Raw genomic sequence first — 108,007 nt, forward strand, 5'->3', positions numbered from 1 at the left:
ATATGGAGGGGGGAATCCAGAACTTTTGGAAAGTGTGCCGAATTCTTACGAATGTGATGACATAAAAGCCGTAATATCTTTTAATCGTGGTTTTTTATAATTTGATTACAGTTTATTTTGAGTATACGTAAATTCTAATTAGGTAAAACATTTAATCCATGGATATTAATTAACATTGATTTTGAGTAGCGCTTTTAGAACTATGACTTTAAAATACTGAAAAGAGTTTTAATAATCTTAGAAGATATTTTTTCAAATCTTAGTTTAATTAGTTTTTTTTCTTAAAAACCCTTTTTTATCTATTTCTGGATATTAGGATATAAATCTTTATTATTTACTATTTCTCTACAAAATCCATCGATGAGCCTTCAAATTCTAAGAATCATGACGTTTCTTCCCAATTTATTTCTTTACGTAGCCAAGCCTAAAAATAAGTTCTTTTAAATAGACTCTGTTATTATCTATGAATTTTAATACTGTTGTGTACATAAGTCCCTTAATTATATGCAAACGCTCGGATGGCTTTCGTCAAGACAACTTAATATAAAAATATGTTAATTAATTTTTTCCCCTTTATTATTCCTTTTTTTTTTATTAAACGTTCCCGGGTGCGCATTTGTTCTCTTCTTCTTATGTCTGATGAATTCGGGTGTTATGCAATCAATACGATAATTTCAACATTTCTACAATAATAAACATCTGTATTGAAAAAAAGTTAAGGATATGCATATCAAGTTTTAATTGCACGATTTTCTGGATTTGGGCTCTTATTTATGTTCATTGGCTCTTGTTTTGACTTTTTCTTTTTGTTTGTCGGCTGCTGCCAACGAGTTAAACTTGTAAATAATTCTAATTATTGTCTCGGCGTTTATTTAATTAATTAATATTACCTATTTATAAATTGCCATAAATGATGTTGAACAATTGTGTGTTTCTTGGGACCGGTGCATAAAGTATTTTAATTAATGGCCGCAAATGTCAGTCACAAGTGGTGCTCCCCTTGTGATGTCTCGTATTTTGATATCTGCATTAGCATGTTCTTTTTCGCATTGTATATTTGTGTATTTGCACAATTGCAAATAGTAAACAATCTGCGACTGGGCCCGATCAACAGCCGATCATTAAACATTTATAAACAAATTATGTCAATTTGTATGTAAACACGAAACCAAATCAAATCGCAGCGAGTGGCTGGCCATCGAATGCAGACGTGTAAAGAGTCGCCTTTCGGCTAGCCGGCTCACACATTTTGCAAATATTGGATTGCAGCTCACAGCTGGCACTTCGCAGTCGATTCGGCTTACAGATCACAGACAGAAAAACATTTAATCAATATGATATGTTTTTGTTTTTTTTAGAAGAATCGATTGTTGTTCAAAGTCTAGTTTTATGATTAAGAGGTGGAATAGGATTTTTAAATCAAAAAATTGAGGAAAAACATGTTAAGCTGACAATGTAAAAATAATATATATTCTTTTTTTTTGAAGACCAATTAACAAATATATAAAAAAAAACTTCAGTAAAGTGTAAGGTGCATACACAATGTATAAATCATTTTCAAGAGCTTACTTAGTCCTACAAAAATGAACTTGGATTATACATAGCATGTGTTTGAAATGGATTGAAAAAGTTCCCGAACGAAACGAAGTGAACTTTGACCCCACTTTTTTCTCTGTGCAATTTTCCGCTCTCAGCTTAAAGTTTCAGCGTCGTGTCGCGTCACCGTCAACATTTAGTTTGGCTTTGCATTTTGTTACTTGAGCTAAATTACAGCGCATGAAATACGGAAGTTGTTATTGCCGTTGTTGCTATTACGGCATTGATTGCAACCTGCATTTAGAGATATACCCGTATGCATGGTGTGATCGGAGGGGGGCGGGGTATTCGGGGAGTTTTGGCTGCGGCCAAAGGGCGTGTGTTTTGGCCCAAAGTTGTATGCTGCTAATTTTGATTTATTACAAATCGCCTTTTATGGCGTTTTTATCTTCGTAATGCTTCCTGTTCTCCATCAGATCGGTACAGACACATGTACACATGTGTGTAACTATGACTAGGCGTCTTTTCCCAGCCGATCCGATACGATACAATACGATCCGATCATTGAGCTGACTGATCTCAAGCTCGAGCATAGCGCGTGTTATTTGATATTGAACTTGGCTTTGAGTCGATTGTGGCACGAGTTCTGTCGCGTAAACTGGCTCATGTGCTCGGTGTTCCTCGTCTTATTCTAATTTATTAATTATTTATTTATGTTGTCAGCGATCGGCGATACTCGCCGTAGGTGGTAAATGGGGCTTGGTGGGGGTGGATTTGGGTTTGGGGGTGCAGGGGGCATGTCTGTGGCGCATTTTGTGCATTAAACGCCTTAGAGCCATTTGTATGGTTATTGATCTGATTTATGCAGACGCCAAACTTTTAATACGACACATGCGCCCATAAATGAGGTGAATGTCATTCTATATTTTCGTGCAGTGAACTTTTGTAATTTTAAAATGCTGGCTTTTGACGGGAAAGTAATAAATCTTTAATATTGTAATACTAAATATATTATTTCTATTTATAAAATTAAATATTGAGCAAAACTAATATACAGTGTTTTTAAACATGCCATTTTTAACCCGAATTTTATTAAGTTTTTGTGCTTTTGATTATCTAATTGTATTCACAGGTCAGCAATAATCCTAATTATTTGTAATGTTTTATTCAGCGGTTGAAGTAAAAAGCTGGTAGCCAATTTAAGCTAATTAGTAAATCCTTACTGATCATTAGTAATGTACAAATTATATACATTTTATTTATTTGCATAATCCATAACAAATTATTGTAATATGCTAATTGAAAGTACATATTTATTTGAATTTTATTTTTATTGGCTCGCTTCTGCTCGCTAACTAGATCATTCAGCTCCAAAATATTCCCATGTAATGGGCTTCAATTCTCCGGCTAACGTCATATTCCGGTTTTGGGTGTATTTATTCCCAAAAAAGAATTCGGCGAAAAAATAAAATAAAAGGTAAAATACTTGTTTCGCTTAAAATACGATAAAGTAATTAATTGGTGCTAATCTGTGCAACAAAGAAATATAAAAACAATAAGACTAATCGACGGCATCGTCTGGCATAGTCCCAAGACCATTGGGATACTTACGTTGTTCAGATAAAAAAAAACACAATTGAAAAATTGTATTTGAAATCGAGTTAATTAAGTGCATTCTGTTTGCCAACAAGCAGACGAGTTTTGCTCTGTTTAATCGTAATAATAGCCGGTGTATTGTTCGAGATTTAATTTAAATTTAAATTTAAATTTATATGCATTGCTTTTAATGTGCTTCTCACCCGCTAATCCCAAGGTCGCACCCCTTTTCATCATGTGGAATTAAATGTCGCGACTGAAGTGCGGATTGCAAATAATGGGTTAACTTGGGCTGGGTTTTTCGGGCAATGACTGGGCTAAAATATGCAAAAGGGCTAACTTCCCATGCCACTTATGATTAATCACAATTGAGCGTTGCTATCAATTTTAATTTCATTATAAAAGTTTACATTACCATCGACTTCCAGCAAACAAAGACCGAAATCCAAGACCCAAAAGAGGCACATGACACCTCAAACAAAAAAAAAAATCAGAAAAAAAAAGAAAAAATGGTCAAGAAGAAGCAGACGGAAACCTTTCGAAGAAGAAGCTATGTGCTATGATACCATAATCCACGAATAAAACTAAAGAAACACAGATACACACCTTTACAGACACACACCAAAAAGCTCACAAATAGTTCAATGAACTTATTTTTGTTGTATGTTGCTATGCTGGCTCTCTCTCCCTCTCTTTTCCTCTTCGCTGCGCCTGTGTGTATGTGTGTGTATGTATTTATTTATGTTTTATTTTTATTTGTTTCGTCTATTTGAATTCATTTTTATGTGCCCACAAGGTGGGAAATATTTTTGGTCAAAGTCAACCGAAAAATGCATTGGAAGCTCACGTTACAAATACACCTGTGTCTTTCTGCGATAAAGTATCTGACAGATATTCATTCCAACTATCTTATAGATACATCTAAATTAAAGATATCTTTTTGATGATCGAAAATACATTTACATTTACAACGACCCTTAAACGAAGTCTTTTTTTTGTCTTCTTTGATCTGCATTTTATTTTCTCTACCGGTGTGTGTCATAAAATATTGTCACGTAGTCACCGGCCCTCGTTCTTCTGGATTGTAAATTTTGAATGAATTTTGATAGCTCTGCAAAAACAAAAGCAGAAAAAAATTTATTTTCACATGCCTCTAATCAAGTGTGAATAATCCCATTTTGGGGCCAGTCAGTAAGCAAAAAGTATTTAAGCTTAATTGTTATGCTGATAGAGGAGGCGCTAGATGGATTGGTTTCAGCTTCAGGCCCAAAAAAAAAAACAAATTAAAGGGAAAAACAAAAAGCACACAAGAGTCTCACCTGACAGGTGTACAAACACACAGGTAGCCAGGTTTCAGTAAAAGTGTGTGTGTCGGCCAGCTCACGTTTCGTTTGCCGTCTGGGGAGCTCCAAACTTCCAAACTTGAGAGCTCTTTCTGTCTGTTTTGGCCAAATACTTTGATATTTTTACATATAAAACAATTATGAATATTCCCGCACCTTAGTCGCGTCGAATTGTAATTGCTCTTAAAGGTTTGTAATAGCGTCAAATAAGGAGATCTTACAAATATTTTAGTAAATAGTATAGTCTCAATCAAATTTATCTTGTTAAATGTTAACTTTTATATTATAGAAACAACACAAAATGAAATTCAATGGTATTACTCATTTCTTGCACGTTTGCATTAAGATATTGTAAATTTCTCTATATATAATATTCGTTTGTTTAGTAAGTTCTTAATAGTTTTATTAAATTACATTTTTGGGAAAAATTACAACTACATTTTTAGCGTTAACCGTACTAAAACATATGAGAATTACAATTGATTAAAAAGACACGAAAAATGAACAATGGAAAACATTTATGAACCCAGCTGGAATTCAATATACCCCATTCAAGGGCTTCGCGGTGCCAAAAACAATGTGTAATAGGTTTTTAATTGAATTGTCGCAAAAACGGCATACTTGGCTGCTTTCGAAGTTATTTTTGTTTGATTTTACGAGATGTAGGCGCGTGCGTTCGGGTTTGGGTGCTATTAATTAATTGTCATGTGCTTATTACACAATCTAGCTGCTAGTGGGCGGATCGGGTAGCGTGAGCTGGTATCGTTGAGATGCTGAAACAGGGACTGACTTGGCTTACGCAATATTAGAGGAGTAGCCAAGTTTGCACAGGTGCTGCTCCCGCTGCTGACGTCACTGATAGTGGCTGCAAACACAAACGGCCGGCAACTAAGTACACAAAACGACTTAGATATTAGTTTCGCGACTGGCTGCGCAATTGGTTAACTTGGACTTGGCCAACAAGCCTAAAGTCAGTGCCAAGCAATGAAAATTGCAACGTGTTTTGGCACTAGACGTGAAAGTGGCTAAGTGAGTGGGTGAGTTTGTGATGGGGGGGATATGGGCTTTGGAAAGGAGAGGGTAAAAACGGCCCACACCAAACGTCAGTTGTTTGGCTTTTATGGCACGTAATTTGCAATTGGCAAAACCAAGTCCAAGACATTCAACGCGACTGCCTCTTTTGCTGCTGGCAAACTTTTCACTTTTCATTCTGCGCTTTTCCACCTTTTCCAATTTTTCCTTTTATTTTTTACTTTTTTTTTTTGCCATCTAACGTACGTGCCTCATGGTGCATATTTTGGCCTGTTGGCCTATTAAGTCCTGGGTTCTTGTTGGCCATGGGCCAAAGTCTGCGTTGAGTACTGGGAAAAACCAAAACCCCCATTCGCACTAAGGCTTAATGTTGTTTTCAAAGACAGGCGACCCATTTTGCCTGCATATTGCGCATACGCCCTGTGGTGAATCAAATACAATCCACTTATGACTAATGCCAGATTAAGCCGAAATGTAAGATTTGGCACGTGAATCGTCGTTAAACTATGCGACAACAAGTTCAAAAATATTTAAAATATTTTTCTTCTCTCTTTTTTTTTTGTTGGTTTTGCCAAAATACAAATCCAAGCAAAGAAAAAAATATTTGCAAATTAGGAGAAACTCTCATATTTTTGAAGGCACCCAGAGAGATGAAACTGAAACTGAAACTGAATATATAACAAAAGGCACTTGTCTGGGTGAAATTTTCACTAGATATTCAAATGAACCAACAACAAATGTGGCTGCTGGCTAAACAAACAAACAACAACCAACACACAAAAAACGGAAACCGTTAAAGCCAAAAAAGACAACAACATCAAACGTTAGTTTTGGAGTCGCTTTCAAATAGTACACTGGAAATAGTTGAAAAGATTTATTTATTATTATTGAATCCAAAAAGTATTTATACAAAAATACGTGGGACAATAATTGATTACCCTAAAAATTATTAAGAAAAATAATTTCTTGCCTTATAAATTATACAACCAAATACAAAAGTCTATTTCTTAGATAGTATTTCTGCATTGATAAAGAAAATATTAGTACCAAAGGGGTAATTTTTCTTAAAGAAATGAAAATATAGTTTCAAATAATATGTATTATTATTTTAACTTGGAGATCTTTCCCGACTCTTCCACTCTATTGATCAGTCCAGTTGTTTTTATCAGTGTACGAATCGTTGTCGTTGATGTTGCTGCTGTTGATGAGGCGTGCTCCGTTGTTTACCCCACTTGAAAGCGACTGAAGATCAATGGATTGTATGACCAAGACCAAGACCAAAGTTGCTGGTGTTGGTCTACCACTTTCGTTGTTACTGTGGTTGAATTTTTGTCTGTTTTTTTCCGAGACGTCGCTAGAGCTTTGAGCGATTTTTCATTGGAATAGAAAGTGAATTGAATTTGTTTTCGCTGGCGGACGGCGCGTTTCATTGCTCTTGACGTTGTCGTCTTCATTGGGGTGCCGTTGTTTACACTGAAAACAACACACGATTGAACGGAAAGCAGATGCTGGCAGCGGCAGTCTTCTGGAAATTGGACCATGTCATTGACCTTTTCGTTTCGAGTTGCCCCAAAAGCAGTGAGAGTGCTGTTTGTTGTTTATCTGCTAGTTTCAGTTGTTGTTTTGCCCAGGGAAAAACGTCAGTGAAAGAGAAGCTTTTATGGTGATGCTCGTGGACTTTACTCGAATGCAAATATTGGTGGTGACCTGGGTATTTTTGAAATTTCCAGACTGTGACAGGAGAATTTGGGAACATTTTCAGAGATATTCCCAAGACCAGAAAATAAGCAAGCAATAACTATTAGTTTAAATGCAGATTTAATGACAATTTGAAATAATTGTTTTCAAACAGGAACACAATTTTAAAATACTGTTTTATGTGTAATTAGTGAATAAACATTAAGATTTTGCATTCAAATAAAGCCGATAAATTTATTACAGCTAATCAATAATAAAAAGATTTAATTTATATCTAAAGATTACGGGATAAATATATTATACATATGTATAATTTAACTTCTGAGACTATTCTGTAAACATGAACATAAATTTCATCATATTTTCGTATCTTATTTCGCTTTCATTCAGTGAGTTATTATTATTATGTTATATTGTTTATATTAAATTGTGCCTTGATTGTTCATAGGTAGAAATAGTTTTCGAGCTTTTCTCACTGTCACCAAATGTATAAGTAGTTTTTTAGGGTATTCTGTTAAGTGCATTATAATTTCATTTAACCTGAAATTCTGCCCAAGCCATTCTGCCATTCTAGGTGTTGGCTTATGTCCTACATTTGAACGTCTATTTTTGGTTTCTAATTAAAATAAACTAATTTCGGGTGCCATAAATAAAGTAAAACGTCTTCTTTTTAATGAAATAAATCTAATCTAACTAATCTAGCCATCCAGAGAGTTGTTTATGTCCCAGATTGCTTTGACATCCACTGTCGCTTTCTATTTGTGGTGTCTTCTAGCATTTTCCAATGCGGAACCGCCGAACCACGGGCTGCAGTCTGCTGACTCGATTTCTTTTACCAAAATGTGTAAATTGAACACAGAGCGGCGGCATCGAGCCAATGGGTTCATTCACCTTTCGCCTAATTATCAAAATACATAAGCGGAGTGTACCAGAAAGCGATATACATATGTATTGGGGACCAGAGGCGTGCAAAAGCTTCGACCAAATCAAAGCAAACCAAACCAATCCGATGACGAAGACTTCGACGACGAAGGCGACTCGAAAACTCGACAACTCAACTTCAATGAAATCAATTTTACGATAATCATTTTTTGAACGGCCCAGAGAGAGAGAGGCCCGTGTGAAGCCCTGCCGATTCCGATTCCGATTCATATATAAACATTGATTCAGACCCGGCCAGCAGCTCATGTACCGTTGGAAATTTCTTGCCTTTTATTTTCTTTTCTTTTCTCAGCGCTGTGTATAAATTTTGTTTTGTATGTGTATTTTGTTGCTTTTTTTCGTTGTTATTGTCTTGCACAAATGTAGGTCAAGTTATACGTTCGCCAGTCTGTGTGTGTGTGAGAGTATCTGTGTGTGGGGCTCGTGGGACGGAGTTACCAGTACCAGGGGGAAGGGAAGGAAGAGGGGCGGATCCGGGGGCGGTACGGGGACTGTCATCCCGTCGCACTCTGAATGACTGACTAAAAGTCGGGCGAAGAGTCGCAGGCACTGGCAGTATTTTCTAGTAGCTCCATCCCCGGCCAACTTTCACTTAGAAAGTTCTGCTTGCGGTTATACGGAATCGGTTTTTGACTGGCTTTTCGTTTTATTTGGATACCCTTGCCGAAGGTCTCAGTGTTTATTCCCAGAATTCACACTTCCCATGGAAGAAAGTATGCAGAAAGGAAAGATCTGTCTTTGCTTTAATAACTTCTTAAAAGCAACTTGTAAATAGCTTTTGGTACTAAGCCCATATTAATAATTTGCTTTAAATATTATATTAAAAGTCTGCCTTTAACACTAAAACTTTGTTTATATTTTTTAAATTTTATAAAAAAAAAATCATTTAAAAGGAACTTAGTCAAACGGATGCGCTGTAAAGCCAGATCCTTAATGCCTAACTTTGCTGATCTCTTGAACTAATTTAAAGAAAATTGTTGAATAATTGAACAGTCTTATCTTGTACTCTTAATTTTAATAATGCAACTATGATTGCTCTAAGAGTGTCTATTACCATTTCCTTGGTGGATTGGGTTCATATCTTTCTATTAGTCATAGCTATTACAATAAGATAAATAAAACCCTGGAGCTTAATCAACCTGTAACCTTTTCTGAGTCATATTATTACAAATGTTTTAAAACAAGTTTTAAGAATTGTATTCTTAGGCTAAAATAGATTCTAAGCTCAAAATTGAGTAACCGGAATAACCATACATAAAAACCTAAAACAATAAAGCCTAAACATTTGTTTGAAAATTCCTTAAAATTTGTTCTTTTGTTGACTTTCATTAAAGCTAAAAGAAGCTTGTAAAATAAAAAGTTTTAAAGTGTAGAAGCTGGCTTAAACGTAACATGAAGGATGGAAAAGAATGGAATATTTTGCAGAAGAAAGCATGGATCGTTGAAGGGTATTCAGAGCTTCGCTTAACTTTCTTAGCCTGAACTGACTTAACTTGGCTGTTTTTTTTCGGGATGTTATGAGTTGGCTTACGGTCTGTGGCTGAAAGCGATATTCATTCATGTCACCGGTGGCCGAAAACAAGTTAACTGGGTCAGCATGTGTTTGGGGGTGGGGGTGGGGGTGGGGGCATGGGAAGATCTGATTGCTCTCCGTATCTGGACGTATCGAAACGGATCGAATCGAATGATGATCGCTTAATTGCATTTTCAATGCGAATCGCTGAATGTCTGGGAAAGCTTTCCGTTAGGCGACGTCATCGTCGCCGGCGGCGCAGCAACCTTGGCGATCAGCTGTTTGCTCCGAGTGGATTTCCCTGAACTTCATACTGAAAAGCTAATGTGCGCGTGTCTATTAATAGACTCTCTTTCTCGCAGTTTTCCGCTCTCCCAGCGCGGCGAAGCTCGGCTCTCTGGGGACTTCCTGCTGGAAAAACCTGCTGACAGAGAGCGGGAAAAGCTTGGGGCTCTCTTAAGTGGAAACGCGCTGGCTCTCTCAGAATCACAAGTTCTCGGCTGTTGTTGTGCTATTATTGACCTAATCACTTGTGGAGCACAAACGAACATTGAACTTTTACTTCCGCATTAGCATTGCCTGCTAGATTTGCTCTTTTGATCGTCTGGGCAATATTTTTGCATTTGGAAAATGCGTTTTCTCCCCCTCCCTCCAGACTCAGGTTTTCAATTTTTATTGATCATTTCCAGGCCGCTTGGCCGGCGGCGACCGCCCAGTGACATTAATTAATGCCCACAGATTCATCAAATATGCGCTGGCCGTTTGGAAAATCATATTTTATGCTCCCCCGGCAGCAATTTGTCCGCGGCAGAGCCCCCAGAGATTTCCAATGGTGTGAGTTAGTATCTGTGTATCTGGAAAATCTTGTAATTTAATGCGACAATTTTGTGCTGGGCGCTGGTCCATCTATATAAAGGGCGTATCGGGAAATGAAGAGGGTCCCTTGGCAAAGAAAAATGCACTCGATATTTTCAGTTTTAAATATGGTTTTCTTTTAATATAATATTTTTATTGGTGTGAGAGGTGTGTATGGGTTGTCTGGATGTTGGTCGAAGGTGTAGACATATAAATAGCTTAATACGCTTAATATCTAAACAAAATTTCTCGCTCCGAATGATTTTCCTTGCTCTCAACGAGAGAAAACATTACAAATCGTTGGCAATAAATAAAATTATAATTTAAACAAACGAAGATTTGCTCGGGAAATATGACACTAAACGTAATACTCTTTGCGTAATCTTTTCCAACTTGAAGAAGCAATTACAAGTGTATATATATATATATATAACATATATGGTGTATGTGTGATACGATATATAGGATATAGGATATGTGCGCGTTTCCGTGTTTTGTGAACAGCAATGAACAATATTTAATTTAAATAGTATGATAATAATAAATAATTAATATAATAGGTATGGTAGGCTACGCAAAAACTACATAAATACAAAAGTTTGCATCGCATGGTTCGGGGAATCCCCCAGCTTTCTCCGTCGCCGACAGCTGGAAGTCTCCTCGCGGCCACGAACGCGCAACCAGCGCGCTCCCCCAATCATGCCCAGAATTTTTGGATAAGGCAAAAGGCGTTATGGGGTTGTTGTTGTAGTCAGGGATGTTCTCCTAATACTGCCCGGTTGGATCCAGGCAGTCCTGTCGCCTTTTCTGGCGTGTGTCCTGCGAGTCGCGGGGTCGTCGATAGGTTCCTGTGGGATCCAGCATTTTGTTTGTTTTGTGTTTTGAGTGGTTTATGAACTGAAGATTGGGTTCTTCCTTTGCTATATTTAGCCCTGTTTGCTTGGCTAAATGTGGTTTCTGAGTTGGTGACCTAGTAGGTGCCAGTGGGGTCCAAATCGAGCGACATTTTGATACGGTTTTTGAAGACTTTCAACTGGATACTCAAATAATATACTTCTGTTCGCTGCTCCTTCTTCAGTACTGACCAGTGGGATCCAGATAGGCGGCCATTGTCAATATCTTTGATTTATTAGGTATATTTTAGGATTTTAAACGATTTTCTTCTCCTTTACAATAGCTTCTTTAGTACTGGCCAGTGGGGTCCAAGTAGGCTGCCATTTCGAATGTCGTGTATTGACCAAAAATACTTGAATGACAAAACTGAGCTGGCTTTTTGTTGCTGCTGCTGCTGCTGTCGATTCTCCTTTGTTTAATTTGAATCAACGCGATATTAAACTTTATACTGGTTCTCGTCGCTGTTGTTGTAAGTTCTTTTATTATCACCACCAGTTGTTGGGTTTCTTGGCTGATTATACAGTCACGATTGTGTGTGTTTGGGTATTATTTTTATTCGTGTGTTTAAGAGTCACTGACACTTAAGAACGCTTAAATACATTTATTGTATATTAATAAACTGCCGATTTGTTTAGTTTTTGGGGAACCGCACGTGAAAATTTTTAAGGGGTTACGTGAAAATCAACGGACTTTGCGAGTTAACAACTGAATTGTACTGCTGCTGATTTTATTCTCTGCTGATCTGCACTCGTCGAATGTTGTCGATCTTTTGATTTGATTTTCGTCAAGTCGTAAGCTTAAATGCTCGACCGGCTCGACGTCGCTGCCGGCGTCGCAGTCGGGTGTTGTGAGAGCGGGAGCGAGTGCAAAAGAGAGCGATAGACGGCAGGTGCGCTGCTCTTAATGGGCCCATCTCTCTTATACAAATGAGAGAGAGTGAGTGGGGAGATCGGATTTTCATTCATTTTTGCCCAGGTAGAGCGCATCTCACTCTCGCTCGCTCTCTTCCGCTCTCTCTTTCTCTCTGCTCACACCCACCTGGATTTCATTCACGAAACAGCTGTTTCTGATCGAGTGCCCTCGTTATGCTCCCGTCCAGGTGTGTGTGTGTGTGTGTGAGGTGTCTTTATGTCCGACCTGCCAGTGTGTGTGTCAGAGGAACTCAGGTAGGAACTATCCTGGAATACCATTGGTCCTCCGATTCCCGATCTTCGATCCTGAGGCATCAGACTCCACCTTTTTTTCGGTCCCTCAACTAATTGATGTCCATCTCCTGGCCAAATTGGTTTGGTACAGGCCAAGTACACTCGAAAAAAGGATTGCTATTCAGTTACTATCCGCATTGTCTATGAACAGATAATTACTTTAAGTATAGACAAGTATAAAATAAAATATAAAATGAATTTTCAGTTTTAGTTAGTTATTTTAGCTAAATATATTGTTGACACACAAATTATATTCTGTAACGTTTATATAGATAAACTCAGATCCACTTAATTTAAAAATTGATCAGACTGATCCTTTTGTTGTAGTAACGATCTAGCCATTTTCGATCAATTTGATTATTTTGAAAGATATGAAACTATTTGGATTCTATGAGTAAAAAATGTTTATTGTCGTTTCTATATTACAATACTATTGTAGTTTTGTACGATATTGTTTTTAATGTTAATGATTTAAGGTATGTGGCCAAATTTCACAATAATTGTAATAAGGTAGAGATTTTGCCAAACGTTTGTAAATTTTATCACATTACTTTTATAAGATCTGACCTATTGTTAATCTTCATTCATGAAATCTCAATAGGTCATTTGTAAAATCCTTTAAGCTTCTGTCTCAAAAAAGAAGAAAATATATTTTGTATGGTCATCAACTTGTTTTCCCTGTGCAAACGAGCAAATATAGATGTTAACCGAAGATTGTGGCTGTCGCCGCTTGGTCAAACAGATACGCAGAGGATCCTTGCCAAAATGCTAATATCCTTATGTGCCATAAGTCCCAAATTAATGGTCTTTGAGCCGGCGGCGCGACGGCCACTGCCCACTTTACGTGACATTTGTGGTAGCCTAAGCCGGGCCAACTCAAAAGGCTTAGGCCGCAACTGCCGACTCATAAAAAGGATAAACGCTCGGCATGAGTCAGCAGGCCGAGTTTAACCCACCGACGGGTGCTTCCGCGAAATGCGACACCGGAGGCAGGTCCACTCACAAAGGGCCACAGAGATGCGACAATGCGACAAAAAAATAAAACACTATACTGCACCGAAGTGTTGCAGAATTTGTCGATTTTGTCATATTTTTAACCCAAAAATTGCTCTGTGTCCAAGTCAGCTGGTGATTCCGACAGCAGGCGAGAAGCAGATTACAAGATGTGTCATCTGTCGCACAATAGGAAATATAAATCCTTTCGTTTTATTACAGCGACGTAAAAAACTCAAAAATAAGAGAGGCAGCCGGGAGTGGCAATGGGACTTCCGGCAGGGTAAAAAGTATTCGATTCAGAGGCGGCTGCTCGGCACGAGCGGGGTAGGCAACCCTTTGGCACGGGCTGGGGATCGGGACTCACCTTGAGATGATGATGCTCGCAGCTTGTAAGATGATCGCCACAGCCATTGGCACGGGCTAGGGAAAAAGGAGGGGACTGCAAACCCTCAAGTTGAACTGATTTCTGGCCTTTGAGGCGCTTGATGATCAAATGATCTCCAATTAAAATCATTTAATGGTGTCCAATTCGAAAACGTATAATAGTTGTTCAAAATCTTAATTAACTAAGTAACCTCTTTCATAGGCAATTTAAGTTTTTATAACTAATAAGAAAATTTAATGTACCATACTACCATTTAGCTTTTGGCCCAAAAAAATCATTTTTTAGAGGGTCTATTTGCTCTAACTTGGCTAAAATATAATGCTCAGCCATTAGAATGACTGTTTTGTGCAACTGAGGACCTAAACTATCGACTTTAGGTTGATTTGGAGAAATTTATTTTTTGACGGATTTTTTCATTTTTTATAAGGGGTTATATCGTCTTTTTTTACGAAATTTGGAGAAAAATTAATTTTTTGAGCTGTGAATGCCAATCGATTGGAAATTTTATAACGAATTCAACGAGGTATGGCATTCCATCATTTGACCATTAGTTCAAAGGGTTTTTATCAAAAAACTGAAACTTGGGATGATTTTTTCCGGACCATGTTTTTTTGGTTTTTGGTTAGATGTGTAAGCTGTGGAAAATAGTTTGGAAAATCCTCTTATGTTTTAGTAACTCATAAAAAAGGAAGCAAAGCGGTGGATCGCCCTTAAGCGGAAAACCTCTGAGGTCCATTAACCTTAGGTCATCTGGAGTTTTCTCCGTTAGTCTATTTGCCTTACCTGGCGTGGGAGCCCCAACCGAAATTTACTTTTTTGAGAGCTGCCCCGGATGCTCATCATCCTCGCTGCATTTTGGCGCTTCCGCTTCTGGGTTTTCACTTTCCAAACAGTTTTTGCTTTTTTTTATTAACGAATTCGTTATGCATCGTTTGGGTTTTCGTTTTCCTTTCCGTTTTGCACCTTTTGTTTTCCTAAAACGCGCCACGTGCCACATCCAACATTTGTTGGCACAACTGTCAGTCGGTGAGTTTTCCCCTCGTTCACTTTCCCTGCCGCATTTGATTTGTAATTCGATCAATTTAATATTTTTTAGGGAGCCCAGGACGGCTGCTGCTGCTGCTGCGGTTTTCTGGTTTAACGCAGCAGCCTTATGCAATGTTTGCCGAGGGCCCAGACTCAAAGAAAAACCTCCAAACGGTCTTGGAGATTTTTTAAAAATTTGGGTCAATGTTCGTAGTTGATTTCGTTTTGTGCACATTTAACAGTATTTTCCGCTGACTTTTCTTGCTCTTGGACTTGGCCATGCAATGCTGCACTTTTTTGTGCTTTTTTCGGTTTGTTTGGTTTTCATAAATTGCAATTGCAATGGCAGAAACTTGTTATTGTTGCCACTTGCGATGTTTGTTGCTGCCGCGTTGACAGTTTGGGCATTCGTTTCGTGCTTTTGGGCTGGGACTTGCTCTTGGTGAATGATAAATGGTTACTGCCTTGCCTGCAGAGCTCTAGGCCAATACACTGAAGTGGCTCCAACTGCTTGGCACTTTTAATTAGCCGTGGAATAAGCTGGTCCAACGTAACTGTAAGAACTTGGTCCACTTGACCCAAATTGGCGATTAGAACGGAATTGGTAGACTTTTCTTGGAAAGTCAAGATCTGCAGATTTCTGCGATACTGTTACCAATGTAAGCGGATTCTGAATTTGGCTGTGGAAATTTGGTGTCAGGTAAAAAGGTTATAATATTTTGGTTAAGACAAGATCTCCGAATATCCTAAATTGATTGTTCTGACTCTTTATCGTTTGTCTTTAGAAAATGTATGTATTTTTCAACCAGCTTAAAATAAACTATTTCCAATTAACACCGGTTCATTTTGTTAATATCCATACTGTTCAATGCTAGGATATATCTTCAAATTCTAGCTGTAAAATAATGAATACTGCCCTTGTAGATTCCCCATGTCGCTGACTTTTCTTCATAGAATCCTGACCGGAGCAACGACTTGTCCAAGTTTGTTGTGATCCACGTGCCCAACGGCACCAGTATAAATTACATTGTGAACTTTTACTCCAGATTTGGCCAATGGATTAAATCAAGTAAACGTGACTGTGATGGAACTTTTCCTCGATTTCCAAACACCTAGCACGCCGCACAGCCACCGAATTGCGATCCCAGTCGCCGCATTTCGCTTGTAATGACTGGCGAATATGTTAAAGACTCGGCAGAATCGGGGAATTGAATATGCTAAATCGATCTATCGATTCGGTTCATAACAGACGCACCGACGCACAGTGACGCCGAATGCAAATGCCCCGGCCATTTCATTTGTCTTTCGGCCAACGTCAATAGCCGAAACTCATTGAAAGAACGGGCCCAGGATATTAGGTAAGTCGTTCTCCGTTAATGGCACCAATATGAGCATATGAGAATGCCCGCGGGCGGTGCATAAGAATCTGCATATGGATGTGGTTGTGGATGTGCCAGTGGATGTGGCCTATACGGACTGTCGATCATTACACAGCGGTCAAACGGTCATTGGCCTGCTTGCGCATCGGCCGCCTATCTTGCAGATAGATACTCCTCCTGATCCGCAGCTCTCGATGTTGCCACCAACTGAATGCTGCTCGCCGGCACGTAAGCTGTCTTGGCATCTTTCACCATGTGTTGGCGCGGCTTACGCAAAATTATTTATGAAAACAGAGTCCGGCAACGAGAAAAACAAGCAGATAGAAAGGCTACTGGGGGCCATCGAAGTTGGGTATACCCTAGCAGGTCTTTAAAGATCAGAATTTCGGGTCTACTTTGCTAAGTCCTACTTGATTTCTTAATTCGAAAAGGAATACTTGGGTATATTTAAAATATCTAGCAACAACTAGAGCAGCTCGCCAGCATATCAGAAAATTAAATATGTGGTTTATTCCGGCTTAATTATTAATATGTATTCTAAAATACATATGTACCTATTACTTAAATGCTTTATGCTGAGCAACATACATGTTTAGGGAAAGACCAACTCATATATCATCAGTATCCTATCGCTTTGTAACCCATGATCTAAACTAGTTTATATGCAATCAAATTTCTTAAAATAACAGTATTATTATTCTAATACTAATAGTTCTTTAATAATTTAAGATAGAATAAATACATTCTGCTTGTAAGTACTAAAAAGTTCAACATGAATGTGTGCTTACAAAATAAAGACGTAGACTCACTGTTTTTCATTTCAAAGCAAATGCGAAGTAATTAATTATCGTTTTAAATAGAAATACAGATTTATATTTGTCACATCTCGGAGTCTAAGGCTTATAGAATTTTAGAGCCTACTGCTAGAGTACGAAGACAAGCACTGTCTTCGAGCTGCGGGCTATCAATCAACGACAGCGCCTTCGCTATGGAAATTTCCGGGCGGAGTTCTATGGAAATTCCGAATCGATTTGAATATTTGACAATCGGCGGCGGACGGACTGCGATTGTAAGTGCAATTATCGTGCAGTGTATCTGGTAGCTGGGGACAAGTAGTGCGTGCGCGTATCTTTTGCATGCCAACTATGAACCTTGTTCGCGCTCTTGTTACAGCTTTGTTATTGATTTCATAATTTATCAGTTGCGCCTGTCAATGGCCATTAGATCAATGCATCGCATTGCCTTCATTACAAAGGCGCCGCCATCTGAATGGGGGATTACTAAAGCCGGAGGGCGGTGGCCTTCCACAGGGGGTGGCATGTATGGAGGGCAAAGAAAATAAATGACAAATCAATCTGCTGGCAATCAAAATCGACTTCCCCATGGCTTCGTCGCGATTTTCACCCAATAAGGAAGCAAAGCAGCCAGCAGCACATGCAACATCAACAACAACCAGAAACTGCAGTCAAGCAAAACATAAAATGAGCAAAGGCCTCCCTACACTGAGGAAAAATCATTCACCTGCATAACCGAACAGGTCGCATAAATCAAAAATCAGGAGCATGGTGGATTTAATTTCGAATAGTGATTGCCCCGAGTTTCTTTCTAGAACAATCTGATGAATAGATCTTTATTTTAAGCCTGAATCTATCAGGCTTTTAAATAAATAAATAATACATTTTTACCGAGTTTACTGAATTTAACTTATCCTATCAAATGATGTAACGGCGAACACCTAATAGATTTTGTAGACGCCGCACGCATCAGTATTGTAATTTAATAAGTTACATTACTTTCAATAAAAATGCCTTATATTTGGTTAATTTTATTTTGATTTTCCGTTTTTACTATTTAAAAAAAAATACCAATAATCTTTAAATGAGGATGTTCCTCATCATTAAAAATATGGTTAACAAGAATGCGGTGTTATTATTTATTATAACGATTGAATGCTTAATTTCAATTGCAGTGTCACTTTAATTAGGTGTTTTGAACAAGCAGTAGAAATAAGTATCTTGGATTTGTATACATTTTTAATTGATGTGTTTTGAATATATATCACTTTGAATTAAGTACCAGCATTTCCATCTGAAGTGTAAGTCAAAGCCCATTTTGTTGGAGGCTTTAATATAAATAATACAATTATAAGAATATATTAGATAGCGGTGTGATTAGATGCTTACCGTTTAGGCATCTCATGCTCATTTCTAATGTAAGCATATTTTTGAACAATATAATTTCTATTGAGTAGGAGCTGTTCTGTTTTCTGTGTGGCCTTTTTTCCGCAGTGTATCAGCCGCGGGCCCTATAAATCTGGTGTGCCTCGGGAGACCGAAGACCGAAGACCGGAGACTTTGGTCTCCAGCCAACCAGCCAAGTTTCGCTGGTTCCGAGCAACAGACCAGACCAGTTGCTCTGGCTGCGACCAGTTGGCCTGGCCTAGGTGGCTTTTGCGAGGGGGGAGCGGTGGGAAGGGGAGGGGATTAGGGGAGGAGGAGGCTGTTGGTTGGATGTAAAAATAACCTCAGCTAAGTTCACTGGGGCGAGGTTGAATGAACTCGCAGGGAAATGTGATTTGCCTCCCCGGCCGCTCTCGCCATCGAAATCGCCATCTGCAACTTGTTTGCGGCTGGCAGTCCGGATATATCAATAAATGGCCTTTTGCCTATGGCTTGAGCCACACTGCGATTGCAGTCTCAATTTCTCTCAATTAAACCTTGTATTTTGCGAGCAATTCGCGACAGCGGCTGCAGACGACAGATACAATTAACTTATCGCGAAAAAGTTTCCGGAAACTGACTGACTGCCCACACAATCGGTACTGGGGAATCTGGGGAGCTACACAGAGGGGTTTTCCACCGGGGGGGAAATTCGCGAGTGGCGAGTACCGGGAAAGCAAATGCAATAATACACTCGTATCACAGACGCTCGCGGCTCGCGTTTAATATGTTTGTTGACATCCAATTAGAGCGATTTCCTTCCTCATTAACAATCGCAGCAAGTGCGGATCATCTACGGAAGGGGATTCGACTATTAAATGCTCTACTAAAAGTAGGTAATGGAAAGGAAAAAGAGTATAAATAATTGGTATACAAATAAACGATATCCATTTGAATTCTATCAAAAATAATAACAAACTGTAAACAAAAGTTATCCATTATATACATTTTTATTTATTTTTAGACTTTTTGTTGATAGGTTGATACATTTAGTTATTAAGTTTTAATGCTTAAAACATGAATGGAACTGTATTTTAATTTTAAAAAATTGTCGATTTAATTTAACTTAATTAGCCATATTAAGTTGAATTGATCTTTAATAATTACAAAAAACTCTTTTTAAGCAGATAAGATTAATATCTTAGAATTTTAACTTTGTGTGAACCTCTATACCCTTTCTGCCTGCATACCCTATAACTTATGAAAACGGAGAGTGCTGTGAGCTGGAACGCAGACGTTGATGTTTTGAAATTTAACTCAAGCGTCAAAAAATTATGGCAAACATGAACGAGATACGCACACAAACAGTGGTTCCGGCTGAACCGCACAGATACAGATACATGTGAGTATATGAGTGCGGGCACGACAAACAATTAGAGCTGCGGTGGACATTGTGGCGGTGCATTTTCCTAGACATCATGGGCACATCATGCCACCTCACGGGCGAGTATCTGGCAGATACTCGGATACTCGGATACCCAGATACTCTCGTACTAACTCACGCACACACTTGCCGCAATTAGAGCTGCTGGCAACTCTGCACGCTTAAAGTACAATAAACCCAGATACAGCAGCACTCAACACAGTGATAGTCGTCGTGTCGTGGGGTTTTTGAACTTGCTCCTCTCCACGATACCACCTATACGTACCTCCTCAATGTTGCCCCCGTTGGTTACTATTCTCTCACAGTTGCCACCACCAACTAGTTGGTATCTGGCTGGGCTTTATGACGCTGGCGCCGCTTTATGGCAAACATTTAGCGGAACGTTTAGCAGCCAAATGGCTTTATTATTGATGCCGGCGAGCGAACGAAAGTGAAAGCCCGCGCATTTGGCTCTAACGATTTGGGCCACTGACGCGAATTCCGCGGGAGATGCGTTTATGCGTTGGGATGCATTTCCGGGCTATTCCGCAGCTTGCAATTTAATGGTTGTAGTGCAAATATTACCATGGTTTCTTAATCACCAACTATCACTATTTGGAAGTGTTGCAAGGGAAAGATTGCTTATGATTAAAAATGCACATTACTTATAATTATCTTACCTTACCATACAAAATATAAGTATAAAGTCAAAGCTCAACTTTACTGTTTTAATAAATTTCTAAAAATAAAAACACACTATGATATTACAACCAGTTGCTTTCTTGACTATCTTAACTTTGAAAATTATATAAATCAGTAATGTGTTTTGGAACAAATAGTATTTGCCTGGTTTTTAACTTCAAGGCTAAAATTACTCGTCCTTCTGCTGATTTGCTTACAATTTGTTTGGTTTGCCACAAAGAAAGCACACCCTGTTATTTGAAGTACCAAAGAATACAATGCTTTTTGCTTTTGTCACCCACCCAGAGTTCATAAAAATTAGTTTGGGTTTAAGTAAGTCATGACCACCTTGGCAGGCCACACCAAATCCGAGTGCCCCACTCCCAGTGGACACACTCAGGAGCCCAGCAGAACAATCGGTGTCTATGGAAGCACTGCTCCTGCGACGGTAAACGGGCCAACACAGGGAAACAAGTGGGATACATAAGAGGACATTTGGGTTTAGGACCCGGTTGGGTAATCCAGAGGCCCGGGCTCATGTACCGAGCACATAATGCCATTTACCCGCAGGGTGGGAGATAGAGAGCTCAGCTGTCTCCATTACATGGCATGAATAACAAATCTAAACATATGTACTACACATAAATATGTGTGCCCCTGCCAAACACAAAGGGGGAAAAAAGCGAGAAAAAAATACAAAGTGGGGCCTGTACAGGCCGCACACACTCAGACAGACACGGGGCAAAACAATGTGGAACAGCAGGGGCGAATGTGTCGACATGGGGTGGCTACCCCTCTTTGGACTCTCGCTGCCGGCGACGATGGTGATGATGATGATGATGATGATAGCTGCTACCCTCTGAACCCCCTTGCACCCCAGAGCCCCCCCCTCGGAAAACCCACACCCCTTGGCAACTCCACAGCGGCACTTGCGCTCACATCCTGCGAACCTATTCACATTTCATATACTTACATCAGTGCACTAGTGTTGGTGGCGACCCCTTGCCACACTGCAAGTGTATGGGTGTCGGGGAGGGGGGTTGTGTGGTACCAGGGCGGCGGTGGCGGGGGGTTGGCACAAAGAATTGCATTTAAATACATTAAATTGTGTAAATAATATGCTACACATGTTGCCAGTTGCCAGTTCATTAAATACATGCCACAGATATACATGCCTAGGCACATGTATCTGCCAGATACAAGCGGCCACTCACACAGATACTTTGCAGGATACAGATACAGGATTGGCTTACACACGCCATGTTTTCGTTTGTGTGTGCTTACTTGACCAGCAATTTATTTATGGCATTTTATCAATTTTATTTTCATTTCTCTACCATTTCGGTTTTGGATGTTTTGCGTGTTTTTTTTGTCTCCTTCTGCCTTTTTGAATTTCCCTGGCATTCCCCGTTTAACATCCACCAACTAGACTTTCCTGCTCTCCTGTTGGCGTATCCTTTAAATGCAACTTGTGCGGCACTCGTCCGCCGGGCGTTTCGGCCACGCCAACCACTTGAAGCCCGCTTTGATCCTCTTAAGCTAATTAAACCTCGAGCGCCCAGACTTGAGCATCCTCAGCGAGCGGACATCAAAGCGTCTCCCGAGTGAGTCCATAATCTTCAAAGCTCCAGAAATTCATTTCGAACAGGCTGCCAGCGATGAGGAGCAGGACACCGGAATGCTGCTCCCCCGGCGGACCAGTAGGTGCTCCCGCTGCTTCTGTGGACACCATTCGCTTTTTAGGTTTTTTCTTTTTGTTGAATATTATTTACCGTGAACGATTAAGCGCACTCAATGGCCAGGTCATGACACCTTCACTGCGACAAAAATAAGTTACAAAATTTGTAAAAATTCTAAAAAGAAACTGGATCTTTAACAAATATAGATATAAAATCGGGTATTTTAATTTTAAGTGATTTTGAATAAATATTTCCAGCGGAATTGCCAAAAATAGTATTAGAAGATTATGTAAATTGCTCAGATCGATTTAGGACTTAAAAAGAAATTTCTTGATTTTATTTTAAACAAATTTTCTGGTGGATTAGTCTTGTTAAATTTTCAAATAGTGTTATAATTACAATAGAAATACTAATAGTAGGAAAATAAAACCTTTAACACTTGATATTTTTTTGATCAAACATTTTGGTTATTTTTTTTAGTTTAGTAATTTATTATATTATTTTCTAAATACATTAAAAGTTTTTCTGCTGGTGCAGCACGTATGTATAGCCCCTCCTCTATACAGTGCTGAGGTTTGGGATTTTTGAGCATGGTTGGTGGGTGGTGGTGGTTGCCTTTGGGTGGTTTGTGGCCGGTGTTATGTGTCATGCGCATAGCTTTCGCCACTCGAACATCTAACTGTGCTAATGCATACCAACGCCTGCTGAGATTCCTCGGCGCCTAATAGCTTCTAATATTGAAATTCTCGCTTAGAATTTTCTAACGCGCACGCAACCCTAGGCCATGGCATTTCAGTTGCTTTGCCACACCAAAGGTATTAGAATTTGTTACCTTTTTCAACGGCCCGGGTGTTTTTTTTTTTTCAAAGTTTTTGCCCTGTGACACCTGCGGGTGGAGATGGAATGTGCGGCTGCATTTCCTGGTTGCCTGTTGGGGCCAGGTAAATTATGCAATCTTTGGCAACGACAACGGCGACAGGTGCGCGACAGGAGCCAATCGACTCCTGCCGCAGGAGTTGGCGCTCATAATAATGGATTTTTTCGTATATTCCAACAAGGCGAACAGCAATTGTGTGAAATCTCGGGTAAATACCCCAATGTCAATGTTAGATAAAACTACACACACTTGTGGGCGTGGGGTGGCGATTACTGTTATAACTAAAACTACGAAACTATAGTGTTTCAAAACTAACAGTATTACCATACCAGGTTATTAGGCCAGCAGGATCGGCCAGCAGGACGAGCAACTATCTCAGTTGGACTTGCACTACCGGAAAATAGTTGGGAAAACCCCTCTCTCCAGAAATGGCTCGCTCTCACATGTGTGTGAAAAGCGAAAGTGTCCTGCGCTCTTGGCATTTGAAAACTACACATGTGGGGCGTCTAAGCAAGGCTAAGAAGCTGCCCAAACCATTGGCGAAGAAATCTAAGCAAAACCCCCCACACACACCCCACAAACGAATAACAACTCGTTTTTTCCGCCAGCAAATGTATATATAGCATACAATCGAGCGTGTAAACTACCCCGAAAGCAGAAAAAGTTAAGGGTCGCCAATCGGCAGTCACAGTAAGTGAAAGTAACCCTCGCTGCCGTCGAGAGTCGGGAGCTGAGAATGGGCCAGTAGGTGGACGAATTCCACGTATTTAACCATGGCACCCGGGCGAAAGTCGAAAGAATTTTTGGAGCCGGCGGAGGAATACCGTCATTAGGCCAGCAGATGCCACTAAAAGTGGCAGCGTCGCATTCCGATCCGATGACGTTGGCCCCCCAAAAAACCTGTGACTCCAAGCGTTGCCAAAAAAATTCAAAATATTTTGTAAGCACTCACATTTTTTTTGGCGCATTCTTTTGGAGCCCATGGCCAAGGCCCCATGGCAACATTGGCCAGGGCGACAGTTAGGACGCCTGAATGCCAGGGCATCAGGATGCGACGGCAGCGGCTTACAACATTCCAACGAAGAGCGGAAGCGAGCTTAGGAATTCACTTCCGGTTTCGAGGCCCTGATAGCCTGGTAAATGAAAATGCATCAGTTCCGCATGTGTGGCATGCCTGGCATGTTTGGACCGTTCTGGCATCGAATCCCCGATATCCGTCTGTATATCGCACATTCCATTCGGCGGGCGTGGCCGACCGGGCTATTGATCCGTTGCATGTGCGGCACACGGCGACCAGGAATGGTGAAACAGGCGATATCCCACAGGAAACGTATACGTTGTCCTGGAATGCCTGCGAAAAGTTGCGCATACGCCGCGTGAGCCCTGTTTTAAATGCCAGCAAAAGTTTCAAAATGGCGCCTCATCTTAAAGTGCCAACTTGTGGCTTTATACGACCAGGTGCCCAGCTGTTCCCAACAGGCAGTCCATTAAAAATCCAGCAGCATGTGTGTGCGCTGTATATATATGTAAATATTATATAAATATGCCACATAATGAAGCGACTTGCCAATAAACTTGAGGCCATAAAGAGGAGCACTTAAGCCCTCTAAAGTAGGCAATATACTCCTGCAGAACGAGGGGAATATGAGTCCTTTCTGCCATCTTTTTTTGTCTCCAGTGTGTGAGTGCTTGGCCGCTTTGAGTGGCTTTAAAAAAATATTTTCGAGCTGAAACGAGCAGGCTAGCAGGCCCAAAGACATGTGTTTTCAGATAAAAAATGAATGTTCCACCCTTGACAAAAAGAAAATCGAAGAGACCCGACAATAAAAAAAGCCACAACTGTCGTTGACTTTTATGGGCATTTAGCACGTCATTAAAACGTCAAGTCATCAATCTTCTGGCCCATTCGAACAGGGTCGCAGCCTGGCCAAGAACTCCGATTCCGATCCGTTGCCGGAAGGCAATTTTTGGGCAACAAAAAGGCAGGCGTGGGCGGCCATTAGAAAATTTCCATTTTCGTCACACGTTGTCAGGCCAACAGGAGGAGCTAGACCCCAAATACTTTCGCCCAAAGTCACCGCATTCCAATCCCCGTCTAGAAATGCTCACCTCCTGTTAGCCAGATATTTCTCATAGAAATGTTAGAAAAAGAAAATGCCGCCGAGAGTGTGCTTAGAGGTGGAATTAGAAGGGCTCTCGCTCTGGGGGCAATAAATCTGGCATTTTAATGCGAAAACAGTCAACTTGTCGGCGTCGATTTCTAGCAGGAAACCAGGAACCTCAAGAGGTGGTTCTAATTCCTAGCAGGACATGCGCATTGCCCGCTGCTCAGAATTGTTGGGGGTTCTGGCACGAGAACATGTTATGAATGCCAGTAATGCCGGAAAATCTCACGTTCGCTTTATTTTTTTTATTTCGCCCACTCCCACTAACGCCCCCGACTTACTGGCCAACTTTGGTTGCCTATTACCCTTACGATAATGATAAGAAATTTTTATGTCCCTGCCACGTGAGGGAGCGTCTGCATATATTATCAATGCACACGCGGCGTGGCAAACTTGGCGCCTAAATTAACGTTTTGCGTGGGCGTCGCATTCCGATGGAGAAAAAGAAATATTGTAGATTCTGGTAGCGGGCCACCAGCACTGGCTAGTAGGTGGATAAATTCCAAGCCAGGATTCCCCATCGAAGGACTCGCCCTATGCGCAGCTGTCAAGAGAGTGGAGAGAAAGAGAAAGTGATGGGAGCGTCGAGTGGAGCAGGATTTTCGCTGCGCATTGAAGCACAGTGGGCTTAGGGCCTTAAAATAATTTTTATGCATATATTGAGAAATTAAATAAAATAAAGTTCACATTTAATGTATTTTAAAACGTATTTTATTTTATCTTACAATTATTTTTTGAAGCTATAATTGTCAGATATATTTTTAATTGGAACTCCACTTTACATAAAAGTATTTTTGTCATTATAGAAATGTTTATCATAGCAAATATTGTCTTGAGATAAGCTGAAATTTTTCCCTTGAAATCGTTTCCTCTTGATCCCAAAATTTAATAAAACAAATCAACTAATAATTCGGTCTTAACCTATAGATCATAGTACTTTAAAATATAAGGTTGAATAGATTGTTGAATTAAATACAGATACTTTCGGTTTTGCTCCACTATGAATATCACCCCCATCGAGATTTTTTTATCAGAGTGTTGGTGAGCACATTCTTTGTAATGAAACCCCAGATTGCTACATAGTGTAAACGAGCGCCACGGGGGTTGTTTGTAGTCAAAGCCCCCACCACGACTGCCGAGATTGTTGGGACCTCTGTAAGTCGGTGTACAATGTTGCCGGGCTGCCGACGGCTGCTAGCCTAGTACCTTTTACAGGAATTAGTACTACAAATCTACCAAAAATTTACATGTCACCCCTTACGGCAACTTAGTCGCTGTGCTTAGCGGGCAACCCTTACAGACATCGCATGTAATGTGTGTGCGGGGTGCGATTTACTCGCAAGACGCTTTCCACGCTCCCAAATCGCTGCGGCCCTGATACAAGTTTGCATATTTCTAAATTCTAAGCGCATCTGCTTGAGGGACTCGGAATCGGAATCGGACTCGGTCTCGTTCTGGGTCTCCCTCCACCGACTGTTCTCCAAAGGAAAACGAGAGTGGAAGGCGCTGCAGACGCACCCTCATTAGAACTTGCTTAGCATACGAACAAAAAGGACCAAAACAACATCGCAGGCTCCTGTTTTTTGTGTGCACTGAGGAAAAATCATGTTTGACAGCAACAGGGTTGGTAAGTTAGTATGTTATGACAGAAAATAATTTATATTTCATTTTAATCATCTGAAAGTATTTCATTTCAGCTCAAATTTTTTATTTAATTAATCAGAAAGCTTATCTTGTGATTAAAATTTTGAGCTCTAATAAAATTAAAATTTTTCGAAACATAATATTTTAAATATTAAATAACAATCAAAAATTAAGTATTTTATATCTTTTTGCCATTAGTGGAAATGTCAAACAATGACAGCGAAAATGATTTTCTTGGTAGGCAAAATTTATTCTGTAAGGTATATAATTTTTTTCTCTTAGTGCACAAGGGAAACAAAGATAGAAGAAAATGATTTCCTTGATAGGCAGCAAGGCGCATAAAAAACCTGAGCCTACGCTATAGACAATTGGCACCCCGACCGCAGACTCGAAAGGATCTTTTCACTTTTTTTGGGCTCTCTTGTTCTCGAATCGAGGTTTTTTTCGCGGCTGCCACACTTCCTGGCTGCTGCAATTTGAGGGTGCCTCATTCCATCTTTCACTTTCAATAAAAAAAAAATAACAATGAAATTATAGAAAAAAACCCGAGCCTCTCAGTTTTTTTCTTAGGGTTTTTTTATGCAAAAGACACCGAGGGGCGCCATGTGGTGCGTGCCAGTTGCCATGGAGCATTTGGTTTTTTATGCCAAACGGATATGCGATATTCTGAGGCGTAGGCCGGGGCAATCTCTCCATTCGATTCCCTTTCAGGCCGAGTCAATGGCTTTTGTGGTCGCCTAGCACGCGTCCTCCACTTGGCAGCTGTTGTTGGACACCGCCGGATCGAGATGAGATGAGATTCAATTCCGGCCCAGATCCTTTGCATATTGGTTCGTGTTTTGCAGCTGCCGGGATGAATCTATCATCACGCCCCCAATCGGTTGTCCACTTGAAGGTGTTCCTACCTGGTCGCTCACCTTTTCCAGCTCTTAATTGTTGTCAGCGCATTCGTCACACTTTTGCTTTATCCGAGAATGGACCGTATCAGTCAACTGGACAATGGTCCTTGGTTCTTAGTCCTTGGCCAAGGTCCAATGTGTCAATGGCTGCGTTAATAATGCGATTTGCATTTTCCCTTTTCACTTTTCCCTGCGATGGCCTTGTGCCATTTAGCCTGCTGTTTGATTGAGTCGTCGTGCCCATTATGCAGCTTAATCCGCACCTTTCATCCTGGCCATCCTGACCATCATGGCCATCCATTGTCCCGCTGGCCAGGTCGGCATTGGCTGCGCCGGCTTAGTTTAATTTTGCGAACACCGCTTGATTGACAGCCACATGCCACTGGACTTGAATGACCATAGACAAGGCCAAATCCCGCATTTAAATGCCATTCAAATGTGTTTTGGATGAATCTGCAGAGCAATACAAAATGAGTTTTTAGTTTATTTCAAATCAGTTCAGTAGTTTTAGAGAATTACTTAAATGCTACCTTCCACCTATATCATATAGCTGTCATAGAAGCTATAGAGCTTATTTGTGAAAAAAATCGTTTATAATTCGATTAAAACATGTTTTTTAAAACCACTTAAAGATAAAAGTTCAAAAGGTTAATTTAATATGCTCCCGTCTAGATTAGCCCCACAGCAAACGCAGAATCGACCACTGGGGAAAAAGGACAGAGCATAGCTGGCGAAGTACACGGCACTTGGGGACGTCACCCTCACAGCGCCGAAATAGCTCAGTTGGGAGAGCGTTAGACTGAAGATCTAAAGGTCCCCGGTTCAATCCCGGGTTTCGGCAATTACATACTTTTTATATTTTTTTTTAACGTATGTTTTTTTTTCTTTTACATCTGTGATATCTTTTATATATTTTTAAATAAATAACAAATTTAAGGTTATTTTTTTAAATTATATTCCTGCTTAAAAAGAATAACAAAATATTAGTTTTTCCTATTTTCAATTAAGAATTTTCTTGAGAAGCAGACAAGAAGGTGTTAGTGTTTATTCTAAACAACAAATCATTTTGTTTTATATCTGCAGGGGTATATAAAAAATATATGTTATAATAATACAATACATAAAAAAAAAACAAAAATAAAAAAGTATATTATGCCGAAACCCGGGATTGAACCGGGGACCTTTAGATCTTCAGTCTAACGCTCTCCCAACTGAGCTATTTCGGCGCTGTGACGGTGGGGGCGCCAAGTGCCCTGTAGTTCTGCCTGCTATGTTCTGCCCTTTTCCCCCAATTCGCTTCGTGTTGCTGTTCCCACCGCTTATCGTCATTGTTGCTGCTGCTGTTGCTGTTCTGATTCTGCTGCTGTTGCTGGGCACCTTATCTAATCGCGAGCATATTAAAAATAGAACCTTTTGCCCGGGGCCACCGTGCAGAACTTCCAGAAAATGAGGAATGGTCGGGGGGCAAAGAGCTCCAGCGCCTGCGCCAAAGCCATCAAAGTCAAATGCATTTCAAATGCGAAAAGCCGGCTCTCGGAATTAGTTGAAATTCGCCCGTGGCTGCACAGAAGAAAATATTTGTTAGGTCTTGCAAAAAAATAGAGCATTTCTTAACTATGCTCGCTTTTTTTCTTAACTATGCTCGCTTTTTTTGCAAGAAATTTGTTTGAAATATTTTACTAAAGTTTCTATCTTATTTTTGTAAGCTTGAAGTCATTAAGTAGATTTCAATATTTTTAATCAGTAAATTATTCCAAACAAATTTTGATTTATGAATAAGTAGCTGACAATAAACTGTTAAGGAATAATACCAATATTGAAACTATTTGAATAGTTTGTTAATATACCAAATATATGGGCTAGAATTTTCGTTAATAAGTTTTTAACTTAACAGAACTTATAATATATAAAAATAATACCATAAAAAAATTAAAAACAGTAAATTTGTAAAATCCAGCAAATTGATCTTCTGATCTATGATAACTATATGTTTTTCTCCATGTCCAACTGCTGCTGCTCCTTCGTCTGCAGCCAAATCATGTTGGTTCCTCCACGATGGCACATGGCATCTAATGAACTATTGTGGGCGGGGAGGCGTGGCACCTGGAGGGGGCGGGACGGGGGCTGGTGTCGCACACTCACACACACACACACTACTTTGCTCGCTGGGCAACAAATCAGGCAGCAGAGAAAACCAGAAATGAAGCTGGGCTCCAAGCACCAAGTTGTCGTTGTAAAAATGTTTGCCTGCACGCTTTCCAATGGTTGCTTGGATCTCTTGTGGTTGTTGCCGTTGGTATGTTGTTGTTGTACCTAGTTGCTGTTGTTGTAGCTGGTCGTGCTTTGCGGTCGTTGCCCCGCTGTGACGTCCCCGGTTCAATGGCAAAATGTGACCCAGATTGTCTGAGCTGCACAACTAAGCTATATGGGTTTGGTTTTACCTGTATGCGTTTGTTTTGCCGTCTGTGTTGGCCACATTTCACCGACTCTTTAGAACCAAGAGAGGGGCCAAAAGAGAGCCGCTCTCTTAGCCAATTTGTAAGTTGGAGCTTCGATGGAGCCCCTGCCCTTGGCTGTAACCTCTTGTGGATTTTCTTTATTTTTTGGCCACAGCAACAGCAGCTTCAGCATCAGCTTTCTATGCCCCAGGTTAAGTTATCCCTTCCCAATGCCGATCCCTCTTTCCCTGGCTCTTTCTTCGAAATGGGGACACACGATTCTCAGCACCAGCGGCCTGGCTTCTCCTTCTGCCAAGTTTTCAGTGAGTCGGCTCGATTGCCTTTGTTGCCGTGTCTCCGTAATTATCGCTCGCTGGCCAAGTCCCAAACCTCAAGTCGAACTCAAATTCAAACCGAAAAGCACTCCGAGAAAATTCAGTAATCTTAATGAATTTTAAGAAATAAATAACAAAATGCATAGGCAAAGCTTGCACGAAAGCAAAGCTGATTCTTAACGTTTTTCTTATTTATTTCCTATTTACCAAATTATAAATATCTTCAAAAATATCTACAGCGCTGTTAAAATTGAATAATGAATTAAAAAAAAACGTAAGTAAGCATCGTTAAAATAAATCAATAATAATAATTTATAGACAAAAAAAAACGATAAATTAATAAAGCATTGTAGTTAATAATCATCGAAAAAAAAACCAAAGATCCCTTCTTTTTTCTCAGTGCAGGCCAAGTCGGTCCAAGTCAAGAGTCCCAGGCCGTGGCAGTGTTGCGTGTAATTTGTTATTTTATTTTATTGTTATTATTACCGCATGCGACGTGCACTTTATTTTCATTACCAGTTGGGATTCTTTTCATGCATATGTAACTTCGTGTATGGGAGAGCGCATCTAATGTCATGCATCGGAATTGGAAAATGCTTTCATAGTTGCAGCAGTTGTTGCTGTTGCTGCCGCTTTTGTTGCACGTGTGAATGTTGCATTTGTGCCCAACTGGGCGGAGTCCCCGGGTTTTGTGGAGCTGGCCCAGCACCTACTACCAGGCTAATTGGAAATGCATAAATGGTAATTGATGGCTATAAATAAAATGATGATATACCCAATTTGTTGTCGGCGCGCGCTCTACGATGATATGGATTCTGACTATGTTAGATAATCGATTAACTTGAATGATGTAGGTATGGGAATAGGTGAGTCCCCCGGAAAGTGATTATTCAAGTCTCAAGATGAATGCTTACATTGATATAATATGAGTTTTCAAGAACATAACCCATTTATGGGGGTAATTTTTGGAAAACCCATTTTTCAGATCAAACAAATTTTTTTAGGGCTTTTAATATTCCACATCATTGGACGACAGTAGTTGTTAGTTTGCTAAGAAATCTCTCTTTTTTCCTGTCGAAACTAAATTTAAATTGTTTTTAAATTTTTTTGTGTAGCAAAATACATTTTGAATCGCTTAAGTAAGTATACTTATTGTTCTATATGAGTACATCGTTATTTAACATATTCTCGGGCGAATAATTTTATTAATATTCCATTAGTAATAATACAGGTTTCTACTATTGTAACGTGATTTTCCAAGAACTTAACCTATTTCCTGGGGCAATTACATTCTTCCGCCAGTGAATCACTGTGACATTCAAGTAATTTTTATTTGAACCTCGGCCCACCAACTCAGTTTTTTGCTTCCCCTTTTCCAACGCGCGACAAATCAGCGGCAATCTTTACAAATTTGTGCAATTCATTAAAACGCTTTTGATTTGATATTGGCTGTGAGCAATTAATTGCGCTTTTAACGATTCTCGCTCCCTGTCTCGCCCACCCATCGCTCTCTCTCCCTTCCGCGCACACAATTGGGGGGCTCTCTACATAAATCCAAGATATTCATGGGGAGAAAGAGATTGAAAGAGATGGAGAGAGATAGAGAGAGGGAAGAGAGCGATGCCGGTTGGGGGCCAGTTTGCAGGCCTCGCACGAAATTAACAATATTTATATAAACAAGTTATAAACAATGTTTGCCTAAACAGTGACAAACACACCAACACAAACAGCCGCAAACCAGTTGATCTCTCAATATCGCCCCCTCTCTTTCATTCCATCATGTCCCGTCTCTTTCCCACATTACATGAACGACGGATGCAATGCATACACTTCCGCATTTCTGAGGCCAGTTGCATTGCATTCTCTTCTCTTATTGCCATCTCTTTCGAATGGCCTATACCCCTTTCTTTCTTTCCTCTTTTTAGCTCTCTTTCAAAGCCAGTAATCACGTTGGGGCTCTCTTACAGACCCATAACTACTCTTTGGGTGTCAGCTGATTTTGTTTTGCTTGAACTTTTGCCGGTTTTAAGCCGCAATCTGTTCACCCGTCTCTTTAAGTTCGCATATACCCCTCTCTCTCACCTCAGCTTGTTTGTTTTGGAACGGCAAGCTCCTTCATACTCAAACATTAGCATGTCAGTCGAGGGGACTGATGGCGACCCTGCCCAATGTCAATCATTTCTTTGGTCGCGAGAAGCAGGCCAAAAAGGCGGAACTTGTTTCTACAGCCCCACTCCCGGCCCCCCAAAAAATCCATTACAACGAGCTTATATGTGTGTTGCCCTGTAATCTTCTGTGGCACGGTCACTCTGACAATGAAAGCCAAAAAGACCCATAAAGACTGCCAAACAAAAGCCGCCAAAAAGCAGTACACTGAGAACAAATTTATTAACTTAAACCTTCCTTAAATAACATTTTTTTTATTTCGCATTAACCTATTCTACAACTAGAACTTCCTTGTATTAAAACCTTTTCATTTGGGGGCTGCCAATACAAATCAATCATGAATATAACTTCATACTAAAAGGTGTTTTAATAATTTTTTATAGGGGTTTCATAATAATATTTAATATTACTGAAGCACAAATGAACTATTAGAGGTTATCCCTAGTTTAGGCATCGTATTTTCCTGTGTAAAAGTTTGGTAACACACTTAGGTCCAAAACGCACTCACACGTACCGGCCATGAACGTGGGTCTGCATTGGTATGGGTGTTGGGCCTAGCGAGCTTGGCTTAACTTGGTTACACCACGGATGGGATGGGATGGCCTGGTCATTTCATTCTTTGGGGCCCGACTTACACACTTTGTTTGCTGCATATGTGTGCCACTCACTCTCACACACGGGCGGATATATTTGGTTTTTTGGGAGGTGAATGGCCGCAACTGTCGTTGCCACTTTGGTAACACCGTGGCGCATTAAACGTAGCAGCGGTGGTGGCGGCGGACCAAAAACCAAAAACCAAAAGCCAAAGCCACAACCTCGTCATCATCATCATCATCATCATCATCATGAACACCATGGCGGATGGATCCCAGTGCTTTTGGCACATAAAAGGAGATTGGGGTGGGTTGGGTGAGTCGCAGGAGGATAAGCACACGGCAAAAAATCAGATCATTATGAACATGGAACTGTAATATTTATAAATATTTAAAACTAAATCATTTTTAAAGTGTTGATCATTAAAATTAATATTTCTGTCGAACCTTAGAGCTATAACATTCTAAAGAAGTCTGTTTCTGGTAAGGTTGGTCTAAAAATAGAGTTCGAAATGTTCCATAGAAAATTTAAATATGATAACATATTTACTGGTTATACTGGTTAATAATAAAATCAAAATGTTACCAACATTTGTACCAACTTAGGAATTTGTTTTAATTTTTTCTTAAATATTTAGTTGTATGTAATACAACTAATACACTAATACACTAATTGTTGACTTTTTCTCTGTGCACGTAAAAGTTTGAGGGCAGGTCAGGCGGACCAATGTTTAATTTACTTTGCATTTTTTTTGGCCAAACTCCAGCAGCGTCAATGGTTCATTTTCAGTCCGAAAACCTGGGAGACTGAAAGACTGACTCCCTGACGGACTGAGTGACGTCTCCGCTGCTTCTGGCTCTTATTTCTGCTCTTGGCCCGCACGTAACTCACGCATTTTTATGGCCACACAAAAGTCGGGCCCGATATTTTAGCGTTTTCCCTGGCTCTTCGTTTTGTTTAATTTTGTTGGTGCGCTTTCTACCCACACTCTGATTCCCACTGATCCTCCAGCGAAGAGTTTATCATATGTGGGCACTGTTGGAACGCGGAGGAAGTACTATCCGTATCGTATCTAAGCAGCTTTTGCTTTTTAAGTGGAACAAAATTGGAACAAACTTTTGGAGGGGGCGTGGTGGACGCGTGATAAATGGGATCTTAGGGGCAATTAGGCAAAAGCCATCTAGATAAAATAAACTAGAGCTGGACGATCGTTTTTGTGAAGGATTGTCATAGCTTTTCAGAGGGTATTGAATAACATGTAAACTACTTTTCCATTTACATATTAAAAAAACAACATAATTAATTATTTCAGTGAAAAATAGTATTTTCAAAAATTCAAGAGTAAAAAACAAATTTTAATATAATTTCAATATATGCTCCCTTTTTCAATCTTTGCTCTATTTTTTGCGCTCTTTTTCTAGCTGGTCAGCGTGTAAAACTAATTTGGTTTTAATTTCTCCTTTCAACACATGTTCGTGTGTAATTTTTAGCCCGCCACGAGGTATTTGACCCTTTGGCTCACAGCTGATTTATGGGAATTTATACGTATTCGTATACCATACCTATCCCTGTCTATGGTCTGCTGCTGCTTTTGGATCTGATTCTGATTCTGCTTCTGATTCTGATTCTACTTCTGATTCTGATTCTTTCTTCTATTTCAGCCCGGAGTTGAATGGACGTTTTGCGTGAAAGTTTGTGTGCCGTGTGTGATACCGTGTTGTATTTGTTTGTTGCCTTGTTTCTGGAATAGGTAGCCAAGTGGCAGAAGCCGAAGAAGTCTAAAGTCGGAGCGCAGCTATAGGAAGAAAGCTAATTCATGACATGCTGACCATATTAATTTATCTTCTCTCTGCAAAAGCTCGTGCATGATTTGGCCATTACCACCAATGGAGTTGCCCCTTTCTTCCCTTCCCAACTCTCCATCGGCTACAGTAAGACTTCTATAACTCAAACTACTTTCAAATATTATTATTAAAATTGCTAGATTGCTGATTGATATTACATAATAGTATTTAATGTTTTTATTATTTATGTTGCAACAAAAGTAATTTGTAAATTAGAGACTGTTTGGCATTTCGCAACTTTAAACATATTTGTTTAGAAACCTAAGGCCTAGATGATGTGAAAAATATTTATTGGTTACTTACATACTTAAAATTTGATTTCATAGACTTCATAGCTTCTCAAAGATCTAGTCCATTTGATCTACGAAAATATGAGTTAGTGAATCTAGACTGTATCTACGATGGACTCTGCCATATGGTGGCCATGTTTCGGTGGCCCTCCGTCCAATTCTGTGGTACAATGAACTCCGGTGCGTGAAATGTTTGAAGCTCTTCGTTCTTTTTCGGTAACGAGATCATTGACACTTTAACGCGGAATGCATTAAGTTTGTTACCATGGCGAACGATCGCTGGCCCGTGATTTCTTTCTTTTATTGGCATGATCGTGCACTCCTAATGATAAAGAAGTTCGTAGAAAGATAGCTAGCTCAGGTCGGTTGAAGAAAGTTGATGGATGGTTGACCATAAAGTGTTAAAATGATGGATTCGTTGGCATCCATATGGTATTGGAAATTTTAGAAAGGTCGCTAGCAATCCATCTACTAGCTAAGAATAGTGATGTTTACAAGTGGGTTTTCAATAAACGTACATCTAAATAGTTAATGGATTTGACAAGATCTAAGAGTATAAATAATTTATTTGTCAAATGTATATATTTACATAATTTATTGTTTACAGTTAAGTCCATATATTTTTACTAAATATATACTATTTAACATGAATTTATAGTATTACTCGTTTTATAGATTTTAATAATATTTCAAATTATAAATAATAAGAGGCCAAGCTAAAAATAAGTATTTTAAATAAACGATACCTATCGTAATATTCAACTCAAAGTCTAATATAGCGTGTGCTTCAGATTTAAATCAGCCCAAATTCTGATATAGCATGTGCTTAACTTTTAAATGCTGCTGGCAGGGCTTGATTTAAATAATTTCCCCATTCCGATGTGGTCTCAAGAATTCAGCATGAATATTCGGAGATAATGCAAATGACTGAGAATGCCCGGGAGAGTAGTAAACAAAGTCGATCCCCAATGGGTTCAGTGACATTTTATCAGGGGAGCTGAGCGAGGGAGGGGGGGTCGAAGGGGGCGACAGATAAGCCCATATCATGACAAAAGGGAATTGTTTGGCATTGAAGTCCAGTGCAGAAAATTCCTGGCTCTCGGACACGCCATAATTACTCCATTATAATGGAGCGGCAACAACTGAACCGATCTGAGGCTGAACTGAGCTGATTGAGAGGCCGCTGAAGTCTGCAGGCAGCAGATAATGATTATGGTTTCAATTACCCGGAGATGGAGCTAACGAACGCCCCACAACAAAAGAGTAAACAAACATATGTATATTTTTTTTTTTCCAATTTTTTTTGCCTCCTTCTTTTTGGACTTTTTAGTGGTGTAAAATATGCGGAAATGCATTTCTATGGACTGACTTACACACAAGTCAAACACCACAAGTCATGCCAGCCAGCCAGCGAAACTTGCATGTGAACGGAGCTCTCCGAATCGCTCCGTCTCAGTCTGGCTGATTTTTCGTCCCGGTCGCACAGTTGGCCCGAAGATGACGATATTAATGTGGCTGCGGATGGTAATGATGATCATGATAATCATGTGAAAACCAAGCCAAACCAAAGCCAAAGCCCAAGAAAAGAGCCTCCCATGGACCTGTTTGGGGCATAATAAGAACACCAAGCAATGCAGCTGCAGCTTCATCTTGGCAATGCAACCAAAATGGCAACAAATACGGCCAGGCCAGCAGGATGCAACTGAGCGGGGGTTTCCAAAAAGGGGACGGGGTGAAGAGGGAGGGGGTTTGCGGACTCCAGGGGGGTTGTTGACGATCAACCTATAGCCCAAGTAAATTACGACTGCAAGTCAACCAGTCAAGTCAGTCAAGACGAGAGTCATCTCTTTGGCCGCCGTGTGTTTGTGTGAGAAAAGTTAAGAAAGAAAGCAAGTTGCTGGCCGGGCTTTTTCTTTTGTTGTATTTACAAGCGGCCAAAGGTTCGTTGACCGTACAAATAGTGACCCACTAACATCCGCGAGTACGTTCACCCTAGTGACGTATTGCCTCCATGGAGCCGAAGCAAACCCCAACCCGGGCCGAAGCGAACCTGGCTCAAACCTTTTGGGCCCGGCCACTCTGCCGAGTAAGCCAGTTTGAAGCGAACCTCGAAAATCGGTTGGGGCTTAAGAGTGAGGTCTCTGCGTAGCTTAAGAGCACCACTCTTCGCTCTCTTTTGGCCAAAACGCGGAAATGTTACAGGCCATAAAGATCGAGCCTGTATGGGTATGGGTACTCAGTTTCCCTGGGCGTATCTTTTGTGGTCTGCTAATCCCATCGCGTCGGACATCTTCATCAGGCTAGATTAAAAGCAAATTGGTTGGCCACTTCGCTCTCGCTTGGCCAAAGTGATTTCGGCCCTGACCATAAAAATATTTGTTGCAGCAATCAATTATGATCTGACTGCAACTGTGTGAGCCTGGTTCAACTGCATCCATTTGAAGCACTGGGAAAATACATTTTTAACTTTTGCTTATAGAAATCCAAGAGCTTATCTATTAAAATACAATTTTGTGATAGTATAATTAATCCTTCACCATATAAGATTGTTCTACTTTTATTTCCTTCCATATGTTTAAGGATGATTTTTTCTGACATTTCATGTATAGCTTTGAAGACGACAATCATAAAATTGTCATAAATTGTTTTCCTGAAACAACTTGTTTTTGCAATCATGGAATTAGTCGAATTTGATTATTATAATTACTTTAATTTCAACCTTAATTGGATATCATTTATTACTGTTAGCTTTTAAATGTTACGGTTTGCACATTAATGGCCATATTAATGGTTAATTGAGACTAATAATAATTTAATTTTTATGTCCACACCTTTAATTGTATTTCAAGCTGTAAAACTTAGTGACACTATTATTTGAAATAAAAATAGTATTTAAACAATTAGCGTATGAATCCAAAAGCAAGAGCAAGTAACAATTTATTTAAATATATTCTGTAATTTTGATGAATTCCTATTTTTAAACAGTTTTTGCTTAAACATAATATTAAATTCCCTTTAAAAAATGTGCCACCTTTTATCTTTAGGGTATCTGCATGCACAGCATCTCATGGTGTTGTAGCTCGCTTATCGAGTCGACCACACCTTTCGTTTTTGACTGGGTCTTGTGACCTTTGGCAGCCTTGACAATTGCCGCCGCCTTTGCCTTTGCATTTGCCTCAAGTTCAAGCCCGCTGGCAAACCTGAAATCGCCACATGCGGTGAAAGTAAAAATTCATAATTTTACCCCACCCCGGCGCAGTTGTTAACATTTTACCCAAAGAGGCCATAAAAATGGCAAGCCAACTGCGCTCGACTCGGAGGAGGTAAGAGGTAATGGCAACAACAAGCGGCGTTGGTGGCAACAGCAACACCAAATGCCACACCAATACCAAATGCATTGGCATGCAGTTTTCCAAGCCCCTTTTTACCACTTCATTAGCCGGCGAGCGGGTCGAATTCGGTTGTCGGTTTTTGGTGTTTGGTTTTTGGTTTTCGGTTTTTGGCCTCAGTATTCGGGCCTTTCTTTTACTTTCGTTCGCTCGGCGAGGAGTTTTCCAAATAATTTTGCATCAAGGTGTGGGCCGGCCACACATTTTCCTCACCAAGGCTGAGGCCGCGTTGATCATGAACATGACACAATATTATGGATTATGAGGCGCCTTTTGTGCACACAGAGAAAATCTTTTCACGTTTTCAACCCTTCTTACAGGGATGCTGTATTATAGTATCTAAATTCGTACTGTTAAATTAGATATAAATACCACAATGTTTTTCAATTTAATCTTAAAGTAAGGGGTTGTTTATTTATTGTGGATGAATAATAATATTAATATGAATTAATATAGTGAAAGTAATCTATTTTATTTTAATATTAATTGAAAGTTTAGTCAAATGAAATATTTTTGACTTGGGTTTCACACTAGAAATTAATAATTATTAGGTATTTCACCTCCATAAACAACTGAAAAGAAGGAAATATATATAATTTCAATAGCAATAAAAGTAATGTACTTTTTTTTACGTGTAGTGGTATCTACTGCGGGTTGCCGATTGCTTGTGTTTTCTGTGTTGCTGGTCGCCAAGGAAAATCTCTTGGTGTGGCAAAAACATTTCAATTTCTATTTCAAATTCGACTGGAGTTCATAATTTAGCGTTTATTTATGAGTTGTCAAGTTGCTCAGTACGTGACTTGTCGGCCTTGTTGGATTTTCAAGTTCAGGGCGCCGGCGCCTCTGGGTATCCCGTTTAGATCAACTTGATATTTATGGGTTTATGCAGAAATTTGTCTGTTCCCAGGCAGGATCTGTTTTGGCCCACCCACGCACAGGGATCGGGATCCGTGGGTCATGAATGAACGAAGAGCAACTGCAGGCGGGGGAGGACATTCAATATGGATCCTGGACAGCCTTGAACTTCGTTTTAAGCAGCTGCTGCTGATGCTGGTGCTGATGCTGCTGCAGGGCATCATCTTCCAACTGGTTGGGCACATGGGAAACTGGTCGAGCTTTTGGCCAGGATCAAATGACTATTGGCAGCTGGCTGCCTCAGCTTCCGATTCACACGCTCCCTGCTTACTCAAGTGAGGCCAACCGGGCGAGAGGGGCCACCAAATTGGCTAACAATTTTCAAGCGGCTGCCGCTGCAATCATTGGATTAATTTTAATATGTCCATGGACTGGGCTGCTTTCGACCTAGCCAGCAGCATCTATGATTATGGGCTCACGGCATCGACTGGCCGACAAACACATGTACATAAATGTAGCAACATTGCTGCCACTGGAATTGCGACCTCTTTGGTGTTGCTGTTGCTGTTGCAGTTGTTGCTGCTGTTTGCTGCTGCTGCTGCTGCTGCTGCTGCTGCTGTAGCTGGTTACGAAACCCCAAGAAAAACTTCCGCATTCATTTAAGATCATTTCTGTCGTTTGCTGCTCCAAGTGGTTGCTGCTGTTGCTGCTGCCGGTGCAAGAGTTGCAAGTTGCAACAAGCAGCAGCAGCAGCAGCAACAGCAACACAGCCCCCTCATTTGGTGTTGCTTGTCTGTTGTTTGCTATTATTAATGCCGCCGCCGCCACCACCGACGTCTTAAGTCCCGAGTCCCCAGTGGTATGTTTTCTTCATTTGCCGTTTTCGCGACTTTATGGATCGGGGAGCAAAGCTGCGCACACACTTGGAGCCAGTTCGTCTGCTTCCAAAAGACAAGCGCCCAATTGACAAGGTGTTTTGGTGATTGTCCATACCGGATTGTTGTTCCTCATTGCAGTTGAGGGTTGTTGTTGTTGTTGTTGTTGTTGTTGTTAATGTCTTACTGGGGGGCAGCCGACCAGTCAGCTGATATGATCCTGTCTTTAATGGGAATCGAATGCATAATATTATAAAACATTTATATTTTGATGAGACTTGATGATGTCTTTGGAAATCAGTAAAGTGGTTATTTACGATTTATATTATTACTTTTATAGGCATTAAAAAATCAATATTTTAAAACGATAAGCTACTATTTTATGCCTTTTAAATACATTTTTCATGCACGTTTAATAAAGCCTCTTATTGGAATAATCAACAAATTTTTTCCTTTCAATGTATGTATATACAATTTTATATTTTCTGAAAACATATTTATCTTCGTAAACTGCATGGCACCATTAAAAAAATATTTAAACTGTTTACAATTTGTATATTCTTGATCAGACCCATTTTCTAATGAAACGAAAGGATCTCAGAGAACTTAAGAGCTAGGTTTATAACACACGCAAATCAAATGAACAAAAAGTTTTTAAAACGCTCTTTCTGAGTCATAAGCTTTTATCCTCCGATAAATACATCTTTAAGAAAAAAAATATATACAAATATAAACAATTATCTTACAAGAATTCATCAATCCTTTCAACCTGAATATAAGCCATATAAGCAAGTCATCGATTATCGTGTAGCACATTTTACAAAAGCATACAAAGTGTTGCCACTGATCAAATCGATTAATCATCTGCAATATGAACCAGATTTAGCAGTGAGCTCGCACATGACAGCATCCAGGAAGCCGTTAACCAGTCCTGCCATAATCAGGTCAACTCTTGGCTCGCGGCCCGTTACATGGCCAAGAAGCGCCAGAGAGCTCCCAAGTCCGGAGATCCTCCTTCTCTTCTCCTGTTGCCACTTTTTTGTTCGTGCCGCCTTGGCAATAAATTCACACTAACGGCGCGAAATGGGAGAGAAGTCAACGAAAAAGACTTTTACGTTCATCAATAATAAGAACCGTTAGTCCGGTCAGAGCCAAAGTCAGCCGACTTGGCCAGATGACCAAAAGTGGCCAGTGTGACTGTCAATAAATTACCCAGAAGCGCACCCGAGTGGAGGAAGAACCAAGTTGGTTCTTCGGCCGGCGGGAGAAGGCCAAGAACGGGAAGACTCTGCCAGCCAGAAGAAGGCCAACGTGAGCCAACGGTATATTATGCAATCACAGCATGAATGAGACACTCTTGACCGAGTTTCCGAAGCCAGGCAATAACGGTACCACGACACATGCGACAGCTGACAAGTGGCCCCTAGTATAGTAGTAGCAGAGCCAAGTTGCAGGCCCAAGCTCCCCGGAACGAGGCCCAAAGAACGAAGAGCATGGCCAAGAAGCGACTAACGGGTTCTAGGCTGTGGGCCAAGCTGGAAAAGAAGGCGCTGAAAAGCAAAGGCTGCGGCGGGGAAGAGCCAAGAGCCGCACCGTAGATGGCCAACAAGAGCTCGAAATGCAGGGCGTCCGCCAATTATGCAAACAATGGATCAGGAAAATGCAGTAATAACAAAAAATAAATAAATTATTATAGACCTGGATCAACACATGGCGTTTATTATTTGCCAAATGGGGACTATTCGCTATTATGGGAATGCGATATTACTTCAGTTTTGATTGTTTGTTTTTTTAGTTTCTTCTTTTTAACTGACATTTGTATCATCCGAAACAAAAACATTTTTATTTGAAAAATAGTGATACCAGATTCGAGACAGCATACATCCTTGGAACCTGGCTCAAAGCCAACATTTTCATGTTGTTCCTTAATTAATCATAATACTAATAATATAATAACTTAGCCCATGTAAGCCATTAAATTTATTGGTTGTTTTTTTAGAAAACGTAATACAGAGTGCACGTAGGAAATAAATCAGTATTTATTCCCTTAAAATTACTATGCAGCAAGAACGGTTGTTAATAACTGAAACGCTAGGCTTTTTTAAATAAATGCAACACGAATATATTTGGGCAGTATATATTTTCATTTTAAATAATAATATCTTGAAAGTTGCATCGTATATCAACAAACTTGGAACATAATTGGTTTTTCCTTTATTAAAAAAAAGTGATGCAGTTAGTGGACAGAAAGATAATATTGTTGGTTAGCTATGCGTATATGGGTCTAAGTACGGGTACTGGCTTTGAATTGTGTCCTCCACGATGAAGGATTTACTTTTGCAGATGGGTCTTCACCAGGGAAACCAGAGGTGCAGCTGTGGGCATCGCTGGGTGTTCACCGGCACTGCCGGCAATATCGATATGGGTGTACTTGATCGGCAACTTTGAGTCCAATCCGTGTTTGTCCAATCCCGAGGCCTTAATCATAAAGGCAGCGGGCACCTGGTGACCTCGAGGTGTCCTCACCGATGGGGCGTTATTGGCCTGGACGAGATCCTCTCCAATTACCTTGCCCGCATTGAAGGCAAAGTCGCTGGGACGGAGTACGGAAACTTCGAAGGGTTCGCCGAAGGCCTGACCAGCAGCCTGCAGCTTCCTGGCGTGATCCTCGCGATGGGCCACGCTGTTGTCGATGGCAATCGACTGGCCCTCGCCGGCCGAGATGAAAGCATGTCCTGTCAGAGTGGCAATGGTGAACAGATGCGGATCCGGGAGATTCTGCTCCACGACCATCTCCTTCATCCGGCAGAGGGCATCGGTCATGCACATGCGGCCCTCGGCATCGGTGTTGCCAATCCTCACATGAAGCCCAGCGCGGGAGGTGATGATCTCATCGGCCACGTAGCACTCCTCTCCCACCGAGTTGCGGACCATGCACAGGGCTGTCACCACATGGACATCATCCGGCTGGAGTTTGCTGACCACCTGCATGAATCCAGCGGCAGCTGCTGCTCCACACTTGTCGCGCGACATGCCGGCCATCACGCCGCCGGCCTTGATGTCAGCACCACCGGTGTCATAGGTCACACCCTTGCCCACCAGCATCAGAGTCTTCCTCGCCGGCTTTGGGGGCTTGTACTCGAGGAAAATGATGCGACCTCGGTGACGCTCCACGGCATCTGCTGCCCGATTCACGGCCGCAAACAAAGGATACTCCTTCTCCAGGATCTTCGAATCACTTATCACATTCACGTTCAGCTTGTCGAACAGCGGCTTGATGTACTTCTCCACCTGGATAGGTGTCATACGCTCTGGGTCACCAACTCCGATGTCACGAGCCACAAAGCGACCGGCCTCCAATATAAGAGCCTCCTTGAGAATCTCCTCCGCCTTGGGATCATTGATCTGGACACTGAGCTCGGTCACACGGGAGTCCTTAGACGATCCTGCTTCACGCAGTTGAATGGGCTGATAGAAAAATAGCATTTAAATAATTTTGTAATTTGTATACATATATTAAACAATACTCACCACATAAAGTTGCTCCAGGGCTCCCAGAACGGTGCAGAGCTCGGCCTCAGGGAAACGCTTAACCTTGGGCACGAACAGCAATGGGGTTTGAAAGCCAGCCTGGGGAAAAAGGGACATCGTTATTATAAAATATCTATGGTATTTTAACCATATTTATATACATTTTAACAATCGCGGTTTTAAAAATGATCAAAAACTTTATATTATAATTAATTTAAAGTTTTAATATGTAGTTTTTTTTAGAAGAATACCAACCTTGAGCACCTTCTCCATGGACTTCTTGGCCGCCTCCTGGTAGCTCCTAACATCGTCGTAGTCGGTCAGCTCGGAAACGGGGGCATAGACCACCGGCTGGTCCACATTGGGCGCCTTGAAGCAGGAGATGCTGCTGTCGAAGGACTTGTCGAAGCTGCGGTGTTCCTCGAAGGCCGCCTTCAACTCGTTGGGAACCGCGTTACGGTCGATGATGCACAGGCAATCGTTGCCAGCCTGGCTCATCAGCTTGTTCAGCCGGAGGGTGCATGGTAGCATTCTGGAGGGGCACAAATAAAGTGCGCAACGGAATCGTTATTGATATTCATTAAGAAACATTTCTAGGTGGCAAAAATATATGCAATGGCGTTTGATTGTACTGCATTTTATCACGTCATATGGTTTTTATTAACTGATGCAATCGCTCACATTACAAAAGAATCCCATGGCTCTTTTGTATTTTAATTATTGGTTTTCAAAAGAAAAATCCCCATTGAATAGAAAATGACCATGGCCATGCCTTAATATTGTTTTGCCCCCATTTTACCCTCGTTCCTGGCGCTCAGATTATCTTAATTTAAAGTGCTATAAAGAATTGCGATAAGCTTTTTAATCTTATTTCCCCATTTACAAAGAGGTGTACCACCAGTCAAAATATCAGTACAAATCAACATAAAAGACGAAAAATCGAACTTATATGATTAAAAAAGAAAAACATACACTGATAATATCCTTGCTTTAATCTTGTTGTTAAAAAAAATGAGTTTGAAAAATTAAAAAAGTTTAGGAAAGGATTTAAACCTACTCATTTTTGGGCCCGCCCAGTAGTTCAATTATAAATTTGTTTATATTTTAAGAAGCCATAATCTTAAAACATTGCAAAATTGAATTCTTATCTCTCAAACATTTGTATTTTTTTCTTTTCCCTTTTTTTCTTTTTTTACACATTTATGCCAAACATGAGTTGATCAATTCTTATCTGTGTTGCAAAGATAAAGTGTGGAATTTTAAAGGCGCCATCGTTGCACAACGAAAATTCAAACCAACATATGGCAAAAAAATATAGAATAAAGTTAATAATCCGACTAATTTTAGTGAAATGGTTTGGTATAAAAGAGTGCTATACGATTAACCTTGACTGTAAAAGATGGCGAATCCCGGAGAGCTTTCCCAATCGATCGCTAAGCGTGGCCAGATAAATAAGCCCATAATTTAAACACGCCCTCTAATATAATACTTGTGTAGTTTGTACTCACTTTTCGATACCCATGATGAGTGTTTGGAGGCAGCTAACGCGACTTGGTCGATCGGCAAGTGGGGCGTCACTGAAATTCCGATTTCAGATGGGCACAAAGCGCTGCAGCTGGAAACTGGAAACTTGGGAAACAGCGGGATCTGGAAGCGAAAGCTGGCGATAAGGAGCGGTTCTGATAACTCTCTAAGGCGATTTGCAATGTTCTGGTTGGGTGGTCAAGCTTTATATACATTTAACAACCGCCAGCGGGCTTTCGTTTTAATTGTTACTTGCTACTTAAACGAAAACAAATCGCACGAGCGATGAATAATCGCCAATATGATCGCATTGTAATACTAGAACTCGGATTCGGATATTAGCCGTCAACAACAAAAGCAAAGTCTACTCACGTCGCTCGGTCGGGAATTGAGGGTTTCCTCTTGCCAGTCACGTCCACGGTGGATGCAGTCTCTGGGCCAGAAAACAAAGGTTTTCAGAGTAGACCAGCCGGCATGTGCGGAGCTTTCAAACGCCGGCCAGCTGTTTGCCATTTGCCCGCGTTGCCAATCGAGGCGATGGAGTTAGAAAGCTTTAGGGTCGAATTTTGGATACCCTTGTACGATAAAGTGCCAAAAACTTGACTTGTGTCTTAATATTCTTAGTTAACGTGCTTTAAATCTGCAAGTTCTTAATATACAAAGGGAGTTACATTTCAAAATACTTAAGCATATTTCTGTACTCATGTTCTTGCTAATAGTGTAATATGGCATACATTTTTAATATGCTGTCCAATCGGTGTCTTAATTTGTTCGAAAAAAAAAACACAAGTCTTAAAACAGAACATCTTTTATTCCCCATTGATAAAGCCCTGTATGTCGTCAATTAGTTGTGGCAGCTGCTTGGCGTCCAGTACCAAGAGTTTCCTGTAGGGTGTCATCACGGCATCGCCTTCCAGCCAATCACCAGACATGCCAGAGTCCGTCTCAGAGGCCACGGAATACTCGAAGGAGAACTTGGCCCGATCCGAAAGCAGCTCGTCCTCAGCATTGGTGAAGTTGTCCTCGGCTGGTTTTCCCTTCTTCGCCTCCTTCCTGTAGAACTTAACTAGGAGCAGCAGAGAGCCAAAGTCGAACTTCATTTTCTTTGCCTTGGCGGCTTCGATTTCCTGCTGAAGATTCTGCAGCAGTGGCACAGAGATCTGGGCTGGTATGTTGATAAACCGCTCGTTCACCAGAAAGCCCACATGGCGTTGATCACTGTCTAGAATCTCTCTCAGTTGCTGCTGCACTTGCTCCGAAGCGTGCGACTTAGCACGATCAAGTAGGTACGTTCTCAACTGGGCGATGCTGGGCTGATCCTTCTTGGCGGTCAGGTTCAGCACGGAGGTGATCCCAAAGACAGTGCCATCCTCGACCATGTTTTCGTCATCCGTTTCGCTTTCGGCGACGTCATCGTCGCACTGACAAATTACGCTTCCGACGTAGTTTTGCGCTGGGAATAGAATTAGTTAATTATTAAGTTATCCCCTTCTTTAATTCATTTGGAATACTCACCTATTATCAGATCCGCCATTTGGTTGCAGTTGATGTGGGCACGCAAGAATAAACGCTGCAACAGTTGGGATATTCCCTGGGCATCGGGATCTACCGGAGCCCGACCCTCGAAGTCAATTTGAACCTCCTATTTAGGCATTAACTTTAAAACATATTTGTTTCTGGTTTTCTGAGGTCCTCGCTTACCTCGTTGCCTCTGTAAGCATCTGGGTGCGGCTCGTCGTCATCGTCATCATCGCTGGAACTGGAATCCTCGTCGTTGGGGTCCACCTCCATGGTATTTAATTTCTTTTGCTTACTAGCAGACATTTTTTCTTATTTAGTTTAATTTGCTTCTGTTCCGCTTCCAAATAAAAATAAAATGCGGCTTTAACAGCTGTTTATCATCCACACGTGTTGCGTCGCGTTGCCAACCACTTCGGACAGACCTGTTAGCGTTACAGAGCTCTGTAAATCTATAAACAAGTAAGCCTATTCGAAAATTATAATGAGGAATTTCTGTTTTCGAGATATCATCACTGACAGACTAGACTCAAATTCAAAATATGTAGGTAATAAACATTTTAATTAATATTATGACCATTTAATTTTAAGTCCAATAGTCATATAATTATGGTTACTTGTAAAAAGATAAATATTTATGTATAAATACATAGACTTTATTAGACAAGTTGAACAGGAAAAACTTAGGTCAGAATCACGTTTCCAGATTTATTTGAACGATCTGTAAAGGCTCCTCGGTCCGAAGACTGTCTTGTTTGTCATCGCTGATCTCGATTTTAGATTTCTTCTCCTTTATGATCTTTAGACGCTCCTCGTATTGCTCCTGGGTCAGTAGGCTCGCCTTGATTGCATCGCAGTTCTCGATTTTGGGCAAAAGGATGGCAAAGAAGCCAGCTCCTTCGGGCAGTTGCTCCAGAAGTTTGGGCTCCTGCACCAAGGCGGTGTTTACCTCCACCAGTTTGCCCCGAATGCAGCTAGGCACCTTGAAGGTCTCACCTGTATCGGTGGTTAGCAGAGCCAAGGTGGACTCCGCCTGAAGAATCATTCCGCCCTTTTTTCCCTTGCCTTTGACCACATTCTGGCTGCGATCTACGTTTCCAATATCGAAGTTCACCGTGGAGATGCCCTGACATAGAGCAGGATGATCGGGAGCCAGGCAGACCAGGCAAATGCGATTGGAGTGGTAGAGCACTTGGTAAGGCACATCCCCTTTAAAGTAGTAATATCTGGTAAAGAACCGATCCACAACGCTGGGGTAATCCTCTTGGAAGCCATCTGTTATGGGGCTAACCGACTGTCCGCAAATCACCTGATCCTCGTGCTCGAAATAGAAGGGTTCCAGCGGATCGTCTGATTGGACTGACATCTTGCTGAACCTATCCGCTAATTACTCTCCTCCTGAAGCAACTTTTCCTTGTATTTCGATTGACGTTCGCGGGCCTTAGCTCGATTTGCGGCCGATCGGGCAATTCTTTCGCCTTTTAGACACTTTACCACCTTGTCGTCAATGGAGTTGCAAACGCCCACGAATCTGGCAAAGGCGTTCTGAAAGTAGGAACCTATAGTAGAAGTAACCAATCCTGGGAATTCCTTTCATAAACTTACGTTGTCGTGGCAGGCCTGGAGTTCCTCGATCAACTTGTTGCAGGCGGGCGTGTGAAGATGGGCGGACAAATCCGTATGCATTTTCAGCTAAATCCGGTTGAGTTTTTCTCCAGTTTCCTGATTCTTGATTCGCGTGCCGGAGGTGTGTTGTCAAATGTTGTTAGGTAATTTTATTTTTATGCCCTCGATAACGATAACCGCAGTCAGCTGTTAATTAAAAATACTGACGGAAATACCAAATGTTAAACTGTAAACCGTTATGGTTTGAATATTTCGATGGAATTTATCATGGCCTTAGGTAATTCATTAGTTTAATTTTTTAAGTCACATTTTCCAATTTTTGAGTACTTATTCTATGGACTGGTTTCTTAAAGTTGTTAAATTAAAACACATAATTGCTTGGGGTTTTCCGTTGTTTTTATTTATTTGTGTATTTCACCCGCTCTCACAGTTCATTTTACATAGGTTTTCAGTGTGTAAAATTGATTATTTGTATTTTAAGGATGCGAGCTGCTTACGCTCGTCAACAAGTTCATTTTATCTCACATGCGTCTAAGTCATTCTTGATTAAATAGGTTAAATTCTTTATTATCGTCTTCACTGTTTGCTTTTATCAAAAAAGTCTTATCAACTACAAAAATCGTCAGGGTCAGGAACCAAAAACAAAAAACAAAAATTAAAACTGTACGAAATTCCATTTGCTCAAAACTTAAATCTCAGATCTCAAAACTCTGCGCTGTTGTCCACTACTATTCGAGGAAAGAAAAGAAAAAACTGGGCAGTTGGGAATTATAGTGGGATGCTAGCCAATGAGGGGTCGGATTATGGTTACGGGGGTTATGTATGGGTTAGAAATCGTCGATAGTTCGTCTATTAGTTATTGCTCTCAGTTATGGGTTAAGTGCTGATCTACTCGCCTAGAAAAGACTCGATGTTACCTCTCTACTCGGTTAAATATGAAAATAGTCTGTGTGATTGTGTGTTTTGCTCTCGATATTGCATTAGTTTTCCTCTCATTAAGCTCTCAGTTCGGTTATGTGTTATTTAATAAATGAAAATAAAGATCTTCTGCAACGCGGTTGAAATCAAAAAGTTCTCTAAAGCAACCGTTGCTATTTCAAATCGCTCTTGCCTCCCTCTCTCTCTATCTCGTTAGCTCCCTCTCTCTCCCTTCCTTTTGAAACAATGGCCTTGTTTTATGTCTTGCGCTGTTGTTCTCTACCGATATTTTGGGGGTTCTTCAACAAAGTTAAACCTTCTCCTTTGCCCTGTAAGTACGACCCCTTTCTCTCTCCCTCGTTGCCTTTCTCCATTTCACCCTTCTCGATAATAATTCTCTATAGACGGTTACCGGTGCCGATGTCACATTCTCTCTATCTCTCACTAAAACAAACTAAATGGCAGGTTTTCTCCTCTGTGGGAGCCAACACCTCAACTCGTCTTTTTGGGATCGGCCTGGTTCTGGGCCCCACCATCCCGCTGCTGGGCCTCGATGCTGGCCAAAGCCGACTCGGACATCTTCTTGTACTTTCCGGCCAACTCGGGCAGCTCGTAGGCAATGGCCAAGTCTAGTTTGGTGATCGGACATCCGCGGAAGTAGGTGCAGGTGTCCCTCAGCTTCTTGAACTCGTAAAGCGGATTCAGGCGGAAGAAGTCGCGATAGACCTCCGGATCAGGCAGATCGTAGCGCGAGATGTTGGTCAGCGTGGAGAGGCCCTCATAGATGTGGTAGTTTTGCGGATGGTCGATAATGTCATCTGCAATGCGCTTCTTGTTGCCGAACAGCGTCTTGTGGTTGTTGAACGTGTTCAGATAGCAGTCCACCATCTTGGCGTGGTTGCGCACGCGCACCTTTGGAAAAAAAAAAAATTTATTTATAAGTCTCTACATTTTGTACAAAAACTTGGAATCACAGATCTGTTTTTACTTATTAGGTTTGTTTTATGAATCAAGCTTTTTCATTAACAACATTTGTAATACGCTTGGGCTTATATATATATTAAAAATAGAATAAAAATAAATAAATTAATTAATTAATATAGCAACCAAATAATTATATTTCTCAATTCAACTTTATAAAATTATACTAATATTTAATTAGCAAATATTTCAATCGATAGTGAACAATTGTCAAAAATTTACCCCAAGGGATATAATAAGAACTTTGGAGATTTTACCCATATACATTCCTAGTCAAAAATGTAACATAAATATTACGTATACGCCCGATATGTTTTGGGAAATATAAAACATTTTAGGAGGTTGATAATCAATTGTGTTTATACCCAAACTTATTCATTGAACTGATTTAACATATTGACCAATCTAGCGCATATGTCCAAAAGAGTTATCGTAAATATCACGTATACGCCCGAGTACTCACCGCGAAACGACGGGCGCTGGCGATCTTGTGCTCGATGCGCTTGTCGATGGCCGTGCGCAGGTCGCGCAGGAAGGCGCGCTCCTGGGCGAGCAGCAGGCGCGCTGGGGCGCCATCCTGGTAGGGATGAGTCCACAGTGAGGTGGTGTACATCAGCGGCGGCTGGGCGGAGGACATCAGTGGGGAGATGTTCCAGATCAGGGCGCCCTGGACGCGCAACAGCTCCTCCGGCTTGACGGTGTCAGCCTTGTTGAGGATGATGCGCGTCTGGTACTCGCGCCCTTTCAGCTGGTCGAGAATGGCCTCCGTCTCGGGACCCACATCCAACTTGGCCGGGTCGTAGACCAGAAAGATGATGTCCGCCCGATCGATGAACCACTGGCAGGCGTCGTTAAAGGGGAAGACGCGGGACACTTGTTTGCGCACCTCTAGAATGCCGGGTATCTCGACGATGTTGACCTGAAAAACACATCGCCAAGTGCTTAAATTTAGTAATTCTCTCTCTTGCGTTCGCTGCCTTACTACTGCCAGCATCAATTTATTAATAACGAAATTAATGCAGGCTGTGTGCTAAAAGCTATAAATTCCGTTTGGCAGGTGGCCAGCTGTAAGCTGTTTCCCAATCGACGGGCTGCTGCCCTGGGAGACAAGTTAATGCATTGCTGCACATAACGAGCCAGTACTATATGCATTTGGCCCTGATCTGCCCTGCCAGATATTAGTCTATAGCCCACCTTCTCGAGGATCTTGCTCTTCATCTTCAGGCCCCGCAGGCGCTCCTCCAATCCCTGGCCGAACTTCTGCAGTCCGGAGAAGGTGTAGTCCGCCGCCAGTTGGGTGCCATCGAGAACCTCCGTCTCGTTGCCCCACATCAGGATGTTGAAGTAGGCAGGAGAGGGTTCAGCACCTGTTGGAGATCAGGAATAGGTTTCATGGGAACTTTGTTATAGGTTTTTCAATTTTTTGTGGAGTAATGAGAAAAGTACTATATTTGATGGTTATTTATCTGTGTAAGATTTATATAGAACACTTTTTTTTAAATATTTTACAAATCCTTTGGATTTTCAATTTTCTAGTTTTCAAAAGTTTTGGGAATGGTCGGTTCTGGATTTAAGTATAATAAATTCAGCATTCGTGCTTACCAGTTCTCAAAGAGTTAGGGGTGTACTCGTTGTCGGTCAGATAGTTAAGGATGGACGACTTGCCACCCGACCAGGGTCCCATGAACAGAATCAGTGGCTTCGAGAAGATCTCAGGATCACTGAAGTGACGGTTGCTCAGGTCGCGGTACTTGTAAAGAGTTTCCAAGGGCTTGACGGCGTTCTCATAGATGCGTTTGATGTCCCGCAGGATGATCTCGGCCACATTATCGGTGGCCTTCTCGCGGGCATTGAACTCCTCATCGAGTTGGAGCAGCTCAGTGATGTGCTGACGACTGCGACGGTTCTCGGGAATAATTCCTTCCTGGAAACATATATATTATTTTAAGTAAATCTAAAATTAAAGAAATTTTAGCAGACTTACCCAGAGAAGCTCGTCTTCTGGCTTGGTGTCATCATCGTCATCGTCATCATCAGCGGTTTCCTTGGCAGCTTCTGCCTGGGGTTCATCCTTGGCTTCCTCAGATTCTACGGCATCTTCCTGGACAACTTCGGGTTCCTTGGGAGCGGCTTCCGGTTCTACAGCTTCCTCCTCAGCCTCCTCGACTGGAGCTGGCTTCTCCTCCTCCTTCACTTCCTCAGATTCTACCTTCTCTTCTTCCTGTTTAACTGGTTCCTGTTCGGCTTCCTCTACTTCTGGCTCCTGTTCCTGGACAGCTTCCTGTGCGGCTTCCTGTTCGGCTTCCTGTTCCGGCTCCTGTTCGGCTTCCTGTTCGGGTTCCTGTTCCTTCACTGCAGCTTCCTCTTCGGCAGATTCCTCCTTGACGATTTCCTCCTCCACGGGGAATTCTTGGGCGGGACTTGGAGGTGCTTCAATGTCTATAACGGGAGCAGCATCCACTTCGCGTTTGCTGCGCTTCTTGACTGCCTCCTTCTCATCCTCATCATCATCGTCGTCATCATCGGCATTCTCACCGCTATCCTTGTGATCGTGTTCGTTGGGAACACCGTCGCCATCCACATCGCCGTCGTGCTCATTCAGGATGCCATCCCCATCCAGATCGTCGTCCTTTTCGTTTGGCACACCATCACCATCCAGATCTTCATCCTCTGCAGGAGTTTAGTGCAATTAATAAACGTATACCATACGTGTTTAAGATTAACCATACGGGAATTGTTTGTGCCATCGCCATCCAAGTCGTCATCCTTTTCGTTCTTCACGCCATCTCCATCAATATCTTCGTCCTCTAAAAAGACGATAAGGATGTCAAAATAAGTCTAAAGTGGTTGAAGTGAGGATTTACAAAATTCTTACCGTGATTTACTTTTCCATCACCATCCAGATCCTCGTCATCGTCATTTTTCACGCCATCACCATCGAGATCTTCATCCTCTGTATAATAACAATAAATATATGTATCTTAAAAATATCTTTGTTAACCCACCGTGGTTGACTTTTCCATCACCGTCTAGATCTTCATCTTCCTCATTGGGCACACCGTCGCCATCAAGATCACCATCCTCTGAAATATTCAAAGAATTTATAAGAAACTGTGCAATTTTTAGGATTTACAATAAGCTGGATAAGATGCTGAAAATCAAAATAAGATTAAAGCGTTAAAATGCAACTATCTGAAAATCAAAAAGGCTTTTTAATTAAGCAAATTTCTCGTTATAAAAGTAAAAGCAACAAATAAACCTAAAAAATAAATATACAAATTAAAGCTTTTGAATTAGGCAAATTATTTTCATTACGCTATATAAAACGTGGACTAAGACATACCATGATTTGGGGTGCCGTCGCCATCTAGATCATCATCCTCTATAGAATTAAAGTAGGAATTTAATTAATACTGATATACTCTACTTAGATTCCTGGATCAAAAGCACTCACCGTGATTCGCCTTGCCATCGCCATCGATGTCTTCGTCCTTGGAGTTGGGCACACCATCCCCATCGATGTCCTCGTCCTTGGAGTTGGGCACACCATCCCCATCGATATCGTCGTCCTCATCATTCGGGATGCCATCGCCATCAATGTCCTCATCCTCGTCGTTTGGTATGCCATCTCCATCGATATCATCGTCCTTATCGTTCGGTATGCCATCCCCGTCAATGTCATCATCCTCGTCATCGGGAATGCCATCTCCATCCAAATCGTTGGCACTTTTCGCGTCCTCTGTGGAATCCAATTCGACAGTTTCAATTTCAATCGTCTCTTTCTAATCAACCGCGGATAGCCCACCATCATCGTCATCATCGTCGTCGTCGTCCCCACGTGGCTGATCGGATTGCAGTTCTCCAGACCCATCTCTGACACCATCTGAAATTATATAATGGAATGAGTTGTCCGCCGAATAGACCATAAATTGGGTGTTACTCATTTTAAAAGGTTTTTCTGTACTGCCGAAATGATATCATTATGATCTTTGGATATATCTTAATGGCACATTTAACGTAATTTATTATGTGGTATGTCACAGAACTTTTTTTATCCGGTTGGTTTAATAATACTGTTGAAAGAGATTTTTAGCAGTTCGTTTAATTGGTTTTAAAAAAACACTCAACATTTCGGTCTTAAAAAAAAAGATCACTCTATTTTCTTTGATTTATTATATTTTACATGTTGTTAATTAAATCAATGTTTGGTTATAATCAAGGGTGTTGGTACATATTAGACCTTATTATAGTTCTTAAATTATTATCCTTACCTGTTTTCAATTCATGTATGGCCTTTTCAATGTAGGGTCGACATTCTGATTCGCTTGGTCCGACATCGGCATTGACAAACCCAACTGAAATTTGTTGGAGGAAAACATGACAGGTCAATTTGTAATCGGAGTATGGCCCAGAAACCAGGAAGCCCTAGGAAAAGCCCTTAGCTATTTTCATCTCGTCACCCAAGAACAATGGACGCACTTTCTCAGTTTGATGTCAGCGCCATCGGCGAGGTCATTCTATCTGTTCAAACTTGACATTATTTATGGTACTCGCACTGTGCAAACATACACACTTCGAAATATATGCGGCGGATTTATGAATTTTATTTTTAAAAGATGAAAACTCAAACACATTTCGCCAGCTTGTGGATGAGTAAATTTCTATACCATTCTGTTGGCTGCTCGCCCACTTTGGCTTTACTTCTTTATTTTTGTTTCTCTTGGCCACCTTACTGCTCCGAAAATCCGGATGCGGGGGCGTACCATTTGCAATGGAATATTCTACATCTTCAGCATTTGCTTTTTGGTAATGTAAGGTCGTCTTTTGAGTGACGGCCTGGTGGTGAGGTCGCTTGGCTAATTACTTTCGTATTTTCAGACAATTAGGACAAATGTCTGACTGGGGCATATATCAGCCAACAACCTGGGTCCAATTAAACCCGATATAAATGAGTTTGCCTATCAGTTTTCAAATGTGCAGTTCGCCTGTCGGCAGATAATTTATTTGATTTATTTTAGGGCGTATGTGGGCAGGAAGCTATTTGAGCAATTTCGCATTTCATTGCTAACCGCATTGATAGAATTATTTATACAAATTTTGCCGACCGCCTGCCTGCATATTGTGTTTATGTTGCTGCAATCGAGCCCATCCCAACCCATAATATATATAGTAAACGGCATTTGCGCCATTTCTCATTTTTCAATATATTCCTTTTCATTTCTACTGTGGCTGTTTTGCAAACTTGAGCAAACCAAACAAAATATACAGAGACATTTCGCACACACGGGTGTGGAAAATAGATAGATGGAAAGCACTCGCTGAGCGCAAATAAAATAACTTAAAAATTTCTAAATTTAAAAATATTACAAACGATGACAACGAAGAGCGACCAAGCGGCGCACAAATCTCAGTTCTCCCCACAAAAAAAAAAAAAAGTCGGCAAACTTATATCTGTATCTGTATCTGCTACTAGTGGTTGGCCAAGTCAAGTGTACGGGGCTATACTAATATACCAATGCCCAAAGTGTCGTCCACTGACGTTTGCAGACACCAATACCGACCCAAAAAATATAGAGAACGCACAAACTCAGGCAAATATTTTTAAACGTATATTAATACATATTTCTTTTTTCAAACGTTTTCCTTCTGTTTTTCTTGGCTTTTTGTTATAAAATTGCATAATGCCTGCCCAGGCTGCGTGAAAAACTGTCAAGAATTTTCAAAAGCTCCACCTCGCCCTTTTGCCTTACATAACGAAATGGAAAGGGAGTATGAATATTAGAAAATTTCAGGATACTCACCATGATTGGAGACGGCGAATAACGTTAGTCCCAGGAGGAACCAAATTGTTAGCCGCCCCATAATAATCAAAACAACAAATTATCCTCGAGTTTCCAGCGTGGTTAACACTTTAGCCACGTCATAAATTCTCCTTGCAAGTTTTCCGTAATTATGAATAATTAGGGAAAATTAGAATTAACACTTCTGCTCGTATTCTGCATATATATGCATCCGCTATATATGCGCTCGTTTAAATGCACTAAATGAAAGAGTAAAGAATTTAAAAACCAGCGATTATTAAAGGCCAGAGAGCCAATGGATATTATTTTAGATATCTGAATGCGTATAGGATAGGATGTGTATTGGGAGTCTGGTGTTTATATATAGGATATATCTGAATAGATATTTAATTAGGCTCGCACAAATTTTGTCACAGTTTCAGTGGGTTTCCAATTTTGCACTTGTTCGTTATTTCTTTCACTTTGCAGATCGATTAGTTATTATTATCAATATTTAATATTTATTTATATTATTTATTTCAAAAGTTCTCGCGCTGCCGTTAGCAAAATTTAACCAACAATCATCGGCTGGGTAATCCTTAGTGTCCCTTTCGACGATTGTTAGCTAAATAATTTGCTTATTTCTGGCCGTCGTGGTCGTCTTCGTTTTGGTCGTCTGTGCACGTCGTGTGCGTGTCGTTTTTTGAACAGGGCCAGCTCGAATTTTCCCAACACCTATCACATCTATTTTCTATCTAGTCTGAAAGGAAGGAAATTTCGGTGTGCCGTACACGAGTATACGAGACGATCTCTCCCGGTCCAAAACCAATTCGTAACTCAACATGCATATACCATGAATTTACCTTGTGACCGCGAAAATTATTCGATTTTGATATTTTCGTAGCACGAATTTTTGTCAAAAGCACACACAGTTGAGTAAATGAGTGAGTGGGTTTTCGCCTAATGCTCTTTCAGTGTTTTCCATTTTCTTTTTCAATTTCCTCTCGCCGGGTGGCGCTCGCAGCTGGCATTTTGGGAACAACCCGGCGGATTCTTGGGATAAGCCTAAGGGAAATTAATAGCATTCTGGTCTATTTTTTAAATAATTTACCCGGTTTTTTGTATTTTAAACATGCTTTGATTGATTAGATATTTCCTTTGCAGTCGATCACTTTCTCTCTCAGCACTTTCGTTTTGGAAGAATGTTTAATTATAGACAATGCGGTGCTCATTCCGCATACAACTCGGAGCATCTTTCGAGCCAAAAAGAAAAAAATTTCGAAATCAAGTTTTTGGGCTCTTTGCGATTTGTTTCGTGTCACAAATGCTTAAGTTCCATTTCCCTCACGCTCTCCGCACATGAATTGAGATTATGAAAATCAAATGTTAAGGATTGAAATTATACATTTCGCTGTAGCATTTATCATTGCTCATTTGTATGGTTGATTGCACGAACAGCTGTTCGTTGGTTGTGTTCCAAGGCTAAAATCCTCGGTGCACCTCACCTCACGTCGCCGCGGACAAGTGAAAATGTGTCCCAAGCCATTGCGTTTATTAGCGCAATTAGAAATGGCAAAATGTTCGAACAAATTGCGGCAGGGCAGGGAGCATTACGTATACGTAATTTGTTCATTAGGGCGTTATGTAATACTCTTTCTGCCCCATCACGTATGGTTTTATTCTCGTAACGATTGCTCACACCTCTATTGAACGCATCATTTAGTACTTGGTTTATTGGTTTTTCAAATCATATTTATTTTTATTGTTTTCGTCTCGTCGGATAATCTTTTCGATCTTATTTATATTCCTACGATGCTATTAAATTAAAATACTTTAAGACATAATTCTATGTTTAAGCAAAGATTTTAAATTATTTATAAATATATATTTCGGGACAGTTAGAGGGCCTCGTTGCCCTCCTGCTTCTTCTTCATGCGGGTACAGTAGTAGCGATCGCTATTCTCGATCCAATCGCACACATTCAGGACCGTGTGGAAGGCCGTTCCCTCCTTGCACTCGAATTCCACGGGTTTGCCATGAACACACCGGAAATACTGTGGGAAAACAGTGGGTTATGAGTAATAAGTAATAAATAATATATAATTGTAGAAAGTAGTTAAATTTTTTCAGCTAACCACAGGATTGACTTTTGTTTGTTTGCCTGAAGGTATGCAATGATTTTTAGGGACTTAGAGATCTTGAGATAACTGATATTACTTTTAGGACTTATTTTGTCTGAAGCTAACTTATTTTAAACTAACCTTTCGACAGTTTGGATGCGGAACAAAGTCACGGTTGGTGCAATCGATTTCGCTGGGATCAAACTGGGGTTCCACCGGCTGCTCGGGATCTACAACTTCCACAGGCTCTTCGGTACTTTTTTCAGGAGCAGGAGTTGTTGTTGTGGTGGTGGTTGTTGGCTTCTTGGGTTTTTTCGGTTTCTGAAAAATTGCAAATGTGTTGAATAAATATCTCTTTAAAATTTTCTATGTCTAACACATTATATTAGTCTATCTAAACAAGTATCTGTTGATTACATTTTTGGATTAGACTTTTATTTGTTGTTCTAGCTTTTCCTGTATTTTTTACCTTAGTGGTTGGCTTCTGTGTACTGCTTCCCACAGTTGGCACAGGTGCAGATGTTGGGCTTACTGGACTTGAAGTTGGCTTAGGCTTTGGTTTTGGCCGCTTTGTTGTGGACGTCGTTGGTTCCGTCTGGACCACTGGACCCTCATCCGGATTTGGCGGAGTTGCTGGTGGCTTTGCCCACTCGGGCTACAAAAAAATCTCAGTTGCATATATATTAGAACAACAAAGAGGCAATTCTTACCCTTGGTGTTGTTTCCCTTGTTGGTTCCGGAACGCGATAGTTTTTCATGTTATCGTAAAGGATCTGCATCAAACCGTTCTTCTTGCCGCAGATTCCATTAAAGTCATCCATGTCGATGGCCCAGGTCATGGCGCCGGCGTAACCCTTTTGCTTGATAAAGTCCATCTTGATCTGGACGGAGGCCTCGTTCTCGTAGCCCACCCACTGGGTGTCCTTGTAGGTGAAGGGCACCATTCCGGCATCGTCCCACTCCACGGTCCATCCCTTTGACTTGTCCATCACCTCTGTGCAGATTTCATAGTAGGCCAGGAAGCCGCTGGCATTGGTGTACGGACCCGGAGCCCCGCCTCCCGCCTCCTTGTTGATGTAGGTCCCCATGTTGTAGTTCTTGTTCGAACTGCTCAGCGTGAAGGTCCGGCCGTAGAACGGGATGCCCACCACCAGCTTGTTGGCCGGGCAGCCCATCTCCTCCCACAATGCAAGGCCGTCGTTCTTGAATGGCGACGTTAATTAGTTTGGCACCACAATCAGCAGCCCATCCCCCTCTGAACCCCCCTGCTCATTCGATCGTTTCGTATCTCACTTACCACATTCAGCCGCTCGTAGGCGTATTGGTCGTGTTTTCGCTTGTACAGCGGACTGTGCACGTCAGCAAATCCGGCCCAATTTCCCCGCAGGTCATAGGTCATGGCGTGAATGGCGTCCAGCAATCTGCAATGGTAGACAATAAATCAGCAGGCTTGGAAGTTTCTAGAAACCATCCGACACTTAGAAATAATCAACGTTAAATTGAAAATTTTGAATGCAGAGTTTTAGAGAATGGAATCACAAGTCTTTAAAGGTATGCCACTTTGGAATCGGATTAAATTTGGAAAAGTTATGAACTCTAGAAGTCAAATTTTGAGTCACTCTTTTACATGACATCGGAAAATTAGAAATAACTAACATGAAAATGGGTCAAAAATTTGATCAACGATAAATTGAAAATTTTGAATGCTGATTTTTAGAGAATCGAATCACAAGTCTTTAGAGGTAAGCCACTTTGGAATCGGATTAAATTTGGAAAAGTTATGAACTCTAGAAGTCAAATTTTGAGTCACTGTTTTACAAGACATCGGAAAATTAGAAATAACTAACATGAAAATGGGTCAAAAATTTGATCAACGTCAAATTGAAAATTTTGAATGCAGATTTTTAGAGAATCGAATCACAAGTCTTTAGAGGTAAGCCACTTTGGAATCGGATTAAATTTGGAAAAGTTATGAACTCTAGAAGTCAAATATTGACAAGACATCGGAAAATTAGAAATAACTAACATGAAAATGGGTCAAAAATTTGATCAACGATAAATTGAAAATTTTGAATGCAGATTTTTAGAGAATCGAATTACAAGTCTTTAGAGGTATGCCACTTTGGAATCGGATTAAATTTGGAAAAGTTATACACTCTAGAAGTCAACTTTTGAGTCACTGTTTTACAAGACATCGGAAAATTAGAAATAACTAACATGAAAATGGGTCAAAAATTTGATCAACGATAAATTGAAAATTTTGAATGCAGATTTTTAGAGAATCGAATCACAAGTCTTTAGAGGTATGCCACTTTGGAATCGGATTAAATTTGGAAAAGTTATGAACTCTAGAAGTCAAATATTGACTCAATGTTTTACAAGACATCGGAAAATTAGAAATAACTAACATGAAAATGGGTCTTTACATGAAAATGGGTCAAAAATTTGATCAACCTCAAATTGAAAATTTTGAATGCAGATTTTTAGAGAATCGAATCACAAGTCTTTAGAGGTATGGAATCGGCCTAAATTTGATAAAGTTATGGACTCTATAAGTACAATTGTGGGTATCTTCAAGTCATCGGAAACTCAGAAATAACTAACATGAAAAAGAGTCACTGAAATTAAAAAACAGACTAATGATTCTAGCTTACTCGCACAATTCCGGAACATGGTAGCCTTCCTGCAGGCGGAACTTGGCCACCGGTACGGCCATGGTGATCTCCCATCCTTTGCCCTCGCGATCAAAGGCTCGTCGTAGCTCCTGAACGAAATACAGGAACTTGTCCTTATCCCCAAAGCTGCCACCGCGATCCGTGGCTCCGGGATACTCCCAGTCCAAGTCGAATCCATCGAAGTTGTACTGCTTCATAAAGCGTACCACACTGCGTATGAAACTCTGCCTGCGATCTCGAACAGCCACCATTTGGGAGTACTTGGAGCCACCTTCGGCCCAGCCACCCACAGCTATCTGAAGTTTCAGATTGGGATGGCTCTTTTTCAATTGTGTGAACTTGCTGAAACCCTTTTGATCGACATCCAAGTCCGGATCGATCACCAGGACATCCCAGCTCTTGTCGCTAACACCGATGAAGGAGTAAATAAGATGAGTGCACAGGTTGGCGGGCACATCCTCCAATCCATAGCGACCAATTCCAGGTCGGTATACGGCCCAGTTGCTAAAGTAGCAGACAATTCGAGAGGGCTGATCACTGGCCAAAGTTGCAACTGGCCAGGAACACAGCACTCCCAGGATGAGGAGCGCCAGATGATGCACTGAATTGAATAAGAAAAGTTATAGCATTTGGAATATATACAAAAATTCGTTGATCAAATAAACATTTAAAAATTAATTGTTAGAACAATTTTAAATTACAAAAATTAATTTGTAGAAATGTTTAAACTGGGATAATTTCACAAAACTATTTTTAGCATTAAAGGCTTAGCATTAAACACCTTCAAAGTTAAATATTTATTTTTAGACACGTTTGTTTTATTTAAGTCCCAAGAGCTTTCAGGAATATTCCGGGTTGCTTTGTTTTTTCTTGATAAAAACATCGTTAAAGCCTCTCCCGATTCCCAGTTACGACTTGTTTTTCGAGATCGGCGTGATGTGCATTTATAATTAAGTGTAGTCCGAGTCTCTTATCGTTTCACTGTTAGGGTCTGTGTTTATGGAACTGCTAAGGTTATGTGTCCATAATGCTGCACGCCCCAAGTTCATTCACCGATTTGCACTTTGTATGCACGGTCAGGCTTACCCATTTCTTAATGCTCCTCCACGAAACTTGAATATATCGTATATATGTATTTGAAATAGCCGGGAATCTCGAGCGTTGTGCGTGCGACGCTCGTTTGGCGTCAAATGACAGTCGAGCTCTGGATCAGCTCGACTTTTATAGTGGGAGGCGATGTCTCAAAATACTCTTTTTGCAGTCCGGTCCGGTTCTTGGATTCGATTGCGCCTTTGTTCCTGCGTAAAGTGCGTGAGAGGTGCGATTCTCCGAAGAATCGTTGGGAAAAAAAAGGGGAATGGTCGCGAAGGGGCGAAGAACGGGCTTTTGTGTTTCTGCTGACTGACTGTGCCCATTTCCAGATCAGTTTAGCTTGTTGTTTTGCCACTTTCTTTCCGATTGTTTTGCATTCGCATTTTATCTTACTGTCAACCCCCGCCGTTGTTTATGCTCTAGAATTACCATATTTCAGCCAAGGCCCCAAAGAAGATCCCTGTAAGTGGCCTGGATAATGTTACGCTGTGCGCATCCAGCTGTCCAGGCTTCGCTGCCCGATAATAATGGTAATGGATAGATACTCGTAACTTGTGGTTTGGGTAGCAACTTTAATGTCACAAGATATAAAATAGAATCGAGGCTAAAGTCTAGGTCGTTAGCCAATGCGAATGTCGATGGCCAGAGCGGGTTCTTCAGTGGTGGTGGAGCTGATGGGTGCCGCAGTGGTGGATGTGGTGGTGCTGCTAGTGGTGCTGGTGGTGGTGGTGCTGGTTGGGGTCGGAGTAGTGGGAGCTGCGGGTGGTGGAGCTACGCTATTTGGGCCGGGCTGTCTGGGGGTCTCTTGGGATCTCGATCCCGCGTTGTCTTCTGAAAATAATCATATCATTTATGGGTATCTTGAACTTAGATGGTTTTAAAAGCAGAAGAATGGTTTCCTTTATAAATATTTTTATTGATGTTTAAAGATTTACTTTTAAGTTACTCAAAGATGGTCAATCTTTCGAATTTTTATTAAGCATTCCTCAGAATATTTGAATAATTTATTAGTTGATAGAATCTTAGACTTAAAAAAATTACTTCGATAGGATTGTTTTAAAATAATTGTATATTGTATTATGAGATTCTTTCCTAATTATTTACGCTCAATTTTTCCAAAAACACATAGCTTGCAGTATTTGTGTAATCGTTTATATTTAACATCATTGTTTACAAGGCCATAAAATGAAATCAACAGAAGGAAAGCATGTTTATCTCAAAACAAGACAAACTTGGTTATCAAAAAGATAGTAAACGCAAGCTTTTAGCTAAATATAAGAACAAGCAATTAGATACCTGCTAAGAAATACTTTGTTGTTATCATACTGTACTAAAAAGCAAACAAAGAAATAAAAAAAAGGGTCCATTAAAAAAGTATGCAATATGAAATTCGTTACAGCGGGTAGCAGCAAAATGAAATTGAAAGTAATTTACGCTTTAAAATGTTACTTTTTAGTGGACAATAATAAACTAAATTCTGTTTTCTTAGTCAACAAAGTTTACCTTTGAAAGGCTCCAATTCCGCCTTAAAGGGCCGCTGGTGCTCCTCATATTCCGGGGCTCCAAAGGTGTTTGGAAACGGTTCGAAGCCATGTGGCTCGAATCTGTGGGGTGGTGGCCCATAGGTTGGCGGTCCATGTGGTGGATGCTCAAATCCAAATCCTTCGTGGTGATGGTGATGGCAGTCGGGACCCGGAAAATGGTGATCCCAGTGCCGCTTGTGGTGGTGGTGTTCGTGGTAATTGCCGTCCCCGTGATGGCGACGGTGCCGATTGTGCTGTACTGGCGCCGATTCCTCGGCCAATAAATCTTGGCTGGTGAAGGCACTGAAAACGGGAGCAAAAAAAAAAAAAACAAGGTGAAGCGGAGAAAATACGGGGAGAACAGATACGAGTACTGACGCATTCTCGATTCCTGGGAACGGTGCAGCCTGGAGCTGCAGAGTCTGCGAGCTTATCACGGCGAACAGCGCCAGCTGTGTGAAATATGCGATTGAAATGGGGTTGCGCTGGGCTGGCAATTTACGGGCTGGACTTACACGGACGGAAGCGGAGGCTAACATACTGGTATTCTGAATCCCTTGGACTGCTCCAGTTCAACAGTTTATCTTTCTTGAACGTTTCGCGCGAACCACACTCTTTAGCCGCAAAACATCGACTAAATCTCGCGGGACGACTCACTTTATTCCGCACAATTAATACTTGGACAATGTCGCATATCGGGGGTTTTATCTGTTGCTCCCTTACTCACTCAGATTTCGAGTTGCTTTTGTCCGCATCATCTATAAACCTGATCGGTTTAATTCAGGTTTTTCATGCCCCATCCGCATTTACATACGCGTCTACACTCATAACACGGTTGTCTTTTGAGCGCTATGTAATTAGTCCAGCCTGCAATGGGTAAATGCTTATGCGGGATAGCGTTCAAAACGTACAAACGTACATTAATTGCCACTTAATGTGACAAAGTGTTGTTAATTTTGCGGTCGCTCATTGGGTGAGGTTGTCCGACAAAGCGAAAAGCTAACAAATTAACGCATCTGTCGCAAATTATTTGGGAATACACTTAAGAAAAATATCTGGATATAGGTATAATCTTTTCCATCTATTTTAGAATCGAGATTCAATCAATTGTAATATATTTAGTTTACAGGGGTGGTCAAAAATATTTGCACATTTCTTATGAGTAATTTGTGCAAATACTTTGATAACAATTTCTCTCATTTTAATACATTTAAAACAAATTAAATTAATATTCAAAAAATTTTCTGAAAGGTATAGATTATTTAAAAAAGTAATTTATAGAAAACGTTCAAGCAGAACTAAATTTTGGAATCTTCTCATAAACTTTTCTTGAATCAAGAATTTAATTTTTAGCTTAAACCAAATAATACCAAAAAGGTTTAGTTTCAAGTGTACTTTGAATATTGAAACCAATTTCACTATCATTGAGCACCTTAAGGCGATTCGCTAAGCCACAAGAGTCACGATTATGGTAATGTGATATCGAACTGCGATAAGGCCGTGTTTAGAAAGTTATCGAAAGCTCCACATTTAACCCTATATGTCTATCTACCCACCCACACAATGCCGCAGAGCCAGCTGCTGCGACGATTTCTGGGTCTATTTGTCATGCCAGAAGCGTTGGCCCAGAGAACAATTCAAAATAAATATACATATAATGTTGAGCTGTCGCCGGCTGGACTCATTGTGATTCACGACGACGGAGATTCCGCCCCTTAACATTGATCTTGAATTTGGCCGGCAATTGGAGCCGACATTCGTCATAAGGCTGGTCAGCAATAAGTGACCAGTCGAGTTCCTGTTCCGTAAAACCTTCGGGCTGTTACAATGGAAACAATGGCGCATTTGAATTTTCAACTATAATCTTTATTGATAACATTTCTCGTTCGCACTTTATCGTCTTCAACTCTTATCATATTATGACGTACAGTTTTTATGTATATGTTTATGTATATTTATATATATATGCAATAAATATTTGTTGAGTGTGGATTCTTGCTTTAATGTTTTTCCCTCCTATTCTCGGTACGTAGGGAATATGCGTGCTTCTATGCCTGGTGCAGTAGCAATTTTAAGCCGACAATCTACATTTCTGACGGTGTCTTTATATATATAGTACTTTGACTTTGCCATATATTTTCTGTGGGTGCACGAACTTAAGGGAAAACTTGAGAGAAAAATAATTTACATATACACATCCATATAGCACCGCGAAATGTACAAATAACTTGTGGAATTATTGGGAACTTAGCGATAATGATAAAAGAACCTTAAACCATACATAGCAAATAGATAATAACAACTAAAAACTATGAACTTAAAATATATTTTTGTACAATTTTGCAGGGATCGTTTTCATTTAGATTCTCCTCTCTATTAACAATTTATCGTCGTTGTTCTTGTGGGTTAGTACGATTATTTTTGTATGTATAATTGTGAATAGAGCTATGCGATTTTATTAACTTTTAAAGTTACATAGACATTAAATTCAACCAGCGATTGCGTATAATTTTATCCATTGACTTGTATTGCAATTGTTTAAAAACATTCATCAACATGATCAAATATTTGATTTCAACCGCTTCCCTTTAATTGCCTGGCTAATTGACCTACATTTAAATAATTATGTGTACGTTTTTGTATATTATAGCATTATGCTCGTTTAAATATGTATAGCTTTAAATTAATATATGCATGTCGTAATTCAGCGTTGCCTTTTATATATTCTCGTTTCAATACAATTGAATTATATTTCCTCACTTGTGTGTATTAATATTAATCCATTATTTATAATTGCGATAGGTACATATTGGGAAAAGTTGCGAAGGTTCAAAGTGCTTTGAGTGCGCTGTGCGTTCTATTTTCTGACCTATAGGAATGATGATATCGGGTTCGGATTCGAGTCCCTAACTAACTGTTTGATGCCACTGCTGTTGATATTTTGCTGACTGATCTTAAAAACTTGTTCATATCAAATGCATTAATATTGGCTCCAAAAGTGGTTCACTGCTTCTTGGTTGGTTGGTTGATTTTTGTTCCTTTGTAGAGAAAATGCGCTACTCTCGAAAAGTCCGTTACAAAAGTCTTTAAAGTTATTGTATTAGTTGTCGTGAATAAGTTTTGACCTGTCCATCTACTTTGTAAGCCTTTCAGGAACGTATTTGATTCGCCTCAACTCCGATTTAAATCGTACATAATTGCTGACCCTATGCGGATATACCAATCGATTTTCCTACAGTTCAAGAACGCTCGCTAATTGTGTGTAATTGATATCGTTTGAATGACTTGTAACACGCTTACAGTGATATGTTGAATCTTTGATTTCCATATTGTATATGTTGTATATATATATAATAATATGCTTAGTATCATTTACGCAATAACAATCGCCTCACAAAAATTCGATAATTTCCCCCACCTCTGATTTATATTTCTCCATAGTCTTTTCAACAGATATTTGACGCCCCTATAACTCAGTCACATTTAAGAATTGATACGATTTTCGGTTAAAATTGTTAGCAAATTTCATAGTTTGATTCTCAAGATAAATGCAGCGGATATTGTGCCTGAATAATATATATTCGCTAATCGGAGTTAGTTAATTAGTTTACGTTGTCGTTTAGCTGTAAAAGTTGTCGCGTTGTTGGAATATCGGCAGTGGGTCGCTTGGTGACTCCGATCGGTGTTCGTCATCCTGATTCGATCTCTCGGCCGCCTTCGACATGGCTTTCTCTGTGGGTTGACAAAAAGGGCATAAAGTTAGTTCACCAAGTCTGAAATGTATATTTTCTTAGACCAAAAACCTTCCCAAGCGTGCTGTAAAAGTTTGAAGTATAAAAAGTACACCGATAACCATTTGGAAGTATATATAGTGTGTGTTTGGTTCGTGTTTTTTTTTTTTTGGTTATTTTTCTTAACTTTTTGTTGTTGTTGGAAGTGTGTTTTTGCTGCTACTCCTGTCTTAGCTGTTTTGTTAGTGCTTTGAGCTTATACTTACTCGATTTATCGCTTCTTGACTCTTTTCGACAACTTTTATACGCGTGTTAGGCAGTGCAGAAATTTAGTTTAGAAACTAAGCCATTTGCATGAAATTGGTTTTCAAAACTTTCGCAAACATTTCTTTTAAAATTGGATTTTACTTGAATTTGACACTTTGTAACTTTTGGAAAATTTAAATTTATATGGTTTTGCAAGGAATTATTACTTATTTATACAACCTACTGGAGTGGCTTTTAAAATGATTTTTCATTGATTCTTTTTCCTTTAAAACTTTGAATAAAATGTTTTTATTTTTTACTAATGGTATTTATTAATTATTTTCTAACATTTCTTTTATTATTATTTTCTCCACTTAATCCCTTTTCTTTCTTAACTTTCCAATATATTTGCACTTTGGTGAAAACATTAAATTCTGTGCTCATTTTGGTGGTATACTAGTTTTGTTGATTTTTGAGTGTTTGGTAAGTTTTGCTTGTGTAAGTTTCAGTAGTTTTGTGTTGGAGTGCAATTTTCATTTAATTCTTAAAATCTACAATTATAATTATGGCGTGCAGGTTGATTAGTTTGGCCAATATTTTATTTCTAGGCTAAGCAAGGTTTTGGGCGTGATTACTTATAGAATGCATGGCCTGGAAGCTACAATACTCGGATATTGTTTATTTATGAATATTGTATAATCGAAACGTGTACAAACCTGGACTTACGCAATCGTATATCTGTTGTTGTTGTTCTTGTGCTTGTTGTAGTTGTACTTGTTCTTGTTGCTATTGCGTTGCTGTTTATTCTTGTTGTTGTTTTTTTCTTTTTTTTATTGTATTTTTAGTATTTTTGTTGTGAATTGTTGCGTTTTGTTTGGAGTGAGTTGTTTTTGTGAGTCTAGCATGCTGTAAATCTCAACTTCGCGTGTGTTCTTGTTTGCTGTTATTGCTGTAGTTACTGTATACTTAGGTGTAACGTACTAGGTATGCATATTTGTATGTTTGGTATGTTTCGAACAACAAATTGAATTTATCGCGAATCGTGATGCAAAACCCTTTCAGTTATCGATTTGCAAAACACAACGTGAACAAAAGGTAAATGCAATGCAAGGGTAAACACAAAAGGTGAACGGAAACAACTCGACAGGCTACTTTCGGATTAGTTGTGACTAGTGGGATTTCCTAGAAAAATATGCAAAATAAACAAATAAACATGTAAAATTAAACACAAATGCAAATACAAAAATTATAAAATCATAAAATTAGTTTGTATGTGTTAGTTGTATAATAAATATTTCTTATAAGTGACAAAAATCACATTTAATAAACTCCCCGACTGCTTAAAAATGTTTATAACTTTTAAATAAAGTACAAAATCAAACGTTAAAAAGTGATAATTTAATTGAGGAAGAAAACCACTATGGAATTCAATTTAAATCCATTTGGAATGAAATTTTTCGTTGGAATTTATTTGAACACTCTTCTTTATTACAAACTTTGTTTTAAATTGAAATTCCCAAGAACTCCTAGATTGATATGTTTTGTGGGCCGGCTAACACTGCGTATGCGCAATATGCGAATTACACAATCTTGCGTTAGTTCATATAACTCTCATCGATGGTTACTTAATTTATTATTAATTATACATAAACTGGTCAGGTGCAGATGCGAATGCGAATGCAAGAATGGGGGCAATGTAGGCCACAGGTTTTGAAATGTATGATTGACTGTTGAGAGTGTCTGAAGTGTGGGTGGAGGTGTGTCATTGTGAGAAAGGGTTATGAACTTGGACGACGCCGGTGAGCACGCAATGAGTTGGGGGGCATGATCTTAGAATTCTTATTCGAACGGGGGCTTAACACTTTACGTTAGATGGTATGCATATGATATGTATTATCATTAATCATCTAGAAATCAGAAAGAGTTGAAAGAAGATACATATATAGAGATTAGAAGAGCATAGAGTTGACAGTTTGAAATGGATGGGTCTTCTGGCATGGTTAGATTACACTGAATACATAAAGGTAGATGACTCATGGGTCTATATGTTCGATTTGGAGAGCATATTAGTAAAAGAACATAAACATGGAACATAAACTCAACTTGCAAGGCATTGCTTATACATTAAAATTGGGATTTTCTTTGGGATATCGATTGGAACTTAACACAAAGGTTATCTGCTGGTAAGAGACCTAAATGACTCCGTGGTTGACTGAACTTACCGGCCACAATCTTGCTGACCTGCATCACCTGCTGGGCCAGGATTTGGTTGAGTTGCAGCAGATGTTCGCGCTGCTTCTTCTCGGCGGTGATTTTGCTCGGCGGCAGGCTCTCATTCTCCTGTTGGTATAAATTAATTTATAATAAACCTATATTAACATATTGAAATTCAAGACTTACATTGCTGCTAATGGGCGCCTCAGACAGCATTTTCTTAATGGACTCCACCTTCTCCTGACGACGCTTCTTCTCCTCCGGCGACAGTTCCGGCGTCTATTATTATTATTATTAGTTATTGTCATAAACAATGTTTTAACTAGTTAACTCACTGTTTCTGGTATGTAACGCTCGGGTATGACTATTTTGTTCGGTGCCAGCAGCAAGTTGTCAATGGTATTCTCCGAAATCTTTTCCCCCTGTCCCAAAGCAGAACGAACCACATCGGGGGCATTCATTCGAGGTCTCAGGGCCACCTCCATGTCCAGATCGTCACGAGCTCGCCAGTTTGTGTTCTAAAATACATAAAACAAAAATTAATTTAAGATCATGCAAGTTTTAAATCATTAGACATCAGAGTTTAAGATTTTAAGAGACTAAAATTTGTCAGTTTCAGCTACCACTTACATTTCGATTCATATCGTTTTCGGCCTGCACCTTCTCCATGGCCTTCTGGTTGACATTGTTTGGCGCAGTGTAGTGTCGCCTCTTCTCCCTTGGCACCGCCCTGCGATGTTTGTGGTGCGGTGGCACCTTCTCCACCACCTTCTCGGTGTCCTCCGATGCCGAACCGGCGGACATTTCGTTGATGATCTGGCGGGCAGCCACGCTCTGGAACACTGGCTCCGGACTGATGTCCGTGAGGCTCTTATTGAGGCTCTGCAGCGAGTCCGTCTTGGTCCTCAGAGCCACGCGGGCACTGTCCCTCGATGGATTCACCTGCTGCTGTAGCTGCTTTGCGAAATAGGCATTGGCCAGGGGATTGAGGTGCTCCCGCTGCTCCCTTTGCGAGTGATGATGGTGACCATGTCCATTGCTCTGCGGTGCCGGTGGTGGCGGTGGCTGGTGCTCATAGTTGCTGTTCCGATCGTAGTCGTAGCCACCATTGTAGTGGTGACCATTCTGCTTGCCATTTAGATGGCGACTGTGTCTCTGTTTCGGGGGCTCACTGTAGTTTCGGGGCAGCGACTTGGAGCGACTGTGGTGGCCATTGCTCATTTGCTCCTCCAAGTTCTGGGCGTACAGCTGCTGCTGCTGTTCCCTCTGCTGCTGGGCATACTGCTCCTCCTCCAAGACCTGATCCAGATTCTGGATGGAGCTGCTCAGACCCCTTTCACTGCGATCGCGATTTCTGCGTTCCGATTCCCGTTTCACAATCCTCACCGTCTTGATCTCCTGTTTCTCCAGGCCAAGGGCGAATGGATTGCTGTCCAGGAAGCCATCGCTATCGACTCCACTCATCTCCAGGGCATCGCTGCTCCCACCGCCATTATATCGATTGTAGTCACTCAACTTGGTCGAGCTGTTCGTGTCCACATAGAGGGGCGTGGATAGGTTCAAAGTGGAGTCATTCAGCTGCTGGCGACTTCCGCATCGCATCATATTGGCATCCAGATCGGTTTCCGTCCAACTGGTGGAGTTGCTGCGCTTCTTCAGACTGCCATTGGTGGACCCGCCGCCGTTCATCTCCTTGTTGCCAATCTCCTGGTACAACCTGGTCGAGTTTTCCGTCAGCTGGCGAACAGCAGAGCTGAGTTCGTGACGCTGTCTTTGCATATCGCCCACCAGGGATTGCACACGCTCCAGTTCCGAGGCCAAAACGGCGGCAGTCTGATCTCCATTGACGTGGGAGCCATCGCCACCCATTCCATTGGTGGTCGCTCCTCGGGTGGCCTGCACCTTCTGGCGGAGGAGGAGGAGCTCCTGCTCCAGGCGAGCATTTCCCGCCACTGTCTGCTCCAGTTTCTGCAAGGTAGGATTACGGATTAGTTGGGTGGCTCTCTCGTTTGGCAATGGCACATGCAGCAGAGGCCACAAACATGAGAAGTCTTTTGCATTAATCCCACTATCTGAGCTTTGGAAACTGCTCGTTGCGTTTTCCCTTTCATAAACAAATAAGCTTATACCGGGTAATAAAAAAAAATGCTCTTTAGCCCCTTTCATGGTGAACACATATCCTTTGATTACATTTCATTTCGTTAAATTGGATTTTTTTCTTTTTATTAATTAGCTAAATTCAATAAACTAATATTTGTTACTTTATTTCATAAAGAAACCAATCTCTTTGGCCAGATGTCGAAAATTGTGTGTATTTGTATTTATTTAATTAAACACATAAAAAGTAGGAATTAAAAAACTTGTTGATTTAAAGTTGGTAAATAAAAATGTGTTTGATATTCAGGCCCAGAATAAAGAAAAATATAAAAATAGGGTGAGTTTGATTGCAATAAAATTTGTTGAATAAGCTAAAAAAAATGTCGTTTGCATTTCAAAACGAAAAACCCCATTTTTAATCCTTTCTATATGGCTCATTCTTTAACTCTTTACTCATGGATACCTGTTTGTATGGAAATCCTTAAGAAATTAGTTGTTGGTTAGTTACATAAGCGACATGCGAAGCTCAAGCAGACAAATAACACGCAGCTGGACACGAAATGCAAAAAACTTCTACTAGGCACCTTGGATACCTTTGAGTTCTCGGCCAGCAGCTGATGGACCCGCGACAATTCGCGTTCCAGGATGTGCTGCTGCTTCTTGGCCGCCTCCAGGGCCATGGGCGTGGCATTGCTGTCGTGGATGCGGGCCCTCAATCCTCCCAAGGCACGCTCGAGGTCCTCCTTGTCGCGCTGCAGACTCTGCAGAATGCCTGACTCCTCCTGCAGCAACTGATCCAGTTGGTAGAGCTCACGCACCTTGGCCTGAATATGGGAAAAATAAATGTCATAAAAATACACTCTATTATATAATACAATGATACAAATTACATAACAAATTTGTCTAAAAAGCTCTGTGTTGAAAGTTTTTAGTTAATTTTTCTTAATTGTAAGGCTTTGTCAATTCAAGTTTTTAAGTCTCTATTTCTGCACTAACATAATATATATAATTGCAGACCAATTAACCTTGTTTTGTAGGTGTACAATTTAATATTATTTGACTTCTTAAATAATTTAAATCTTTTTGTGTTATTATTTTTGTTGAAGATTAACTTAAAATAATCTTGGAAGCAAACATACCTGTAACTCAGCCTGATTGGGACTGAGGCGCTCCCACTGCTGCTGCTCCTCCTGGAGCATTTGACGCTCCTGCATCCGCTGATTGAACTCCAGGCGATCCAGAGTGGCTGGTTGGACTCTGCCATTGGCATCGTTTCGGTACAGCGATCCCAGTTTGACCATGTTGTCCACCAGATTGACCAGCGGCTTGCTCTTCTCGTAATGCCGTTCCAAATCCAAAAGGTGCTGCTTCAAGTAGTCCAATCGCTGGATGCTTTCGGCTCTAGTCAAACCCTCGGCACTTCGCAGGCGATTCTGTGGGGGATTCCATACACAAATAGTAAGTCTATGTGCTTTCAAAGGTATTTGTATAAGCCAAAAGTTAGTTAGACAAAATATAGAGTAAGTCACAGAACCAGCACCAGAAGTTAGCCAAAACCGCCCAACGATAAACATAGAATTCATTTGTTTATCCACCTGCACATCGTGAATATCGCTGCAACACTGCTCAATGGCTCTGGCAGTCTGGCTGCTCTGTCTCCTCAACTGGATCAGCAGAAGGACCAGCTCCTCGTGGGTGCGACTCAGCAAATCCCCGGCTGACACATCCAAGTTCTGTGGGTTTCGTGAAAATATTAGGTCTGGCCCTCAAAATTACACTCCTAATACAATAACTATTCCAATTAGACAATGATCTTAGTCCAATTTTAAGTTTAAGTTTCAAGTTAATTTCTCAAGAATAATTATATGCTTTTTTATGAATTTTTCTCAGGCTCAGAAAGTCGACTAATATTTTTTTTAAATTTTATGGCAATCAATAAAAGTGAAATAAATATTTGTTGCTTTTTCAGTTTAAATTCCAAAGATTAGATACAATTTGGCTGGAAACTCGAAATCGATCGAATGGCACTTTACTTAATAGCTTTCGAATATCTTTAGTTGAAGCAATTTGGTTTTAATTGGTAGCAATAAATCCACACAAATTACTAGTTTTAATTAAAATATATATATGATATCCAATGCTGGTCGTAAATGGGTAATGTTTATTGTTTGACTTAAAGTCCGAACGAATAAGGGTAAAAGTGAGTTAATAGTTATTTGAAAAATTAATACAAATAAGTTATGTTTATAATTTTGATGGTCTTGAATGTATAACCTATATATTAAATGCAATATTTATGGCAGCATGTCAACAAATTTCCATTGATTTTTTAGATATTTCTTTCGGCAAAAGCATAATTACGCAAATTTCTTCCATTTCATAAATTCCGTTTTTAATTCCTGGCTCTAATTTAATACGCACTGTAAAAGTGAAAAGTGTTTGGCATAAAAATGTCAAGAGTTCAAGCGTATTGTGAGTTTTAAATGTAAAATAATTCTGCACTTTTCATGAGTTTTAACCCTCAATGGACTTACCCTGATCTGGCTGCTCGTCTCGCGCTCCAGCATATCGATTTCCGCCCTACTTCCGGTGCGGCGCATCCGGAATTGCTGATGATTTTGGGGCGTGGATGTGGCCAGTCCGCCTCCGTTTCCGGCGTAGAGTCCGCGATCCGTGAGCACGGTGTTCTTGGCGTACTTCGTCTCCGCCGCTCCGCCGTAATACGGTGCAAAGGCCGACTCCTGCTGGACATCCGAGGGATCCGGCTTGACCGTCAGATTTCCCACCGGCAAATTGTTCACATTGCGCACCGAAATCGAGGCTACAAGTTCGAAGATATTTAATTAGACAAATATTTCGAATAGTCAATGGACGGGGGCTTAAAATAGTTTCAATGCGTGCGCGAAATATTTAGGAAAGCAATCAGTTATCTGTTAGCGAATGCCCAGCAGTTGTACGGAATATTTAATTTGGCTTGTAATTTGTGGCTCTGTTATTTCTGTTTTATTTATTCTCTTTGAGGGTTTTAATATGGCTACAGGTGTGTAATAAAATCATTGTAGCATATATATAATCTGTGGCTGCGACTGCAGCTGCTGGCTCTCCTACGGCTATTTGTAACTGCCCAAAAAAAGTATCTATCTATGGATTTGTTCAACTTTACAGTGTGGCAGATGGGTGCTTGGGTGAGTGAATGTGAGTGAGTGGCGTATGTACAAGCGATTCAATGACTTAATGAGATAAGTGGGTTTGATAAATAAATATAAGTTTGCTTACCAGTTGATTAATTAAACAAAACACAACGCAACACAACAATAATGACAACAACAACAACAGTGACAGTCAACAAAACAAATAGAGCACACTATCTAACTAGAAAACATGATGGGCAAACAGACACATAAAATAACTCCACAGAGTGCACACCAAAAATGGCAAATGGAAAACGGAAAGCTAAATTGAAACTACGGAAAGTATTGCTTATTTTTTGGATGGATTTTCCCAAGGGGGGGGGGATGGTGGTTTCTGTGGTAGCCTCATTGGTTGTTGTTCGTCCTCAACATTTGCCCCGTCGCCATGGGATTGCCATTGGCATCCTCGGTGGCACTATTGTTCAGCTGATGGACGATGGAGCGCACACTGCTGGTGAGGGGCAGGTGAGGAGCTGCAGCACCTGCTCCTGTCGCTGTCGTCCCTGTGGTTTCCGTGCCGCTGTGGTGGCTCTTCATTAGGCCACTGGACATGGCATCCCACTGGCGGATGGTCTCGCGATCCAGCTCGTTGGATTTATGCGACAGATTCGAGGCAGTGTCCTCGCGCAGCACTTCGTAGACATCGGAATCCGTTTGGTCCTGGCTGAGCGAGGAGCTGTCCAACAATTGCACATAGACATCGTGCTCATTGCTCACTGGATGCTGGCGGGGCTTCTGGCTGTCATTCACATAGGTCACCTCGCGACTCAACTTGACCTTGGGCGTGCTGGTGACAGCGGGCGACGCTGTCACCGTCGTGATCCTGTCCAGATCGTCCAGGGATCTCGCATGCCTCTGCGACACCCGGCGCAGACTCTCCCGCCACAGCGCATCCTCCTCCCAGAGCAACTCGCCACCTAGAACTGAGAGGTTGGGATGGACATTATTCGACGGGGTCTTGCCGACGACTGCCTCCTCCGAATTTTCACCAGCACCATCGTTAGGGGTTCCATCATCCGACGGGACGCTACCACCAATCGTCTTACGAGCGAGATTTGTGTTTTTAGTAGTTGTGAATGGATATGAATGGACCACCGGACTTAGTGCACCACCACTACCGCTGCTCTCCGGCAGCTCCACCGATTCCACCAGCTGCCTGTTGTTGTTCAGCTTGAGCTTCTTGTTGCTCAGCTTCTCGTTGTTATCCTTCTGCCCGCAGTAGATGTTCTTGCTGTCGATGGCCTGATCCTTCTCCACCAGCGCATCCACATTGAACTGATGCCGGTCGATGGGGTTGTGTATGTGGGCTATATTCAGGCCGTGGGCATGGATATCACGCTGATTGTTCAACGGCGGCGGTGCTGGTAGCTCGGAATAATAGTATGGAGCCGACTGGGTGGATATATTGCTGTTATTCCGACTATGTATAATCCGTAGAGCAGCTGCTCCACTTTCACCCAACTGCTGAATGGAATCCGTGGAGGAGATGAAATGTATATTGCCGTAGAAATGCTGCTCCTCGTCCTCGGCATTGCGGAATGTTTTCGGTGGCTTGATGAGATTGGTCAGGATATCGGCTCCTGCAGCTGCATTGGCATCATTGAGCAGGTGACTGGTGGGCGTGGCTTGTCCTGTGGACAGGTGCAAGTGACTCAGGTAGGTGTCCAGTTCATGGCTACTCAACGTCTCCTCAAACTGCTCGCTCAGCGACTCGATCTCACTGATGGACTCCTGGGAAAGTGGTCTCCTCGATCGCTGACGATCCAATTCAGAGTCGGATCTCTGCCGGAATTCCACAGACTCATTTTCACTGCTCAGGGGAAGGGAATTATTGCTGGTGCAGCGCTGCTGCTGCTGGCCCCTTCGTCGATATAGATCCAAGTCCGAGGAGGTTCGGGAACTGCTGTTGTCCGTCAACTGGCAACTATAGTTGGAATCGGACAAAGTGCGGGCATGATGTTGCTGTGGAGGCGTGACCGTGACCAGTAATCTCTGAGGTGTGGCTCGCACCTTGGTAAAGTGATCGGGTAAGGAGAGACGACTACTTTTTAGGGTAGGACTTGGAACAGCCTTTGGCAAATTCAGCGAAGTATTGCTGGCATGCATCTTGGGCAGTTGCTCATACGAGATGTTCACTTTACCATTGCTATCCTTTCTCTTAACCGTATCATAGTGTTCGGAGGAGAATATCTCCTCCGTTTTGAGCTCCTCCATCGGAGGTGGTGAGTCGGGAATCGGAGGTGGTGGCAGTATCTCACTGTCCGAACTCTCTGCATAATTGTTCAGCGGCGTAGAGGCGCCTAAATAGTACGAAGCTGGCCTAAAGGTATCCGACAAACTGAATCGTGATCTGGAGCGCAGTTTCTTGGCCTCCAGTTGCTGCCTGCTGCTCTCATCATCTGCATCCGAACTATCGCTGGCCAGAGCCAGTGCACTCTTGGCTGGCTTAAGGATATCCGGCATGTCCTTACCCTGCCGCTTTTTGGTCTTCTTCTTGAGGGTCTCACCTCCCGATTTCTTGCCCTTCTTCAGGGTGGAACGACCCGAGGAGCAGTGGGCTTCCTCGTTGGCTGCACTCTTAACCCCTGCCAATTCCATATAGACGGGCTCTGTTTTTGTCGCGGTTTTGAAGGCACTCGCACTAGTGCTGGCCAGGCACATTATCTCGTAGTTGCTCTTGCTATCCTCGTCCTCGATCCCCTTGGTCATCTCCACATAGTGGTTCTCCTCCTCTTCGGCGAAGGTTTCGTGTGTGGAAATGAGGGTGAGGACACCTGGCTGACCCAGTTCCACTTTCTTGGGCGTCATGGGCAGATAGTGACTCTCGTCGAATTGCTGGTCGGTGGGTGTGATGGGCTCGTTGACATATATCTGCTGCAGTTCTCTATCCTCATCCAGGTCCTTTTCTGCTGCCCCAACGACAGCCTCATCCTCATCATCCTGAGCCAGGGCTTCGTCTATATCATCGTCGGTATACTCCTCGCAGGCCGTGCTCTCATCTTCCTCGCCCTCGTCTTCGTCTTCGTCCTCCAGCTCAGGTTCATGTTCCTCCTCATGTGATTCCCTATGCTCCTCACTTTTTTCTTCCTCCAAATACTCCTCCCCAGGAATGGGCTTACTTTCCGCTGTGGGGGTCAGGTCCTCCTCCGTTTCTTGTTGCTGCTGGTTCTGCTGCTGCTGCTGCTCCTGCTGCTCCTTAAACAACTTCAGTTGCATCAGCATGGGCGTCTCCTCGGGATCGGTAATCGCTGCATTGCTATCTGGGGTTTTGCCTTCGGCCATTGGCTTGCCAAACTCCATGTTTTCATAGTTGCTGACCAGCTTATTGTTGTACACAGGCACATAATTTGCATTCTGCGGCGACTTGGGGGCTGTTTTCTTTGGCAGAATGGGAATGGGAATGGGCACCTCCTCGCTCTTCCTCCTCCAGTTCAACATCGTCCAGCTCATTCGCCTTGGGCAATTTCAATCTGAGTTTGAGCCGCTCTTCGGGCTGTTTGGGTTGCACCTGAATAATGCGGGTTTTATTGGCTTCGTGCACTTTCAAAATGGGTTTTAGTTGGAATTTCGCATTGCTGGCTTTAGGTGATGATGATGATGATGATGACGATGCTGTTGGCTTGGGACTCTCTAAATTTCTGCTACTACTAAAGTTTGTTATTGCTAACGCTGTTGTTGTTGCTACTATTGCCTGTGATGTCGTTGTTGTTTTTGACGATGACCTTCCTGCCGTCGCACTATACAAGTTATCATCCACAGGCCCAGCTGCGATTCGTGCGTTTTGTTAATGTTTTTGCGAGTTTTCGGTTTTCGTTCATTGTTACATTTACAGCATTTACAAATTGAGATATTGTTTTTTTTTTTGTTTGTTTAAGAGTTACCAAATTCAACGTATACACAATGTATTATTTATATATGTATGGAAAAAGAAGAAATATAAAACATATTTGTATATCTTGCTGGTTGGAATGTAATTCAAATCAATCAAATGGGTGGTCGATTGCGCTATGAGCCCAGATTGAGTTTGAGTTTTAATTGGTTTTTGTTTTATTTGTTGTTTGGGTTTTAGTGCGAAGTTTACAGCGGCATTTAGTAGTGGAAATACCAAGCACCCGGTTGTCATGATGGGAAAACGTATATATGAATGAAACAAATCCGAAACGAAACTACGCCAAAAATGTTTACTAAACCCATGAAAGATAGAGATTTCAAAAAAAAGAGAGAGATTTATGGACTACAGAAATATTGGTTTTTCGGTTTACCCTCCTTTTTCCATCGAACATAATCAAATAAAAAAAAATTGTGTTTACTTTTTGATTTTATGTAGTTTTTGGGCCAACGAATTTAAACGTTGCCAGAATTTGGTTTCATGTGTTGCCTACTTTTTGGCAGCGATTCTAAATTGATTACTCGATACTTTTCAATTTGCCTCTGTGTGTGTGTCTATGGATTTGTATTGTGTTCGTGTGCGCACGGCAGGAAGGTATCTTTGTTTGGTTTCGATTTACGACATAAATTGCTTTCTGCTGTCTACATTCAAATTAACCATATTTATTATAACATAAAACAAGGCCACAAAAAATTGTAAAACACACAAATATTAACTACATGAAGCTTTTAATTGTTTAGTCTGGCGTCTGGACATGATAAATTAGCATTGAAAACGGGCAAGGCTTATAAATAGTTAATAGTTAGTTGTCACAGCAAAAACGGGCTGTCAGAAGCAGATGAGGTCCTTTATTTACGGATTTCTAAAGTTCTCAAGCGGAAGGGGAACGCAGTTCGCAATTACTAGTCTGACTACAAAGTAAGGCCAAAGGCAGGCAGCTCAAGGTTTGATATATAACATGCAACTAACTGAAAGCAAAGCCAAGAGCAAATAAAAATAAAAATAAAAGTACGGAACGCAGAAGAGGGCAGCGCGGTTAGCAACAGCTACAGATAAACGGTAAAGATACATCTACGGATACGATACGATACTGATGCAGATAGAGATACTTACTATGTTTATGCGCACTCATTATATGAACAAATACAATTAATAAAACTACGTTATGAAGACATAAAAATTAAACATTTGCATTTACAATTTTTATAATTTGTAAACACAAAAGTAATACTTTAGTTATGATAGTGATCTCTTGGTAGCACATTTTACTAATTTATTACTAGAAATTTTTTAGGTGTGTTATGTTTTTTACCCTAAAAAAGCTTTATATTAAAAGTATTATTTTCAATTTTAATTTGTAATTTCGTTAATTAACTGGCGCATAAACATAGTAGTTAGATACGGAATAGAGACAGTTACAGATTCAGATAGAGACGTATTACATAGGGACAGAGTTGAAGCCAAGCAGAATGGGGAATACGTATAGGAAGTGATGGCTGATCGGCACTTACCCTCGTCGTCCGAGGAATAGTTGTTGTACACCACTCCGCCGGGTCCCATGTTGGCTTGGCTCTCGGATCGGGATCGTTGGATTCCCGAGGTCGATGCTGCATTCCCAACCGCCGGAGTATTGCCATTTCCATTGCCCACCAGTCCCGTTTTGCCTGCCTGGGGGGCATAGCGTGCTCCACTGGCCACCGCCGTGGATGCCAGCAGGATGTTCGGATTGCTGCCCAGCTTGGACATGGCGGACATGTTGCTGCCACCCTGTTGAATGCCCTTGCGGGTCAGAGGTGACTGCAACATGCGTTGCTTCCACTCAAGCAGACGCTTCATGGACTCCTCTCGCTTCCGCTCGCCATCCTGATTGTGCTGCGGCGAACTGGAGGCACCTGCTCCGCCCGAGGTCGGTGAAGTGGTGGTGGAGTTCCCGGCTGAATAGTCATCGTCCATTCCACCCGATCTCTTGGGCAGACGGGCACTGGCGGAGCGCAGGAACTGTTCGTTCTTGCTGATAATCTCCTGCGTGGACATCGAGGGCGGGAAAATGGAGCCCGGATGAACGTTGAGGGGTGGCAGGTCCTCCTGCTGCGGCGACTGCAGCTGCGAGGCCACCGAACGACCTTGACTGGCCGAACGGCTCATCCGCGGCATGCTGCTGGCCGCTCCACCCTGAGCCTGTGCCTCGGCCAAAAGCTCCTGCCGCTTGTAGGCCCGCTCGTAGGGATTCTCGTAGCCAATGGTGTTCACTCCCGAACTGAAATCTCCCCCAGCGGTGCGGTAACTGCCCGCCTGCTGCGGCTGAGCGGCCCCAGCTCCTCCACCTCCTCCTCCGGATCCACCGCTCTGCAGATAGAGGGCACTCTTCCGCATCTTCTCCGCATAGCTGGCCTCCGAGTAGTAGAAGCTGTCCGGCGTTCGGTTGATGTCCAAGCTGGACTTGGGCCTCGGGGCACGGCCACTCTCCTGCTGACTTTGTGCCACCGCCGCGGCGGCAGCGGCTGCAGCTGCCTCGGCACGCGCCTCGTACTCCAGGAAGTCCGCGGAGTGGGGACGCACTATGGCCGCCGCCGAGCGGGCACGCAAGTCCATGGTATTGATTAGTTGATCAGCGGCACTGGCCTAAAAAACGGTTGCAAAAAAGAAGGGGCAAAAATTAGAAAGGGTTATGTAATGGCTTTGTGGGTTTTAGAGTTTTTGCATTTTTAACTAGTGCTGCACTTAAAAAAGGTCTGTCATTTATGGAACTATAACTTTTTGACATAAGCTTATCCCATTATAAGGTATTGAATATAATAAGCATTTAAACCTTTCTGATGATGATACACTTATTCATATAGTTGCACAATAAATATTATCTGTTCCGAAACACATTTTTTAAATAAGATAAAAAAAAATCTGTACTTCCCATAATATTAGGATACCTGAATTTTAGAGAAGATTGCGAATACATTGGTGTTTCAATTAATTTATATTCTATTTACCTACCCCTGGAATTTTAAGCTTAAGTGGGTTTTCAAGAGTTAGTAGAACAACTTTTGCCAAATTTAAGTCTTGAGGATGTAAAAGCAATGTCTATTTTCTGGTCTTTTATTTTTGGAAGCAATTTTAAAGTTGTGGCCCAAGTCTTCGCTAAAGTGTGGAAGATTGGCGTGGCCCGTAACTTGTTCGACACTTGGCAGGCGGCACAGCTGGGCTCGGACCCATGAGCCCGTGGCCATAAATCATGCACGCGACTCATTTCCCGGCTAACTGGCTGGGCCTGACCTGACCCACTAAACAGCTGCACCACCCACCCAAACCAACCCAGTGCCCCACTGCCAAAAGGGCGGAGAGGGCATGGAGTGGCATTCGAAGGAAATTGCTGCACTGGTGGCCAAGAATTGGGGGGGGAAACAGAGGAGCCTCTTCCTTCAGCGAAACGTCTGCAATTCAGCAACCCACTGACACACTAAAGTCCAATTAAATTGTGAGCTGCGGCGGACTCGAGACAGCTGCTTGAAACCGAAAGTTTTTCCGAGAAAGACTCTGGAGGTGTTCTCCACTCCCGTCCATCAATGGAGGCACTTTCAGCAGCAAGTAGCAAGCACCAAACAGCAGTAGTAGCAGCAGCAGCAGCCGCTTTTGTGTGTGCCTTTATGGAGTCGTCGGAGCATGAGGAGTTATCTCAGCAGGAGCAGGCCAGGAGCAGGCACACCGGCAAGGGCAAATAAAAGTGAAAAGCTGATACGTGCGGAGGTGCAATTCTCAGCCAGAAACTTTACAACTAGGTCAGGGATGGAAAGAGGTGCGGAAATAAAACACCATCATTTCCCCTCTTGAGTTTTCCTCCTCGGTTTTTTGTGAGCACTTGCAGTTCCACGCTTTGCGGCAATCAGACAACATCAAGTGGCATCGCAGATGATTTGGTGGGCTGACCTTTGCCGGTGCCACGCCCCCAAGCTCCCAGTTCCCAGCCCGAAGTATCCATAAAGCCGAGGATGCAGTGCCAAGTGGCAGGTCATCAGCAATCGCAATCGGAATCGTAGATTGTTGCTGCCGGGGGCAGTGGTTTGCCATTTTGATTGCCTTTGAGAATTGCACTCTGTTTGTGCCATTAAATCATCTGTGCTGACAACTGGTTTCTACTTCTTATTACGATAAAAATTGTCTTAATAAGAGCCGTTGACTGCTCAAAATTTTCTTAGTTCCATTGACGTTATGATGGTACTACAACGTAACATATTTAAGATTTAGTTCTTTTGTAACTTTCTAAAGATTTCTACAGTATTTTTAAATCTTCTAAAAATTAAAAACAAAATAAAAAAGAAATAGAAAAAATTTTAAATATAAAAATGTTTTAAAGCCAAATATGGTAAAATAATTAAAAATGCTGACAAATGACTTAAGTTTTAACAAGAAGATACCTCTTGCCCCGACTATAAGATACGGTTTTTTAGAAGGGAAGTGGGGAGATGGAGATAGAAACTTTGATCACGCATAACTTTTTAACGAATGGTCCGATTTGAAAATTTTTTCTACATTTGATAGGTAATGATAAACACAATAAAACTGCATTTTTACTTTTCCGAAATATTTCAATTTTTAAAATCGTATATAAGCGATTGTGGGCGTTACAAGGGTGGCACCAGTTTGAAACAAACTTGCGCTGCGTAGGAACTCTAAAATCTACATGAAAATGCCAATCTTCTAGCTTTTATAGTTTCGGGGACCCAAGCTTTCAAAAGGGGGGAAAAAAAGAGAAGAAAGAAAAAGAGAAAGAAAAAGAGAAAAAGAGAAAAAGAAAAAAAGAAAAAAAAAAAAAAAAAAAAAAGATGATTGACTGGCTGTGACCATGCAAGATGAAAAGTTTTTTGGGGGGGGACGAATACAATATACCCTTTTACTCTACGAGTAACGGGTATAAAAACTGAACCATTTGTTTGTATTGTACTAGCACTGAAAGATTTCAAAACTTGTAAGATTGAATAATGTAAGATGAAAAGTTATAAATTTATTTTATCCTAATCTCTCAAAACCCTAAGTTCTAAGTACTTTCCAGATTTTTTAAGTTGTCAGCAATAGGGTTTCACTCTTTTTTTCCACTTACCTCCAAGTGATTGGGTGTGTACCGCTGTGCCATCGCCGGCACGTGCTTGGTGGAATCGTAGCTGGGCGGACTGAGCGGTCGTCGGTAGCTGGCCGCCTCCTGGAGGAGTGCCTCCTGGGCGGACATGGCTCCTCCGCCACCCCCGGCCAACTGCGACATGTTGTAGATGTCCTCGTAATCCGCTGCAGCGGCTGCGGCGGCAAAGAGTCGCTGCTGCTTGGACCGCCCGTATGCGTCCGGAGTTCGCCGCTCCGCCTGCAACAACTGCTGCTGTGTGGGGTATGCCCCATTCGGACCCTGCCGCTGCTGCATCAGCTTGGCCATGTACATCTCCCGCTCGCCGTAGATCTCCTCGGCGGCCCGTTGCTGCTGCAACCTGGCGATCTGCTCCTCCATGTCCACCTGTTGCTGCTGGAACTGTGCCTCCAGGTGATCCAGTGAGTATTGCTGCTGAGCCTGTTGCAACTGCAAGGCGGTGGAAACATGACCCGTTCGAGTGTCGTAGATGGCATGATGTTGCTGCAGTTGCTGTTGCTGTTGTTGCTGCTGAGATCGTTGTTGTTGCTGCTGCTGCTGGTAGAGTTGCTGCGTGGGCGACATGAGGCGGCGACTAGGATGTTGCTGCTGCTGTTCGTTGTGCTCGGGCGATGGGGAGGAGTAGCCACCATCATTGATGCGCCTCGGTTTGGGTGGTGCATTTGCATAGAGGGGTTGTCCGCTGCCTCCGCCACTGCTGCCCGCATTTTCCGACGAGGGCGTTGGCTGTCCCTTGCCAGGATGCGATTGCAATGTGTGAATACCGGAATCGGAGTTCTCGCCACTGTGATTCAGCGAGGAATTCACACTTGGCTCCGATTCCCCGCTGCTGGGTGCCTGCATCAAACTGGCCGCTGCCAAAGCCCTCACCCATTGCATCATGGATTCGGAATTATCCGCTGCCAGCCAATAGGTTCGCATATTCTGATGCTCACACTTGAAGGCAAACTTGCGATAGATCTTGTCCTCGGGCAAACAGGCGGATACGCGATATGAGGGCAGCAGCACTGAGCCCAGGAGTTTCTCCTCCTCGGGTCCCTTGTAGTAATACAGGCAGTACTCGGCCAGGACGAACCAGCGTTTGCGCCACACTTTCAGCCCATCGGAGCCCTGTTTGTGCAGCCAACCCGACAAGGTCACCGGCGTGGAGGGTGGCCTCTTGGTAATGGGTGACTTCAGCGCCTGTATGGATCCAGCGCTCTTCTTCCGATCCAACGGTGCGTGGGTAGGACTCTTGGCCGAGTTCGACGACGACTCCTCCGAACTGGGCGTGGCCTTGGGCTTGACTGTCGATATCTGGGTCTGGCATGCCTGGTTCACCACATGACCGGGATGATTCTGTTGGATGTACACGGTGCCGTGTTCACTGCCCGGCGTTTGCAGGTCATTCTTGTGACGATGTTGCTGCTGCTGCTGCTGTTGCTGTTGTTGCTGCAACTGTTGCTGTTGCAACTGCTGTTGCAGCTGCTGCTGCTGGGCGTACAATTGTTCCTGATAGTGTTTGGGCATTACAGGTTGCTGCTGCTGCTGATGTTGCAACTTCAAAGGACCCTGAGCAGGTTGGTATTGATTTTGCAAATTTAACGAAGATGGAGGAGCCCTCTGTTGCTGATGCTGCTGCTGCTGCTGCTGCTGCTGTTGGGTCATTGTGGTCATATTGGACACCATGCTGGGCGACTGACTCATGTGGTAGTGATTTGTGGGCGGGTTCATGGCCTGTCTCATGGCAAATGTCCGCTGCTGCTGCTGGGCAGCCTCGCTTTGGGTGGCCAACTGGGCCTGCATTTTGGCGGTCTGCAATTGCTGGTACTGCGACTGCAGCGCCGAAATGGGATGGTGTCCGGCGATGGCATTGCTGGCCTGCAATCTTCCGGCCGCCGCCAGATAGGTTCGCTCCGTGGGCGACTGATACAGCTGCTCCCCTGCCGCCGTGCCACCGCTGCTCGAATACGATTGGTGGTACGGGGAACTGTGCGAACTGCTGGACGTTCCACCGCCGTGCTTCATCAGGTTGTGGTTGTGGTGCTTCGACTGCGGCTGCATGTCGATCGGCGAGAGCGGTCCTCCGCCGCTGGAACTGGTGGCCGTGGGCGACTGCTGGTACAGCGCCTGACTGTAGGCCGCCGTTCGGTAGTCCACGAGATTCGTCTGGTAGGCCAATGGCAGCTTCTTCTGCTGCTGCGCCAGGATCGCTGCCTCCTGCAGCTGCTGCAGCTTCTTGGCGTCCATGGTGCCGGCGGTGAAGAGCGGCGGCGCCTCCAACCTGCAATTAGGAAGGCAGAAACGGAAAACCGATCAGTGGAAATTCGCAAGGCTGGCGGAAATGTGATTCAATCTGTTGAGGTCACCGGGCTTAAATTGCTTGCATGAACACGGCAATTAACCCACGGCATACCTTGTACTTGATTAACTCACAAACTATGTTACACCAAAAAAAACTATGGTAATGGATCTTATTGAAAGGAGTTTAATTTTCATTTTGTGCAAATAAAGAAAAATTTGTTTAGAATTCTTAACAACTTGTAAGTGATCCAAAAATATAATGCAATACTTTTATTTTGTCATCTGCTTTATGAAATAAAATATTCTGAGGCACTTCAAGGGAGATTCCTATAGAACCGCTAAATATTTCAAATATGTGGCAAGAGTTGACAAGGGGTTAAGCCGTAGTGGAGGGTCTTCGAAAATCGCAAACTACGGAAGGCACGGAGACCGTGGAAAATGCAACTGGCTCAGCGCGTAATTGACCGTAATTGATTAACTGCAGTCGCCGCTCTGGCCACAAACACACGGCTGACCTTGCAGGCCTTAATTTCTCTGCGGGAAATGGGAAATCGGAAAGGGGGTTGGGAAATGGGGTGGGAAATGGGGAACGTGTGGAGGGGGACAAATGGGGACTTAACCGGAGATCTATGAGATTTACGCTACTCACCAGTCCCACAGCTGATAAATGCAGCCAAACATTTTTGCACTTTTTTGTCGTGTATTGCGTTAATTCGTTTAATAACTTAATTGGCCTTATTGCCTTAATTCAATTGCACTAATTTCTTTCTCGCGCCCGCCTTTTCGCTTTTATTGTAATGAGTTTTGATTTGATTATTCGATTGGCTGCAAAAACTCAATTAAAACTTTTCAATTGAAATGTGGCGGCCTCTTTTTTCGCGTTGCTTTTCGCATGTGTGCCTCAGACTTTTTGGGGGCCTGAAAAAAATTGGAATTGCAGCCGCCGCCTAGTTGCAATTGAAACTGTGAATGTGTCTATTTTTATTGGAGGAGGACCACAGATTTATTTGTCCCCGGTTGGCGGCAATTGCCAAGAGAAAAAATCGCAAAAGAACAAAAAATAAAACCGAATAAAAGTCAAAGAGATTGGCAGGGAGCAAACGTAGAGCTTAATTTGCATATCGATTTTGTGGGTGTTAAGTTTTTGGGGCGGGGTAAACTCAATTTAATTCAATTCTGCTTTTTGCCTGTTTCAAAGTTGTTTATGTTCTGCATATTCAATGCGAATGAAAAACATCATAAATTTATTTAGCCTCCCTAAGGCAGTACACAAAAAAGAAATCATCTCCAAGGAAACAATAATTCCCTTGTTGCATATTGAGCACGAATTCGGTTTTAATGAGAACGAACAAATCGAGTGGACAAATCCAGATACGACACACACAGCAAACATTTGTGGGGCCGAATCAGCGATAACTGCTCTATCGAATGACAATTTTAATGCAATTTAACGTCGAAAACTGTGAGATTCTGGCCTGAATTCACGGAGAGATGCATCTGCAATGAGCCCGTTTCGAATGCATTTAACCAAATGAATTATGGATTGCCTTTATTGAAGCTCCGGCACATGCCTCCAACGGAAGGGCAAAAATCCTGGGAAATGCATCCCATCCCGGGCTTCTCTTCTCCATCTGTCTATCCTGTCTGTCTGGGCATTAAATGAATCCCTTACAATAAAAAACGAGTCAGTCAGAAAAACAGTATTGTTAAATCGGAAGCAATTCACAAAGACCTTTAAAAAAGCCGTATTTTTATGGTACCATACTTCATTAACTACATCTACTTTATCAATGTTAAATATAAATTTTCAAGATACCCCTAATTTAACATTACCTTATCATCACTTTGCAAAGACTGATTGTTTTTTATAAATTGTAATAACATATTTATGTGATATAATAATAAAATCAGCTAAATATTAATAAATATTTAATAATAATTTAAAGGCATGAATGCTGTCAGGACTTTAACGACATTTTATTTCTTTCAGTGCCTTAAACTTGACTCTTGCATTAAAAGCAAAATCCTGTTGAAAATGTTACGCAATAAATAAGCAATTGATCCGGTGCTAACAGCCATTCCTAGCCAGACATTTTCTTGGCCAGTGCGTGGGTGTTAGGACCATCCCCGGCTATTTTACGCTACAATCAACTCTGGCCAAACAATTTTATAATTGCCTGCCAGTTGGGCCGCAATTTGTATGGCTTTCAATTACACCGCCCGCAGTTGGCCAAAAGCGCAATGGCAGAAAGCCGAACGAAGACGTGGCCCAAAGCAGAACTCACAATAATATATTGGCGGCGGAACAACAATATAAAATCAATACCGATTAAACGACAGGACTCTCCCCCTTTCTCTCTAGGGTCCTTTGAGCTGGGTTTTATTTATGTATGCGGGTTGGCGAACGAGGGAGTGAAATGGCTGTCTTGCAGCTTCTTGATATTGCAACATTTTCCAGCCCCGAAAAACCCTCCCCCCCCTCTGCAGCTATCTTTTTCCCGCTTTTCGGTTGACAGACGCCGCTAATGTGAGCATGAAAAATTACCACAGAAATATTTTATGCACACAACTGGGGGAGGGCACAAGAATGTGCCAAAAAAATATGTGCATATAAATGCCCCACATACTATACCTATGGTATACATAGTGAATATTATGCTGAAAGATGATATAAATTTGGCATACGGCCAGCCCCAAAAACGACGGGGCTAATGGTAATGATACACATCATATTATGCTTATTTATATAACAAATTACAATACTGCCGATTAGAGGTCATTTGGCCATATGTGTTTACAGTCGAACTTCACAAGCCACTGCTCCCGGAAAATTTCGCTTTTGTTGCGCTTATTATTTGTTCAGCGATGCATGGTTTTCCATTGAATTCGGTTCAAAAATATGTGAAAGCTGCCCGAAATATGGAAATGATAATGAGGCTCAAAACTATGTCGATAATTGAACCCAATACGCTTGTTTGACATTCGATTGGCATGTGAGTTTTCCTTTTCGGAGAAGCAATTTCAATAAAATCGCGCATACGTCCTGTGGTATGCGCAGTGGAATTCAATTATCTTTGATAGGCATTCTGTGTCATGTATAATTATAATTTCAGGTCGTGACCCTGCTTGATAAGGGTTTTGTCTATACTTCGGTAACAGCCTGTCCTGATTATTTTTAGCTTGAATTTAATTGCTGTGACATATATGCAACAGACTGTCACCAACAAGCACACACCTTTGCCGAAGAGGGACACACCTTCTGGGTGGTTTACCCGCCAATTCAGCCACAAGCTGGCCGCACTGACGTCATTTCCACCAACGGCAAGTGCCACTCAGGCCACTCAGAGGAAAAGGGCGAGAGGAAGGCGACCAACTGCCACCCAGCCACTTTACTTCTCTCGGAAAAGCGGCCCACGAACTGGCCAACTTAATTAGTATTGAGACCTGCCTCTTTCGCCATTGCCACTCCACTCCATTCCATGGACTCTTGTAATACGCTAAGTGCAATTATAAATACTCATCAAGCGAAGATTCCAAAGTAGTTAAAACCCCCAGAAAACGAACTGGAACAATAAATAATGCGAGAAAAGAACAGAAAACTTGAATGGGTCGGATAGGAAAAATCAATAAGCAAGAAAAGCGAAAAGTTGAGATACAGAGCGAGTCGGCAAAATATCTGAGCGCCCTGCTGAAAGTGTGACAAACTTGGGAACATTGAGAAAAAGTGGCCCACACATAGAGATACACACAAATCGAAGAACACAGAGAAAAAAACTTTAATTCCTGGAAATATTATGTATACGTATCAAATTTGGTACATATCTTAGTTGACGTTGTAATCAGAAAACATTCGGAATTCATTTGAATTTGTAAACTTTTATTTAAGAAAATAAAAAATATTAAAAAGAAATAGTTTTTCTCTCTGCAAAAAGGTTCTTATGTACTTTTAGTTTTATTTTTCGCCATTTTCTCGAAAGCCCCCTGGGTATTTGGCACATCATGACCTTGCCCGTCGCTTTTGATGAGTTGTCAATGGGCGGAGATACTAGTATGGTAAGAAGTAAGTGGAATTCGGGCCAAAAGTGTTGCATAATATTTGCCCGAGGCTGGAATGGCCGGTACTTTAACAAATCGCCTCGGTTCACACATCATTGTAAAGGGGAAAAACTGTTTGCTTATTGCATATTGATCCCGCTGTTCAGTCAGCCGCTTGTTAAATTTGCATTCCGCAAAACAATTGAAAGCAATTAAACTCAAATCAATCATTAAATTGGGTGCATCAGTGTGCGAGTGTTTGCATTAGTAGCGGATAATGCTTAATGGCATTCGACTGCAATCTGTTTTTGCGGGCGATGCATTAAGCTGTAATCGTAACGATTCTGTGGCCGCTGGCTAGCATAAATCAGGAGCGAAATCGACCCATGGTTTGTGGATATTAATTGAACCCGGCAAAGCCATTGGATATTTTGCAAAGTTTAGGGCTTCCATTTTACCTGACATCGGAAATTGGATTTTGGTTCAAAGTTCGCAATATGCAGTATTCAAAACGGAGGCCCCGACCCCAAATACTTTTCCAAGTATGATGGAATCAAAGTTTTGTTTAAACAACATTTAAGCCCGGCAGCAGCAACAGCAGCCGACCCAATTCAAACTTGCACACTTGATTTGCCAGACAGTGTGTGCTCTTGAAGAACAACGGCTGGGTTAGAGCACCAAACCCCTCCACCCCTCTCGTCACCTCTCTGGAACTAAAAGCCGACAACAACATCCAAAACATTCCGGCTAGGAGGTCCTCGCAACAAAGCATAAATATTCATGGGTATAGTTGTGTCAGAAGAGCGAAAGAGGGATGGATAGAAATGCACACGGACATATGCCTCAATACATCGTGTGTATACCGTGAAAAACCAATGAGATTCAATTAAATATATTTTTCTTTAACATAAAAATATGACATCATAAATAATAAATACAAATTATCTATCAATGGAGTATTAAAATGTCATCAATTTACTAAAACCTTTTAGAAAATGCCAACAACAGAAAAAAACAACATTAAAAAATCATTTTATTTTTCCATTTATAAAATTAAAATGAAAATATATTTTTGTCAAGTTATATTTTATTATAATAATTATGAAAGTCCAGTGAATGTAATCATGTAGTAAAACAACCTTTCTATCAAAGGAAACAAATTTATTTACCAGTTGAATTATGCTGATAAAAGTTCAGAGATAAAGCAAAAAGTCAAAAAAAAATGTATAAAAATCGTGCAATGACCTCAAAATTATTGAACTAGGTAAAAAGTTTATTATGAACTTTAAAAACTCATCTACAAAAGGCAGCTATCTAGTTTGCCTCAGTGTGCCTATGTATGCGTCAACTTCTGCCCAGAATGACACTTGATGATGGAGATTTTGTTGCTTTCACTTTTGTCGTCCTCATAGTGGGTTGTTGTCCTTAGAGCCCCCCAGCTGGCTGGCTGACTTGATTGGCATAGACGCCAAACGAGCGTAGGGCAACAGACGTGCATGCATCATCATCATCGTCATCGTTGTTGTCCTCCTGGTGGGTGCAATCCCATTTTATCTCACAGTAACCCACAATCAGGAGCCCGGGCACGTCCTTCTCGAGGAGCAGCGATGGCGTCAATGCAGCCCAGGCGGCAAAAGGGCAGCAAAGAGCTTCCCACTCTCTCAGTCTGTCTCCAAGGTGATTATCAGTAGGATGCCTATATCCTGGCGCTCCGCCAAAGGAAGCCAAAGTTCAGCATTAGGGGAAAATCGCTAAGTGAGCGTGGGAAGGCTGAATAAGTCATTGAGCGAAAATTTCATCAAGCCATCAGTAGGCAGCCGGAGCTCTGGCATTTCGCTAATGCTCGCTTTCATTTGCGCCTTGCACAAGTTAAAAATTCAAATCAAGGCAAGGACACGGCACTCACACACTCGCATACACACAAACACACATTCCCAAAGAGTTTATCAGGGAAACATGAGCGATGGCAATGGCGGCTGCCATTCATGTTGCATACTAATTTAAATACGTGGCACGCACAGGAGTCGTCCGGAAAATGGAAGGAGAGAGGGGGAGAGAGAGGTAAAGCTCGGGAAAGTGAGAGGTGGTGGAAAATGCCACCCACTCTAGCCATCCCATGCGGTGCTGTTACCCATTTCCGCTTCTGGCAGCAGCACAAAAGCCACTCGAGTCCTTGCCTCCAGGATGTGTGCCATGTTTATGGCTGCTACTCCCTGCCTCTCTCCCTCTCACTCAATCCCTATCTCTTTCGCTCGCAAAAAACACTCCTGGAAACAAAGACAAGCAAAAATATTTTGCCGTTTTTAGTTGTCGCAAAAGTTTGCCTTGTGTTTGTGGGTGTAGGTACTATGTGTTTGGGTTCGAGCGCTTTTGTTTATTGTGTATTTGTTTGGCATTTTCTTGCACAGCTTGTCGGCAAAAAAAAGAGGAAAAAACATAACACGAGTTGACCAAAAATAGGGACAAAAGCATATCGAAGACTAAAAAGGAGTACGAGCACCACTAAAGCTGGATTTTCGGTATTGTTTTCTGCTTTTGTAATCGGAATTACGTTTAGCTTCAGTGAGTTGCACTTGGGAGTTTTGTTCCTTCTTAAACATTTATGTAAGATAAGCTTGTACGAGCATAAGAAGATACTTTTTTTGCATTTTAAATTTCCAGTAAAAACTTAAGTTGTAGTCTAATTCGTTGTTCTAAATTAAACACTTTAAGTGGTAGAAATATTTCATTTAGCATAAACGATAAAGGACTATCATCAACGTGTTCATAAATTAATAAATTGAAATATAAATATTTCAAAACAGAAATGCGTAAAGCAAATTTATTTCTTCGCTTCTGCTTTCATCTACTGTCGTGAAATTCTTAAAATAATCTTTGAAGGGAATCTTTAATTTTTCCAGCCACCCACATTTCGCATAATATATTCTCCACTGCATTGTACATTTTTTTTTTTACAGCCTGTTTCTCATACTTTTATATATTTCACCATTTGGCTTGGATATTTGTTGTTTTCCTTTTTTCAGTTCTTGTGTACTATACACACACAGACATACATTTGGGTCTCTGTTCGAGTATGGGTATTTGTCTGGAGGGAACTTGATGGCCCCGTCCATTTCATCGTGAACCAAACGTCGTCCATTCAGACCATTGTATATAAATGCAAATTGTTATTGATTATGCTCCACATAAAACTATAAAAGACATAAGAACACTCTGTCACAAGCACGAGCACAGACATCCCCATCCGACGATTCGTGAGCCATAATAAATTTAAACATTTGCAATATTTGACCCACAACCAAAACCCTTGTTTGGTTCCTTGCTCTTGCCAAATTTATTTCGAACAAATTCAATAAGAAAAGCGGGCAAGACAAACTATACTATTTTCATTTGCACGCCAGTTTAGGCAATAAACTGAAATATCACCCATACGCCCCGATGGCCAACCATAAATTCATTTCGAAATGCACTTTGACTGCTTGACTTTCCGCTTAGGTGGAGTGGAAGCCCAAAGTTTAGTCAGTCTCATATTTAATACTCAATACTCATAAAAAAGTAGAGAATGGATATATAGGAAATATCTATCTAATATCTAACATAAAAAAGTATTCCAGCAATGTTATAGCTAAATGAATTATATTTCTGAAGTGTGTTTTCATACAAATTAAACCATGCTAAGATATAAACTTGCGATTTATTTAAACCGTATGGACACAATATTTACACAAATATTTGTTGGAGGTTAAGTCTAATTTTAACTAAAGTTAAAATCATAAAGTCATGAACCTTTCTTCTGCGTGATTATTTTCTCAATGTATGAACTTCAGGAGTGTGAAAGGGAAGCGGCTGCCTGTCATGCAGAGTTTGGCAAACAGTTTGCTTGCGGCTGCACAACTCAAACAGTTTAGCAAAAACTTTTGCCACTGACATTTGCCCCGACAGCAGAAGTTGCCCCATCTCCGACCACGTGGAAAAAGCGCCGGTGAAATTGGTGACGCAGGAACATAATGACTTCTGTAATTACTGCCTGTCCTCCTTCGTAGATGATTTACCTGCCTGCTTGCGATTACCTGCTGAATCGGCTGTCCAACTTTTAATTGCTTAGACATGCAAAACTCAAAATCAGCAGCAATCCGCGCAACACGCACCAAAATTAAATGAATTTTAGGAGGTTGAGGAGACATCCAGCTGATTGCAGTTTCGTGTGCAAATCTAATTTTACATTGCACTCTATGGGCCTGAGAAAATTTGCAAAATGAAATGCACAACATCTCGAATCTGGGTTTCGCAGCAGCGGAATTAAGCAAGGCCATTATAAAATTATGAAAATTATGAAATTGCGAAAATTGAAAAGCAGAGGATGGCAAGTCATGCGAAAAATCGGGCACACAGACCTCACACTCTCTCTATAGAAATGATTTGGAAATGTTTATTGGGGAAAATGGGCGCGAGTTGTAATTTTCATTTCACCTGAAAATGTTGGCGTACATACCGTGCTCATCTATTATTCAATATAAGTCAAACACAATTATCTGCGCACTGGGAAATAATTTTCCGGGTACAGAAAGTAGACCATTCTTTGATGGGGCCAACCGCAGAGAACTTTCGCTATCTGAAAAGTTGTGGAACTGTTTTGGAGCTACTTTTTACTTTGATAACTCGGGTGAATGTTATGTACATTTACCGCAGCAGATTCCATTTCATTATCACTTTGAACAACAACAGCGTTTTTTTTACTTAAATATATATAAAATAAACAAAGACTCAAAACCTTAAAGCGTGAATTAAAATACTCTACAAATTATATTAGCAGACTCAGAATGTTTAATACATTAGCGTAGAGACAAAATAATCTTACTATTAAGATATGAAAATGTCTGATCGAATACGTGAGCCTTTAATAAAATAAAATTTATTGTTCTTTTACTATAATGTTAATTTCTAATTAAAAGCTGCGTGGGAACTTAAATTTGTAAAGAACTCCACTTAATTTGTTTAAGAATTGCAGAAAAAGATTAAGTTCAACAAGAGAGAACGCTATAGTCGGGTGTCCCGACTATCAGATACCCGTTACTCAGCTAAAGGGAGTGCGAGGGAGATGGAGATAGGAACTTTGATCACGCACAACTTTTTAACGAATGGTCCGATTTGAAAAATTTCTTCTACATTTCGATAGGTATTGATAAACACAATAAAACTGCATTTTTACTTTTCCGAAATATTTAAATTTTTAAAATCGTATATAAGCGATTGTGGGCGTTAAAGGGGGCGTGGCACCATTTTGAAACAAACTTGCGCTGCGTAGGAACTTCTAAAATCTACATGCAAAATGCCAATCTTCTAGCTTTTATAGTTTCCGAGATCTCAGCGTTCATACGGACAGACAGACAGACAGACAGACAGACAGACAGACAGACAGACAGACGGACAGACAGACGGACAGACGGACAGACGGACATGGCTAAATCGACTCGGCTAGTGATCCTGATCAAGAATATATATACTTTATAGGGTCGGAAACGCTTCCTTCTAGCTGTTACATACTTTTGCACGAATACAATATACCCTTTTACTCTACGAGTAACGGGTATAAAAATAGAATATATAATAACCTATTTAAAACTGTATAAATAAAGCCTCTAACATGAAAAGGTGAATACGCGGGCACACAACATTATTCGGTAGTACAATATGATTGTTATATCTAAAAAACTAAGCGTGTGACTAACAAAATCCGAAGCAGACTTTTCAAAATATTGATTTTACTTCTACTATCATGGTAATATCAAAGCATTTGAAAGATTATGTTGTACGACTTGAACAAAGGCCAAAGTTGAGACCGAAAAATTGGCCCAAACTGAAGGCCCCAACTGGACCGAGAACGAGTAAATCCGATTTAAGGGGGCAGTGTTCATATTGGGAACTCTATGACCACCATTTGAATGCACAGCTGCCCACAGAAGGGGTTCGAAACGGGGAAGTTTAATTTAATAAACCGTAGTAAACCGCCGGACGGGCTTTTCATTCAATTTACCGTCGAACACGACCGCTCCCCTCTTTTACCAGCGCCAATTAGTCGAATTAATGCTCAAATTTGATTTGTATTAAGCGCTCGACCAGTAGCAGAACGGGTCACCCATGTGCACTTTCATGGAGGTATCATCAGGATCCATGGAACACCAGCGACATGTCCTTGCCAGCCATGTTTTTTCCGTCTGCTTAATATGCACGAGGTACATAACACTGCTGCCTGGCGATTATGTATATACATTTTTTAAATAACTTATTCATTACAGGCGAGCCGAGGTGCGGCAAACGTGTGTGTGTGTAAATTATTCGCTTTCAGGCATAATAAATTGCTTTAAAAAGGAGCCGCCAAGCGAGCTGCCAAAGATAGCAGAACTTGGCAACAATTTAGTTGCCTTTTGTCCTCGTTGTTGCCACATTCTGCAGGTGCCACACCGCTTTGTATTTCCGCCTACCGCCCACACAAACAGTTCCACTCGTGTGTCGTCAAAAAAAAGGATTTGCCAAAAGCAAAAGGATACTCAAAGAGGGCTACACACTTAGGAAAACGTATGCCTTTTAAAATAAATATCAGTTAAATATAAGAGATCTAAAAATATTCTTTCTCATGCTTGTTTCCATTTTAAATCTATATTTTTTTGTATAAATGAAAACTAGAATCACATTATTCATAAATCTTTGAAATTATACAAATCAGCTAAGTCATCTTTTATTTAGATGTATCAGTTTTTAAATTTCCTATAAAATTTCTGGTTTTCAAACAACTTTTGGACCCCTTTTGTTCTTAAAAAATCCAAAAGACTTTTTTTACTTGGAGCATGTGTTTATGATATTATAACACATTTTTCCTCCGTATGAGACTCGCAAAACGAATACTTTGTAGCCAAAGTAAGCCGCGTGGGCCTGAAGTTTTAGATGGAGGTGAGGGCCTGATGAAAATGGGGGCTTTAACTCGCCAAACTTTAGTGAATGCGGTGTCCAGTGGACGTCGTAAGCCCGAAACAAGAGCGCAAAGGTGGACGCGGCGTCAGCCCTCGAAAATCCGCCCACTTTCGACTGAGAAGTGGAGACCGAGGACTCAGAACTCCGGACTCAGGACTAGAGACTATGAACAGTTGGCTCGGCTCTACATCTCGGCTAAAACATCCACGAGGACGACTGATGACGACGACGGTTTGGTCTGGTCTTCGTGAGTCGCAGCGCTCCGTTTCTGGCACATAATCATTTACATAATATACGTGAGCACCATCAGCACGACCACAGCGAACTCGATGGAATAACAACGGCTATGGCTACGACTACGGCAACTTGGCCAGGATAATTTCACTCTCGCAGGACGCGATTTTTGGGCAACTTCATGTGTGTGTTTTTGTGGGCGCAAAATATTGCCTCGTTTATGTAACAACGGAGCGCGCACAATTTCTAATTCATTTTACTTTTAGGATTGCGCGTGGCACCGAGCCAGCCCCGCCCACCGCCTCCTGCCGCCTCCCGACACGCTGCCGTTTTTGCGTTTCGGCCAACTTTCGACGAGGAGCGCGCGTTCTGTGCCACAAAAGGCTCGTTGGGAGACTGGCTGGCGAAGTTCGAGTTTGCGTCGCTCGGTTCGCAGCTCGGCACAAAGGACACACAGCTGACGACGGGACTGTGAGTGAAAGCTGCAGGTCGGAAAAGCTAAGGGGAAAGCTTCGAGGGTGGTTCACAAAGTTATCCTTTAAAACGGGAACTTTACAGGGAGTACGTTCATACCTGAACATTTAAGTGAGACTTCCTTTAAATATTAACATCAACAACCTCGTGTTACCCTCTCTAAATCCAATTGATAGCTATTGTCATTTTGCAATAAATCATCATAAATAAATTGCGTATACGACCGGTGGTATCATAACCGTTTTAAATGCCAGGACAAGCTTATAGATTAGAATTACAGTTTATTTGTATGGTTATAAATGAAAATCATACAAGTAAAAATATACAATTTGTAATATTGATAATACATCTAAATGTTTCCTATGGTTCACTGGCCTAAATCATTTTTCTAACACTTTTTTTCCCTTCGTGCATCTTTGAGTTACTAAGTAACATTTAGGCTGAGCTTTCCTTTAGTGCTGATTGCGTTTTCCAGGTTTTTTATTTATTTTTGCCACAAATGCAGCTGACTCGTATCAAAAATCGGGAAACCACTCAAACCAATGTGAGTGAAAGCTCAAGTTGCCCACATGGCACCCACTTGCCACAAACAAACCCCCGAAAAACCCTCACCATGTTTGGGTTTCTTGTGTTTATGCAAAAAGCATCGGCAAAGGTGAAGCTTTTATTTCTTATTTCGCCCGAAAAATACATAAGAAGAAACTCCGACAGCATAAAAATGAGTTATGGACAGATACAAAGTATCCGTCGGCTGATGAGGCTGGAGTCTTCGGGCCATTTTTCAGCTGGAAGCGCGTGCGAGGTCATAAAATCGGTGCTAATACCAATAATCCAAGCCGTCTGGGCTGTCGGCTTTAATTATCATCGGGGAGCATGCGAGGCCAATTAACTGAACCTAGTCTAACGTTGGCTAATAACTCACCTCTGGGGTTAGTCGATGTGTTGGCCAATAGACTCAAGCTTCCCTTGCCGTCGTCGTCGTCATCGGGAACTGCAAAGAGAATTGGAAAGCAGAAGTCATTAGTATGCAGTCGGTTTGGTTTGAAGGGGAGCAGCCAGCAGGCAAGCAACTGGGAAATCGTGTAAAAAACGCGTATGTCAATTAAAAGCCTATAACAAAAGGCAAGCGACAAACAAGAGGCAACAGAAGTCAGCTTCGATTGCCACTAACACACAAATCGCTGCACGCAAATGCAAAGTGATGCGTGAGGGTGAAAGGGGGGAAAGTCCCGCCGGGGAAAGGCGCTCTTACTTACACAGGTCACGTGCGGCCAAAACGACAAAACACGCGCCTTCCAGGGAGCCGTATTTTCAGTAGAGCCGTGCTCAGCTGAATCGGTTCAGTTCGAATCGGTTTGATATGTGTTACATGCACATACAAAAAACTATACCAAACTTCTTATCATTTGTGGTAAAACTTCCTAAAATTTATTTTAATTAATTTGAAGAGTTGACCCAGAATAATAGTAACTAAATCATACTCTTTCTAAATTATTATCAGATTATCATTTATAATTTCATTTTTTTATGACCAACTTTTTTTAATCCCAGTTCAAACATAAATTAGAGAAAATACATTAAAGCGGTTCTCAAAAATCGCAGCTATTTAAATGCCCGTATAATCTAATCCAATTGAATTGTAATTATCCAAATCAATTAAAACCTTATTTTCCGTAGTGTAAAAATTTAAATTGGCTTAGCCAACAAAACTCGTCAATGAAAATGGATCCAGAGTCGATGGCTATAAAAATGCATTTTCCTGGCAGAAGTTCAGACACTGAACTGAATAATCGAATTGAATGGAGAAGTGTAGTTAAGGGCAGCTTTTATTCAAATCGAATGCTAGCTAAATGTGGGTTACGAAATGAGTTGGGCAATTGAATTAAAATGTTGCCAAAACGAATTGGGTCAAAGTCAGATTAATAAATGGCAGGAATCAAACGCATTTAACAATTATAATTGAAACGTTTCCCTCTGAACTTTCACAGTCAATTTGCCGGAGGTCAGACTTCAGCTGCAATTACTTGTCGGCTATCTGTGGGTCCACTGTATATGGGTGTGTTTGTGGAATTGGAAACAATTAGCAAAGTGTGCAGGAGATTTAGAGCGGAATGTCATAGCCCTAATTGCCCAGGAGCACACACATCCAGATGGAGAATGGAGACTGGAGAACGAGAGGCAGAAAGGACGAGGGAGGGCGGTGGAGAATTTAATGCCGGAGACATGCAAAAATTACATCCTCAATTGCAGGAGCCAGACGCCCGTCGTTGTCACTCTCACACAAAAGCGCCCAAATTCAATAAACAAGGCGCTCGTGCGGCCAGGATTCACTGTCTTCCGTCTCACTCCCCTCTATCTCTCTCCCTTTCGCCCTTTTTGGCCAACGATGCGTGAGGATTCTTTACACTCAGCCAAAGTGTATTAAGTCTTTAGCCTTAGCATATTCAAATATAAATGTAAGATCTCGAAAAATCTGAATTATATTATTATTTTTATTATTGTAAAAAAAATGTAGTAAGTAATTTAAGTTTTCAAAATACGAGCTATTTTCCATATACATGGAAATTTAAATTACATATCTAAAATTACAAATTGTGGAACCTTATATAGACAAGCGACATTAATATTTTTTTGTTTTATTTTTCTATTAAGACTAAATACCCCATTTTTTTTGAGTGCTGTAAAACCGTTAGATTCCAGAGTTGGAGACAATGTTGGTCATGTGCGGGCAGCTGGGAAGCAAAACAAAATCAATTGCACTTGCGGGGAACTCGCTCCCCGAAAAGTAGGCAATATAAATTTTCACACAGCTTCCATGCGTCACCCACACAGGCACTACAACACACACACGCACATTAAGCCATTATTCAGTGGTCAGTAAGGGACAGAAACAACAACAACATCGCAACAACATGGAGGCAACATCGATTTGGTCGAGTTTCTGCGTGCAGCACTTTCAATTGATATCTACACAATGGCCACATGCGTGGGTTAAGCCGTCAATGGGGGGGACTGTAACCCCTTAACCCCCCATAGTCCCCCCTTTTGCCGTTCTGAACCCATTGAAGTGTGACCAGCAGCCTGCACCCAGCGGAGCAGCTCCACGCTCCATTGAACGACCAACGTATTTCGCCAATTACGGCAACCACCTTTGACAGTTGGCCAGGAGCCTAAAACCCGGAATCCGTAGCCAAACTTGCAACCACGGGGGATCTTAAGGTTGCAATTGATTGTCGTAAACAATGGAGTCTGATTTAATGGAGAGTGCCGCTCGGACAGCCGGTAAGCTGATTTAAATTATCGCACTTGTGTGGCGTTTGGCCAAGTACATAGTGCAATTTGGCCCAAACCAGAGGGCCAGCTATCGGCTTTCCTCTTGTGGGCAGTTTATAGCACAGCTTTGAGAAAATTATTACTATCTCTCTTGCAGATAATTCCTTAGGCAAATTATCGAATTTGAGATTCAAAAGGTATGTTTGCACTAATGTTTTGGTTTAGACCCTTATTAATTACCTTTACAAGAGTTGCAGTTAGTCATTAATTAAGCAATTTCGATTTATTGCTGCAATATATTTTGTGTAACGTGTAAGCAGTTTAAATTGTGCATGGCTTAATAATGTTTAGCTTACTAAGATGATAAATGGAAATGTTTTTAGATTTATTTTATTATTTCAAACTAAAATGGAAAGAACATGAGACCTTTTAGATTGCTTATCGAAGCTCTCATATTTAAATCTAAAACTTCGCGTCTGTTAAACTATTGACTACTTTATGGTTTCAAAATAAATCACAGAATCGATTTTGGTGAACTGTAACTTTCAGATTATTTTTAATTAAGTTAGAAACTCTTTCTCTAAGGACAGCGATTTAATATTCAACAGTTTTCACTGCTATAAGCTCGTTTAATCCATAGGAATTCATTAACCCTTGTCGGGGGAGTATGGGTTCGTTGAACCCTTAACCCTTTTCCTTTTTTTGTTCCTGGCTGAAGTGTCGCTGTCAATGCAGCAGCCTAATGCATAATTAAGTACGCCTGTGTGAGTTTGTATCTGTGAGAGCGCTGCAAGTGTGCGTGAAACGCTGCACCTTGTTGGTGTTTTCAGGCAATGGAAATGACACACTTAAAAGACTGCAACTTAAAGTTGCAATCTCAGCCGCGATTTAAGGCCCGTTAATGCAACAGTCACGTTCGTGCTGTTAAAGTCGCCGCAACAAAAAAGAGGAAAAGAAGAAAATGCCCAGAAAATGAAGTACCATTGCCAACCGCTAGCATCTGCTTTTCGCATTTGACATTTTGCCAAGCCATCGGCAGCTAACTTTGTATGTAACAACATGATTTGCGTTCACAAATTGCCGCCGACTTCCGTTCGTTCCGTTGATTTCCAGATTTTCACCCAAGACAACCGCCGCGGGGCTTCAGTTTTGTATCTGGCAGATACTATCTACTATCTGCAACTACATCCTCATTACACAGTGCCTTCGGATTGATTTCCAACAGTGATTTCGCAGTTTGCCCATCAATCACCGGCTGCAACATCATTTGCCTCATTATGCCCAACAGCCAGACCAGCACCACATCGATGGCTCTTTAAAGTGGGTCAAAAGGTGATTTTTCTTTGCCGTTTGGCTAATTTCCAAGGCATTTGCGGTTGGTGGTGTTCGGTTTGTGAAAATGCCGATTGCCAGTTTCCCATCAAACGCTCGCTACCGGAAAATCTCTGCACTTCAACAAGGCACGATAATCGCTCCAAACTTGAACTTGATCTTGAATGCAAAACGGTTCCATATGCTTGGCCATGCATGTACGCCCATTCTCCGCCCGATTATATCATATTTTCCTACGCATTTCCACTCCACTTAATGGCAAATTATCTGCTGCGGCAGTCGCGTGTTTTGCCTGTACATTTCGATTGTTTTTTTTTTTTTTTGGTTTAGTCTGTATGTTTGTATGTTTTTGTTTCGTTATTTGTGTTTGGCTTTTCAGCGCAGCTAAATGTTCCCCACCTGTGCAGTGTTGCATGTCGCAGTGTGTTTTTTGTTTTATTTTTTGTGTTTTACTTGCTACTTCTGCTGTGTATTTTAGCCAGTTTTTTGAATGCCTACTTCTCTGTGTGTGTTGGCCGAACGAACAAGCGCACAATTAGAGCGCTCAAAGTCGCGTAACACTCGCCAAATGCCGGCAACTCGGCAAGTACGTAGAATGCCAAATGAGCAGACGTTTAGTACGGATCTGCTATATATATGTATCGTTCACACATTTATGAGGTATCAGGGGGTATATTCTAGACATCAAAATAATCTATTATCAAAGGCATTAGTACAGCCAAATTATGGTGGAAATGAGAATGATAATTATATCACAATTTTCAAGAACCTTTCTTAAATCTTCAGAATAGTGAGCTTTGCAGTAACAACCTTATTTGAGTAGGAAATTTTTAGAGGGTACCACAATCGTTGCAACAACCCACCATCCTCTCTTGTTTCAGTTATTTTCCATTTACAATTGGGGTTTTGTATTTCGAATTTTTTTCGTTTGCCCAGTGTCCGCCAGCAATGTTAATTTTTCAGCTTTCCATTTCAATGAGCTGAATGACATTTTGTGCAAGGCAATGAAAAAACTAAACCAGACCAGACCAGACCGAATGAAACCGATGACAGCCTGACCACGATCTATCTACAATATCTGTATAAAGATTGGAGTGGGGTATGACGGAGTTTGGCCAACTCTTGCGCAATTGATTGGCTGTGCAGGTGCACAAGTTTCAGTGGATCGGAGTATTGGTGAATTGGAGACCTGAGCTCAACCGATCGAACGAATCGAGGTGATCGTGCCGGTATTTTCGATGGGCAATTTCAGCTGTCGCAGCATTTGGCCATGGTTCGATCTTCAGTTTCAGCTCACCTGACTAATGCCAGTAGTTCCGTTACTTCTATAAGCCACGCTTCATCAAGCAATTTCCCGCTCGATCAGCACATTTTGTCCGCGCTTTGTATTACATTGTTGCCCCGGCGAGAACACCCAATTGCAAACTAATACTCGCAATCAGCTCTTTTTACACTTTATCTGGGTTTCAGTTTCGGACCCAGTCAGTCAGACGGAAATCGGCGGACAAGTAGCTCGCTTATCAGCTGCTTCCAAGTCACCAAAATCACGTTGCAAAAAGCCAGCGACAAATTTGTTGAGGGGCTAAGTCTAGGAAGCCAATTCCACAGCGACTGCAGCTGGCCGGCGAAAATTGCATTGCCAAATCGTCTCAGTTTTGCTGGGAGATGGACACACAAAGAAAAACATATTTAATATTACAAGTCATGAATTAATTTAATTCATTAGTTTTTATTTTAGCATTCACTACATCCTCTTGTATTGTTAACTTCCTAGAAAAAGCATATTTGTCTCTAATTACAACTATATCTAATGCATACTTAGAATTTTTAAGGTATGTTGAAATAAAAATTGTAATTTTAATAATATTACCCGGTTGAGTTTAAAAATGTTCATTATTATCTTTAAAGATGGGGCCTGAAATATATTATATAGGCACTATTTATAGAGCACCTTTTCTATTATACAGAATCTTTACTATGACAGACTTATTATAAAGGTAAATGTGGATGCCATTTTAGATTACCAAGAGAGAATGTTCATAAACTCCAACTTAAGTATGAAAATTGTAATTTAATTTTTTGTGAGTGCATCCCTAGGTGGCACTTGTCTGGAGCTCGTCGCTGCCATTTGTCATGCGATGCCGTTTTCGCTCCGTCTCCCAGTTTGCAGTGCCAGTGATCCGGCAATTGGTGCTGGCATTTGGGTAATTTTAATGAGCGGCGCTTGTAAGAATTTGCGACAATTTGACAGCAAATTGCCAGGGCAGCAAGCTGCAACTGTGAGTGCAACATCTGCGGGAGTGTCTGTTTAGTGGCTGAACAACGCATTTGTGTCAAAGTTTCCAGCCTTTAAGTTGCAACATCGCGATGCGCTTATCAGCGGGGCAGTCGATTCGAAATGTGGGCCATGCGCGATAACCGACAACAAATATTTGAAATGCGCCAGTAAATTGATTCTATTTGGCGGAATAAATCAACCAAATGATGTCGGCCGAACAACTTAATAATGAGCTGCACTAGTTTCCCCATAAATATCCCCCGGTCCACTGACAATCGACGACCGCAGAGTGTTCCAAACATTTAGTCAAGCCACGCAATCCAGTGCGACGCGCCCTTTGCCACTTTATGTGCGGCCGGTCAGTCCGAGTGCCGAGGCCAACCACAAATGTTACAAACGTTACAGTTTGCTCATGGGACCACGCCCCCTAAGCCCCTGTTCATTGCCGCAGGAGAGGTGTGGCTGTACACTTGCAAAATTTGAAATCCTAAAACCTAAATTACCCTACAACAAATTGAATCCACCAACTTACAACTGAAGCTAAAACCTTGGGTTTACCTTTAAAACCTTGCTAAGAATTTACTCTAAAATACTCTTCTGATTAAATTTACTACAAAAACCATAAAAACTGTACACATTTTAAGAAACCTATTGATAAAAAAATCATATCATTTATTTTCTAGGCATCCTCAAATCAGTTTCTATAAATATATCTTGAAAAATCCTTTGGTGGAATACGAATATTTTTTGACATAAACATTTGGTTCATATTGTTAAATATTAATGAGGCAACTATCTATGTTTAGAGTAAAATAAAATATTATTTTTTCCGAGTGTGAGCGAAATCGATCAAACTTCTGGGCCGCGTTCGTGCAACTGCATAGATTTGTGCAATGTTTGGCCAACGCAACGGCAACTGATTTACCATGAGCCCGCGGCTGGAGTTTCAGAGTGAATGGAGGCCTCTCACCTATGTGTGAATTTAACTCCCCGTCGCCCCTTTCATAAATGAAATCCCATTTGGACTTTCGCCCCTGCAAATGACCATCGAATCGAAACGAGACGAGACGAATTTTATTCATGGCGCATTTGGAATAAACGGCGTTTACATATTGAAATCTCAAATCCGAAAATGTGAAATGTGGAAATCTCTGCAAATGGAAAGTCGCAGAGCAAACACACGCACATTCTCATGTGTGCCGAAGGGTTTTCAGCTTATAAACTTGTTGTAAAACTCATAAAATATGGACATAAAAAATGAGAGAAAATTTATTATCCATGCAGCGAAGACCAAATGCGCTTTGAACATTGAAATGCTTTCTTTGGTTCAATGCAAAATAAATTAAGTTATATAATAGTTATACCCGTTACTCGTAGAGTAAAAGGGTATATTGTATTCGTGCAAAAGTATGTAACAGCTAGAAGGAAGCGTTTCCGACCCTATAAAGTATATATATTCTTGATCAGGATCACTAGCCGAGTCGATCTAGCCATGTCCGTCTGTCCGTCTGTCTGTCCGTCTGTCTGTCTGTCTGTCTGTCTGTCTGTCTGTCTGTCTGTCTGTCCGTATGAACGCTGAGATCTCGGAAACTATAAAAGCTAGAAGATTGGCATTTTGCATGTAGATTTTAGAAGTTCCTACGCAGCGCAAGTTTGTTTCAAAATGGTGCCACGCCCCTTTTAACGCCCACAATCGCTTATATACGATTTTAAAAATTTAAATATTTCGGAAAAGTAAAAATGCAGTTTTATTGTGTTTATCAATACCTATCGAAATGTAGAAAACAATTTTCAAATCGGACCATTCGTTAAAAAGTTATGCGTGATCAAAGTTTCTATCTCCATCTCCCTCGCACTCCCTTTAGCTGAGTAACGGGTATCTGATAGTCGGGGCACCCGACTATAGCGTTCTCTCTTGTTTTAGTTCCATGTTATGAAAGAGTGGAAAAGTTATTGTAAATAAAGGCAAAGCTGATATAAAGTAATCTTTTTGTAATAGGCTTCAAATTATAGCTAATAAAGTTATAGTTACGTATGTAAACCTTTGATTTATATGTACCAACATCTTTATTAAATTAATCATTTTTTAGTCCCAGAGAAAATATAACGATAGTTAATCTATTAGGCCCTGGATTTTCTCATATATTAGTTTAATGGTTATTCTGCTATGACCGATTTTAAAAATTGTTATTTTCGTATTAAATTATTAGCCAGAAAACTGGCACCTGGGAATACCACAAAAACTTGTTATCTACCCAATAAAAAATATTAAAGCGTAACCAAACTGCTGTAGATATAGCCATTTATTCGGTTCTGCTTCCCCTGGAGTGCGTGACAAATTCTGTAAAATAAACTTTGCTCATAAAGTGTATAAAACGAGACCGCATTGTGGAAGTGAGCCAGCAAAATCATGCTTGCATCAACTTCGAAAACGAGTTTGCGTGAGCCCAAAAATCGGGGCTGCCCCCAACCCCAAAAGACCTCCGCCAGTTCCCTAAAGACTGCATTTCACTCGAATAATTGAACATTTTCGGTGACCCAATTTAAGGCGACGCCTGAATATAACAAATTGCTGCATTGGGCCACGCCCCCCAGGAGCCGCTGCGTCGGTCACGCCCCCCATTTTCCATTTGGA

General features: G+C 41.3%; 9 protein-coding genes, 1 long non-coding RNA gene and 2 other non-coding genes across 13 annotated transcripts; 2 read left to right on the top strand and 10 right to left on the bottom strand.

The window, feature by feature from the left end:
• Positions 1-10,628: 10,628 nt before the first annotated feature.
• On the bottom strand, positions 10,629-12,196 carry LOC108052289 (peptide tarsal-less AA). The gene has a single exon (XM_017134662.2). The coding sequence runs from the start codon at positions 11,377-11,379 to the stop codon at positions 11,281-11,283; it is 99 nt and encodes a 32-aa protein (XP_016990151.1). The 5' UTR covers positions 11,380-12,196; the 3' UTR covers positions 10,629-11,280.
• Positions 12,197-28,695: 16,499 nt separating this feature from the next.
• Positions 28,696-28,768, top strand: Trnaf-gaa. The gene has a single exon. It is a non-coding gene; the product is annotated as a tRNA-Phe (tRNA).
• Positions 28,769-29,080: 312 nt separating this feature from the next.
• On the bottom strand, positions 29,081-29,153 carry Trnaf-gaa. The gene has a single exon. It is a non-coding gene; the product is annotated as a tRNA-Phe (tRNA).
• Positions 29,154-30,848: 1,695 nt separating this feature from the next.
• Positions 30,849-31,479, top strand: LOC108052279. Its single transcript, XR_001769644.2, has 2 exons — positions 30,849-30,974; positions 31,101-31,479. It is a non-coding gene; the product is annotated as an uncharacterized LOC108052279 (long non-coding RNA).
• An 11,355-nt stretch (positions 31,480-42,834) lies between these two features.
• Positions 42,835-46,267, bottom strand: LOC108052282 (putative aminopeptidase W07G4.4). 2 transcript variants are annotated; one of them, XM_017134655.2, is made up of 5 exons: positions 46,141-46,267; positions 45,753-45,891; positions 44,500-44,776; positions 44,245-44,343; positions 42,835-44,181 (listed from the first exon to the last, which is right to left on the bottom strand). In XM_017134655.2, exons 2-5 carry the CDS (start codon positions 45,764-45,766, stop codon positions 43,045-43,047), a joined length of 1,527 nt encoding a protein of 508 aa, XP_016990144.1. In that variant the 5' UTR covers positions 45,767-45,891; positions 46,141-46,267; the 3' UTR covers positions 42,835-43,044. The 2 variants fall into 2 exon arrangements, with proteins under 2 accessions (XP_016990144.1, XP_016990145.1); XM_017134656.2 differs by having other exon boundaries at positions 45,753-46,086; positions 46,141-46,244.
• A 293-nt stretch (positions 46,268-46,560) lies between these two features.
• Positions 46,561-47,700, bottom strand: LOC108052283 (protein BCCIP homolog). The gene is made up of 3 exons (XM_017134657.2): positions 47,470-47,700; positions 47,284-47,410; positions 46,561-47,221 (listed from the first exon to the last, which is right to left on the bottom strand). The coding sequence occupies exons 1-3, from the start codon at positions 47,590-47,592 to the stop codon at positions 46,578-46,580; spliced, it is 894 nt and encodes a 297-aa protein (XP_016990146.1). The 5' UTR covers positions 47,593-47,700; the 3' UTR covers positions 46,561-46,577.
• Positions 47,701-47,920: 220 nt separating this feature from the next.
• On the bottom strand, positions 47,921-48,652 carry LOC108052284 (protein Abitram). The gene has a single exon (XM_017134658.2). It carries the CDS (start codon positions 48,650-48,652, stop codon positions 47,981-47,983), a length of 672 nt encoding a protein of 223 aa, XP_016990147.1. The 3' UTR covers positions 47,921-47,980.
• A 17-nt stretch (positions 48,653-48,669) lies between these two features.
• LOC108052285 (COX assembly mitochondrial protein 2 homolog) lies at positions 48,670-49,081 on the bottom strand. Its single transcript, XM_017134659.2, has 2 exons — positions 48,892-49,081; positions 48,670-48,831 (listed from the first exon to the last, which is right to left on the bottom strand). The coding sequence occupies exons 1-2, from the start codon at positions 48,970-48,972 to the stop codon at positions 48,670-48,672; spliced, it is 243 nt and encodes an 80-aa protein (XP_016990148.1). The 5' UTR covers positions 48,973-49,081.
• A 209-nt stretch (positions 49,082-49,290) lies between these two features.
• LOC108052286 lies at positions 49,291-57,142 on the bottom strand. The gene is made up of 14 exons (XM_044458597.1): positions 57,015-57,142; positions 56,613-56,851; positions 55,083-55,166; positions 54,617-54,694; positions 54,266-54,550; positions 54,155-54,193; positions 53,817-53,894; positions 53,687-53,764; positions 53,541-53,618; positions 52,796-53,481; positions 52,414-52,735; positions 52,006-52,178; positions 51,275-51,730; positions 49,291-50,742 (listed from the first exon to the last, which is right to left on the bottom strand). Exons 2-14 carry the CDS (start codon positions 56,671-56,673, stop codon positions 50,323-50,325), a joined length of 2,838 nt encoding a protein of 945 aa, XP_044314532.1. The 5' UTR covers positions 56,674-56,851; positions 57,015-57,142; the 3' UTR covers positions 49,291-50,322.
• Positions 57,143-58,325: 1,183 nt separating this feature from the next.
• Positions 58,326-62,589, bottom strand: LOC108052288 (endochitinase). The gene is made up of 7 exons (XM_017134661.2): positions 62,473-62,589; positions 61,366-61,987; positions 60,009-60,132; positions 59,422-59,913; positions 59,181-59,366; positions 58,853-59,032; positions 58,326-58,645 (listed from the first exon to the last, which is right to left on the bottom strand). Exons 1-7 carry the CDS (start codon positions 62,474-62,476, stop codon positions 58,490-58,492), a joined length of 1,764 nt encoding a protein of 587 aa, XP_016990150.2. The 5' UTR covers positions 62,477-62,589; the 3' UTR covers positions 58,326-58,489.
• A 441-nt stretch (positions 62,590-63,030) lies between these two features.
• LOC108052278 (protein hunchback) lies at positions 63,031-64,678 on the bottom strand. The gene is made up of 4 exons (XM_017134645.2): positions 64,517-64,678; positions 64,380-64,453; positions 63,982-64,304; positions 63,031-63,309 (listed from the first exon to the last, which is right to left on the bottom strand). Exons 1-4 carry the CDS (start codon positions 64,538-64,540, stop codon positions 63,098-63,100), a joined length of 633 nt encoding a protein of 210 aa, XP_016990134.1. The 5' UTR covers positions 64,541-64,678; the 3' UTR covers positions 63,031-63,097.
• A 4,016-nt stretch (positions 64,679-68,694) lies between these two features.
• LOC108052280 lies at positions 68,695-88,206 on the bottom strand. The gene is given in 13 exon segments (XM_044458637.1): positions 68,695-69,160; positions 70,201-70,318; positions 70,379-70,471; positions 70,528-70,710; positions 70,823-72,160; positions 72,883-73,113; positions 73,429-73,722; positions 74,824-75,112; positions 75,860-78,894; positions 78,896-79,245; positions 80,881-81,991; positions 84,459-86,757; positions 87,427-88,206. Coding segments are annotated over 13 exon segments (9,396 nt in total). The 5' UTR covers positions 87,459-88,206; the 3' UTR covers positions 68,695-69,137.
• Between the last annotated feature and the right edge of the window lie 19,801 nt (positions 88,207-108,007).

Source organism: Drosophila rhopaloa, unplaced genomic scaffold, assembly GCF_018152115.1.
Source record: "Drosophila rhopaloa isolate 14029-0021.01 unplaced genomic scaffold, ASM1815211v1 contig_167, whole genome shotgun sequence".
Classification (NCBI taxonomy): Eukaryota; Metazoa; Arthropoda; class Insecta; order Diptera; family Drosophilidae; genus Drosophila; species Drosophila rhopaloa.

Bases quoted from the DNA above. Each gene is read 5' to 3' on its own strand.
- LOC108052282 (XM_017134655.2), bottom strand. The intron at 44,344-44,499 runs GTTGGTATTCTT...CTTTTTCCCCAG, and splicing joins CCATGGAGAAGGTGCTCAAG to GCTGGCTTTCAAACCCCATT. The intron at 44,182-44,244 runs GTGAGTATTGTT...TTTTTCTATCAG, and splicing joins CCCTGGAGCAACTTTATGTG to CCCATTCAACTGCGTGAAGC.
- LOC108052285 (XM_017134659.2), bottom strand. From the start codon at position 48,972: ATGCATACGGATTTGTCCGCCCATCTTCACACGCCCGCCTGCAACAAG. The intron at 48,832-48,891 runs GTAAGTTTATGA...TCCTACTTTCAG, and splicing joins TCCAGGCCTGCCACGACAAC to AACGCCTTTGCCAGATTCGT.
- LOC108052278 (XM_017134645.2), bottom strand. From the start codon at position 64,540: ATGTTAGCCTCCGCTTCCGTCCGT. The intron at 64,305-64,379 runs GTCAGTACTCGT...TCCCGTTTTCAG, and splicing joins TTCCCAGGAATCGAGAATGC to TGCCTTCACCAGCCAAGATT. The intron at 63,310-63,981 runs GTAAACTTTGTT...GATTATTTTCAG, and splicing joins GGAATTGGAGCCTTTCAAAG to AAGACAACGCGGGATCGAGA.
- LOC108052289 (XM_017134662.2), bottom strand. From the start codon at position 11,379: ATGCTGGATCCCACAGGAACCTATCGACGACCCCGCGACTCGCAGGAC.
- LOC108052286 (XM_044458597.1), bottom strand. From the start codon at position 56,673: ATGGGGCGGCTAACAATTTGGTTCCTCCTGGGACTAACGTTATTCGCC. The intron at 52,179-52,413 runs GTAAGCACGAAT...GATCTCCAACAG, and splicing joins CCCTAACTCTTTGAGAACTG to GTGCTGAACCCTCTCCTGCC. The intron at 50,743-51,274 runs GTGAGTACTCGG...TTTTTTCCAAAG, and splicing joins CCAGCGCCCGTCGTTTCGCG to GTGCGCGTGCGCAACCACGC.
- LOC108052284 (XM_017134658.2), bottom strand. From the start codon at position 48,652: ATGTCAGTCCAATCAGACGATCCGCTGGAACCCTTCTATTTCGAGCAC.
- LOC108052283 (XM_017134657.2), bottom strand. From the start codon at position 47,592: ATGTCTGCTAGTAAGCAAAAGAAATTAAATACCATGGAGGTGGACCCC. The intron at 47,411-47,469 runs GTAAGCGAGGAC...ATGCCTAAATAG, and splicing joins ATGCTTACAGAGGCAACGAG to GAGGTTCAAATTGACTTCGA. The intron at 47,222-47,283 runs GTGAGTATTCCA...TTCTATTCCCAG, and splicing joins AATGGCGGATCTGATAATAG to CGCAAAACTACGTCGGAAGC.
- LOC108052288 (XM_017134661.2), bottom strand. The intron at 60,133-61,365 runs GTAAGCTAGAAT...CTACCATTGCAG, and splicing joins CATGTTCCGGAATTGTGCGA to ATTGCTGGACGCCATTCACG. The intron at 58,646-58,852 runs GTTAGTTTAAAA...GTTTTCCCACAG, and splicing joins CGCATCCAAACTGTCGAAAG to TATTTCCGGTGTGTTCATGG.